This window comes from Gadus morhua, chromosome 10 (genome assembly GCF_902167405.1).
Source record: "Gadus morhua chromosome 10, gadMor3.0, whole genome shotgun sequence".
Classification (NCBI taxonomy): Eukaryota; Metazoa; Chordata; class Actinopteri; order Gadiformes; family Gadidae; genus Gadus; species Gadus morhua.
Window position 1 is genome coordinate 13,757,400 of NC_044057.1, and position 102,047 is coordinate 13,859,446.

Here is a 102,047-nt window from a genome sequence, read left to right on the forward strand (position 1 = left end):
CTCTATACTCTATAACTATACTATACTCTATAACTATACTATACTCTTTATCTATACTGTACTCTATAACTATCCTATGCTCTAATCTATAGTATAGAGCATAGTATAGTTATAGAGTATAGTTAAAGGGTATAGAGTCTATGCCCTTTAACTATACCCTAGAACTATACTATACTCTATAACTATACTATAATCTATACTCTATAACTATACTATACTCTGTAACTATACTATAATCTATACTCTATGCTATACTCTATAACTACTATACTCTATAACTATACTATAATCAATTCTCTATGCTATACTCTATAACTACTATGCTCTATTACTATACTATACTCTATAACGATACTGTACTCTATAACTATACTATACTCTATAGCAGGGATGGGCAACTGGCGGCCCGCGGGCCGCATGCGGCCCGCATCCTCACTCAGTGCGGCCCGCATCCTCACTCAGTCAGGCCCGCACATAATAAAAAAAATAAAATGAAAAAATAAAAAAAAGAATAATAATAATTGATCGAGTTACAGAAAACTCGGTCAAGAAAGATGAGAAGAATTCATAGAATTCGAAGGCAAACCCATGCGTCTAGTTTGCTTAGAAGCGATATCAGTCATTAAAGATATCCACTTAAGTCGCCACTACAACTACTACAACTGCTTGTTGGGTTTGAGTTCATTGAGTTGTTGCACTTAATGTTGGGCCACTGTTTTTCAGTTTTTTTACTTCATTGAATGATGATGTATGTGAGCCCTTTGCACTGATAAAAATACTGACCATTCATGTGGCTGTTTGAGCATGGAAAACATGAAATTAATGTATGTTGGTTCAATTAACATACCGTACATAGGTTATGATTCTGGATGATTTTTTAGGTAGTGGCCATCCCCAAAATGCACCAGAATACAGGAAATCATATCTACCAAATTCAACATTTTGTAGCTTCTCTCAGCTCACGTTAAGTTGAAGTGTGCAGTCATGTGGCCCTCCGATGGTTATGATGAAAAATGTGGCCCTCTTTATCATGAAAGTTGCCCATCCCTGCTCTATAGATATACTATAACTCAACTATACTCTATAACTACTATACTCTATAACTATACTATACTCTATAGATATGCTATAACTCAACTATACTCTATAACTATACTATACTCTATAATGTGTTCTCCAAGCAGACATTTAGTTTCATCTCCAGAACTAGAGCCCTACTGGTTCTGTAGTGGGCCTGTAGTGGGCCTGCTCCCTGGTTTGATGATGTCATTACCTGTTTCCTGTCCAGCTGGCATTGGAGGTGGCGACCTGTAAGCCCTTGAGCAACATGGTGGACACTACCCACATCCTCACTTGCAACTTCCTGCTGGACGCCATGGTAACACACCGTGTTTCTGTGTGGATGCGTGTGTGTGGGTGCGTGTGTGTGGGTGTGTTTTTAGTGCCTGGTTGGTGGTGTGGTAGTGTGTAACTGAGCTTAGTGGGGTCTTGTCTCATGGTGGTCTCATGGTGGTCTCATGGTGGTCTGGTCTCATGTGGTCTCATGGTGGTCTTGTCTCATGTGGTCTCATGGTGGTCTGGTCTCATGTGGTCTCATGGTGGTCTGGTCTCACGGTGGTCTCATGGTGTTGGTTCTGTGTGGTTCTAAGCTGTGTTTGGTCTCTTCTGTGTTGGTTCCGTGGTTCTAAGCTGTGTTTGGTCTCTTTTGTGTTGGTTCCGTGGTTCTAAGCTGTGTTCTGTCTCTTCTGTGTTGGTTCCGTGGTTCTAAGCTGTGTTTGGTCTCTTTTGTGTGGTTCCGTGGTTCTAAGCTGTGTTCGGTCTCTTCTGTGTTGGTTCCGTGGTTCTAAGCTGTGTTCAGTCTCTTTTGTGTTGGTTCTTCAACAGAACACGTTCTGGATGGGTCTGGGCTGCAGCACGCTGTTCCTCCTGCCCAGCATCGTCCTCGCCGTGAAGCTCGCCAAGTTCTACCGCCGCATGGAAACAGAGGACGTCTACGACGAGTGAGTCTCTGACCGCCGCGCAGGGCTGAACACATGAAGAACATGGAGAACCTGGGGAACATTAGGAACATGAGGAACATCAGGAACAAAGGGAACATTAGGAACCTGAGGAACATCAGGAACACAGGGAACATTAGGAACCTGAGGAACATCAGGAACATCAGGAACATGAGGAACATCAGGAAAATTAGGAACATCAGGAACACAGGGAACATTAGGAACATTAGGAACATCAGGAACACAGGGAACATTAGGATCATCAGGAACATTAGGAACATCAGGAACATCAGGAACATTAGGAACATGAGGATCATGAGGAAAATGAGGAACTTTGGGAACATTAGGAACATTAGGAACATGAGGAACATGAAGAACCTGGAGAACATGAGGAAAATTAGGAACCTGGGGAACATTCGATACACGGGGAACGCCTGAAGATCTAGGGTTCCTCCTTCAATCTGAAGTTGAGCTGAAGTTGAGATGTTTTGTGGGTTCCTGTTAACGTGTGAATCTGTCCTCCCTCCTTCCCGCAGCTCCTCTGTCTCTGGAACCTGGCACTTTACTCTCTGATATGATAACCATTCCTACAGGTCCCTCCTCCCCCCCCCCCCTTAAGCACTCGGCACTTTAAGAGGAGCTGCTTTAGTCTGGCCTCCAGCAGGCGTCCACAACGCTTTACTGAAGCCCTGCTCTGCTGCGTGGGGGGGGGGGGGGGGGGGGGCAGGAAGGGGCGGGGCAGTGCAGTAGGGGATGGGCGGGGGGGTGGGGGGGGGCAGGGAGGGGCGGTTTAGGAAGGGGAGGGGCAGGGAGGGGGGGTTGGGAGGGGCAGGGAGGGGCGGGCCGGGGAGGGTCATGGAGGGTCAGGGATGGGCAGGGAGGGGCAGGGAGGGGCAGGATGGGGCAGGGAGGGGCAGGGAGGGGCAGGGAGGGGCAGGATGGGGCAGGGAGGGGCAGGATGGGGCAGGGAGGGCGGGGAGGGGGCGGCAAGGCATTTGTTTACATGAGCCTGGGGTTTACTTCTGTTTTGTATTTTGTCTTCGTAGCAATGACACAATCCCCATGAAAACGTAAGAGTTATTTTACCCAGAATTCCTTTCCCCTGTCTTTGTTGTTCTGTGTCCTTTTCCTGCCTTTAATCTCCTGCTTTTCGATAGTTGAACTGGATTCAGTATTTGTACTGGTTTCACTGGTTTCATTGGTTTAACTTGGGTGCTGGTGGAGGTCTGTGAAGCTGTGGGTGCTGGGGTCTCCTGGGGTCTTCAGACGTGTCCCTCCTCATTGGTCAGATCCACCTGACCAGCGTTACCAGTTTAGTGTTCAGATCCCCCTGACCAGCGTTCCCAGTGTAGTGTTCAGATCCCCCTGACCAGCGTTCCCAGTGTAGTGTTCAGATCCCCCTGACCAGCGTTCCCAGTGTAGTGTTCAGATCCCCCTGACCAGCGTTCCCAGTGTAGTTTTCAGGCCACTCTGTCCTTCAGTAGAAGAACCTTTCTGTTCAGTACTGACGGAGGCCTGCAGGGGGCGCTCTACATGTGGTGTGTTTGTCGCGTTAGTAATGGTTATCATAGAGGGGTTGTAATGGTTACCATAGTGGTTTAATGGTTATCATAGAGATATTGTAATGGTTACCATAATGGTGTAATGGTTATCATAGAGGGGTTGTAATGGTTACCATAATGGTGTAATGGTAGTAATGGTTATCACAGAGAGGTTGGCCCGGCAGTGCTGAGACCGCCTCACAGGTAAAACTCAGACTGGATTCTGTCGCATGAAGGCATGAAGGCACGAAGGCATGTTCCCCCTAGTGGACAGACCGTTACAAATGATGGCATGTTCCCCCTAGTGGACAGACCGTTACACATGAAGGCATGTTCCCCCTAGTGGACAGACTGTTACACATGAAGGCATGCTCCCCCTAGTGGACAGACTGTTACACATGAAGGCATGCTCCCCCTAGTGGACAGACTGTTACACATGAAGGCATGCTCCCCCTAGTGGACAGACTGTTACACATGAAGGCATGCTCCCCCTAGTGGACAGACTGTTACACATGAAGGCATGCTCCCCCTAGTGGACAGAATGTTACACATGAAGGCGTGTTCCCCCTAGTGGACAGACCGCTACACACCACATACACACAAGCATGAACACACACGGTTTAGCTCTCTCTCTCTCTCTCTCTCTCTCTCTCTCTCTCTCTCTCTCTCTCTCTCTCTCTCTCTCTCTCTCTCTCTCTCTCTCTCTCTCTCTCTCTCTCTCTCTCTCTCTCTCTCTCTCTCTCTCTCTCTCTCTCTCTCTCTCTCTCTCTCTCTCTCTCTCTCTCTCTCTCTCTCTCTCTCTCTCTCTCTCTCTCTCTCTCTCTCTCTCTCTCTCTCTCTCTCTCTCTCTCTCTCTCTCTGGTAAAGCGAGAATTGTGTTGACTGCTCTTCCTGTCTCTTGTTCAGAGTCGCCCAATCAGATCAACATATCAAACCCCCGCTCAACATACACCTGGTCATTTTAGTGAAGGACAGGCAAGCATGCCCCGCCCCCTGTGTGATATGGCCATGCCCACTGCCTCATGACTCCGCCCACTACCGCATGACTCCCGCCTTCTAACCACGTGTTTACTGCATGCTCCGTCCGTGTATTGGTTGCTTGTTCCTGATTGGCTGTTTCAGTGTACAGACAGAGAGCACCACGTTATGAACGGCTGTGTTTAAAACATTAATATTAACAGAAATAACAAAAAATGTCCTACTGGTACATCGCCGCGTCAATGAGCACCTCCGTTTTGGTTAGTGCTCCTGTACTTCTGCTGGTTTATGAAGTGAGCAGCCATGTTCTTTTGGCCGCTGTTATGTGGAGTTGCGTTAAGTTGCTCATGCATCCTCTCAAAATGGAGGCCAACAGAACCTAATGCGTGCTGATAGGTGGAGGGCCTGTAGACCAGGAGCTCTGATAGGCTGAGGGCCTGTAGACCAGGAGCTCTGATAGGCTGAGGGCTGTAGACCAGGAGCTGAAGCGCTCCATCGTGTTCTGGTCCTCAGCGTGTTGCTCTCTGATGCTGGCCCTGGCTGACCTATGAGGAGCCTCAAGGCACAACCTGTGATGACCTTGTGTGTGTGTGTGTGTGTGTGTGTGTGTGTGTGTGTGTGTGTGTGTGTGTGTGTGTGTGTGTGTGTGTGTGTGTGTGTGTGTGTGTGTGTGTGTGTGTACTCTGTGTATGTGTACTCTATGTGTACTCCATGTTTGCGTTTGTGTGTGTATGTGTGTACTGTGTGTGTGTGTGTGTGTGTGTGTGTGTGTGTGTGTGTGTGTGTGTGTGTGTGTGTGTGTGTGTGTGTGTGCATGTGTGCGTGCGTGCGTGCGTGCGTGCGTGCGTGTGTGTGTGTGGGTCTACTCTGTGTGTGTGTGTGTGTGTACTCTGTGTGTGTGTGTGTGTGTGTGTGTGTGTGTGTGTGTGTGTGTGTGTGTGTGTGTGTGCGTGTGTGTTTGTGTGTACGTGTGTGTGTGTGTTAGTGTTCCCTCCTATGACACTATGACCAGGTTTCCCCGGGCCTCCGCCCCCCCGAGCTACATCGACTGGTGACGGAGTGAAAGGTACTCCATTTCCCACAATCCACCGGGCCTCGTCTCACCTCCTCCACGCCGCCATCACACTTCACTTCCTCCATTCTTTCAGCTTCCCTTCTGGTTCGTCTGATGCCATGACGACCGCCTCTCGTCTGCCAAGCTGTTGTTCGTCTTTCTCTTTGGGGACAAAACCTTCTGACGATTCAGCGTTCACACGCTCGCATGTTGGTCACCACAGCCCGCCTCCTCCTCTGTCCCCCCGCCTGTTATAAATAAAGTTTGTTCAAATCAGATGTCTTCAAGAGTAACTAAAGAGCAAGCTTCAGCCCTGACCCTCTGGAAACCCTGGAAACAAGCTGAGCCATCAGCAGGAGGGATGCTATTGGCTCTTTAAAGCATACTAAAATATAATATATAGAGAGATGTTGCATGTTTAAATACTTAATGTACATTAATCACTTCCTTCTTCCCATTTCACTAATGCATCATTTCCTTCTTCCTGTTTCACCAATGCATCACTTCCTTCTGCCTGTTTCGCTATTGCATCACTTCCTTCTCCCTGTTCGCTAATGCATCGCTTCCTTCTTCCTTATCTCTAATTCATCACTTCCTGTCCGTCCAGTGGCCCGGCAGGGTGGAGCTAAACAATGGTGAGTCTGCTCTCATTTATTCTCCTTTGGCCAACATGAGAGGACCCCAGCTAGGTCCCTCCCTAGAAGCTAGGACCCTCCCTAGCATCCTAAGGGGCACCAGCTAGGACCCTCCCTAGCATCCTAAGGGGCACCAGCTAGGACCCTCCCTAGAAGCTAGGACCCTCCCTAGCATCCTAAGGGGCACCAGCTAGGACCCTGCCTAGGAGCTAGGACTCTCCCTAGCATCCTAAGGGGCACCAGCTAGGACCCTCGCTAGAAGCTAGGACCCTCCCTAGCATCCTAAGGGGCACCAGCTAGGACCCTCCCTAGCATCCTAAGGGGCACCAGCTAGGACCCTCCCTAGAAGCTAGGACCCTCCCTAGCATCCTAAGGGGCACCAGCTAGGACCCTCCCTAGCATCCTAAGGGGCACCAGCTAGGACCCTGCCTAGGAGCTAGGACTCTCCCTAGCATCCTAAGGGGCACCAGCTAGGACCCTCGCTAGAAGCTAGGACCCTCCCTAGCATCCTAAGGGGCACCAGCTAGGACCCTGCCTAGAAGCTAGGACTCTCCCTAGCATCCTGAGGGGCACCAGCTAGGACCCTCCCTAGAAGCTAGGACCCTCCCTAGCATCCTAAGGGGCACCAGCTAGGACCCTCCCTAGCATCCTAAGGGGCACCAGCTAGGACCCTGCCTAGGAGCTAGGACTCTCCCTAGCATCCTAAGGGGCACCAGCTAGGACCCTCGCTAGAAGCTAGGACCCTCCCTAGCATCCTAAGGGGCACCAGCTAGGACCCTGCCTAGAAGCTAGGACTCTCCCTAGCATCCTGAGGGGCACCAGCTAGGACCCTCCCTAGAAGCTAGGACCCTCCCTAGCATCCTAAGGGGCACCAGCTAGGACCCTCCCTTGAAGCTAGCACCCTCCCCAGCACCCTTTGTAAATAACTACTACTGTATCCAAACTCTGAAAGTCCTAACACATGAACGGTTACAAGAGCTTGAAACAATGAAGGAAACAGGAAATTAAAAACCCATGATCACCACATATAGAACAGATCCAAAGTTATATTCACCCTGAACTAAAACCCACCATCCTCGTAAACTAGGTCTACCACAGGAGAAGACCACGGGAAGTCTCTGCTCCCTCCTCCAATCAACAATCACAAAACATAATCAATGAAAGACCAGCAAAGCCCCCCGACCCACTCTCCAGCCAGGGATCTCTCTCACCACGCCTGGAGCCTCCAGGGTCTCTCCTAGAGCCTCCAGGTTCTCTCCAGAACCCTCCAGGATCTTCCTTTTTTCTAGTTTTTCATTCTTTTTTGACCTTTTGAAAAGGTCAAGGGATGGTCACAGTGAACTGTGAGGAGTTGTGACCTTTCACCCCAGCTCCGGACCTAGTTGCTCCTCATGTCTGGTGCTAGACCCTCCCAAAGTTCTTCCTGTTTCCTGTTTCCTGTTTCCAGTTTTGCGGACAAAAGATGGGATCGCTGACACCGACGACCTACCAGTCTGTAATACTCAGAATACTAACTCATGGTTTCATCCCAGTGAAGCTCAAAGAAACCCTTCTTTGTTCAAGTCTCAATGTTTACAACCTTCTGTGGGCACCAGAAGTCTCCTGCTGGTAGTGATTTCAAACAAAGCATGACTTTAAAACTTGTGTTGGAGCATGGCCGACGTCCGCATGCTGCCTTTAGTTTATTATTCGATTCTTTAACCACACTTGAGGATATTGTGTTAAGATGACTAACTCTAAACATATCAGTTTTGCTTTTGTAGTGCTCACTGAAGTGAGTAATTTGCTTTTTTTTTGAGTACACTACTATTTTTATCATAGCCTACAGATCAACTCTTAAATCTATGGTATGCCGGGCTAGATTTAAAAGGTATCAAACCAAAAAAAAGTCTCACCCCTCCCTGCAGCCCTCCCTCCAAAGCCACTCCCCCTAATCACATGACTTGCTCGCTAGTGTAGCCACAGGTCTGCTAGCCCTGTGGAAGACTCCTGTCATGGTTTACTAGCTAGCTAGCTTTAGCCACAGCACTGAGAGCATGGGCAGACAGCTTGCAGGTGTCCGGATAAGAAGGTAGACAGACAGGCGAATCACAGCTCTGTGCAGCCACAGATATCAGATTTGTTTTTGTTTTTGTCAGAGCATTTGATTTACTGATTGCTGAAAATGTCAATAAAAATGACAAAAATATCCTTCTGAAATAAATTGCCTACCCTAGTTTTAGTTGCATTTTCTATTTTATTTTTCCTGCGGTGGACGTTCAGTGTGTCTGAAAATGCAGAAGAAGTGAATGTTTTTAGAACATGCTCCCTGTTCAACGTTGCTTAGGCTACCATGCGACCACCTCCTCCTCACTGGAGAGGAGGAGGTGAAATATTGGTTAGGGTAATGGTTAGCCCGGTAGATGGTAAGGTTTAGGGTAAGGGTAAGCCTGGTAGATTAGTTAGGATTAGGGGAAGGGTTAGCCCAGTAGATTGGTTAGGGGAAGGGTTAGCCCGGTAGATTGGTACGGGTTAGGGTAAGGGTTAGCCCGGTAGATTGGTTAGGGTTAGGGTAAGGGTTAGCTTGGTAGATTTGTTAGGGTTAGGAGAAGGGTTAGCTTGGTAGATTGGTTAGGGTAAGGGTTAGTCCTAGCCAGCAGATGATGGAGCCTAGGTTACAGACACCTCTAGTCCCAGCTCCTGATATTTATCATTTCATTGTGATATGGGACGGCTCGAGGTGCAGGAGGTGATTGCAATTACATTTAGGGCATTTAGCAGACGCTTTTATCCAAAGTGACTTACATCGGTTAATACACACATTGACACACCGACGGCAGAGTCAACCATGCAAGGCAACAGCCAGCTCGTCAGGAGCAGTTAGGGTTAAGTATCTTGCTGAGGGACACATCAACGCTAGCTAGGAGGAGCTGGGGATCGAACTAGACAACTGCTCTACCTCCTGAGCTAAGCCGAGGTGATGAACCGTGTGTTGATGTGTTGTTGAGGAGATTCATTTTTAGAGCAGAGCTAACTTTATTGCATCGAGACTAACCCTAACCCCAGCATGAGACACCATTTAAATGTTTTATTCTTTTTAAAAAAACCTTGTTCTTTTTTTTGTACTTTATTATCAGATGCTGTATTTTCATACTATGCATGTATATAGTATAGGCTCCCGTATATAGTATAGGATCCCGCCCCCGTTGAGGGGGCGGGATCACCCCCTGGGGGGCGTTCGCCCAACCTATAGGGGGGTGCTGGAAACGTGAATATTTTTTTCATTTTTTGGGGGGGGACTATAAACTTTCACGGTTTTCTATTTTTTGGGGGAAAAAATAGACTACCTGAAAATAAATAGCCTATTTTCATTTATTGGTTTCTAACCCCTCTACCGTCTCAGCTACTTTTTACTGTCTATGCGCAGTGTAACAGTGGTCATACAGCGTGGTTCGGTCCTGCACACGCCCAGACTCCTGTTACATCAGCTATCGTCATGATCTCTATAGCAGGGGCGATTCTAGGTTCTGACTTTTGTGGGGGCTCAACCCCAGGAAGCCACAGGTGTATATGAGGTATATAAAGTCCTGTCCAAGATTTTTTTATTCCACAACCTTTATTTTATTAGTTACTATGCTGTTGTATGTCTAAGCCAAAAGCTGGCAATGTCAGCTAAATAATGCAGTTCTGAACCACTAAAGTGATGAAAGGAAAAAATACTAATTGGATGAAGGAATTAAATTTCCTTTGTGTAAGTTTCACTCAGAAATGACCATATTTCCCCCTATTGTTTTTATTTACACAGTTACTGAAACACATTGGTACAACATGTACAAGATTAATAATATGAGAAACATACCACTATTTCGGGAGCAATAAGCTACCTTTTATAAGCTGAGGGCGTTTTCATGAGTCTCATAGTATTAGAACATGTTGTACTTGTTGATCAGCTCACGTTGTTATGGCAATGAATGCGTCCTCAGCTGATAAAATAATGCCAGCGTTTTTTTTTCAACTGAAAATTCGCACCCATATCAACTTTTTCTGCTCCTTGCACCTTATCATGCTTATCATGCTACGCAGCATTACAAGCCCCTGCCGACTAAAACATGAAGCAATTCAAGAGGAGGCATAGATAGAATCGCCTTGTGGTCAACTGTCATTTAATGGTCATCTGACAGATTATGTCAAGGTTTTAAAATGATTATTATTATTATTAGCTTGAAATCGTGGATTTTCTGATAAAGACTAGCAAGCCTTTTTGACATACAAAACAGCAGAAACTAAGTTAAGTGTGCTTAACATAGTACAAGGGCTTGAGCCCTTACATACAAGGGCTTGAGCCCACCCAAAAAAGTTCTAGCTTCGCCACTGCTCTATCGTAACGCTGATAAACATAACCGAAGTTTACTGGTTAACAATTTAATAACCAACACAACACAATCAAACATGGCCGATAGCCAGAAAAAAATAACAAATTTTGTTTCAGCCCTTTTTCCTCCTTCCTCTTGCTGTTGTTCAGTTACAGCTGCTCTGAGCGTAGTCACCTCGAAAAGGCTGTTGCATTTCAAATACAAAATATATAGGCCTAATTAGGCCTCTGGGCGCGATCTGTATTCGCGGTGCCCTCGTTGCCCAGGCCGCGGTGCCCTTGGTTCCCGGGCTGCGGTGCCCGCGTTGCCCTGGACGCAGTGCCCACGGTTCCCGGGCCATTCATTCATTCATTCGTTCGTTCGTTCACGGGGCATGGCGGGAGTCCCCGGGTCACGGTGAATGAATGTTCAATTCTCTCTCTCTCTCTCTCTCTCTCTCTCTCTCTCTCTCTCTCTCTCTCTCTCTCTCTCTCTCTCTCTCTCTCTCTCTCTCTCTCTCTCTCTCTCTCTCTCTCTCTCTCTCTCTCTCTCTCTCTCTCTCTCTCTCTCTCTCTCTCTCTCTCTCTCTCTCTCTCTCTCTCTCTCTCTCTCTCTCTCTCTCTCTCTCTCTCTCTCACTCACTCGAAGTTTAATTAGGTTTAATTCATTGCTATATAGTGACCACCGCAAAAGCAATGAAAAGTTTATTTATTTATTTTTATGTGTGTGTGGGGGGGGGGGGGGGGGCGCCAGAGGATCAGGGTAAGGTCAGGGGGGCGTTTGCTCAAAAAAGGTTGAGAACCACTGGGTGAACGCAGACTACATCCTGACTATATTGGCCAACACTCAACAGGTTCTTCATTGTGCTGACAACAGCACTCACCTATTGTTCTTCTCAGGCTTTCTCCTTTATATATTTATTGCTCTCAAACTTTGGGACCCTACTCCTTCCACAATGTTTTACCTAGAGATTAAATTCCACTTTTAAAATGTTCAGAATAGCTTGGAATCACACACTAACTCCGATTTTCTATTATTATTTTTAACTTTGTAAGATATTCTACTTTTAGAATATTAATTCAAGTCGACGGAAGTCAACATCCGTGTCAGTCTACTTCTAATAGATGAATAATTAAATTATTTTTTTACCGAGATGTGAAGTAATTAGAATAACGGAACATGTTCACGAGGTGGCAGTATTTAGTCCACTAGATGGCAGTATTTAGTTCACTAGGTAGCAGTATTTAGTCGACTAGGTATTTGGTCCACTAGGGGGCAGTATTTAGTCCACCAGGTGGCAGTATTTAGTCGTCTTGGTATTTTGTCCACTAGATGGCAGTATTTAGTCCACTAGGTATTTCGTCCACTAGGTGGCAGTATTTAGTCCACTAGATGGCAGTAGTTGGTCCACATTGGGAAAAAAAACAAGCAGAAAGCCAAGATGGCGGTGCAGGAGACAGCCTCTCAACTCTCCATGGCGTTGAAGGTCCAGGAATATCCGACACTAAAGGTAAAGAATCTCCGCGAAGAGAGGGGATCAACTCTAAAACAGAAGATAAGATCTGGTCTGGTGGTCTGGTCTGGATTAGGACCAGGTCTACGGAGACCAGGTCCACGAAGACCAGGTCTACATGACGGGACGCGGACCTCAGACCACATTTTGTTTTTAGGCAGAACAAAATGTTGGTCATCAGGAGGATATACATATACATAATACATATATAAACATTATGTATCATATAGGTGATGAAGGAGAAGACTAACAGTAATACTAGTAGTTCTCATTAAAGATAAGGTAATCATATAGGTGATATGGGGAAGAATAACAGTAATACTAGTACCTCTCAGTAAAGAGAATGTAATCATATAGGTGAAAGAGAGGATGACGTAGGGTCTGAGCATACTGTTTATCTTCAGAAATATGTCAAGTTTATTATCTTATCTTTAATGTATCTAATAGTAATACTTATAATACTAGTACTGATCTTTAATGTGTCTTAATAGTAATACTATTGTCTTTAATGTGTCTAATAGTAATACTAGTATTTATATTTAATGTATCTAACAGTAATACTAGTACTTGTCTTTAATGTGTCTAATGGTAATACTAGTACTTATCTTTAATGTATCTAATAGTAATACTACTACTTATCTTCTAAGTTTCTAATATTAATACTAGTACTTATCTTTGATGCGTCTAATAGTAATACCAATACTTATCTTTGATGTGTCTAATATAAATACTAGTACTTATCTTTGATGTGTCTAATAGAAATACTAGTACTTATCTTTGTGTTTAATAGTAATACTAGTACTTATCTTTAATCTGTCTAATAGTAATACTAGTATTTAGTTGCTTAGTGTTTCCTGGCTTCCCATTGGCTGTAATGATGTATAGAGCAGTTGTTACTGGTCCGCTGAGTCCTGACCCTCTGTACTGGGGGGCCAGGTTCCGTACGAGACTCTGAACAAGCGGTTCCGAGCCGCTCAGAAGAACATCGACCGGGAGACGAGCCACGTCAGCATGGTGGTGGCGGAGCTGGAGAAGACCCTGAGCAGCTTCCCGGCCGTCCACTCGGTGGTGTCTCTGCTGGACGGCGTGGTGGAGAAGCTGAGTGCCCTCAAGAGGAAGGTTAGTACTCACTCCCACGTGCTACATGTGTACTCACAGTCTGCTACATGTGTTCTCACAGTCTGCTACATGTGTACTCACAGTCTGCTACATGTGTTCTCACAGTCTGCTACATTGTGTACTCACAGTCTGCTATGTGTACTCACAGTCTTCTACATGTGTACTCACAGTCTGCTACATGTGTACTCACAGTCTGCTACATGTGTACTCACAGTCTGATAAATGTGTTCTCACAGTGTGTACTACATTTGTACTCACAGTGTGCTACATTTGAACTCGCAGTGTGCTACATGTGTACTCACAGTGTACTACATGTGTACTCACAGTGTACTCACAGTGTACTACATGTGTACTCACAGTGTACTACAGGTGTACTCATGGTTTACTCCCCCAGGCGGCGGAGTCGATCCAGGCAGAGGATGAGAGCGCTAAGCTGTGTAAGCGTCGTATTGAACACCTGAAGGAGCACAGCAGCGACCAGCTGGCCTCCGTCAGCCTGTGGAAGAAGAAGAGGATGGACCGCATGATGGTGGAGCATCTGCTGCGCTGTGGCTACTACAACACGGCCGTGAAGCTAGCACGCCAGAGCGGCATCGAGGTACTACTATACTACTAAAGTACTATAAACCATAGACTATAGTACTACAAACCACTACTAGACTATAGTACTATAAACCACTACTACTATAGTACTATTTAAGCAATAGATCATGCCAGGCTGTGGTATGTGCTCATTATACCACTGTTAAGGGGCGTTTTCCGGCCCCGACGCACAGCGGAGGGCCGGCAACCCCCTTCACAGTGGTATAATGAGCACATGCCACTGACTGAAGCGATCTATTGCTTTTATACAACGGTTACTATTATGGCGAAACGAAAGTCATAGACACACTACATTTAAAAAGAAACCAAGAAAGTCAAAATAGCCGTTTAAATAAAGAATACAAAAAAGTAGTCCCTCCTGACTGCCGCTATGCATCGACGGTCGCTATGCAACACACTTTAGCGTCCCTCCGAGAGAAGGCTCCGATAGAGCGGTTCGCCGGCAATTTATCCTATGGAGCAGTTCGCTCACCGTGTGCCTAAGCTTTCGTTCACTCCATCGCCTTGCTCACTCCCGGAGTAACAACATTTACACGCTCTCCATCATCCAACATATGTTTTACTTTGTAACTGTTTCTACTTCCAGGCGCGGAGTGATATGCAAACTTTCACAAAATGATCGGGCGTCATAGCAGTTATGTATACGCTCATTATACAACAGTTGGGAACCAATCAGATCGCTGGATTTAGGTCCCCCGTTGTATAAAGTTCTTTAAACCACTGCTATACGACACTACTATAGTTCAATAAACCACTGCTACGACACTACTATAGTTCAATAAACCACTACTACGACACTACTTTAGTACTATAAACCACTATTACTAGACTTCTATAGTTCTATAAACCACTACTACTACACTACAATCGTACTATAAACCACTACACTACTGTAGTACTATTAACCTTATGACCGTTTGAAAAGACAAGAGCCCTATCTACCAACATGTCCTAACTACCAACATGTCCTAACTACCAACATGTCCGAACTACCAACATGTCCGAACTACCAACATGTCCCAACTACCAGCATGTCTCAGCTACCAACGTGTCCCAACTACCAGTATGTCCCAACTGCCAACATGTCCCAGCTACCAACGTGTCCCAACTACCATGAACAACATTGTCTCATCATAGGATCTGGTTAACATTGAGATGTTCCTGACGGCTAAAGAGGTGGAGGAGTCTTTGGAGAGACAGGAAACCGCCACCTGTCTTGCTTGGTGCCATGACAACAAGTCCCGCCTCCGCAAAATGAAGGTTAGTATTGTGTCAGTACTAAGTTCTAACCTGTAGTATGGGCTCCTCTCTACTCACCTGTAGTAGGGCCCGCCTCCTCTCTACTCACCTGTAGTAGGGGCTCGACTCCTCACTACTCACCTGTAGCAGGGCCTGCCTCCTCTAACCTCACCTGTAGTAGAGCACAACTGTGCGTCGTGTCCTGTTCGCCCTGTCGGGACTTATTTTTCCGATAATGACCGGCGTTCTATACATTATCCCTTGCATATCCCGCTGCTTCGGGTTTGCCTTTGTAGGCACGTTGAGTGGAGGAGCGGGCGAACCCGCTGTCATGTGCATGTATGATACGCGGGTTTATCCAATAAGTGCGCGCTTGTCTCTGTGCGTGTGTCAACGAGAATGACAGGGAGAAAGAGTGCTATGCAGAGATGAATGAACGGAACGATATTTATATTTAAAAATCACAAAACATTTAAAAAATAAAGCAGAATCAATTTGTGGCGCTCTGTGTTGATTCTGTGGCGCTGCGCCCTACATTGGTCTATGTATGGGAAACACTGGTTTTAGTATTTTAGTTTCATCAATTAATGCACAAAGTAACACACGACTCATCTATGAAAATATATATATATTTTATAGTTATTTGTCTTCCTAACTAAATATGGAGCGATTGGTTATGAGGTGTACAGAGACCTCAGGGCTTCCCTCCCCAAACCCTAGGGGGGAAATTGGCATCAACATAATTGGATTATAACTAAAGCTGTCAGTTAAACGCGTTATTAACGGCGTTAACGCAAACCAATTTTAACGGCGTTAAAAAATTTATCGCGCGATTAACGCAATTGTTTTATTTAAAAAAAAATATATATATATTTTTTTTTTTTTTTTTCTTTGGCTCAAAACATAGAAGCAGTAGCCTGACTGCTATGTTCAAATGTCACTTGTTCAAAGCAGTCGTTTAATTGCACTATAGGCTCTTTTTTTGTATCGTCCTGTTTTAATCAGTATATGCCAATGTTGTTATCAATAAAAAATCATTTGCACAAGGCAAGCCGATGCACTTCACCATGCTGATAAGATAATTAAAATGAGAAGAATTCTGGGACAAAAAAATCAAGGGATATTTGGCATAGAAAAATAATTTGCGATTAATCGTGAGTTAACTATGACATTAATGCGATTAATCACGATTAAATATTTTAATCGCTTGACGGCTCTAATTATAACGTATCATATCATTAACATAATTAAAATGATTACTTTTCATTAGAAAGCTTCATTAGACATCCCTCAGGAAGCCCTGTGGTGACTAACCCTAACCCCACCCTCTCTCCCGCGCTGACCGGGAAGCAGGGCTGGGATGTTGCCACGATGCTCTCGCACCACATTTGATAACTTTGTTTTCCATGATTGGAAAACCCCTTCTCTAAATCCAGGTTTTCCAGGATTGATGAGCTGCTGACAACCGTTCCAGGCTGAGGATAAGGGAGCCTTTAGAGGTTGATTACAGGGAGTCATGCCCTAACCCTCACCCTGTTCTTTACCGCCTTAGAGCTACCTGGAGTTCAGCCTGAGGATCCAGGAGTTCATCGAGCTCATCAGACAGAACAAACGCATGGATGGAGTCAGGTAGGCCCCACTACCTAACCTAAACCCTAACCCACTAACCAACCCTAACCCTAACCCACTAACCAACCCCAACCCGAACTTTAACCCACTAACTAACCCTAACCCACTAACTAACTCTTATCCCTAACCCTAGGACCCACTCCCTTACCCACTTACTAACCCTAACCCACTACCCTGCCCTAACCTACCCTAACCCACTACCCTAACCCACTAACTAACCCTAACCCCCACCACCTAACCCTAGGACCCACAAACTTACCCTTACCCACTCACTAACCCTTACCAACTAACCCTAACCCCCACCACCTAACCCTAGGACCCACAAACTTACCCTTACCCACTCACTAACCCTTACCAACTAACTAACCCTAGGACCCACTACCCAACCCTAACCCTAGGACCAACTACCTAACCCATGGACCCACTACCTAATCCTAAACCTAACCCACTAACTAACCCTAGGAACCACTTGCTAACCCTAGGACCCACTACCTAAACCACTCAATAACCCTAGCCCCCACTACCTAACCTACTAACTAACCCTAACCTCTCATCGTGTGTGTGTGTGTGTGTGTGTGTGTGTGTGTGTGTGTGTGTGTGTGTGTGTGTGTGTGTGTGTGTGTGTGTGTGTGTGTGTGTGTGTGTGTGTGTGTGTGTCAGACATGCGAGGAAGCACTTCAGTCAGGCGGAGGGCGGCCAGCTGGACGAGGTACGCCAGGTGATGGGGATGCTGGCCTTCCCCTCGGACACCCACATCAGCCCTTATAAGGTAAGGTAACCACATCAGCCCTTATAAGGTAGGATAACGCCCACATCAGCCCTTATAGGGTAAGATTCAATTCAATTCAATTCAATTCAGACTTGAGCCCCGAGAAATTGTTTGCCAATGACGTTGAGGTCGCTTAGCAACAGAATACGCTTGGGTTGATAAGTTACCGGAATACTTGTTGAGTGATATGAAAGACATGAATCCACATTCCTTGATAGATGTCAATTAGTCTTCTAGTCGTACGGTCAACCGGTTACGACCAACTCCCCCCCCACCCTTCTACTGTATTGTGCTACTGTAACTGCTAATAAAGTAACTAAAGCTACTGTAACTGCTAGTAAATTAACTAAAGCTACTGTACTGTAACAGCTAATAAAGTAACTAAAGCTACTGTAACTGCTAGTAAATTAACTAAACCTACTGTAATGTAACTGCTAGTAAAGTAACTGAAGCTACTCTAACTGCTAGTAAACTCACATTTGTGTGTTAGGATCTGCTGGACCCAGCGCGCTGGAAGATGCTGATTCAACAGTTCCGATACGACAACTACCGACTCCACCAGCTGGGCAACAACTCGGTGTTCACCATCACCCTGCAGGCCGGGCTCTCCGCCATCAAGACGCCGTATCCTTCCTAGCCCCTCCACGGCCAGCCAAGTGCAGCCTGCTAGCTAGCCCGGCTAATTCTGAATGCTAGCTGAATACTGGGTCAGGGTCGGGGTTGGGGTTAGGGTCAGGGTCAGGGGTGGCACTCGCATCGTCAACATTCTACCCGGTGACTCGTTCCATCCCTGATAATACTGTGTCTGTATGGTCTCTGCTCCATCTGAACGGTCCCGTGCTGTTGGGGGGGGGGGGGGGTTCTGTATGTCACCCTAGGGTGCCGTGCTGTTGGGGGGGGGGGGGGTTCTGTATGTCACCCTAGGGTGCCGTGCTGTTGGGGGGGGGGGGTTCTGTATGTCACCCTAGGGTGCCGTGCTGTAAAGGGGGTTCTGTATGTCAACCTAGGGGGCCGTGCTGTTAGGGGGGTTCAGTATGGAGCTGTCACACTAGGGTGCTGTTATACGTGTGGTTGTCCTGAACGTTCCCTCAGTCAGTGCTACAAAGAGGAGGGCTCCTCTAAGAACCCAGACTGCCCCGTGTGCAGTAAGTCTCTGAACAAGCTGGCCCAGCCGCTGCCCATGGCCCACTGCGCCAACTCACGGCTGGTCTGCAAGATCTCCGGGGAGGTGATGAACGAGAACAACCCTCCCATGATGCTGCCCAATGGCTACGTCTACGGATACAACGTGAGTTCCCTTTGGAGAGGTGGAGTAAACCACGTCACCGCCAGTCAGCAAATACACCATACCTCAACATCTAATGGCCCCCCTGACACACCATTTACGACTGCCGGTCGTCCAACCGATTTGGTCATGGCCGATTCAACATTTGCAATCGGCGGGAAAAAACCCAGACAGGTTTGAAAAGATCACGACGGCTTTGTTGATGGCCGAACGCACAGCACACACGAACAGACTCGGGTCACCGAGCACGCCGACGACCGATACTCTGGTTGGTGTGTCATGGCCTATGCATCACCTCTGGTACGATAGCTAGTGTAGCTACGTCACCTCCAGCCAATGGTCCACTTGCTAGTGTAGCTACGTCACCTCAACCCTCTGGTCCACTTGCTAGAGTAGCTATGTCACCTCCACCCTCTGGTCCACTAGCAAGTGTAGCTACGTCACCTCCACCCTCTGGTCCACTAGCTAGTATAGCTAAGTCACCTCCACCCTCTGGTCCACTAGCTAGTGTAGCTAAGTCACCTCCACCCTCTGGTCCACTAGCTAGTGTAGCTACGTCACTTCCACCCTCTGGTCCACTAGCTAGTGTAGCTAAGTCACCTCCACCCTCTGGTCCACTAGCTAGTGTAGCTACGTCACTTCCACCCTCTGGTCAACTAGCTAGTGTAGCTACGTCACCTCCACCCTCTGGTCCACTAGCTAGTGTAGCTAAGTCCCCTCCGCCCTCTGGTCCACTAGCTAGTGTAGCTACGTCACCTCCACCCTCTTGTATACTCAGGCAGGTGTAATCTGAGAGCAAAACGGAAAATTCTGTAAAAATCTACAAAATACAATTTATTGCTTGAAGCGTGACATTCCCTTATTTGAGATTGATACCTCAAGGAGCGGTGCTCGTATGTGTATGATTAAATGTTCATTGTTCTGTGATTCTGTTCCCTGTAGTCCCTGCTGTCCATCCGCCAGGATGACAAGGTGATCTGCCCCAGAACCAAAGAAGTCTTCAGCTTTTCTCAGGCTGAGAAGGTCTACATCATGTGATCTACATGGTCTGCTGTGATTGGAAGCTTCCTGTTTGGTTTGCGTGTGGCTGCCATGTTCTCGCCATCCTATCACAAGAAGAGGAGAGCTGTTGGTCACGTGGTGACTCCCATCCTACCCAGTGTTTGTGTTGTTTGGAGGGTCACCATTTTAGGGTTAGTGATGTAGAGAGGAAAAGTGGAGTTCCCTAGAGAGCGGCAGCCATTTTGACTGTGAAGCTGAGTTTTCCCTGGAAGAGAAATGTAAATATTAGATGAGCATCCAACTTATTGTGTACAGATTGAGTGTGATGAGGACCAGTGGCGTGGCTCTCTAAACAGAGTGATGTTGTCCTGCTCCTCCTCTTTAAGGGAACAGGTTTGTAGTCAATATGATTTACTTATATAATAACAATAACCACGCATCCTCAACTCTCCATCTGTTGTTTTTAATGAGCGGTGTTCTTCCTGCGGGCCTGAACGGTCTCCTCGACCGCCCACAGACAGTGGGTTCCTTCGAGGGACCTGGGGTGTCCCTCACTAAATGTCTTCTAGTTCCTTTTTTCAATGACAAACATGACAATAAAGATGACTTGTGTTTATACACTAGTTTTACTTCTTACTTTGAAAGTGTCTAGTGTCCTGTTGGATATTAGATTTATATTAATCGCTGAGTGGATTAATATCTACTTGGTTTACTTATACTATTATTATACAACTTATTATATTATGTAACAACTCGTGATACATAATCTAACTCTCGATATGTATATATTTTTCTATATTTACTCAATCACTCCTATTGTGCTCACAATGATGAACCCAAACACGACCGCTGGCTCTTGTCATGGGTTCTATCCCATGGGTTCGTACCCTTACCCGGGTCTATAACCCCTGCAGCTTGCGGAAGGTTAGTAGTTTGGAGGTCAGTGCAAAGAGTCAGCTTTAGGTTGTTAGTATAGAGCCATTAAACTATAGGATTACCCTAGCTCCCCCTATAGAACCTATAAACTTATTATGTTTAGATTGTGTATTAGGTATTGTAGCTAGCTCACCCTGTATAAAGAACTAACCATATTTAGATATGTGAGGTTAGCAATATCCCCTGTATTGGTACTAGTGTATTAGTACAGGTATGTGTTTATAGACCCGTTTGGTTCTCTATACATCTAGGCCCCACTAAAAGTGAAACTCTGGTTAGCTGTAGGCCTACTCTGTCGTCTGCTCCTCAACACCTCAGCCCATAGTTTCTATGGCTGACACTTTGCAGGCATTCACATGCTAATAACAGCTGTAGATTTTCACTCTGGAATGTTGTTGTTGAGTTGATTCTACCTTTGAATGAGGGCGTCGCTTTGAATGAAAAAAATCCAATCAAACATTAAGGGTAATTCTAGCTATATGTGATACTCTTCAGGTTTATTCTTTCTTTTGAGTTTCAATAAAAAATGTAATTGATTAAGACAAATAAAAAGTTCGATATAGTTAGACACTCGCCAGTCAAAATGTGAAAGCTGGCTTTACATTTATTATAGTGTTTGTTTTAATTGTATTCATGAAAGTGTTTGTATAAATGATGGCTGGGATAACTGTATTAATTAGTTATTAATTACACCACAATAGTATACTCACACACACAGACACAGACACACACACACACACACACACACACACACACACACACACACACACACACACACACACACACACACACACACACACACACACACACTGTACTTTAGTGCTATATACTTTAATATGATACAGCAGGCCTTTGTTGTTCCCACCCTGAACGCAGGGGGCCGAGCGGCCTGGGCTAGGGTTAACAATGGAAAGGAGGGAATGAGCGTTAGGAAGGCATGGTCGGAGGAAACGGAACCTTATACACGGTGGGATATGTGACGAAATGACTCAAATAAAAATACGTTTAAAAAAAAAGATGTTAAACGTAGGTTTTACTTGCATTACTCCGGCTATATTTCGGTTATAAAGACGCAATAACATGAGTTCACTGGGCATGGAACACGTGATTTCACGTCAGCAGGTCCCCACGCCCCTCCGGTATAAATATAGGCGGCTCCGCAGCTCGGTAGAGACGCTTGTCTTCTGTTTCCCCCACGTTACTAATTCCTTCACAGATCTCTAAGATGGCGGCGGACCAGCTGTGTAAACTGTTCGTCGGTGGGTTGAACGTCGACACGGACGACGATGGTCTCCGGAAGCACTTCGAGCAGTTCGGTACTCTAACGGACTGCGTGGTGGTGGTGAACAAGCAGCTGCAGCGTTCCCGCTGCTTCGGCTTCGTCACCTTCTCCACCGCCGAGGAGGCGGACGGCGCCATGGCGGCCCGGCCGCATGTCATCGACGGGACGCAGGCCGAGCTGAAGAGGGCCATGGCCCGGGAGGACTCCAACAACCCCGAGGCCCTCGCCAAGGTCAAGAAAATCTTCGTCGGGGGTTTGAAAGACGACATCGAAGAAGAAACGCTGACCGAATATTTCTCCCGTTATGGTGAAATCGAGAAGGCCGAGGTCATTTCCGAGAAGGCCAGCGGGAAGAAGAGGGGCTTCGGCTTTGTTCACTTCACCGACAACGATTCCGCCGACAAGTCGGTGGTGGTGAAGTACCACACCATCCTTGGCCACAAGGTGGAGGTGAAGAAGGCCCTCACCAAGCAGGAGATCGACGCGGCCAATAAGAGCGGCGGGCGGCTGCGGGGCCGCGGGGGGATGAGGGGGATGAGGGGAAATGGCTTCGGCCGGGGAGGAGGAGGAGGAGGCGGATACAGCGGCTACGGCGGTGGTGACGGCGGCTACGGAGGCGGGTACAGTGGAGGTTACGGTGGAGGCTACAGTGGCGGTTATGGCGCCGGTTATAACGGTGGTTACGGCGGGGGCTACGGAGAGCAGATGTGCGGCTATGGCGGAGGAAACGGCTACAGTGACTTCGGCAGCGGCTACAACCAGCAGCCCTCCAGCTACGGCCCCATGAAGGGCGCTGCTCCTGGCTACGGGGCCCAGCGCAGCGCGGCGCCTTACGCACGAGGCGGTGGGTACCAGAGAGGCGGTTACAACGGAGGTTATTAGACCACGAAAGACGGTCCGCACGCCCTCCACCGTACCGCCACTCCATTCAGTCATGAGCTCTGCATTAAGCCCAGCAGAAACACGGTGAACCCAAATCAAACGAAGACCTCAAAATCCTACAGGTAGGAAGACCACTTCCCTGAAAGCCGGCTATGCCCTACTTCTAGGACTCGATACTTCTAGGACTCGATACTTCTAGGACTCGATACTTCTAGGACTCAATACTTCTCAATACTTCTAGGACGCGGTATACTTATGTCTTGTAGGACTCGGTCTCCTAGGACTCTTAGTCCAGGACCCTAGGACTCTTATCCAGGACTCGGGTTACATAGGGGGCGTGTAGCTGTCGTTATAAAGTTGGATATGATTTTTTATTTGCACTCATTCTTTTATCCTACCTAGGGTTAGGACTGTTTGTTGGAAAACCCCCATTCCTTTCTTTGTATTTTAAGATTAGTTTTGTTCCCAGCATTTTGTAGTGTTAATGTGTGGACTCTTTTCAGTCCATTGATCATATTAAACACTCCCTTTCCATTTATTTTCATGTCATGTATATTGTATACTTTAATGTCTTGAGATCAAAACCAATTATTGTTCGAACATTTTGGTATGCCTATGTATGTTCATTTTAAATAAAAAAGTTGTTCAAACTTAGTTAGTTTATTTTACTTATTTAACCAGGATGCCTTAAGTTGTTTCACAGGTAAATAAGACCTTATGACTGCAGCATTAGTTACCTGTTAGATGGATGCCTCAGGTGGGTGACTTGAACTGCCCGCAGCCCATGCATGGAGGCTCTGAAGGGTTTTTAATTGTTTTATTCCTCTTTTGACTTATTTTCTATGTGGATCTGAGGGATGTGTTATTTATCTTTTGATTATTCCTATATTTAGGTGTTCATACTGTTACCCTGTAGGCTAACCAGCCAAGCTAGCCGTAGCACTTTGTTTATAGGCTGATGAGGAACCTGTTGATTACCAGTAGGACTGAAATATCTCTTTAGGATACCACTTCCAGCAAACTAGGTATGTAAACATGTTCTCACTGTGTTGCTGCACCTTATGGATAATGAGATGGCACACTACTGTTGTGTCTTAGATGTTTATGGCAGTCGCTCTTTCCTAGATCAAATGGTCAATGCTCTTTTCTACTGTGAGAGGGGGGGTGGTCCTCAATGGTTCAATGTCCCTTTCTCATTCTCTTCTCTCCGTCCTCAAGGTTGTTATGGTAACGGTATGGACGGGGCTTCGCCAGGTGGATGCAGGCCCGCCACGTTGTGATTGGTCCTCTTCCAGCGCAGGTGATCATACATGGTAGCTGGGAAAATAATGTTTGTTTAGGTGTTCTGATGTACAGTGTCCTGACACTGTAATACAATACGGCTCCATTTCAAAACAGTTAATGAATTAATAATTGACTTGGGTTAAATGAAAATATGTTAGTTTGGTTAATGTATACAAAACACTTTTTTTCTCCCCCCCCCTGTCAAGGGAAATGGGAACGCGTCAAAGTTAAACGGCTGTAATACCAGCCCCCTGGTGTCTTGAAGTGCTCACAATAGTTTCGTTCCTTTATGAAGTGCTCACAATAGTTTCGTTCCTTTACAGGAAGGAGAGGATGCAGCGTTCTTTTACAGGAACACTAAACCCTGAATGTCAATTATTTTTATACCCAGGAATATGTAAAGTTTTAACGGAATGAAATAAATATATATTTTAATATCTTGTTGGTAGTTCTTGCAATGCAACCTCCTAATATGATCAATCCTGAGGGAGATGCCGCGGTAACATAAACGATAGGGCTATAACATCGATAAAGAAGCATTATGTTAACTGGTTTAAAGGATGGAAGACCAGTTATATTATCCATTTGACTGGTTAAGAGTGAGGTCAACATCTGCCCCGGAGGTCTCATAGCGTCAGCTGCAGCAGACTACTCGCACGTTTGGGTGCTGGCAGTAAAAAGGCCGGCTGTCCCTCCCGATTTGTCACATCAGCTGTAATAGTTCAGCCGCAGTTGAGTACTCCTGTGAGCGACGCTGCATGGAGTAACTGTGCTTTGTAACTGTACACAAACGTGAGCAGTTAACTTTGGACGTGCTGGCATAGATGACGTTCATAGGGTAGGTGGTTGCAAATGGTAAACATGATGCCAAAATGGGCTGAGCTAGTTATGATTTGGGATGAGCATCCATCGTAGCATCCTACGATGGATGTACCAAACTAAAACTGATCAGGTGTGCAGCTAAACGTGTTCTAACCAGGCCAACTGGTGCTGCCAATGTCATGAAGGCACACTTGTGTGAAACTAAAGAAGTTCGCTGGCTAAACAATATTAGAAGTAAAGCGCTCCACCACTATGATGTTAGCGTTAAAGCTTTAAACACCATTAGTTAAGCTAGCGAAGTACACTATGACTAGTTAAGCTATAGAAATACACTGATTAGGTCAGCTGTAGACATACACTTTGGCTAGTGAAGCTATAGAAATACATTGGCTCTATAGAAGAACACTGACTACGTCAGCTGTAGTACAGCCTAAAGATTGAGAAATACATTAGCCTTTAAACTATAGAGCTACACTGATTAGTCCTTAAGCTTTAGAAGTAAACTGATTTTTCCTTAAGATATAGAAGTATGATCTGATTAGTCCGTAAGCTAAAGTAAACTCTGATTAGTCCTTAATATATAGAAGTAGATCAGATCAGTCCTTAAGCTATAGAAGTAGGCTGTGATATGTAGTGTAGCTCAAAAGAGGTTCTCTATTAGAATTAAAGTCATAAAAGTACAATAGGCTCAAAAGAAAAGGTCCAGAAGTTTACTGTTTAGAGTTAATGCTAAATAGAATTGCACTAGGATTAGAACTAAAGCTCTATAGAGGTTCTTTGATTAGAAATAAAGGTAAATAGAAGTATACTAGGATCAGAAGTAAAACTCGTAGAGAAACACTGTTCGGAAATAAAGTTAAATAGAAATACACTGGTTAGAAATAAAGGTTTATAGAGGTACACTATGATTATAAATAAAGTTAAATAGAAGCACATATCCCTACAAGCTGTAGGATATAGCGAATCTTTCTAGAAGTGGGCCACACGCCGGCTGCAGATGTGTTGACAAATGTAAACGGAAAAAACGGATGAATGTCTTATTGTATATTCCCTGATAGGGACCCAGTCAATAATAAGTTAATCAAATACATATTGATCGTATTCGTTGTTTATCAAATATACTATAATGTTGTACATTTATAATACAATGATTTTTTTCTATCTCGGGGCCATTTTGTCTCGAGACGTTCGTGTGGGCGGAGGTGAAATATCCGTGGGCGGAGGCAAATTTGATTGAACCAATCAGCGGCCGCTACGTCGCAACCACCCAGAGCAGCGATTGGCTGGAGTCCGCGGGTCTCGGTTGAAGAAGAAGGAGCTCGGTCTGCAGCGCGTCACTCTGTCTGTTTCAACATGGCGACTCAACAACTGTGTAAGCTGTTCGTCGGCGGGCTGAACGTGGAGACCACCGAGGAGGGCCTCCGCCTGCACTTCGAACAATACGGCGCCATCACCGACTGCGTGGTGGTGATCAACCACCAACTGCAGCGGTCCCGCTGCTTCGGCTTCGTTACCTACTCCACCGGCGAAGAGGCAGACGCAGCAATGGCCGCCCGGCCGCATGTGCTGGACGGGAACAGCGTGGAGGTGAAGAGGGCCGTAGCCCGGGAGGACGCCGGCCGGCCCGAGGCGCTGGCTAAGGTCAAGAAGGTTTTCCTCGGCGGGCTTAAAGACGAGACCGAGGAGAGCCATCTGCTTGAATACTTCGGCCAGTTTGGGGTAGTGGAGAAGGCCGAGATCATCTCCGACAAGCTGACCGGGAAGAAGCGCGGCTTCGGCTTTGTCTACTTCGACGACAACGACTCCGCGGACAAGGCCGTGCTACTGAAGTACCACACCATCAACGGGCATAAAGTTGAGGTGAAGAAGGCGCTCACCAAGCAGGAGGTGCTTGCGGCGGGCGGTCGCGGTGGCCGTGGAGGCCGCGGCGGACGAGGCGTGTACAACGGCTACGGCGGCGGGAGAGGGGGCGGCGGCGGTGGTGGCTACGGCGGTGGCGGCGGCTACGGCGGCGGCTACAACGACGGTGGCTACGGCGGCGGCTACGGAAACGGAGGGTACGGCGGTGGGGGATACGGGGCGGGCGGCTACGGGCAGATGGCGGGGGCCGGTGGCGGCTACGGGAACGGTTACAATGACTTTGGCGGGGACTACGGACAGCAGTCTTCGGCGTACGGCGCCATGAAGGGGGGGAACTATGCCAACCGGAACGCGGCCCCGTACCCCCGCGGTGGTGGCGGCGGGGCGGGCGGCGGCGCGTACGGAAGAGGCAACTTCAGCGGTTATTAGATATGACGGAGATATGACGTCATGTCCGTGGGAAAATGTTGATCACAATAAACTGAATTTACACACAAGGCGCTCTGGGTCTCTGAGGAGCGACAAGCAGAATGACTCCAACCCCCCCCCAACCCTCATCTGTGGAAGACATTGTGGACTTTGCATACCAAGAATTGCTAAAAAATGATGTAATTTATAATGTGGGCTTTAGTTTGACAGTTATCAGATAGGTTTAGATGGAGATGTACCAGATGACTGGTGGCATCGCGAACTCAGGGCCTTTAGTCTGCGTTAGGATCTTAAACTTCTCCACTGGGTCTCCAACATTTGTCCCGTTTTGTTGAATGCGTTTTTGTTTGTAAATTGAGCTGTCGTCATTTTTTCCCGTTCCACCTAAGCTTTTACTTTTGTATACTTTGCATTTAGCAGAGATGTTAATTTTGGTTCAATTGTTTTATTATAATTGCCTTTTATTAAAGTTTTTAATGTTTCGAAAATTACACGTGTTTCTTGTTCATTATATTCCGCCAAATGGCTTTTAAATGGTCTTTGGGGACGCTTTAGTCTGGTTTACCTTCTATTCAGCCCGGAACAAGAACGCTGTATTAGTAGCGTGTTGTGGGAGCCTCTACCCCCCCACATGGTCTGGCCTCAAAGGCCTGGTGCACCACATGGTCTGGTCTGTCTCACTGGCCTTGTGCCCCGCATGGTCTGGTCTGTCCCACAGGCCTGGTGCTCCACATGGTCTGGTCTGTCTCTCAGGCCTGGTGCGCCACATGGTCTGCTCTGTCCCACGGGGCTAGTGCCCCGCAGGACAACAAAGGGCCTCGTTATCCGCCGTTCCGTCCCTTACCACCAGGGGGCATTAGTATGACTGTCTAATTCCGCCATTTTCCCTAAACCAATTGTGCAGCCGATGTGGTGGTCGTTAAGATGAACACTTCAGTATGGTACCATAGTTGGATCTTAAGCATACAAAAGGCCTTAAGTTGAACAACTTCCTAGATTTTTAGTACAATTAAACGAAATTGTACTAAAAAAAAGCGCATTACTATCAAACTCAATGCATAGGCCTAAGTTTAGCATTGGGAAACATTTAAGCTTTCAGCTCAACCTATCAATCTAAGTTATGTTAAGCTTCATTATTTGAAAGCTCTTTTAGACAAGGGGTCAACACACCAACCATTAGCACTGAAATGGCATGTTTGTCATAACCATGTAAATAAAACCTAAACATGTCTTTCTTTCTATATATCACCTGTTTGCATTTTGTTTGCATTGCTTTAATATAAAAATCCTGGTTGCATATAATGTAGGCGTCTATTTCAATAGGACCTTTTATAGATGAAAGGTTTGTGTTGGTCAAAGCAAGAGTAAAGCAGCTTAATAAGTGTAGAGACATGTGGATATAAGGCCCCTATATAACTACATAACCCTAGTGCTGTTAAATGTAAAACAGCAGAAGTATTTTCCTCTAAAGTCGGGAAACGCGTGAGCCTGGTTCCTTTAAAGATTGATTCAATATAGTCAGTGAATATATATATTTATAGATAGATATATCGATATCCAGACATATAGATAATTAGATATATCTATAGGTAATGTGTTACCCGACTTTAGAGCCCAATCCTGCTGTTAGATATTTAACAGGGTTGGGGTTTTATATATATATATATTAGGAGTGTGACAGTACATAAAAGTCACGGTTCGGTACGTACCTCGGTTTTGAAGTAACGGTACGGTATAGGACGGTACGGTTCATAGTTACGGGGGAAATTTAAAAAACCTGCTTGTTTGTCAACAATGGAGAATGACCGTAGATCAACAGCAATAAAAACACCAATAAACTTGGTTATGGAATTTGCATTTCTGAATTCCCAGACAGGGATTGTTGAGATAGTGCCGTAAGCTGGGTTTGCACAGCTCGCTTTTTTTTCACAGCAACGGTGATAGTAACACCTGGATGGGGCCTTTTGAAATGCGTGTGCATGTCAAAGTGCTCTCTGTAGCTTACGTGCGCATCCGATATTTTTAAGTATACGTCAACTCAACGGAAACGGCAAGGGCTGTGATTGTTCCTCTAACAAAATCCTTTCCGGAATCACTTCTCCGGTTTGACTTCACACCTTATTCACTTGTAAATTGTTTACTTTGCTCATTAAGGACCAATAAAACACCAAATAAGATTTGAAGAGCTTTGGAAGTTTGTTTTACAACACTGCTTACATGGTTTGTGGTCAACATATAAGATTGATCGGTCGGCGAATCAAGTTCCGCATCGCAAAACAAGCCTTTGCATTCGCCATATTAACGCTATGTACGCAACATTTACGCACCGCGGTCAACCTCTGTAACCACCCAGAATTGCCCGTACCGTGACGGTTCGGTACAAATACGTGTATCGTTACACCCCTAATATATATATATACATATATATATATAGTTATAGTTATAGTCTATATCTAAATCATATAGTTAAAGATATAGTGTATATAGGTCAACACATGCTCCCCTCAACTCTGCTGCTCTATCCCCACAGCCTCTAGAGCAGACAACATGCTGCTCTGTCCCCACAGCCTCTAGAGCAGACAACAGGCTGCTCTGTCCCCACAGAGGCTGAAGAACTCAACGAAGGCCAAGCCGATTGGTTGCGAGATGGCGATCTGATTGGTTCCCAACTGTTGTATAATGAGCGTATACATAACTGCTATGACGCCCGATCATTTTGTGAAAGTTTGCATATCACTCCGCGCCTGGAAGTGGAAACAGTTACAAAGTAAAACATATGTTGGATGATGGAGAGGGTGTAAATGTTGTTACTCCGGGAGTGAGCAAGGCGATGGAGAGACTAACGAAAGCTTAGGCACACGGCGAGTGAACTGCTCCATAGGATAAATTGCCGGCGAACCGCTCTAACGGAACCTTCTCTCGGAGGGACGCTAAAGTGTTTTGCATAGCGACCGTCGATGCATAGCGGCAGCCAGGAGGGACTACTTTTTTGTGTTCTTTAATAAAACGGCTACTTTGACTTTCTTGGTTTATTTTTAAATGTAGTGTGTCTATGACTTTCGTTTCGCCATAATAGTAACCGTTGTATAAAAGCAATAGATCACTTCAGTCAGTGGCATGTGCTCATTATACCACTGTGAAGGGGGTCGCCGGCCCTCCGCTGCGCGTCGGGGCCGGACAACGCCCCTTAACAGTGGTATAATGAGCACATACCACAGCGTGGCGTGATCTATTGCTTAAATATACATATAGAGAGAGATACGAAATATATCGTATATAGGTTTTAGTTTCCATTTACGTTCTGGAGAAGGGCGTGGTCGAGGAGAGCACTGAGGCGGCACGTTGCTACGTCATCGTTACGTCATCACGTCATCGTCACGTCCTCGCAACGACCTGCAGACGGAATCCTTGTCGGAGCAAAAACAGGAACTGCTATATTAGTATATACAGTAGACGTTTAGATATATCTAAATTAAGTGTGTGGACCATCAGTCTCTTTGCTATGTCCTCTATGTCTCTGTCTACATTAACCCACCCCGCCATGTCCTCATCGTTGTGATCTCCTCCTAAAGATCTCCTTCCTGAAGCTCACCGTCCTGTTGGGTATCTCCTGGTATGCTAACTCCACCTTACCGTCTTCATATTATACTGTTAAAGTACTTATTGGTATAGTATTACTGCATCGAGGTACCGTGCCTCGGTTACCTCCCCAACTCAGAGTTGATCATGTTAATGGTTTAGAAGTCCTCCTTTTTTAACTCAGAGCTAACGGAGGCTAGCAGGCTACATATATATAACCTATCGATAAGAGCTCAATCATATTGATTGACGTATTATTTCATATGCTTTTAGATGGTATCCAGTAGAAGGTTTGATGTGTTCTCTGTCGCCATCGGTTCTTCCTTCTGCTGATTTTTAAAGTTGATAAATTAACATCACATTGATTATAAATATAAGGCAATACGTCATCATTCAAATTCACATTTCACATATTCACTGGGAATGATCTGCAATGATCCAACCGATTGCATAAAGAAATGTTTATTTTATATAGGTCTGTTGATATTGCCTGCATCCTACTGGAATGTTCCCTTTATACCCCTTAATACCCTAAACCCACAACTCTATCTATACCTTACACTTCAATACCTATCTCTATGCCATACACCTCATTACCCATCTCCATACCTTACACCTCGCTACATATCTCTACACCCTACACCTCACTACATATCTCTACACCCTACACCTCATTACATATCTCTACACCTCATTAGCTATCTCTATACCCTATACCTCATTACTTATTTCTATACCATAACAATCTGACCCATTACTTAGTCTTATACCCTAACCCTGTATACCCCATAATTGATCTCTAAACCCTGACCCCTACTACTAAACCTTAAAACTTACTAAAATAAAAAAAGATCAACCCTGACCCCATTTCTTACCCTAACCCTAAAGCTAACCCTATAAGTGGCTGTAACCCTATAAATAACCCTAATCCTAAAGCAAACCCTATAAGTAGCTGTCACCCTATAAATAACCCTAATCCTAAAGCTAACCCTATAAGTAGCTGTAACCCTATAAATAACCCTAATCCTAAAGCTAACCCTATCAGTAGCCCTAATCCTAAAACTACGCAATAGGTAGCCTTAACCCTTAAGATAACCCTATAAGTAACCGTAACCCTATATAAAGCCCTAACCCTAAAGCTAACCCTATAAGTAGTCCTAATCCTAACCCTGTTTGTAACGCTAACCCTTCTTCCTAACCTATTTTGTACCCATTACCCTCCTTTCTATCTATCTACCCTAAAGATATCCATGTTATGCATGGAAAATGCACCAGGATTGTGGCCTAGAGTTTCTGGCTGTTGTTCTGTGTGGCCTGTTGTTATTCTCTTTCTCTTTTATTTCCTGTTGCTTAGTGCTCTCTGGGGACTCTCTTACTGTACTGCTGCTGGTTCAGATCCAACAGGGTTGAGTCCACTGCACACAGTTCCTTGTCCAGAACGTCTGCCTCAGAGTCAGCTAATCAGGACAAGGGGACTCTAACCTGTCTGTTTCTAACCTGTCTAATGTCTCTCTAACCTGTCTGTCTCTCTAACCCTCTAGTAGAGCGTGTCCTTGTGAGGGATCATCAGTCTGTCAATGAGGAACTACCGGCTCATCTTCTGCCACAACCTGAAGCAGCCATAGACCGTCTCTGAGGAGCTCTGGACTACAGTTACAAGGTATGCACGAGTGTACGCATGAGTGTACGCACGCATACACACGGGCATACGCGCGCACACTCACGCACACACATGTGCGAATTGGCGCGCTCACACATGCGCATATACGCACACACTCAAGCGCACCTACACGCATACGCACGCGCATACACATGCATGCACACACACAGTTCCTCAATTATATGTCATTCTGACATGAACAGGAGGAGTTACCCCACGTGACCACCTGATGGCAGCATTGAGTCTCTGAGTCCACGTTAAAGGTCTCATGGTATGAAAATCTCACTTTATGAGGTTTTCTAACATAAATATGAGTTCCCCTAGCCTGCCTATGGTCCCCCAGTGGCTAAAACTTGCGTTCGGTGTAAAACGAGCACTAGGTGTTCTGCTCGCCTTTGAAGAAAACGGAGGCTCAAGCGCGCTGATTTGGAATGTGGTCGCATATGTCGTCATAAAAGATCTAAGCTCCTCCCCTTTCTCTGCCTTGCCCGCCCAGAGAATTTGGCCCGCCAATGAGACACGACGTGCGAGTGTTTGCTGTCGGTTCTTTGACGTCTCTTGACGAGACTGCTTTTGTCCGTGATAATATGTATTATATGTAGGGGTCTAACGGTACTCGTATTTGTTCTGAACCGTCACGGTACAGGCACGGAGCAGTTAAAGAGGTCTACCGCGGTACGTAAATGTGGCGTACATAGCGGGCAACGATCGTCGAATAGCCGAATAGTTGGAGTCACGTAGAATATCGAATAATGAATGTGACACTCGCTATGTATTACCCGGCTCTTCTCATTGCTGTTGAACGCTCCGTTGACTTGCATGGGCCTTCGCAACTTCCGGTGGACATCAACGTCTTTGGCGGACTATTTCTCTGCTGATCAACACTACGAATGCTGGTTACAAATAAATTGTTAAAAGACACACCGTGTGAAGTTATATTTTTGAAGTGTCTAGTTCACCGTCTTGCAGGCTGTGTTCAGTAAAATAAATAAATAATTAAAGAAATAAATATCGACACACCCCCACCCTCCTCCTTGACCCGCATCGCTCCTCCTCATTTGCATTATAGCTACAGACACCAAAACAGCGCGTGTGGGGGAAGCTCAATGTAGGACTGGCTCGGAGTGGCTGTAACTCTGTGCACCACGGCTGAATTTCGGGAACGTGAATACTGTATTAGTGGCCCACTAATACCTATATTAAAGCATCCATAAATTAGCATGTCATGGGACCATTTAAGAAAGCTATTTATTAACAGTGAAAGTAGGTAGATGACTAGTTTGGTCAGTGTTTACTAGGGGTGTAGTGGTACACGGAAGTCACGGTTCGGTTCATACATCACAGTTTGGTACGAGTTCGGTACAATGAAGGGAATAGAAAAAACAAAAATGCAGAAGGCAATTATTTTGTATTGTCTCAGGTTGTACCACCTAGTGTCATACAGTCTCTCCCCTGAGCTAGCTGCAACAGTCTGAACTGTGTGTCATCTAAGATGTAAACAGTAAACAATAAGTACCCCACATCATCTCCAGACTCCAATCCTTGACTTGTAAACAAAATAGGAAAAATCTGTTATAAAACTGAAAATGCAGCATGTCTTATTTATGAAAGTGCAAAGTACACAGAATTACAGCCACTACGAGCCAATCCCACAATGAGCTTTCCACAAACGTGCTGTTTTTTAGAGGCGGTTCAAGCTGGAGGGTGGGGGTGTGGCCCTGAGCAGCTTGCGGCCACGGTACCATGCTAACCCTAACCCCGTGTTCTGTAAATATTCTAGAACACTCCGGGTGTTCCGGCGGGAGTCCTTGGGCTCTATATCTAAATAATATCTTATTATACATAGATATCTGTATCATATAACTATTTTCACGGCCAAAAGCTGTGTGCGCTTCCAGACGATATTATGAATCTCAAACGACTGCGTCGGGTTCTCCGTCGCTCTCGTTCTTCCACTTCCACATCAATCTGAAGTAGACTGAACCGCGACATGGCGGAGATATGGATTGTTGCCCGCGGTTGTCCAATCAGGGCTGCAGTTTAGTTGCCCCTGAAGAACTCTCGTATCTAACATTACTTCCGCATTACATTAATTAATTTGCACGCCAGTTTTATTTAATTTTATACCGTGTATTCTCCGTTTAAATCCATACACCGAACCGTGACGTCCGTCCGTACCCATTCGGTTCAATACGAATACATGTGTTGTTACAGCGCTAGTGTTTACTAAAGTCTATTTACTGGCCGTAAGGGTTTGGGTTAGGCTAGGGTAAGCCAGGGTTAGGCTCCACTGTTCCACTAAACACTGTTCCAATGCACACTGTTTCACTGTACACTTTTCCAATGTAAACTGTTCCACTGCACACTTTTCCAATGTACACTGTTCCACTGCACACTGTTCCAATGTACACTGTTCCAATGCACACTGTTCCACTGCACACTGTTCCACTGCACACTGTTCCACTGCACACTGTTCCACTGTACACTGTTCCACTGTACACTGTTCCACTGTACACTGTTCCACTTTACACTGTTCCACTGTTCCACTGCACACTGTTCCAATGTGCACTGTTCCAATGTACACTGTTCCACTGCACACTGTTCCACTGCACACTGTTCCACTGTACACTGTTCCACTGTACACTGTTCCACTGTACACTGTTCCACTGCACACTGTTCCACTGTACACTGTTCCACTGTACACTGTTCCACTGTTCCACTTTACACTGTTCCACTGCACACTGTTCCACTGTTCCAGTGTTCCACTGTTCCACTGCCGAGGGGCTCAGAGGTCTGAGTGTTCTTTGTCTCCAGACGTCTCCTTAGGGTTGGGGTGGTGAGGAGGAGGAGGAGGACACCATGAGAAAGAGTGTGTCTTGGTTGCCAGGCAGCGAGGGCGTTAGGTCATCCACCCAGGTGTTTGGGGTGGCCCTGGAGGAAGTCACGCACACGCGAACGTCGTGTGGACAAGATGTCCCCCTGCTGGTGCATCACATCGTGCAGTACATCGAGGACCACGGTAGAACCAACCCCAACCCCCTAACCCCCTAACCCCCAAACCCCTCATATAGGACCTGGGGTAAAACCCAACCCTTACCCCCTTTCCCTTAGCTCCCTAACCCCAACCAATTTAGGCAATCCCATTTATACCCCTTACCCCTTCCCCTTACCCCTTCAAAACAAGGGGGAGTGGTAAGGGGAAGGGGTAAGGGGTAGAAATGGGTTTGGGCCTTACCCTAGCCCCCCTAACCTTAACACTTACCCCACAAAGGACCACTGTAAAACCCAACCCCTACCCCCTTATCCCAAACCCCTAACCCTAACCCTAACCCCCCAACCCCCTAACTCTAACCCCCCCAACCCCCTAACCCTAACCGCCCCATTGATGTGTGTGTACAGGTGTGTATTGATATGTGTTTTTATCTGTGTATGTGCAGGTGTGTATTTAATGTGTGTACAGGTGTGCAACATGTATTGATGTTTGTACAGGTGTGTGTGCAGGTGTGTATGTATTGATGTTTGTACAGGTGTGTGTGTGTACTGAGTGTCTGTCTCCCCCTCAGGGCGTCTGGACCTGGAGGGCCTGTTCCTGGTCAATGGTAACGCAGAGCGAGTGGATTGGCTGCGGCAGCGCTATGACAGCGGTGAAGGGGTGGAGCTTGAGGAGGAGGCGGATCTGGCGGCGGCCGTCAGTCTGCTGAGACTCTTCCTGCAGGAGTTACCTGAGCCACTGGTCGCCATAGAGATACAGACGCACCTGCTCAGCCTCCACCAAGGTACCTGTCTGTCTCTATACATGTCTGTCTGTAACCCCATAAAGATGGACTCACTTGCTACTCCTCTACCAAGGTACCTGTCTGTCCACCTGTCTGTCTCTCTACGTGTCCCCCTGACTCTACCTGTCTGTCTGGCTTTAGCTATCTCCAGCTCTAGCTGTCTGTCTGGCTCTAGCTGTCTCTGGCTCTAGCTGTCGGTCTGGCTCTAGCTGTCTCTGTCTCTAGCTGTCTGGCTGACTCTTGTTGTCTGTCTGGCTCTAGCTGTCTGGCTGACCCTTGGCTGTCTGTCTGGCTCTAGCTGTCTCCGGCTGACTCTTGGCTGTCTGTCTGGCTCTAGCTGTCTGTCTGACTCTTCCAATGCCTGAATTGTGGTTTCAGGTCAAGCAGCTGGTTGTTTACATGTGTTCTGTTTGTTAACATATTATTATTATTATATATTATAGATAATTATTATACATGATCAGATAACTTGAGAGCCCGGTCACCGTTATGGCATGTGAACCTGATTTTACTGTTTCAGACTACAGCAGTGAGTCTTGTTTCAGACTACAGCAGTGAGTCTTGTTTCAGACTAGTGAGTCTTGTTTCAGACTACAGCAGTGAGTCTTGTTTCAGACTAGTGAGTCTTGTTTCAGACTACAGCAGTGAGTCTTGTTTCAGACTAGTGAGTCTTGTTTCAGACTACAGCAGTGAGTCTTGTTTCAGACTACAGCAGTGAGTCTTGTTTCAGACTACAGCAGTGAGTCTTGTTTCAGACTACAGCAGTGAGTCTTGTTTCAGACTACAGCAGTGAGTCTTGTTTCAGACTACAGCAGTGAGTCTTGTTTCAGACTACAGCAGTGAGTCTTGTTTCAGACTACAGCAGTGAGTCTTGTTTCAGACTACAGCAGTGGGGCGTGTTTGTTTCAGACTACAGCAGTGAGTCTTGTTTCAGACTACAGCAGTGAGTCTTGTTTCAGACTACAGCAGTGGGGCGTGTTTGTTTCAGACTACAGCAGTGGGGCGTGTTTGTTTCAGACTACAGCAGTGAGTCTTGTTTCAGACTACAGCAGTGAGTCTTGTTTCAGACTACAGCAGTGGGGCGTGTTTGTTTCAGACTACAGCAGTGGGGCGTGTTTGTTTCAGACTACAGCAGTGAGGAGGAGGTCTTCCGCCACATGAAGTTCCTCCTCCAGCAGCTCCCCCAGCTGAGCTACGGACTCCTCCGCTTCCTGCTCCGCTTCCTGGGCCGCGTGGCGTCGGTGCAGCGGGAAGCCTGGCCCCCCGGGGCCCTGGCCACCGTCTTTGGCCCCGACATCTTCCAGTAAGACCACTAGTCCCTGTGTAGGACCAGTAAGACCATTAAGCCCAGTAGGACCACTAGTCCCGATGTAGGACCAGTAAGACCATTAAGACCAGTAGGACCACTTGTCCTAGTGTAAGACCAGTAAGACCATTAGACCCAGAGTAGGACCAGTAAGACCATTAAAGGCAGTGTAGGACCAGTAAGACCATCAGTCCCAGAGTAGGACCAGTAAGACCATCAGTCCAAGAGTAGGACCAGTTAGACTATTTTTCCCAGTGTGATGACCAGTTCAACCATTAGTCCCAGTGTTGGGACCAGTTAAACCATTAGTCCCAGTGTGATGACCAGTTAAACCATTAGTCCAAGTGTGATGACCAGTTAAACCATTAGTCCCAGTGTGATGACCAGTTAAACCATTAGTCCCAGTGTGATGACCAGTTAAACCATTAGTCCCAGTGTGACGACCAGTTAAACCATTAGTCCCAGTGTGATGACCAGTCAAACCATTAGTCCCAGTGTTGGGACCAGTCAAACCATGGGCCCTAGTGTTGGGACCAGTCAAACCATTAGTCCCAGTGGGATGACCAGTTAAACCATTGCTCTCAGTGTTGGGACGAGTCAAACCATTAGTCCCAGTGTGTCCCCTGCTGTGTTCCCAGTCTGTGGACGGGGGGGGAGGACCCCCGGGGCCAGGAGGCACTCAGCCGGGTGGTGACGGACCTGCTGCAGCACCAGGACGGCCTGTTCGACTCGGACGACGACGACGACCTTTCCTCCACCAACGACCACAGCTCCACCAACGAGCAGGTAGGGGCCAGCCCCGAGGACAGGAGCAGGACAGGAGCAGGACAGGAGGAGGAGGACAGGAGGAGGAGGACAGGAGCAGGACAGGAGGAGGAGGAGGAGAGGAGGAGGACAGGAGCAGGGCAGGAGGAGGACAGGAGGAGGACAGGAGCAGGACAGGAGGAGGACAGGAGCAGGACAGGAGGAGGAGGACAGGAAGAGGAGCAGAGGGAGGACAGGAGGAGGTCAGGAGGAGGTCAGGAGGAGGAGGAGCAGAGGGAGGACAGGAGCAGAGGGAGGACAGGAGGAGGTCAGGAGGAGGTCAGGAGGAGGAGGAGCAGAGGGAGGACAGGAGCAGGACAGGAGCAGGACATGAGCAGGACAAGAGGAGGAGCAGAGGGAGGACAGGAGGAGGACAGGAGGAGGAGAGGAGGACAGGAGGAGGAGGAGAGGACAGGAGGAGCTAGTAAACAGGAGGAGCCGTTCCTTTGGGCTGGGAGCCCAGTGCTGAGACCTGAGCCCAGTGCTGAGACCTGGGCAGGCCTCAGCACCAGGCTGACTCCACAGGTGTTCCTCGGACCTGAATGACTGCATGAACTCGCCTTCAGATTCCTTCATTGTGTGTGTGTGTGTGTGTGTGTGTGTCTGTGTCTGTGTAGGAGGATGATAGACTTGATGCTCAGGGGGAGGAGCTTCCTCGGGACCCTGAGGAGATGTTCCACAGTGGAGAGAGGTACACACGCACCAATCTAACCAGGCTGCCTCCCATTGGTCCGTCCACGACCCCGACCCTGACCTCCTCTAACTGACCCTAACCCTGACTAAAACCCTAACCCCAACCTCCTCTCACTGGACCTGACCCCTGACCCTAACCCTGACTGTCGAGGCAGCGGTTGGGTTAAGCTTCTTGGTCACTTGTAGTAGACTGATGGACATAACGAAGGTGCTGAAGTATTATAAAGTTGGTTTTGGTCGTAACCTTGGAGATAACAGGCCCCTCTTCCTGCTTTCCCCTCATCTGGACGTCTTGTTACCCAGGGCCCACGGTTGCTATGGCGATGAAGAGGATGGTCCCTGTGCTGCTGATGGGGAAACCCTGCTGGTCCAGGTATATATTTACATTATAGTACTATATATACTAATACATAATACTATACTACTGACCACATGCTGGTCCAGGTATAGATACATTATATCTATATTATAGTATGCACAAGTATATAGTATATATTCTACTTCAATCTATAGGTGTGCAAAGGATCCTCATGAGCTGCTCCAGTCTGCTTTGCAAGACAGAATGAAAAATTGAGACATTAAAGTGTATTTTTCACATTTATTAAAGGTGCCATGACATGCTATTTTATGGATGCTTTAATATAGGGTTAGGGTTAGGGGGCCACTAACACAGTATTCAAAGACGTTCCCGAAATTCAGCCGTGGTGCAGAGTTACAGCCACTCCGAGCCTGTCGCACATTGAGCTTCTCCCAAATGCGCTGTTTTGGTGTCCGTAGCTATAATGCAAATGAGGAGGAGGAGCGAGGCGGGTCAAGGAGGAGGGTGGGGTTGTGGCCCTGAGCAGCTTGCAGCCACGGTACCATGTGCTCTGTTTACAGTGGATGTATCGCAATGGCGAGGCGCACACAGCCTTTAGCCGTGTTCTGTAAATATTCTAGAACACACGGGAGTCCTGGAGCTCTATATCTAAATATTATCATATAGCCTACATAGATATCTATATCGTATAATATATATTATCACGGCCAAAAGCTTTGTGCGCCTCCAGGCAATATTATGAATCACAAACGACTTCGTCGGGTTCTGCGACGTCTCTGGTTCTTCCACTTTCACATCAATCTGAAGTAGACTGAACCGCGCGCTGCCCCCTGCCGGCTGCCCGCTGCCGGGCGGTGGTGCTTTGAGGCGGTGGTGCCTCGCGGCAACCGGCGGCATGTCGCAGTTCATGTACTTCAGGGAGTCAAAGCCAAAGTTCCTTTCCCCCAATTCCTTCTCAACCATGGCTGAGATAACCCCCACTACAGCCTCGTTGTGGAAATACAAGAGACGTCAAAAAACCGACAAACACTTGCGTTACAGTGTATGTATTCACACACACACACACACATGTGGGGCTCGCACGGCCGTGTCTCATTGGCAGGCCAAGTCTCTGGGCGGGCCAGGCAGAGTAAGAGGAGAAGCTTACTGCAGTGGGACGACATAAGAAACTACATTCCAAATCAGCGCGCTTGAGCCTCCGTTTTTTTCAAAGGCGAGCAGAACACCTAGTGCTCGTTTTACACTGAACACAAGTTTTAGCCACTGGGGGACCATAGGCAGGCTAGGGGAACTCATATTTATGTTAGAAAACCTCATAAAGTGAGATTTTCATGCCATGTCACCTTTTAGTTTTAAACATTTATCCATGCTTAGATGGAATTGTTGCAACTGTTGCAAATGTTGATATTGCAAAAGCAATATCACATATTGCTTAAGTAACAAAAATAAAAGTCTCTAGAAAAAAAATAGTGCAGTTCAACATGCTGCCTTTTAAATTCTAAGGAAAGTGCCTTTTCCACTGTGTGTGGACCACAACTGATACTCTAAGAAGCTAGCTATAAAATAAGTTGGAACAAAAATAAAGTGCTTCTGTATAATAAAAATGGTACAGTTGAACAAGATGCATTTTCATTTCACAGGAATGTTGCAGTACCAAAAATATCATGTGGAACACAACTGTTGCACAAAACATTAATATGTCTCAGTAGCTTTAAAAAAATATATATATTAAAAAAAAAAAAGAAGTTAGGAAATTAAATCGATTTCGGCCATTTTATATCAATTCTGAATCGTAGTAAATGAGAATCGCGATTCTTATATGAATCGATTTTTGGGCACACCCCTAGTATATATAGTACTCATAATACTACTAATACATAATACCATACTAGTGACACCCATATAGTACAATAGTACTCATAATACTACTAATAGGAATACATAATACTATACTACTGACACACGTATATATAATACTACAATACTCATAATACTACTAATACATAATACGATACTACTGACACCCTGCTGGTGTGTGTGTGTGTGTGTGTGTGTGTGTGTGTGTGTGTGTGTGTGTGTGTGTGTGTGTGTGTGTGTGTGTGTGTGTGTGTGTGTGTGTGTGTGTGTGTGTGTGTGTGCATGTGAATAGCTGGTGTGGAGATAATGACGTGGTGTAGGATCAAGATCATACCGGTGATAATGTGACTAGCCTAATTCTAGTCCCTGCCCCCAAACAATAACAGGAATCCCCTGAAATAAAGGTTACCGTTCAATTAATAAATCAATGACTAAGTGGGCCATAAATAAAAATACTAATAATGATGAAATATTAGTTAAAACGTTGATATAGATCGCTGCATTACCTTCCCCAGGAGGACAGGGGTTTTGGCACCGCCCTAGAGGACAACGGCAGTATGGACACGCGCCTTCAAGAGGCCAACATCGGGTAATGATGAGGATTTATGTTATCAACTTCCTTATAAGTCCTCCAGGCTATGATAACGGTGACGATGATGATGGTAGCACATCCTCATTTAGGTCAGGTTGGATCGCTAACAACAGACCAAGTGGGAATTGGTTAAATAACATCTGGCAAAATGTTCGCTCAAATAGTAATTTCTGTTTATTATTATATATTGGTTCGTGTCAATATTATTATTTATTAATTATGTTATTATGCAATTATCATAGTTATGCATTATATTGTATTACCGGTAGTTAATATGATGGTTATAATATATTATTTTTTCATATTTTAGTTCAATATTATTAGTTAGTTATATTCATTATTCATTCATTCATATATTATATTTAGTAAATAGTGGTGTGTGATAGTGATAGTATTGGAAGAAGTATTCCTTAGTTCCGTATTGTACTCATGAGTAGGAGTGATGGTATTCGTAGAAGTATTGAATAGTGCAGTATTGTACCCATGAGTAGGAGTGATGGTTTTCGTAGTATTGCTTAGTGCAGTATTGTACTCATGAGTAGGAGTGATTGTATTCGTAGTATTGCTTATTGCAGTATTGTACTCATGAGTAGGAGTGATGGTATTCGTATTATTGCTTAGTGCCGTATTGTACTAGTTTCTATACTTTAAGTAATGAGTTTGATTCTGTGTGCAGTCGGGGCGGCCCGGGCTTTGAACAGATGGACCATAGCAGCACCATCGACCTGGTAAGATGAGGACCACTAAGCACCTTGTCAGGATTCATTTTGAATTACATTTTAAGGCTGTTTTTTTTAAATATTTTCTTTGTATTTTGTTTATTTTTGATACTATTTTATATTTATTTGATAGGTATTTTATTTATCTATGTAAAAAAAGCTGTTCTCATGGGGAACGGCCTATTTTTTATATAAAACAAGCTGTTCTCATGGGGAACGGTCTATTTTTTTATATAAAACAAGCTGTTCTCATGTGGAACACTATTTTCTATATAGAACAAGCTGTTATCATGAGGAACAGTCTATTATTTATATTGAACAGGCTGTTCACATAGTGTATATGTGGATCCATTTGATTATAAATTACCTGAAACTTGAATTCATTAGAGAGTTTAAAGAGGCGTGTCCCTCCCTGCCGTCCGTCTCCCAGAGCCCCTCCCCCTGCAACCAGAGCTCCTCCCACTGCGACCAGAACGCCAACAGGAGAGACCTTGACCCATGTGGACCAGAAGGAGGCCACTCCAAACTACAGCTTTTCCCCGGCAGCGGGCTGGAAGGTAAATGAGACCTTTATGATATAGAGACATGAGACCTTTACGATATAGAGGGGACATGAGACATTTACGATATAGAGGAGACATGAGACCTTTATGATATAGAGACATGAGACCTTTATTATATAGAGATATGAGACCTTTACGATATAGAGACATGAGACCTTTACGATATAGAGACATGAGACCTTTATGATATAGAGACATGAGCCCTTTATGATATAGAGACATGAGACCTTTATGATATAGAGGAGACATGAGACCTTTATGATCTAGAGGAGACATGAGAACTTTATAATATAGGTAGTGGTACATGAGACCTTTATGATATAGAGGAGACATGAGTCCTTTATGATATAGAGGAGACATGAGACCTTCATGATATAGAGGAGACATGAGAACTTTATGATATAGTCCTTATGATATAGGGGAGACATGAGACCTTTATGATATAGGGGAGACATGAGACCTTTATGATATAGCGGAGACATGACACCTTTATGATATAGAGGAGACATGAACCCTTTATGACAGGGGTACTCAAGTAGAAATGATGAGGGGCCACAACATTTTTTTTCAGTGACTCAAGGGGCCGGTCGGTATACGTGTGACTGAGGCCGATATATGCTCTGTTTTAGACGTAACGCATAAGCACCTAAGATACATAACCCCCCCTTGCGCGGTAAAATATCCCCCCTTACGTGCTTAAGTGCGTCGGCCAAAATTCCTGACTATGCGACTAAAACACTACGGCCCTACGCAGCTCGCAAAGACTGTGATTGGCCAGCTAACCACATCCTTTCAGGAGTCTCACATTTCCGGTTTTACAGCATAATAGCGCCATTTTTAAAAGGCCGTGACAGAAGCGAATGAAGAATTTTGAAGAAGGAGAAGAAGAAAACACAAGAACGAATTATGATAATTATAAATATAAACAAGCCAGCGATTTCCACTTCCACGCCCACAGATTTGTTCGTTGCTCCCCCTACTGTTCTGGCGGAGAATCCCATTGCAACACGCGCAATCCTTAAGGAACCTTAAAGGAACCGTAAATCAAAACTTGTCTAAAACAAGTCCCTTTTGTAAATTACTTGCTTACGTCTCTGCGTCTAAAACAACCCTAAATCGGCCTTGACTGCTGCTGAGATGGACTGTCTGCCTCGAGTTTGGGAGGGCTGGAGTGGTCTGTGGGCTGGAGTGCTATCTGTTTATCGTTGCAACCCCCAGCCTCGTATTGAGATCGCGGCGCGCGGTTTCAAAATAAGAGCGTCCAGCACAATTTTTTTTTTTTTTTTTTTTTTATAATTAAAAAAACTTTTCAAAACAGCTCGAGGGCCATTAATAGACACCCCGCGGGCCACAAAAGGCCCGAGGGCCGCTACTTGAGTATGACTGCTTTATGATATAGAGACATGAGACCTTTATGTTATAGAGGAGACATGAGACCTTTATGATATAGAGGAGACATGAGACCTTTATAATATAGTGACATGAGAACTTTATGATATAGAGGAGACATGAGATCTTTATGATATAGCGGAGACATGAGATCTTTGTGATATAGAAACATGATACCTTTATGATATAGAAACATGATACCTTTATGATATAGATATATGAGACCTTTATGATATAGGGGAGGCATGAGACCTTTGTGATATAGTCCTTTATAAAATAGGGAGTGTGTGTATATCCGACCTAAGTGACATGAATACATGAATGTCCTTCATGCGCACCTCTCTCCAGATCCGGTGCCGGCCTATCAGAGGTGGCAGGAGGATGGTGGGGGAGGGGAGGCCCAGCTCTCCCCCCTGGCCAGTCGTATGCTCCCCATACCGTCGCCCTCCCTGGACGGGGAGGAGTCCTGCTCCTCCTCCTCCTCCTCCTCCCACCACCACCTGCTGGCCAAGCGCTTCCTGGACTTCGGGGCCCACAGCACCCGACGCTTCCTGATGCACGAGCCCGACCTGTTCCACCCCTCCAGGAGCCACAGGTCAGCACCTAGCACACCACCTAGCACCTAGCACAGCACCTAGCACACCACCTAGCACCTAGCACAGCACCTAGCACACCACCTAGCACCTAGCACACCACCTAGCACCTAGCACACCACCTAGCACCTAGCACACCACCTAGCACAGCACCTATCACCTAGCACACCACCTAGCACCTAGCACACCACCTAGCACAGCACATAGCACACCACCTAGCACCTAGCACAGCACCTAGCACACCCAACGCCTAGCACAGCGCCTAGCATACCCGACACATTGCAAAGAGCATCATTAGCAGCACCTAGCGTATAGCAGAATTAGCACAGCATGTGTTCTGCCTGCAGGCCGCGGCGTGCGTCCTTTAGCTCCAAGGAGGCGCTCCGGGCCAGCGACGCCAGCGCCCACCAGCTCTCCAAGAAGCTGCAGCACCTGAAGAAGAAGATGAAGCAGTTTGAAGAGCAGTTTGAAAGGGAGAGGAATTACAAGGTAGTCCCGCCCCCGTCTCCTCGCACACTGATGTCCTGATACTGGGATTAAACCATTACGATATTTAGTACCCACTAACCCTAACCCAACTGTCACTCATATGTTTAGAACCCATTAACCCTAACTCAACTGTCCCCCATATCTTTAGAACCCACTAACCCTCTAACCCTAAGCCAACTGTCCACCATATGTTTGGAACCCAACAACCTTAACTGTAACCCAATAACATTATCGATAAGTAACTGTTACCTCATCCTTGCTGGTAACTGGTATAAGGGGAACAAACCACCTCTTTGGCCAATAGAGGCGACCTGGCCTCAGTCAAACGTCCCTTCCTTTTGTGGTTGATGCTCTATATTGTACACAGTGTTTGATGCTCTGTAATGTACATGGTGGTTGATGCTCTATAATGGACACGGTGGTTGATGCTCTATAATGTACATGGTGGTTGATGCTCTATAATGTACACAGTAGTTGATGCTCTATAATGTACATGGTGGTTTATGCTCTATAATGTACACGGTGGTTGATGCTCTATAATGTACACGGTGGTTGATGCTCTATAATGTACAGAGTGGTTGATGCTCTATGATGGACACGGTGGTTGATGCTCTATAATGGACACGGTGGTTGATGCTCTATTATGGACACGGTGGTTGATGCTCTATAATGGACACGGTGGTTGATGCTCTATAATGGACACGTGTGTGATGCTCTATAATGTACACGGTGGTTGATGCTCTATGATGGACACGGTGGTTGATGCTCTATAATGGACACGGTGGTTGATGCTCTATAATGGACACGGTGTGTGATGCTCTATAATGTACACGGTGGTTGCTAACCTGACCTTTTGTCCTCCTTCCAGCCTTCTCATGGAGATAAGGCAGCAAACCCAAAAGTCCTCAAGTGGATGACAGACCTGACCAAACTCCGCAGGCAGATTAAAGGTAAACACACCAGGTCGACACACCTGGTTACAGGTCGACACACCTGGTTACAGGTCGACACACCTGGTTAAAGGTCGACACACCTGGTTACAGGTCGACACACCTGGTTACAGGTCGACACACCTGGTTACAGGTCCACACACCTTGTTACAGGTCGACCCACCTGGTTACAGGTCGACGCACCTGGTTACAGGTCGACGCACCTGGTTACAGGTCGACGCACCTGGTTACAGGTAGACGCACCTGGTAGACACACCAGGTAGAGACACCTGGCTCCAAGTAGACAAACCTGGTAGAAACAACTGGTTGCAGGTAGACACACCTGGTTACAGGTAAACACACCCGGTAGACACACCTGGTTCCAGGTGATTGATCCCACACCGTGTCCTGCCAGATGCCAGACACCGTGCTGAGAGTGAAGGCCACAACCGTCCCCGGAGCAACACTCTGCCCAAGAGCTTTGGGTCCACGCTCGAGCAGGACACCGCGGCCGAGGGGAAGGGCCACCGGCCCACCAGAGAGGAGACCCTGGAGCTGGTCCAGTGGCGGCTGAGGGGGAGGAAGCAGGACGAAGGCTGGCCCGACGACATCAAGGTGGGGGCAGGGTTCAGGTGGGGTGGACGTATGCTAGGGTGGAGGTCCCGGAGGAAGGTTTAGATTAGGTGGATGTTGGTAGGGGGTGGTGTTGGTAGGGTGGTGTAGGGGGGTGGTGTCATGGTTGGTAGGGTGGAGTAGGTTGGTAGGGTGGTGTCATGGTTGGTAGGGTGGAGGAGGGTGTGGTAGGGTGGAGTAGGGTAGTGTTGGGGTTGGTAGGGTGGAGTAGGGCGGTGTATCATGGTTGGTAGGGTGGAGGAGGGTGGTGGTGTCATGGTGGGTAGGGTGGAGTAGGGTGGTGTTGGGGTTGGTAGGCTGGAGTAGGGGGGTGGTGTCATGGTGGGTAGGGTGGAGTAGGGTGTGGCTGTGACAATGTGATGTTTGTAGAAAATGACGAAGGAGCAGCTGAGCTGTGAGAAGACGGCTCTGCAGAAGAACCTGCTGCACTATGAAGGCCTGCACGGACGGCCTGTGAGTACTGCAATACTACCTAGTACTATGATTAACACTGCACTATGAAGGCCTGCACGGACGGCCTGTGAGTACTGCAATACTACCTAGTACTATGATCGATTAACACTGCACTATGAAGGCCTGCACGGACGGTCTGTGAGTACTGCAATTCTACATAGTACTAGGAGTAACACTGCACTATGAGGGCCTGCATGGACAACCTGTGAGTACTACCTAGTAATACCTAATAGGGCCCGACCGATATTGATTTTTGAGTGCCGATGCCGATAATTTTAGAGAAAAATTGCGATTACGATTTAATCGGCCGATTAAAAGCAAAACAAAAAAAAAGCATATAAAACGTAGTTTTTGATACAGAACCTTTGAGTGTTTTAAAATACATTTACAGTCAAAAATGAGTGTAATGTAAAATGTAAAATAAAGAACTAACTCCCAATGTTCTGCGCTCATGAGCAGTGACTAATACGTGCGTGCTGAGCAGTATGGTCTCACCGCTAGAGTTTACAGTATAACAAATTAACATGGCCTGGGACCTAAAGAAAAACAGGCACAACATGCTCAAACAACGCGTCTTGTGTACATTGGTGAGGTGAGCGCGCAGCTGCCTGAGCGAGCGTGCTTTCATGTTGTACGGTAAAATTCAATCTCCTCTTTTTTACTCCAGCTAAAGTTGTTGGTTAGCAAGGCAAGTAGGAGCGCAATCTGCAGGATACTAAGCGCAATAAAATGTAAAAATAATAATAATAATAATAATCGGTTGTAATCGGCGTCTTTTTGGCAGATGTTGATTATTTTCAAAAAGGCTATAATCGGCCGATTAAATCGGCAGGCCGATGAATCGGTCGGGCCCTAATACCTAATACTACTTAGTACTACAATACTACCTAGTACTAGAATACTACCTAGAACTACGATTAACAAGTACTACAGTGTAGTAATTGTTGTGGTAAGTACTACAAGTAGGGATGGGCCGATAGTCGATTCTATCGACCTTTGACAATAGATGGATTCTATCGGCGATCGTCTCAAGTTGCCGATCAAAAGGCGATAATTTTTTTAATAATTAATAAGTTATATTTTTTTTTTTGGAAAAACTGGGCACAACATTTGCTAGGACTATTGCAGACTGTAGAACCAATCGAAAGAAAACCTAATTTGGATTCAAAGGAACGAAATAATCAAAAACAAAAGCCGACATATCGGCTGGTTGACGTCTTTAGGTTCACCTTTCTCATTGGCTTCAATCCAAAAAACTTCCATATGGGCGAAATTGCTGTCGTCTTACTAACTAAGATAGCCTCCCCTTTGTGCAACATGTGCTGTGCCGTGTGTCATCATGACAGCGCCGCCGGAACCGACGCATCGAAACTTAAATCAGCAGAGGCTCACGCTGGTCCAAGGGGTAGATCATCCGTATCGTTTTTAAGAAAAAAATTGAAAAATATAACCGCAATTTTATAATGTGATAAATAACTATTATTATAAAGTTGCGCCCCCCCCCCAATAGTATCGCGATCGCTAGGGGGCGCTATCGGGCAATGGAAGCTTGTAGATGATTGCCCAACCCTAACTACAATACTACTTTACTACCTGGATTAATACTGTACTGCTACTAGTACTAAATACTAGTATTCTAGTACTAGGATTAAGGATTAGAATTACCCTGCTGCACTATGATGGCCTTTAAATACGACCGCTGTACGACTATCTTGGGATTTTTCTATGTCAATGGAACCAGAAGCACTACTAAACTTCACCTGTTAGGAGGAGGGTCTTCAGGTTAGGAGGAGGGTCTTCAGTTTAGGAGGAGGGTCTTCAGGTTAGGAGGAGGGTCTTCAGGTTAGGAGGAGGGTCTTCAGGTTAGGAGGAGGGTCTTCAGGTTAGGAGGGGGGTCTTCAGGTTAGGAGGAGGGTCTTCAAGTTAGGAGGAGGGTCTTCAGGTTAGGAGGAGGGTCTTCAGGTTAGGAGGAGGGTCTTCAGGTTAGGAGGGGGTCTTCGGGTTAGATGGGGGGTCTTCGGGTTAGATGGGGGATCTTCAGGTTAGGAGGGGGGTCTTCAGGTTAGGAGGAGGGACTTCAGGTTAGGAGGGACTTCAGGTTAGGAGGGACTTCAGGTTAGGAGGAGGGTCTTCAGGTTAGGAGGAGGGTCTTCAGGTTAGGAGGAGGGACTTAAGGTTAGGAGGAGGGTCTTCAGGTTAGGAGGAGGGTCTTCAGGTTAGGAGGAGGGTCTTCAGGTTAGGAGGAGGGACTTAAGGTTAGGAGGAGGTTCTTCAGGTTAGGCGGAGGGTCTTCAGGGCTGTCTGTCTATATACTGCCTCTCTCTCACCGCTACTCTATGTCTCTCTGCCTGTCTCTCTCTCGCCGCCCCTCCCTGTTTTTCTCCCAGGTTTCCAAGTCTGAGCGTTCGGTGGTGAAGCCGTTGTACGATCGCTACATTCTGGTGAAACAGATGCTAACCAGAGCTAGCCTCGTACCGCTTACAGTAAGTAGAACAATGCCTGCTATAATACTTCTTTAATCATAATACTATCGCCTCTTATAGTATTATGCTACTGTTTTAAAAGGATTAAGGTTGTTTTCAAAAGATAAATCCACCACCACACACTTAAATTGAATTCTAATTTGGATTCAAATGTAATTTATCAATTCAGGTATCGCCCTCCAGTAAGAGGCGGGGCCAAACTCTACAGCCAATCATTGAAGGAGAAACGGCTCATTTCTGTGATGAGCTCAAGGACGGTGTGGAGGAGGAAGGAGAGAGGAGAGAAGGCGAGACGCCCAGCTCACAGATCATCATGACCCTTGACCCCACCCCCTTAACTGACAGGCCAATCCAAGGAGACAACTCGTGTGATGACCAGAGTGATCGGCCAATTATTGACAGGAACAAAATGGAGGAGGAGTCTGGAAAGACGGACCACCGGCTGTCTGCCCACTCCTCCAGCATGTGAGTAAATATACTAATGCTACTAATATACTACATATATACTACTGATACATAACACTAATATATACTACTAATATACCGGCTGTCAGCCCACTCCTCCACCATGTCAGTACATATACTAATACTACTAATGCACTACTAATCTATACTACTAATATACTACTATATAAACTACTAATTGCTACTATCTATAATACTATCTATTATAATATACTTCTGTATATACTACAAATGTACTAAACACAATTCACTACTATACATAACACTATACTATATATTTAATGTGATATGTATTCTGTCCTATATGTACTATATATTATATAATGTACTTTATATGATATTTAATATTTTAAATATCCAGAGTTGGTGACCTAGCTACGGAAGGTTATATTGTTTAATATATATATAATATTTAATGTGAAATGAATGTATTATGTCCAGAGTTGGTGGAGCAGCTATGGAAGGTTATATTGTTTAATATATATATAATATTGAATGGGATATTAATGTATTAAGTCCAGAGTTGGTGACCTAGCTACGAAAGGTTATATTGTTGAATATATATATATAATATTTAATGTGATATGAATGTATTAAGTCCAGAGTTGGTGGAGCAGCTATGGAAGGCTCGATCAGAGAAGAAGAGGCTTCGGTCGACCATTAAAGAGTTTGAGGAGGATTTCTACCAACACCACGGCAGGTAATTAAACACTGGATCTATACTTCCTACTAAATGTATACAACAAAACACTTGATATGGCGAGAAGGTTATAATTCTATCATATCAATTGAACCGTGTGTGGGCGGCCACTAACGATTATCTTTCTGTCAATTAATCGATTATTACCTTGGTAACTGAAACCGATTTTAAAAAACCATGAGCAAAGCATTTTCTATCAAATCGATCAATATATATATAGATATATATCTAAATCTCTCAATAAATCCCCCTAAAGGGCGGACAGGGATGCCTGTTCAGGTACGGAGTTGTGGAGGCAACAGGAAGTAGAATGAGGTGACAGGAAGTGACTTTGTTGCAGGCGGGTGCAGAAGGAGGAGCGGGCCGCCTTATTGGACGAGTACCGAGAATACAAGAGGATCAAGGCAAAGCTCCGCCTCCTGGAGGTCCTCATCAGTAAACAAGACTCCTCCAAATCCATATAGCCCCGCCCCCTGGACTAGCCCTGCCCCTGGACCCCTGCCAATAATCCAGCCGGAGCCTCCACTAGCCCCTCCCCTGGGACTTGCCCCGCCCCCGGGAAGAGAGCCGCCATTTGTCATTCGTTTTTTTTAAACGGTGTGATGTAGATAAGATGATGTTGAACGAAATTGCTCAACCACTGATCCTAACATGTTAATATAACATGTTAATATAACTGTTGATATTCCTACGAGCACTACTAGCTATCCATGTATATACAAGTATTTTATATTAGTAGATGTACGTGTATATGTATACGTATGTATATGTACATACATGTATACATGTATGTTTGTATGTACATATACAAATGTATGTATTTATATATATATGTGTATGAATATATATGTGCGTAGTTATATATGTGTGTAAATATTTATGTATAAACACAGGAAGGAAGTAATCCCTGAAATGTTTAAATTATTCCACATTCAAACGTTTGTTCCATTGTATCTGTCGCTTCATTTGTACTTTTCTACCTTTAATTTGACTAAGCAGAATCGACCAATACAATGCGTAACATAACTAGCATTCACACATACAAGCCTACCAGTTAATTTAGCTGCAGTAGGCTGCAGCCAGTTAGCTGTGATGGCTATGTTTGTCCACTTTATCAGTTTTCTGTGCGGTAGTAATTAATGAGTTCAGATGTGTAATTAGCCTGCATTACGCAACATAGCACCTACTCAATAGTATGAGGAACATTTATATTATTGGTGAATAATAAGCAATAATATGAAAAATCACTTTAATATGCCTCTAAATAAACCTGTATGTGAAGGCTTTTGAGAATCTGATTGATTTGGTTCACACACGCACACCTAACCCTATCCAACACACCCCTACCCCTTCACCCTTACCTCCATCCCCTAACCAACACACCCATAAATGTGTGGGTATAGTAGTATTATCTAGCAGTACAGTATAGTAATATTATCTAGTAGTACAGTATAGTATTAATTATATAGTAGTATTATCTAGGGCTAGGGTTAGTATTTGTGTTATCTAGGGTTAGGGATACTAGTATTTTAGGGTTAGTATTATCTAGGGTTAGGGTAGTATTATTAGCGAGCCCAAGACAAATTTTTCTCGCGGGACAATAAAGTTGAACCTTGACCTTGACTTGAGTACAGTATAGTATTATCTAGCAATACAGTATATTATTAACTCGGGTTAGGGTCAGTATTAGTATTATCTCGGGTTAGGGAAGTAGTAATAGTATTACAACTATTCCCAATGACGGAAAAACCAACACAGCCGAAGCATCCACACTTTATTGTTTTACACTTAAAGAAAGTTAAACAGAAACACTAAAACTCAGAATACATTTATCATCCTATACTAGACGAGCTAATAACAAAAATAAACAGTATTTCCAAAGGCTTTATATGTTGAAGTCTTATTTAAAATGAGAGCAATGCACATTAAGTAAAGAAAATATGTTTAAATATACTGAATATATATTCTGAAATCTATATCTATAGAAATATAAACATTAGAGACATTTCACAATATATTGAGGAAACAGCTACCATGAAACATAAGCATGAGTTTATTGAAATAGTGAAGAGAATAGGATATGCTAAGCATGCGTTTCAACAAGTTGTTATTCTAAAGGCCTTGTTCTCAAGGCTCTATATAGTTCTATAATTCTATATTTATTAATATAAGTAGATTGTTACATCACATAGATCATTTTAAGAGTGCAAAAAAATGGCTTTTCAAGAAGATTGATGGATGTTGACACAAATGTCACTATTTGCATTTTTAAGAACAATTCCCGAGTAAAGATTCAAGCGTTTTTATTGTCTGCATTTAGAAATGGCTCTGCCCATCCTAGATAATAGAGTTTTTAGCTCCGCCCCTGCTCATATTCCTAACCTTTCCCTTGGCCAGTCCAGGCTCTACACATACACAGTGAAATCCCAACATATACATGTATGTTGCTTTATTATATCTCCAAATTATATTTCAATTTATCAGATTCTTTCTCGTTATTCAGTTTTAGGATTAGCTTGGCGGGTCGATTTGGGGTTGGAAACGCTTAACTGCTTGTGGTTGAGGTTAGGGTTACAATCATCACAGGAAAGGGCTGTGTTAGTATAAACTCTATACTGCCCCTTGTGGTTAAGGTTAGGGTTACATTCATCACAGGAAAGGGATGTGATAGTATAAACTCTATATTGCCCCTTGTGTTAAAGGTTAGGGTTACATTCATCACAGGAAAGGGCTGTGATAGTATAAACTCTATACTGCCCCTTGTGGTTAAGGTTAGGGTCACATTGATCACAGGGATGGGATGTGATAGTATAACTGCTGGCAGCTCTGATCATCAACCAGCAGCTAGGGGTCGGTGTACAGGGTCCGGGGTTAAGTTTTACATGTAGCGTTAGGGTCTTGGGTTAGGGTCCCGATGTAGAGTTAGTGTCTTGGGATAGGGTCTTGATAGTTAAGGGTAGAGTTTAGGGTAGAATTATGTGTTGTATACTTCACAGTACACAAGCCTACAGTTGTTTCATCCAAGTATCGTGATCGTAGAGCTGAGATGCTCTAAGCTTCATAGACCCTGCAAATACAACACAACAGTCATTGTACCCGCCTCACTCATTACATATTATATGGTGCATTGTTGGTTTCCAGATGTTTTACCATTGGTACCGTACCTGTGTTTGTCTTTCCAGATGCGGAACCACTTCACCAGGTTCTTGGTGCTCTGGAGTTTGGGGTGCAGGCAGTACTCCTGACCTTTGAACCGAGACACGTTCTCCATGGTGACGCTATAGGCACAGAGATACAGATGAACAGATGTGTATTAACAGACAGAGATACATATTAACAGACAGAGATACAGATGAACAGACACAGAGATACATATGAACAGACACAGAGATACAGATTAACAGACAGAGATAAAGATTAACAGACACTGAGAGACGCATTAACAGACAGATTAACAGACAGAGACACAAGGCATTTTTATGCTGCCAAGCAGGTACGGACGCTGCTGGGCAGATGTTACAGTTTCACTGTCTTGCCTGTGTTAAACCAAGGGGTATATTCCCCTTCATTAAGGAGCCGGCTTTCTTGATTCATTGTAGCAGGCTGGAGTACGCACGGAGAGTAGACCTATTTAGAATAATTAGCATACTCTCAATGTTCTTTAATTTTTTATATTAGAGCCACTTGCATGCAAGAATGAGTAGACTTCATCTGAGTAGGCTACAAACGTGATTTAATATTTACAATTGTGAAAAACGTCAACATTGCAAGTTCATGATTAAGTGCAGAACTATTTACAAAACCTCTAAAAAAACACAACAAAAAAGAATCACCATTTGTTTTTTATCCAGACGAAAGCCTTGTAAGGAAAGTTCCTCTGCTAATTCCTGGTAGATCGCACCATCTTTCACCGTCTTCTTTAAATGCGACTGCATCACCTTATGATGGTCAGCAGCTCGCGGTTTTCACAGTCCCTTCAGTTAGAACTACTCATGTTTATGTCGCTGAGTTGTCTCTGTTGTCTGGACGACCATTGACCTGCTTTCTCTCAGCTTTTTCCTGCTTTTAAAACTCCAGGCTGTGGGTCGCACCTTTTACGTCATTGACACCTCTAAACCCTGCCCCTAGTGCTGCAATGCTGTCTAATCGCATTATCATGAAAATGGAACCCCCAATATGTGTTAGGTCCGAGAGGGTAATTTGGGGTGCGAAATGAAGACGGTATAGGACCTCGGTCAGGGTAAACGCGCGGACCATGCCGGGAAACTTGTTCAAATAAGACAGGTATATTTTGCAGTGTAAAAACTCCTACAGATGAGGAGACAAAGTGATACAGATGAACAGAAACAGGTTTACAGACAGAGACACAGGTTAACAGACAAAAACATAGTTTAACAGACAGATTAACAGACACAGAGACACAGATCCCAGACAGGGATACAGATTAACAGACAGAGATACAGGTTAACCGACAGAGACATAGATTTACCGACAGATTAACAGACACAGAGACACAGATTAGCAGACAAAAACATAGATTAACAGACATAAACAGACACAGAGAAACAGATTCAGGACAGGGATACAGATAAACAGACAGGGATACAGATTAACAGACAGGGACACAGATTAATAGACACAGAGATTAAAAAAAAAAAATGGTGCTTCATGAAGGCACTTGAATAGTGCTTGTACATTTCAGTCATTTTTCTTTTCATTGAACTGAAGGTTTATTGACCTCATTGTGTGACAGAATGGTTTTCAACTGTACACGTTTAACATTATATTGAATACACATTGCACTCACATTTCCATGGACATTGTAAGTGTATATTTACTTATGGCTCACACCACAGTAAACAGAAAAGGCAGCACAATAGAATACATGAATTATAGGTCAGCTGATGATCAGCTGAATACAGAATCAACTGAATAGAAAATCCTCTAAATACAAACCAAAACCTCACTACCCACAAGATCTCCTGAATTCATATCACGTGAATACTCATCACCTTGGTACTCACAATATCATCTTCTCGTGGCAGAAGGGGTGTTTGGGTTTGATTTCCAGTTTCTGGACGTCCTTGTAACGAATCTTAGGACCTTTTCTGGTGCATCGGCACTTATAACCTGTAATAAAACCTGATTATGAATATGAATGCATTAATAACATATTATAGTTCATATTATTTTGAGTTATAACCTGTAACAAAACCTTATTATAAATATTAATGGTGTAATAATAACCTATTAAAGTTCATATTACTTAATGTTATAAAATTGGGAACCCAACTGTAATTCCTATTCAGAACTACTGAGATACCAGCCGTAGTTTAACACTGGTTTAACAGTAGTTTAACGCTGGTTTAACAGTAGTTTAACACTGGTTTAACAGCAGTTCAAAACTGGTTTAACAGTAGTTTGACACTGGTTTAACACTGGTTTAACAGTGGTTTAACAGTAGTTTAACACTGGTTTAACTAGCCGCGTTTACATGGCACATCTGATCCGCATAGATTTCTATGCGGAATAGATCTGTTCCATGTGATCCGAATGTACTGTATGGCAGTAACAAAAGTGTCCGTTATGTCTCTCGCGCACACCTGACACATCACGTCTTATCACTATTTGGCATTGTGAATTTGATTTTAATGAAAGCACAGCAGGAGAGAGCTTTTCTTTGCCTGCTCCTTCAATTAAGAAGGAGGACGACAGCACAACGTCAATTTCTCGTCCGAACTTTATATTTACCCCCACCTCCAAGAGGACATTTGTCTCCTCCAAGGTCCAATTGCGAACTACTGCAGCTGCCATCTCTCTAAGTTAAGAAGTATTTTAACGTTCAGCCTGCAAAAGTACTAGTAGTAGCTTACTGATTTATAGTTATCTTGGACGCGCGCGGACACTACGATACGCGAACACGTCATTAATAAACACACATGTCCCGTCGCTTAGCAACCGGACACGCTTACCGGACTACTTACGGAGTGATAACAAAGACGCGAATCAGGCAATAAATCCACTTTCCTTGACAGCGGTCAAGTTCGGTGTGCATAAAAGTACCTACGGGGCTCAGTGGACCAATTGCGAACTACTGCAGCTGCTCTAAGTTAAACCCCAATCTATTCGGAATAAGTGTATACATGTCGATTAAAACGGACTACACCACCTCTTCTATTCGGCATAGAATTATATGCCGAACAGATAATTGTATTCCGAATGAGGCGTATATGATCATTTTCTATTCCGCATAGAAATCTATGCGGATCGGATGTATGTCGCGGCTACTGTAGTTTAACACTGGTTAAACAGTTGTTTAAGGTAGTTTAAACCCGGACTGTCCGCAGGATAGGAGTTTGTGTTCTGTTTAAAGTAACAGTCCGTGTGCGTCTGACTACATTAGACATGATGTCTCTGAGTGGAGAAACGGATGAGATGTGTACAACCTTTGGTTATAGAAGTAAGAGTAAAGTATTGTACCTTCTGTCCTCAAGAAGAATAAATTAAGTATTTTACCTTCAGTCCTCAAGAAGAATAAGTTAAGTATTTTACCTTCAGTCGTTAAGAACAATAAGGCCACGACACAGAGCAGCAACACCACAGCTCCCCGGTGCATGGCTGAAGGAAGTTCGGAAGAAAGAAGAAGAAAGATCTCCGCGACGTGTTGGGAAAGAGACGAACCGATCAGCAGCGAAGGGAACGGAGAGAACGGAAACCCAAGAGAATGGAACCCTAAGAGAAGAACCTTAACCCTGAGAGAACGACTCAAACATCCACGAAGAGAGGCGATCTGGTCCTTTAATAACTCAGCCCTCCGGGTCGGGAGAAACAACGATCCTCCTCTTTCTCCCTCTCTCTCCCTCTCTCTCCCTCTCCCTCTCTCTCCCTCTCTCTCTCTCTCTCTCTCTCTCTCTCTCTCTCTCTCTCTCTCTCTCTCTCTCTCTCTCTCTCTCTCTCTCTCTCTCTCTCTCTCTCTCTCTCTCTCTCTCTCCTCCCCTCTGTCTCTCTCTCTCTCTCTCTCTCTGGAACACTTTTAAGAGCAGTTCGCTGTCCTCCGCTCATTAATATGCACAACTAGACAGCGCACGTGTGTGTGTGTGTGTGTGTGTGTGTGTGTGTGTGTGTGTGTGTGTGTGTGTGTGTGTGTGTGTGTGTGTGTGTGTGTGTGGATGGGTGAGCGTGTGCGTGTGCGTGTGCGTGTGTGTGTGTTGCCTGCAGAGAGAAGTAGAGACTATGAAAGGATGGTGAGAAACGGGTTATGAAAGATCAGGAACACCTAATATAATAAAATATACATATGCATTATATATAATTTGTGTGTACATATATATATACATATTTGCATTAATATGTATATAAATGTATATAAATATTTTGTGTATCAAATATGTAAAGTAAGTATATAAAAAGTAGGCCTAAGTGATTTATGTGCATGTGTGTATATATATTATATCTCTCATATATGACGCGTGTGTGTATGTGTGTGTGTGTGTGTGTGTGTGTGTGTATCCTTGTGTGTGCGTGTGTATATGTGTGTTTGTATGTGTGTGTGTGTGTGTGTGCGTGTGTTTGTGTGTGTGTGTGAGTGTGTGTTTTTGTGTATATATATGTGTGTGTGTGTGTGTGTGTGTGTGTGCGTGTGCGTGTGCGTGTGCGTGTGCGTGTGCGTGTGTGTGTGTGTGTGTGTGGGGGGGGGATATGAGGTCAACAGGAAGCAGCTGTAGAAAGTCTAAACATTCCCGCTCGTTCCCATGACGATGATGAGGACCGTAGATTTTATAACAGACTGGCTTCGCTCCTATCGCTCGACTCCTAAAGCTCTATCGCTCTACTTCTATAGCTCTATAGCTCTACTCCTATAGCTCTATAGCTCTACTCCTTTAGCTCTACAGCTCTACTCCTATAGCTCTACTCCTATAGCTCTACTCCTATAGTTCTATAACTCTACTCCTATAGCTCTATCGCTCCACTCCTATAACTCTATAGCTCTACTCCTATAGCTCTATTATAGCGCTACTCAGCTCTACTTCCTATAGCTCTACTCCTATAGCTCTATAGCTCTACTCCTATAGCTCTACTTCCTATAGCTCTACTCCTATAGCTCTATAGCTCTACTCCTATAGCTCTATCTCTATAGCTGTACTCCTATAGCTATATAGCTCTACTCCTTTAGCTCTATAGCTCTACTCAGCTCTACTCTAGCTCTATAGCTCTACTCCTATAGCTCTATAGCTCCACCTCTATAGCTCTACTCCTATAGCTCTATAGCTCTACTCCTATAGCTCTATAGCTCTACCTCTATAGCTCTACTCCTTTAGCTCTATAGCTCTATTCCTATAGCTTTAAAGCTCTACTTCTGTAGCTCTGTAGCTCTACTCTTCTAACTGTAGATATAAAGTGTGTTTTTTTTAGTATATAAATGTAAGTAGTTAGTAGTATAGCACCATACTATACTACTATATTAGTATTGTGAATAAAGGGGTGTGGCCTAGGGCCTCCTGCAGTAGTAATGTGTATAAAGGGGCGTGGCCCAGAGCTTTCTGTAGTAGTAATGTGTATAGAGGGGCGTGGCCTGCAAAAGTATTGCACATTAAGGGGCGTGGCCCGGGGCCTCCTGCGGTAGTAATGTGTAGAAAGGGGAGTGGCATGCAGTAGCAATGTGTATAACGGGGCGTGGCCTGCAGTAGTGATGTGTATAAAGGGGCGTGGCCTGCACTCTGCTCAGCATGTGTATTTATCTATATCTTACCGCTTCCTTTTGACAAGGTCCAAAAAGTGTATTGATGACAATTTAGTGGTAAATCAATAGCCCGAGGTTGTGAACCCCTACTGTTTAAAGTATGTTTAGTGTTTTCAACAACATGGACATGTTTTTGTGAGCCGGTGTATTATATAGGTCAGGGTTCTAGAGGCACGCCATCAGAGAGCCCAGCATCGTGAAAAAACTCCTCAATAGTTAATGTGGAAAGAGATTCCACAAATAGGAATAGGGCTCTCCGTCACTGACCTGGGATTTATATATGCTGATCAACTTCAATCAGGAGAGACCCGTTAACGAACAAACACAACTTATTGATATGATACGCTATAGGGCCTTAGATAAGTGTTCCCTGGTTTACATCCATGTATCCATACATAATATGTATATATACATATATATTAAATACATATATCTATACATTTATACGTATATATTATATGCTATAGAGCCGTAGATAAGTGTCCATGATGGATCAATGGTGAAGTCTGGTCTACTATGTAAGGTAAGGGTCAGAAGTAGATGAGGGTTAGAAGATGGAGAAGAGTGAAGTTATGGGTTAGAAGATGGAGTAGAGTTAAGGTAAGGATTAGAAGATGGAAAAGGGTTATGGTAAGGGTCAGAAGATGGAGAAGAGTTAAGGTAAGGGTTAGAAGATGGAGAAGAGTTAAGGTAAGGGTTAGAAGATGGAGAAGAGTTAAGGCAAGGGTTAGACGATGGAGGAGAGATAAGGTAAGAGTTAGAAGATGGAGGAGAGTTAAGGTAAGGGTTAGAAGATGGAGGAGAGTTAAGGTAAGGGTTAGAAGATGGAAAAGGGTTATGGTAAGGGTCAGAAGATGGAGAAGAGTTAAGGTAAGGGTTAGAAGATGGAGGAGAGATAAGGTAAGGGTTAGAAGATGGAGGAGAGTTAAGGTAAGGGTTAGAAGATGGAGGAGAGTTAAGGTAAGGGTTAGAAGATGGAGGAGATAAGGTAAGGGTAAGAAGATGGAGAAGGGTTAAAGTAAGGGTCAGAAGATAGAGAAGAAGATGGAATAAAAACTAGGAGCAACAATATTTACAGTAAAAATAAGCAGAGGGGGCAGGTACAAATAATGAGTTATTATTTTGTGTTTTAGGCTTGGAGCCCAACAGTCAGTAACCAGGGTTAGGGTAACAGTGGGTAACCAGGGTTAGGGTAACAGTGGGTAAACAGGGTTAGGGTAACAGTGGGTAAATAGGGTAAGGTTAACAGTGGGTAAACAGGGTTTGGTTAACAGTGGCTTAACAGGGATCTAATAGTGAATGATAACTGTTGGTAAAGAGTTGGGGCTACCGCTAACCATAGGCTAACCATATATTCAACCTTTAAAGTCCATTGGAGGTGGCTAGGTCAGGGGACATTTGTAGTTTCATGGACCAATGAACAACGCAATGTGTGAAAATGCCTAAACAGCGCGGCCACAGGCTGCTCCTCCTCTGTGCAGTCATCAAGTCGTCATACTGGATCAAAACCTGCTCAAAATGAGATAAACTATTGTGATTTTTCTGACCCGGGCTGAAGGGGTGGGCCATCTGTCACACAAAATAAAACATGAGCTAGCAGGCTGGTCCAGGGCTAACAGAAACTGGTCCTGTCCCCATGGAAACGGGAAGGTCTGGTCACCACAGGGCAGGAAGTGTAGGAACATTACAGATTACAAACATACTAATTACTGCCTGCATTATACATACCCTAGCTTACTGCCTGGTTTTTAATATGCATACAACAGCTTACTGCCTGTATTATAAATACACTAGCTTACTAACTGCTTATTTTACATAAAACAGCTTACTGCCTGATTTTGTATACGCACACAACAGCTTACTGCCTGCATTATAAATACAATAGCTTACTGCCTGCTTATTATGCATACATCAGTTTACTGCCTGCTTATTATTCTACATTCAGTAGCTTACTGCCTGTGTTATGAACACAGTAGCGTACTGCCTGCTTATTACTGGAGATAAATGTTCAGCAACAATGCCAGAGCTGGAGGTGTGGTGGCGCAGCCATATGCTGGGTGAGAGAGGAAGAGGTTAGGGGAGAATGATGGGAGTAGAAAGGAGATTATCTCATTCACTGGCTCCTCTCGACACATAATGACCGTCCATTCACTCTGACTCATTCAGCCGCCGGTCAGGGTTGGGTTGGAGACTATTGATGTAGAACAAAGATGGCTCGCGGCGGGCTGATGGTAGCGCCGCTCCTTATCGCTCCCGCACGCATGTAGGACACAATTATAAATACATGCATGCAATATGTTCATACCTAAAAATAACAAAACCATCTTACCGTTTGTGGAATGTTAGGTATAATGTAATTAAATACGAAACTAACTAACCCTAACCAAATCCCAAGATCCTACTTGCGATTTATAATATCAAACGTGAGGTTTCAATTTTCATTTTGATATTATCATTATTAAAACTGAGATTCTAATTATTTCGATGCAAACAAATATGTGGAATCTAAAATACATAATTTACACGTATGCTCGTTTTGTTAGGTATTACGCTACATATATATTTTTGTTATGGTTAAAGTTAGCACCATGCTAGGCTTTGGTTTGATTTAGCACCATGCTGGGCTAGGGTTGGCCAAATGCTAGGCTGGGGTTTTCTGTGTCACCCACACACACACCCACACACACACACACAGACACACACACACACACACACACACACACACACACACACACACACACACACACACACACACACACACACACACACACACACACACACACACACACCTATAGACATCGTGCGAAAATGATAATCCCCAGTAACACGATATCCAGAGAGTGAAGAGAGGGAGTGGAAAAACTAAGAAATCCACCCTAAAGTACACCACCAAACACTTGGCGACTGGTTTACCCTAACTCGAAGGAACAGATTAGAAAGCAAAAGTACAAACTACAACTTGTATCATGTATTAATATTAATTATACTATTATCAACTGGTAAACTGTAGTTTATCAACTTTTATAGTACTAAGCATCAACTTGTAAAGTGTAGTTTATCAACGTGTATACTACTTGTAAAGTATGGTGTATTAACTTCACAAGTTGTAGGTCAGTGAGACTTCCGGCAGCACAACTGGTCCCGCACTGAAATGAATCAGAGCATACAATTGGCTGCAGTGTCCCACTGAGATTAATCGGAGCATATGATTGGCAGCAGAGTCAACATTGCCCTGAGTGACCAAATGACAGCTGACAGATGATGAGGCTAATTGGAAAACTAATGAGGTCGAGAAATCCAACCTGGAGAGAGACAGAGCATGAAAGAGAGAGAGAGACACAGAGAGAGAGACAGAGACAAAAAGAGAGACAGAGAGTTAAAGAGAGAGAGAGAGACAGAAAGAAAGAAAAGAGAGACAGACAGAAAGAGAGACAGAGAGAGGTAAAGAGAGAGAGAGGTAGAGAGAGAGAGAGAGAGAGAGAGAGAGAGAGAGAGAGAGAGAGAGAGAGAGAGAGAGAGAGAGAGAGAGAGAGAGAGAGATAGTTCTCGGACGACACAACTGTGGTTGGACTTATCTCAGAAGGAGATGAGACCGCCTACAGAGAGGAAGTCCAAAGACTTGCAGCATGGTGTTCAGTCAACAACCTCATCCTGATCAACACAAAAACAAAGGAATCATTATAGACTTCTCTAAGAACAGTGCAGCGCCCCAACCCCTACTCATACAGGGGGACCGTGTGGAAAGGGTTTCAGACTTTAGATTCCTGGGCACACACAACACAGAGGATCTCTCCTGGATTACAAACCCCACCACAGTAGTCAAGAAGGCCCAGCAGCGACTCTACTTTCTGAGGATCCTCAGGAAAAGCAACCTGGAGGGGAAGCTGCTGGTATCCTTCGACCGCTGCTCCATCGAGAGTGTGCTGGCGTACTGTATAACCACATGGTTATACAGTGGAAAGGAAGGCCTCTCAGAGGGTCATCATCAACGCCGCCCAGAAAATCACTGGTTGCACACTGCCCTCCCTGAAGGACATCTTCAGCTCTCGCGGCCTGGGCAGAGCAGCCAACGTCCTGAAAGACCCATCCCACACAGGACACAACCTGTACAGGTCTCTCAAAGCTCGAAAGAACAGGCTCAGAGACAGCCTCTATCCCATAGCCATACGTGAACTATACATTCACATTCAACTATTCATTTCACAAGCACCTTAAAACATCCTGAGTGTACCAATTTGTACTCTTTAAAAACTGGGCAACACTACTGTGAAATACCGTTTACATCAGCTGCTATTCTTGTTTGTCTGTATTTATTTTCCTCATTTGTTATTTGTGTATTCGATATTTTTTGTTCATATAGATCTTTACCTTTCTTGTATATTTAAAATGTTGTTGTGATTCACATCCTCTTGATTGCATTTACATTTTGGCCATCACCAGTTTGTCTCTGGGTCAGAGACCCTAACTATGGAGCCAGTATCCTGCCATAATTCAAACCTGGAAAAACAAGTTTCAAAGGCTTGTAAGTCTGGGTATGAAAACTCAACACCTTGTAAAAAAGGTTTTGCAACAAAAAATTCGAACATCTGCAAAGATGATTTTGTGTTCTATTTTATCTTCTTCATCATTTTCACCAACACATTTTCAAAGTATTAATTTTTTCACAAACATATTTTCAAAGTTCAAAAAACTTCACCAGCGCATTTGCAGTTTCAAATCTGGCACTGTTCTAACAGTGGATTTCATTGTTTCCCAGTTTTGAAACAGGTGTTCATACATTGAGAATTAAGTTTTGAAAGGTTGAATATTTATTTTTAAAAACTTGTAAAGGTGTAAATTTACACCATTGAAATGTATTTTTTTCAGAACTGACTTTTCAGCACTGACTTTTCAGAGATTTGACCACACAGGCTCAAGCTTTGAGTCACGTGGAGCAAGGTACGTTTTATAACTCTGTTTTCTGGGAATAATTGACGCAAGCAGAAACCAGAAAACAAGCCGTTTTTTCGTTTTGACAAGAAAACAAAAATCTAAATTTCAGTTTGTTTATTCGTTTTTTGGTTCTTACTGAGCGAAACGAATTTACCACTCAATATCTGGTTTCCGCCGGTGGGCGGGTCCTCTTATTGGCTAGCGTGCTTCATTGCCCTGTGCTCTTCATAATAAAAGTTCTTCCGTTTGATAATGTCGACAAAAATATTACTGTATTATAGACACTAGCAGACACAGAGGACCACACCACCCACAGTCAAGACTGACACGGCTTCAAATAACAATAATAGTATTCATAATCATTTGAAAATGAGAATTTATTAAGTTATGATGACTTCAGTGCAGTTGATGTTTAGCCACAGTTAATACATGCAGAGCAGACCTGCGATCGCTGGCTGCTGATTTCCTCACAGCCTGAGAGCTATGAGGAATACAAGTGATCATAACACATTTCTGACAGCTGAAAATTGCGCATTTGTTGACCTTTATCCATTTAAAGTAAACAAATTATTTTTTCTTGTTGAAAGATATTTTACATTGTTTTCATATTATTATTTACTGATGGTGTTTACAGAATGCGAGTGCGTGTTATATTGAAAGCGAGGCTGGGTGTGCCTATGAATATAGGCTACAGTGAGTTTTTTAAGGTGCTGTACAAGCAAATCATATTGTCTACTCTGTACAGTGACAGGGAGTGTAAAGTAACCTACTTCATTCAATATCGAATAGGCTACTGTAGCCTACACTATGTACAAATGGTTTTGCTCATGGCAGTTGTGACAGTCATTTTAACGTGTCAGCAGGCAAGCTTCACTAATTCCAGGATGCATTATGCGTTGTCCTATAGCCTACTTGGAACCTGTTTTGGAATGGATCTATAGTAGCGTATAGAAATTTGCTCATAACAGGCCAGCTGGAATACAAAGCAAACTCTTTTTTGTGATGTTTTATGATGTTTCAATGTTGCGTTGGTAATGTGTTAGACAGCTTAGATGTTCTTAGATGATTTGTTGACCTGATTCCTATCCCACTCTGTTTAAGTAAAAGTGTGCTACTGCTGCAAAATCTCTTTGCTTTTGTTTTTTTCTTTTCTTTAATGTGTTTGGAAATGACTTTTAATGATGTTAACTAGATCTCATAACTGGCCTAAACACATAAAAATGTGTATATACCCTATACCGTTTGACTATAAGAACTCTATAAGAATCTCTATTCATGTAGTCAGTCAATGATCAAACTAGTAGCATGAATATGAATTACAGTCCAAGCGGGTTAGGCAAGGCAAGGCAATTTTATTTTTATAGCCCGTTTTTACAAACAGTTTGTCTCAAAGGGCTTTACATAGCATGAGCATCATAACAACATCCTCTTCTCTCTTAAACCCTCACATCGACTGAGTAAAAACTCCCAGGAAAACCAAGGGGAAAAATTGCAGTTGGTTCAGACTGGGGGTGGAGCTGTGGAGAATATATGGAAACACAGAGAGACTGCGAGACGCCAAGGCCAAACTTGGGCGGGAGGGGGGGGGGGGGGGGGGGGGGGGGCGATTTTGAATCCCGGACGATTTTGAAATTTCACCCGGACGCATTTGATTCCTACCCTTCCGCTGTTAAATAGCGGCGCAAGTTGTGTGGCGTGTGAGCGTGTGCATGGGTTGAATTGCGTGCGTCTCACGGAGAGCCCTGCGCAATGTTCAGCTGTCAGAAATGTGTTGTAATCACTTGTATTCCTCATAGCTCTCAGGCTGTGAGGAAATCAGCAGCCCGCGATCGCAGCTCCTTTGATGTGAACGCACACAGAGCGCATAGTTCAGAGCCGGACAATGATGTCGTAGTAAAGCCCTCAGGTCTACTCTGCATGTATTAACTGTGGCTAAACTGCACTGAAGTCATCATAACTTCAGAAGTTCTCATTTTCAAATGATTACGAATACTATTATTGTTATTTGAAGCCGTGTCAGTCTTGACTGTGGGTGGTGTGGTCCTCTGTGTCTGCTAGTGTCTATAATACAGTAATATTTTTGTCGACATTATCAAACTATCAAAAGAACTTTTATTATGAAGAGCACAGGTCAACGAAGCACGCTAGCCAATAAGAGGACCCGCCCACCGGCGGAAAACATTTTGAGTGGTAAATTCGTTTCGCTCAGTAAGAACCAAAAAACGAATAAACGAACTGAAATTTTGATTTTTGTTTTTTTGACAAAACGAAGAAACGAATGAACAAACTGAAATTTTGATTTTCGTTTTCTTGTCAAAACGAAAAAACTGCTTGTTTTCTGGTTTCTGCTTGCGTCAATTATTCCCAGAAAATAGAGTAATAAAACGTACCTTGCTCGGAATCGTTCCCTTTACACTGAATGAATGAATGAATGAATGAATGAATGAATGATTTATTTCAAATATGCAACAACAAAACAACAATAATGCATCAACAACACTCGTTCCCTATTCCCTATATAGTGCACATGATTTAGTGCACTATATAGGGAATAGGGAACGAGAATTCGGACACTACGCTGAACATTTCTAAACGTCATTTGCGTCAGTAAATGCGCCGGGTATTTGTGAGACGCAGACAGATGCGCCCACATCATGTAAACAAATCAGGCACTCACGAGGAAAGCTGGAGGTTGTATTGATGTTGAATGTTACATTTCCTTGTTCAAGTATTTTTTTTATTAATTTGGAATGTTAAATATTCTATGTTAAATCCCAAATAAATTGTTGACATTTCTAAACGAAAGCCGGAGACTCCATCATTAAATGTAGTTTTCGCGGTTATTCAGCTTCTTCTTCTCCTTCGGAAAAACACGACCGCGTTGCATTGTGGTATACGGGAGTAACATGTAGGGAACATCGTATGTACCCTATTTTAAGTCCACTATATAGTGCCCTATTTAGTGGACCACTGAGAATTCGAACACCCTACAAAATGGCGTGCACCCTATTTAGTGCACTACATCCATGATAGGGAACGATTTCGAACACAGCTAAGGTCTGAAGAAAAATCACATGTGCCGTTCACCGGGCTGTGCTTGATTGACAGTGCTCTGCCGATGACAAGAATAACAAGCGACCCGCGCGGTTATGGAGCGCGAGCGATAGCGTGTATGTATGTATGTATGTATGTATGTATGTATGTATGTATGTATGTATGTATGTATGTATGTATGTATGTATGTATGTATGTATGTATGTATGTATGTATGTATGTATGTATGTATGTATGTATGTATGTATGTATGTATGTATGTATGTATGTATGTATGTATGTATGTATGTATGTATGTATGTATGTATGTATGTATGTATGTATGTATGTATGTATGTATGTATGTATGTATGTATGTATGTATGTATGTATGTATGTATGTATGTATGTATGTATGTATGTATGTATGTATGTATGTATGTATGTATGTATGTATGTATGTATGTATGTATGTATGTATGTATGTATGTATGTATGTATGTATGTATGTATGTATGTATGTATGTATGTATGTATGTATGTATGTATGTATGTATGTATGTATGTATGTATGTATGTATGTATGTATGTATGTATGTATGTATGTATGTATGTATGTATGTATGTATGTATGTATGTATGTATGTATGTATGTATGTATGTATGTATGTATGTATGTATGTATGTATGTATGTATGTATGTATGTATGTCAGTTTAGTGAAGTAATGAACTGTGATGTTGTAGGTTATCATATTGAAATGAGACGAGCGGACAACTGTTTGTATGAACTCAAGTTTATCTCCGGGATATCCGATGCACGTCTGACTCGTTCCAGTACTACGTCATGACCAACCAATATACGGCAGTGTCGCAAACACTACATCACTCTCTTCTTTTTTTTAGACGCTTAGCATCACAACATTTCTGAATAGGCATACATGAACTTATGCATTGTAAACAGATGAGGCCAGATATCATTTACTTGTGGCTTCTAGTAAACAAAATAACATTTCACACAGTACCAAACAGTAAACATTCTTCTGGTTTCAAATGTCTCATATACCCTGGTATTCAACATGTTTCAAATATCAAATAAATATATCAACCCTGTGCTATAACATTCACAGTAATTTGCATAACATTCTCTGTATTACAAGTGCAAGTGTACTCGGTACGAACAGTCATTAGAACGAGCTGTCATGTTCACTGACAGTAATATGAGCTATGTTGGCATATTGCCTTTGACCAACATCTCACACATAGTCCCTTAGGTACGGAGGGCGCTGTCGTCTGGTTCTGGAGGGGTACCTTTGTGGCCTTGGTGAGGCACCAGTGACAGCGTCACCGTCATCATCTTCGTCGGGATCTGATGGAATGTCCTGTATCTCTGGATTTACTCTCTTGAAAAAAGATGAATTACGAGTAATGGAAGGTCCATCTCTGGTCGCAGTGACCATTGAGCCTTTCACTTTTGAAACAGTATGTGGCTTACTGTTGTATGGTGTTGTAAGCTTGTTGTGTCTTGGTTGTTTGTGAAGCACTGCGTCACCAGGAATGAGGGGGCGTTGTTTGGTGTGACGGCGTGCGTCTGAGTTGTGCTTCATCTTGGCCGTGTTGTCTTTGTCTCTGATTGTGTGGTCAATGTTCTTTTCGATGGTTGAGGTGAGTGTGGGGACTTTTGTGTGCATCTTGTACCGCAGCATTAGGTCGGCTGGGGATGCTCCAGTGGTGCTGTGAGGTGTAGAGCGATACTCACGGAGGAATGTGTTGAGTGTCTGCTTCCACGGAATGTTCACAGTCTCTGACACTCGGATGGCTTTCCCGAGTGTGCGCATGAAACTCTGCTGTCGCGTTGGCCTGAGGCCAGAGGGGTGTTATCTTCCGATGATGGAAACCTAGGCAGTCAGCAAACTTGGAAAACTGTTCACTGTTAAATGGTGGACCATTATCTGTTTTGACCACTCGGGGTATACCAAACATGGAAAACACTTTGTCAAACACTGGGATAACTGTGTTAGCTGAAGTAGACCTTATTATCTCAACTACAGGGTAGCGTGAGTAGTCGTCTATAATAACTAAGAGATACTCTCCCGTAGGGAGGGGGCCATAGAAATCCGCACTGATATTAAGCCAAGGGGCTTCTGGTAGATCTGACATTCTCAGGGGCTCTGACTGGGCTATGGGTGTGTTTGCTTGACATGCTAAACAGTTTGAAACAGAACAGTTTGTTCTGCTTTCTGATCGATGTCGGGGAACCATACCTTTGACCTGAGAAGTGTCTTTGTTTTAACAATGCCCTGATGTTCTTCATGGGCTAACTGTAACACTCTGTGTTCAAGGGATGCTGGGATGATGATCCTCGTGCCTCTGAGGACGATGTCGTTGCTGGGCAGCATGCTCAGCTCTTCGCTGACTCGGATGAATTTCTTCAGAGTAGCAGCATGCTGTGTGTTGTCGGTGATCCTGTGCCACGTGTTGTGTCTGATGTAGGAAGTGACCTCCTGTAATATCGGGTCCTTGAGTGTTTCTTCTCTGATCTCGGTGAGGGTCATGACACCGCTGATCCCTTGCAATGTCTGGCATATTGCATTCTGGAACACCTCCGCGGCAGACGATATTCCAAAGTTTAGGCGTTTGTATCGCCTCAGACCTTGGTGTGTGGTGAAGGTCGTGATGTATCTGCTGGCCGGATGGAGCTCTAACTGATGATATCCGGCAGTCAGGTCCAGCTTGGAGAAGACCGTTTCTCCGTTGAGCTCATGGATGACGTCGTCCATGGTGGGTGTGATGTGGCGTTCGCGCTGTATGGCGGTGTTGGCTTGTCTCATGTCGACGCAGATCCTGACTTTATCCGGGTTTTTGGTTTGGGAGGCGTCACAATTGGGGAGACCCATTGCGTAGGGCCTGTGACTGTCTCTATGATGTCATCATTCTCGAGTTTCAGCAGTTCGTCTTCAACTTTTTTTCGGATGTGAAACGGCACCCGCCTGTGTGGCTGACAGGTAGGCTGCACGTCTTTGTTGCTGTGTAGCTTGACTTGAAAATCTTTTAGTTTGCCTATTCCCTGGAAGAGCTCTGGATAACTGTCCACCAGCTGGATGAGACGCTGTTGACTATTTTGATCAGGCCAAGCTCATCGGCTGTTTGGTAGCTTAACAGGGAGCAGCCATCACCCTCCAGCACGTAGAACACACCCTTAGTCTTTTTGTTCCCTGCCTCAATATCACAGTTGAATGCTCCAGCTATGGGCAGTGGGTTGGTGCAGCCATAAGGATATATCTTTACACTGACTGTGGTGAGCTGCGGGCGTGGAGTCATTGTGTTGAAAACGGACTCACTGATAATATTCACTGCAGCTCCAGAGTCTATGAGTGCTGATATCTTGGTACCGTTGAGCTTGATGCATGTCTGTGGCTGCATATTGCCACTGTTGCTGTTTATTATAAACACATATTTCTCATCGCTGCTAGACGAGTTGTAGCCACCATTTTGCTCGGTGCTGGTCACATTGTACACTTTGCGTCTGTGTTGTTTACCTTTCTCTCTCTCTTCGTCTTTTGGCTCACGCCCTCTGGTTGGTTCTTGTTGCCTAGATCTGCATTGTCGAGCAAAGTGATTCATCCTACCGCATGCTTTGCAGTCCTTGCCCCGTGCTGGGCAGTCTCCTTCATGTGGATATTGTCCTCCACAGTTCCTGCAGTTATTGCTGGGCTTGCCTCTCCCAGTGTATTGGCTGGGCCGCCAATTCTGCTGGATCACATTCACTGATGCAGTATCTGTCTGTTCCATGCCCGCTGCTTGCTGCTCGGACAGTTCTAGTGACCTACCATGGTCGAGAAGGTCATCTAAGCCGTTGTCAGGCTCTCTCAGCGCGCGTCGACGCAGCCTGGTTGAAGTGCAGCTTTGAATCAGCTGTGCTTTGATCTCTTTGTCAGTGTCTGCAAACTCACAGTTCTTTGCAAGCATGCGTAGTCTAGTGCAGTATGTGTCTAGATTTTCGCCTGGCAGTTGCACTGCCTTTCTGAACATATAAACTTGATACTGAGTGTTCTTCTTGGGGGTGAAGTACGTTTCGAGCCTTGCCTTTACGCCTGCATATTTGTCTCCCTCATCTGCGAGCGTGTCGTAGATATCATGCACGCGCTCTCCTGCTAGGTGCAGCAGCAGTGCCTTTAGCCTAGCATCGCCGGTGATGTTGACCGCAGTAGTGTAGTTATCAAACCTCTGCACCCATTTGGTCCAACGCGGCCCCACCGAGCTTGGATCCGTTTCTGAGTCAAATGCATGGAGGGCAGGAGTGTGCGCGAGCGACATGACGAGTGCAGCGTGTAGCGTTGGCCACTCAGTCCTCGGAATGCTGGCTATGCTAACTGTGAAGCTAGCTAAACTCCCGCGGTTTAGGAAATGCTTTATATTCCTCTTCTTTTCCGGACTTTATTGTTCCATATTTATCCTCGTCGCCAGTGTGATTATGGAAGTAGATTTGTGTCTTTATTATGCAATCAAAAATAATAGGTTTGAGAGCAAAACTTTCCATACTGCAATCAAAAAATAGGTTTGAGAGCAAAACTTTCCACACTGCAATCAAAAAAAAAATTATTGCAAGATAAATTAATGTGATAAAAAAAATATTAATGGGAATCCAAAAGTTTTGTTTTCAAATCCAAAAGTTTTGTTTGCGAATCCAAAAGTTTTTTGTAAGACATGTCTCTATTGGCCAGTCTCGATCGGAGTGACAGCTTGGCAACATCCACAGTTAGTAACGAGAGAGGGAGTTTTGAAGTCCATGATGAGACAGAGCGGGAATCGGGAGCTCCCTCTCTCGTTACTAACTGTGGATGTTGCCAAGCTGTCACTCCGATCGAGACTGGCCAATAGAGACGTGTCTTACATCTTTCGGCGTAGGTCCTGCCCACGAGATTCAGCTCAACAGCAAGCAAAGCTTTTGGATTCGCAAGCAAAACTTTAGGATTCGCAAACAAAACTTTTTGATTCGGAAACAAAACTTTTTGATTCGCAAACAAAACTTTTGGATTTGCAAACAAAACTTTTGGATTTGCAAACAAAACTTTTGGATTCCCATTAATAATTTTTTTATCACATTGATTTATCTTGCAATAAAACATTTTTTGATTGCAGTGTCGATAGTTTTGCTCTCAAATAAACTTTTTGATTGCAGTGTGGAAAGTTTTGCGCTCAAACCTATTTTTTGATTGCAGTGTGGAAAGTTTTGCTCTCAAACCTATTATTTTTGATTGCATAATAAAGACACAAATCTACCTCCATATGTGATGTTGTAGGTTATCATATTGAAATGAGACGAGCGGACAACTGTTTGTATGAACTCAGGTTTATCTCCGGGATATCCGATGCACGTCTGACTCGTTCCAGTACTACGTCATGACCAACCAATATACGGCAGTGTCGCAAACACTACATGAACGAGTCCGGTTGTGTGTAAGAATAAAGTGCCATGCCTGTCAAGAATCCGTGGCCGCTTCATTCCAACCATATTCCGACCTATAAGCAGACCCACTGACGGTAGAAGTGAAGGGTGTTGCCCCTGAGAGCGCATCGGCCCGGGCCCTGTAGGAAATGTCTCCCCTCTGTTCCTCGGTCTGGGAGCCGACCAGTAGCGTGCGGTGCCCCTTCATTTCGGTGGGGCAGAAACTACTGGCGTATGACCACACCCACAATTTAGATATATTTTTAACATGTATATTTTGAGCTACATTAAAAAATGTTAACTAAACTAATTGTGAGTAAGAATAAAATAAAAATAAACTAATAGCCTAATGTTACTGCACGCTTTTGAAGCGCCATCCGCAATATGTTGGGCTAATTAGAATAGCCTATGTGCAATGGAAACACCAACTCTGCAAAGTCAAAAATTTCAAAGGACAAATTCGACATTATAGGGAAGTTATTTCTTCAATATTTTATTTTAACAATCTAACAACAATTTAACAATAGGCCTAGCGAGTGCATTGCAAATACATGAAGAGTAGAAATACAAGACATCAATCAAGCAGACCTTCGATTTGGAACGTGGCCCGACGATGTGTGCAAATCTCTCAATAACAACACTTTTGAATTCAGGTATTTCTCAATAACAGCTGTTTAAATCTGTTATGAAATCAGGTATACAATTTTAATACCTGCTGAAATAAATAAATAAATAGGCTTCAATGCCGAAAGATACAGGCGGAGCAATTCGATTTTAAACAACAACAGTCCTAGAATATGACCATGGGGCAGACTACTTTACGACTTTATGGGCGTCTTATAGCGCGGATTGCAATTCTTATTGCAGCCTGCAGGGTTATGCGAGAAACATACGGAGGGACGTGGTCGTTGACCCCTGCCCTACATTGCATGACATAAGGTGTTCGGGTCTGTGGGACCCGTTTTCAGTTTTTAGCTTTATAAAAGTGATACAAATAATTATTTTTTTGAACTAAGATTCATTGGCTTTGGCTCATTTTCTGTGAGGAACATGAATCAGAAAACATTTTCAATGACCCCCCCCTGTATACCCCCCCATCACATTTATATTACACACAGGGTGTTCGGGTCCAGTGGACCCGGAGCTAGTTTAAGTGTGGAAATCATAGGTTCTGTGCACCCTCATTTTCCCTTCTTCCTCTCTCTCTCTCTGTGTGTGTGTGTGTGTGTGTGTGTGTGTGTGTGTGTGTGTGTGTGTGTGTGTGTGTGTGTGTGTGTGTGTGTGTGTGTGTGTGTGTGTGTGTGTGTGTGTGTGTGTGTGTGTGTGTGTGTGTGTGAGAGAGAGGGGGAAAGAGTAAAGCAGGTGAATGGGCCCTTGGTGTTAGCACCCACAGTGTGCACCCACAGTGTGCACCCACTGTTCCCGCACAAGGTTGCAAAATTGGAGCACCCAGAACTATCAAGCTTGGGGTCCTGACACTATAAAAAAGCTCTGTCAGCGTGGTTCCATACCACAACTGATCAAGATGGCAAAGCGATTCTCTGTTCAGACTGCCTTACAGTTGATATTTGAAGAGACAGAGGGTTTTGATGGCGATGCAGAGGAAATAGTTTCGGAAAGTGAGGATAACATTTCAGAGTCTGACACCGAGTTTGAAGAGGAGGATGAGCATCAGCCAGCTCCGAAACGTAAAAGAGCCTCAGGACTAGCCCTTCAGCAGCCAGGACAAGCCTGCGAGCAGCAAGCCCCAGGACCATCCCGTGAGCAGGCAGGACCAGCCCGCAAGCAGCCAGCCCCAGGACCATCCCGTGAGCAGCCAGGACCAGCCCGCGAGCAGCCAACCCCAGGACCAACCCGCCAGCAGCCAGCCCCAGGACCAACCCGCAAGCAGCCAGCCCCAGGACCAATCCGCGAGCAGCCAGCCCCAGGACCAACCCGCGAGCAGCCAGCCCCAGGAACAACCCGCAAGCAGCCAGCCCCAGGAACAACCCGCAAGCAGCCAGCCCCAGGAACAACCCGCAAGCAGCCAGCCCCAGGAACAACCCGCAAGCAGCCAGCCCCAGGAACAACCCGCAAGCAGCCAGATGTAGGACCAGCCCGTCAGCCAAAAAGAAACGCTGTGAAGTGTGTGGACCCATGATGGACAGAAAAACACAATATACATGCAACCAGTGCAAAAAATACATATGCAATACACACACAGTGAGACTCTGCCCCTCATGTGTGGTATAGTCTGATATACGTATAATGGCCGTATTCAAAGAATTTAATGTGTTGTCAGACAGATGTTATTGAGTATGTTTCAATTTCTAATGATGTTGATTATTTCCCAGTTATGCCTGTTTTATGAGGCATTTCCTTATTTTGTTGCATTTTAATACAAAAAGAAACAAAAACGAGTGGCACCTCTATTCATAAATGTGATTTAGCAAAGGTAAAGTGAACAAATTTAACATATGTGTTGTTTATATTACTTGCAATTGGGATGAGGTAACCATCTGGTGAGTATTTTAAAAAAAAAGCTTGATTATGTTGAATTAAAAGGCAATGGGTCCACCAGACCCAGCAGCACCTCCTGTGTAACAAAAACACGAACACCCTATGAGGGTTGAACTCAACTAGAATCACCACCATCAATTTGATATCAACAGACCAAATATAGTCGGAAAGCCTACAGAAACTATAGATAGTTAATGTGACAATCAGATTATTAAAAATAAACTTGGAGCAATGATTTACTGAGGAACTATTTTTTCAGTCAAGTTTCCGGTAGCACTCACTCCACTGAGTCTGACTGACTCAGCTGAGAACCGTGCAATGGCGTGCATTCCATGATGCGATTTACCGTTACCGGAAACCAGGCTGAACGAACAAACGATTCGCGAACGAATCCTCTCAGCTCATTCAAGTTTCCGGTGAATCGATTCAACGGGAACTCGAATGAACTGAGAGGAGTCGTTCGCGAATCAGCCTAGTTTCCGGTAGCGGTGAATCGCATCATGGAATGCCCGCTATTGGACGGTTCTCAGCTGAGTCGGTCAGACTCAGTGGAGTTACTGCTACCGGAAACTCGTTCAGTCAAGTTTCCGGTGAATCGAATGGTGAACGAGACGAACGAGAGACACGAACCGGTTTGTTTTGTTCGTCCTAAAGACGTGTTCATTCCTTCATTCGAACCGGTTCGCGAACGGCCGAGCCAACACTAGTCAGTAGAAAGTTACAAGCTGCTGAGTAGTTCTTCAAGGAAAGGGTTCAATTCCGGGATTGCTTTTAACTGACTTTATTGTTAAAGTAGGCATGTTTCGGTATGGTAACTGGCTATGGAACGAAAGTCTAGGAATCGTGTCGAACACGTGTGAGAGATAATAACTCTGGCTACTACGGGCCATGGGCTAAAGGCCGATTTAGGGTCGTTTTAGACGCAGAGACGTAAGCACGTAATTTACACAAGGGACTTGTTTTAGACAAGTTTTGATTTACGGTTCCTTTAAGGTTCCTTAAGGATTGCGCGTGTTGCAAGGGGATTCTCCGCCAGAACAGTAGGGGGAGCAACGAACGAATCTGTGGGTGTGGAAGTGGAAATCGCCGGCTTGTTTATATTTATAATTATCATAATTCGTTCTTGTGTTTTCTTCTCCTCCTTCTTCAAAATACTTCATTCGCTTCTGTCACGGCCTTTTAAAAATGGCGCTATTATGCTGTAAAACCGGAAATGTGAGACTCCTGAAAGGATGTGGTTAGCTGGCCAATCACAGTCTTTGCGAGCTGCGTAGGGCCGTAGTGTTTTAGTCGCATAGTCAGGAATTTTGGGCGACGCACTTAAGCACGTAAGGGGGGATATTTTACCGCGCAAGGGGGGGTTATGTATCTTACGTGCTTACGCGTTACGTCTAAAACAGAGCATATATCGGCCTTAAGGCCCATGGCCCCTCGCGGGTGTCGCTGAAAATCTCTCACGCTCTCCACCTAGTGTGCACAGGTAGAGACCGTCAAGTGGGCGTGGCCTAGTGGGCGTGGTGGCTTCGGCTTCTTCAGGTGATGCCTTCTGTGGTAGAGCAGCCTTCAATAAGGTCTTGCTCCCCTTGTGGCTATGTATAGTATTTACGGCTTATATGTTTGGTCCTGCTTCATTGGGTCTATGTGTGGGTAGCTTAGATTCTTAAAATACGTAACAAAGCCTATGAACGTTGTTAGAGCACTGCACGCGCGTTCATGTTAAGGAGTTTTGGGAAAAACTGGATTTTTTTACGAAGGTTTGAAAGAATGATGGGCTGATGGGCCTCTTAAGCCTATCAGTTAGGCTACTTGGCCCCATAGTTCATCAGTGTCTCTCTCTATGGCTCCCTCTCACTCCTTTCCACTGTGTACTTATATCGATTGAACAAGAGAGGATGTAACGATAACTCCCCAAAAAAAAAGTATCCATGGCTATAATAATTGAAATATAATTAACTTATAAAGCGTGTAACAAGACACTGAGAGGATCTGGCTGGCTGACTGAAAAGGCACTGAATTTGGAACTTATAACACAGGAGGTCTGGCTTGCTGACTAAAAGGCATTGCGATCATAAAAGCGTGACCATCTGACAAAAGCACAAATCTGACAATAGATGATTTCGATCAGACAATATCTGGCCTACAGAGCAAGCGTCTCTATCGATTGGTCCACGGTGCTGCACTAATTAATTCGGTTTTACTAATTGTGGTAACCCGGTCCTCGATGTCGCCGGGTTCCTATGGAGTTAGAATCATGCCAAAACCCCGCACACACGCTTAACGTGTTTTGCTCACGCACAACGATTCACACACACACAAAACGTGTTTTACTCACGCACAATGATTCACACACGTGTGTGGTTTGCAAATACAAAACATCTTTCACAAACGAATGCATTTTGCTTCAAAAACAAACACAGTATGTTTTACACATAGTACAAACTAAAATCTTTCGAGTACAAAAAAAAATCCTTCAAGTACACAAAACAATTCTACAAGTACGGAACACTGAAAACTGCGCGTGGACCGGAAGGCATTTGCGCGTGGATCAGCAAGGCGGACAATTTGTCGTGCAGCTTTCAGTGTTCCGTACTTGTAGAATTGTTTTGTGTACTTGAAGGATTTTTTTTTGTACTTGAAAGATTTTAGTTTGTACTTGAAAGATTTTAGTTTGTACTAGGCTATGTGTAAAACATACTGTAGGCCTATTTGTTTCTGAAGCAAAATGCATTAGTTTGATGATGTTTTGTATTTGCAAACCACACTGAGCGTGTGTGTGAATCATTGTGCGTGAGTAAAACACGTTTTGTGTGTGTGTGTGTGTGTGTGTGTGTGTGTGTGTGTGTGTGTGTGTGTGTGTGTGTGTGTGTGTGTGTGTGTGTGTGTGTGTGTGTGTGTGTGTGTGTGTGTGTGAATCGTTGTGCGTGAGCAAAACACGTTTTGCGTTTGTGCGGGGTTTTGGCATGATTCTAACTCCATAGGTTCCACATACAAATCACACCTTGAGCGAGGGTTAAGCCGCATTCGGCATTTATTGCATACAACTTAAATCATAAAATGTAATTGCGGTCTCTAGGGCCTCCGTGGGCCTCTAGTCGCTCGCGGACCAGAGAGCTTCCTTCTTCCTCGCTTCCGCCCTCCAAGGCCGTTTCTCAATTCCTAGCACGCGTACTACGGACTCGATGACTTGCAATCACGTACTTGGCAAGTCCGTACTTCAAGCACAGACTTGCGAGCACGCGAGTACGTACCTGCAATTGGAACAGCAGCGGACTCGATGACGTCACCACCTCTGCTCGTCCGTTAACTGTGCTACGGCCTCATTTAGGCATATACTACTGAACAATAGAAAAAACAAATGATATAAAACAAAATCCCAGCCTCTTTCATTTTCAAATAGTATGTAAATATTCTGAATGAATAAAAATTGAAAAGATATGCGTGTCCTGTCATGTGTATGAGCTATACACACACGGCTTTATATATATATATTTATATATTATTATTATTATATTATATAAATATATATATAAGTTAAGAGTAACTTAAGCTACAGTTGTGCGTCTTCTCCATATTGTCTGCCATCGTACTGCTGCGAGTGCGAAATGCATCCTGGGATTTATAGCGATTGCCAGCACACACGAGCCACCTCCGATGCATGCTCGGTGAAACGGCGAGATCGAGCACGCATCAAGAACACTTCCGGGTTTTACGACAGTACTCGCTTGATGCGTGCTTCGAATTGGAACAGTGCTCGGGCAACGACTGATGACGTTTCACGAGTCCACGAGCACAGGAGCACGCACAAGTACGCGAATTGAGAAACGGCCCAAGGGTCAGTCCTCATGCTCCTTTTAAAATGGCTCCTCTGCCTCCGGCCAGGTGTCCCCCAATCTCGCTGATTGGGGAGAGATTGATGCTCTTCATTATGGCAAGCCATCCCCGCCAGAAAACTGCATAATTTAGATGGGTATCACCATCATTACGCCGTAAAAAACGCCGTAAAATGTAGAAAAACGCGCCGTATTTTACGCCGTCATGCGCAAAAAAACGCCGCTTTTTACGCCGCAATTGCCTTTCAAGAGCGTGCGTAAAAAGCGCCGTTTTGGACATCAAACCGCGCGTAAAATACGCTGCGTTTGTGCACATCTCAACGGCGTAAAATACGGCGTCTCTCTAGTATGCTAATAATCTCTGCCCTTCTTTTCTCTCAGCCAATGCATTTGAAGTGTTTGCGCCCAATCGCTGAACAAGACAAGCAGACCAAATCAGTTTAGCACAGATCTGCTTTGAGGAGTTCTCCTCTGATTTGTTGTTAGTTGAAGCGTCATATAGATATATATCAGTAAATCCAGTTCCAACAGTGTGGTCACCGTGGCCCAATCGATAGAGACGCTTGCTCTGTAGGCAAGAAGTTGTTTAAAAAATAAATAATAATAATACATATAAAGACGTTTCAAACGTTCCATCGAGTCTCTCGCATTCTACAATGGCCAGCTTTATTGTTTCCCATGGGAGCCGGCTACTTAGTCTGCGAGTGGACGATCTGAAACTAAATCGGAAACTAGATTTCTTCTTCGAAGGTTGTGCTCCACACAGAACCTCCTCACCTTCATAACGGAGCACTTCGGGGCACCAGATTGCTTTAGAGCGGTACTGATCGCGTCGTGTGTCTTTCCAGTGTCAAATAGTTCACGAATAAAATCACCATAAGGTTCAAGTGCGGCCATAACTAAGGCTAAATATAATTAGACAGTCTATTGCTGGTTTAGGTGGTCGGCTCCTTTTTCTTCGCTGCGTTCTGCCTTCTGGTGTAGCCTATAACTATAAATGTATCTATTTTTGTAGGCCCTATTTGTTTTTCTGTTTCGGGTTTTAAAAACCAACACACAAAACACCCAAACACAAAATCAAATGCCGTTTATTTGTTTATTCCTTTTGCCCTTTTTCAGTTTCAAAACCAAATCAGAAAAAACAAAAAACAATCCTGTTAATTGTTTGTTCTGATTTTGCTTTAAATCGGAATATTCAAAGAACGAACCATACACGGATTCTCCTACCTCATCACTTTACTGCCACACTGTACGTCCACACCAGGAGCGACCAAAGCGTCACTCACAAAGTTTCGCTGCGAATTTTTCTGTTCGCTTTGGTCGCTCAAGTCGCTTATGACGTACAATTCAATTATGCAGACGCATTTAAAGGAGCCGTATGCGTTTAGTAGGCCCTACAGACAGCCATATCACATAGTGAACTCTCCCATACACCTTGGCCATATTGCCGAGACGGTTTTGCTTGTTCGATAAAGTGCTTGGACAACAAGTAGGACAGTGATTCCCCCCAATACAAAAAAAATCCTAAAATGTAGGCTAATTACAACCGAGAACAAAAAACCCTGCGTGCTGTAGTAGTTAAAATATGTTTCACTGATCTGGATCTGCAAATCATGATCTGCACTCATTCGTCGCATTCAAAACAAATAGACATTCGCGCACATGGCTAATTTGCATACGCGCACAGGACTGGTTGGCTCCGCAAGGCAAATAATGGAACATATCGATCTATCTAGGCTTTTCTGTCTATCTATCTATCAACGCGTGTCTAGTTTTAATGTGATGTATTGTGTGTATGTCCAGTCAGACTTGTTCTGTGTGGTCTTGTAGGCTACTGTCCTGTGTGGTCCGAACCACCTAAATGGATTCCCGACGATTTGTGTCGTTTGGTATTAATAAAGACTTGACTAGGCTTTCTATCTATCTAGACTAGATAAATCCCTTGTCATTTATCCCTCGTCTTGTCGATTAGTTTGTTTATGTGACGATTTCAAAAACTTTTTTGGTTTTGTTTAAAGCATGCTACACGCGATTGGTTGGTTAGATTGGTGGCATGGAGAGCAAATTAAAATGATTCCCGCTTAAATACGAACGTTCTAGATGTAGCCTATAAATACTCCCGCTTACCATCACTTGATATCCAAACCACTACGGCGTTTCGATCTTTGAACTGAAAAGGGGTGGGTTCGTACAACACCGGGTGCCCAGTTACAGCCGCGATTAATACTTCAGCCGACATTTTGTTCAGTGAGTGAATAAAGGTAGGTAGGAACCAAAGTTTCTGCCGATGTTCCCTGGGATCCACGCAAGCGAAGCGCGTCTACATTCCTATTGGCTGTCAGTGTTTGGCCGCTGAAGCGAATAATAGTAATTTGCATAAAGTTAAAAAGTTTTCAACTTCTTTTTGACGCTCTGGTCGCTCAACTTTGGCCGCTGGTAGCGTTGGTCGCTTTGGTCGCTTTGGTCGCTCTTGCCCATAGAAAGTGAATGACTTCCGGCGATTTGGTCGCTCAATTCGCTTCTGGTGTGGACGGACAGACACGCTTGTGTGTGGCAGTAAAGTGACAGGATCATTCCATAGACAAAAATCGTTCCATCTAACTAATTTAATTTAGGAGGATAGTCATTGCACAGCTGTAACCAAGTATTCTCATTATAGCCTAGTTATATCCTAGTTTTGCATATTTATACATTGTATCCTATTTTCATATTTTATGTGGCATCTGTATTTTTATGGCTACAGCATCTGTATTTTAAATGTAGCTTATATCTTCTTTTTACATTTTACCTTTTGCTGAGGTGAGCGCTGTATTAGCCTACTGTAGGCCTATAGGCTGTCTGTATTTGTGAAAGAGTTATTTGTATTGTGTAACCTGCTGGATTATGAAAGTTAGTTTGGGGTAAATAAAGTGTCTGTCTGTCTGGGGGAAAATGCCGTGAAAAATGTACGCACGGTGCGTTCAGGATTAGGACTGATATAGCATATGTCGGCCTATAGGCCTAATCAATCGGGTTTTAATATTTTAACATTTGAAGCATTCATATTAGTCTATTATTTTCGTAGGCTACTCTGCTGTTGCCCTAGCCTGGTTCTACCAGACTCTCGTACTTCACTTCATTTCATTTCATTTGTACTGAGAGTCTGGACCTAATCAATTGACAAACGTTAACTCACTTGAAGGCGGGTGTCTGTTGAAGTTTAAAATGATTGGATCTGCCCAGTGCCACTCTGGATCTGCCATAACCAATCGCTAACGTTTGGTTGTGACGTATGTCATGCGCCGGGAATCACGCGCAGGTTGTACACAAACCAAACACCTTGCGCGTCTGCACGAAAATGTCCGTCAACGACAGCTGCAGGTTTTGTTCGTCGAATTTAATTTATCAGGGAAAAATTGCACATTGTAAATCAACTACCGACCTACAACAACAACTCAAACTGGCGTACGACTTTATCGTCATTGTTCTCAGACACGCCCTCTGTTCGCTGATTGGGGGCCGCTGTGGCGGCACCAGAAAACCAAATTACATACAGCAGGTCCAGACCTAGTACTGAAGGGAAATTCAAATTGAGCGGAAGTACTTAGGCGGGCGGAGCCAGGCTACTGTTGGCCTTGATGGGGAGATATTTTTTTGCTTCCATGCACAAATAGTTGAATCCAACAACATTCCTGCGTCTCCCCCTCATACAGAGCCCATTGAGCACCGTGTCAGACTCAGTAGACTGTTACAAGCCTCTGAACGTTGTTAGAGCAGTGCACGCGCGTTCATGTAAAGAGGAGTTTTGGGAAAACTTTTACGAAGTTTTGAAACAATGATGGGCTGATGGGCCTCTTAAGCCTATCAGTTAGGCTACTTGGCTCCCAAATTCATCATATCTCTATGGCTCCCTCTCACTCCTTTCCACTGTGTATTTATATCGATTGAACAAGAGAGGATGTAACGATAACGATAAGTTAATGTAATTAACTTATAAAGCATGTAACAAGACACCTAGATGATCTGGCTGGCTGACTAAAAAGGCACTGAATTTGGAACTTATAACACAGGAGGTCAGGCTTGCGGACTAAAAAGCATTGCGATCGTAAAAGCGTGACCATCTGACAAAAGCACAAATTGGACAATAAATGGATTCGATCCGACAACCTTTTGCCTACAGAGCAAGCATCTCTCGATTGGACCACGGTTATCACAATGTTTGAACTGCATTTACTAATATATATATCTATATGACGCTACAACTAACGCCAAATGAGAGGAGATCTGTGCTGAACTGATTTGGTCTGCTTGTCTTGGTCAGCGATTGGGCGTAAACACTTCAAATGCATTGGCTGAGAGAAAAGAAGGGCGGAGATTATTAGCATACTAGAGAAACGCCGTATTTTACGCCGTTGTGATGTGCACAAAAGCGCCGTATTTTACGGGCGGTTTGATGTTCAAAACTGCGCTTTTTACGCGCGCTCTTGAAAGGCTTAATTGCGGCGTAAAAAGCGGTGTTTTTTTGCGCATGACGGCGTAAAATACGGCGTTTTTCTACATTTGACGGCGTTTTTTACGGCGTAATGAAGGTGATACGCGTCTAAATGATGCCGTTTTCTGGCGGGGATGGCTTGCCATACAAGACGACGTAAAAAACGCCACTTAAGGCCGATTTATGCTCAGTTACGTAAGCGTAAGCGCAAGCGCAAGAGGCCCTTGCGCGCCCTTGCGCACCCCTTGCGCGACTTCTCACGTCTTGCGTGCGTCGGGCGATTTTTCTAGACTTGCGTCATTTTTTACGTAAGCTTTTACGCGAGCCGTGCAGCCTGCAAGGCTGTGATTGGTCTGCTGGTCTGGTTACTACTTCCTGTCTGGAGTATCACATTTCCTGTTTTCATACCGCCATTTTTAAAAGCCATAAGGCAAGGACGACCCGGCAGGCTCATATACAAAAGCGTTAACGTGAAGTGAAGTTAACTTTGCTGCCAAGACATTATGTCGTTTTAAAATGTAGATATGCACATTTATACAACCCCAATGATCAACAACTTCATCACCCCTGTTCCTCTGTCTGTTGCCATCATTCACTGTGTATGGGGAGAACACGATCTGGCACATAAACAAACCAACGACTCCCACAGACAAAGACGTCATTCTCGAGGTCGTCTTCAACGAAAAACTTTACTCCACATATTACTCCACCTACTGTTCTGGCGGAAAATTGCTTGGCAACACACGCAACCTAAAAGGGAGCATGAATTGCTTTGAGTAAATTTTGCGCAACAACGTAACACCAACGCTGAAGCATGCAGCCGCCTTTAGCCTATATACATTTTTTTCGGCGTTTTTAACCGCGTAATGAAGGTGGTACGTGCAGGGCCGGTTTTTGCTATGGGCAATGTGGGCGACCGCCCAGGGCGCAATCTATGTGAGGGCGCACGAGCGAGCGCCCTCCAAAAAAAAAATAAAAAAAAATAAAAAAAAATAAATAAAAAAACTGTCGCCATATCTCTATACTACCGCCGCTCATTTCCATGTCAAAGTTGGTGGAGTGGGCGCTTGGGCGCCCTCACGTCAACTTGCTGCTGAGAGTCAGAGTCATACAGGTTATGTGTGTGTGTCAGAAGAGGCAAGAGGGTATGGGGTCAGAACAGTCTCATTAATAATGAATGCACAGAGAAGGATTCACAAATGTATTTTGTGATTTATATATAAATTACTCTCTTCCCACAAATACATTTCAATGCACACATAAATGGATATCGGTATGTATAAATGTAAAATAAATCCATAAACAAAAATAAGTTTCACAAACACATTTCTAATCCACACACAAATGTACCTTGTTTTAAATAAATGTAATATAAATCCATAAATATATGAATTAAAAAAATATTTGCAATTTTCATCACAATGTATTTGAATGTTGTAACATTTATATACAAACTGTTAAACTTGTATTTACAAGACGTTTTTCATTTGTGAACTTACTTGCATTTGTGTGGGAACTGGTCTGTATTTATGTGTGGATTTTTGAGACTCTCCTGACGTCGCTAGATTCACAAATGCATTTTTTTCAACAAGGAAGTCTCTGTAGCCAATCAGATGCCTCCCTCGTTTTCAGTCAACCACATGACTGCTGTGACTGGGTTTTTACGTCGGTGCCGTTTACTACTTTAACGGCACCGATAATCCCAAAACCCAGTCGAAATTAGATGGAAAAAGTGTCGTGACGCAGCATTCACTTCTTCACCACCTAGAGATTGTTATGTACGATCATTCAAAAAACCATGTTCTTTCCGATAGAGTAGACATTTGACAGAGAACCGGGAGGCTTGGAGGCTGGACTCAGAGGTCGGAACTGCAGCCATGTGATTGGTTGAAAACGAGGGAGGCATCTGATTGGCTACAGAGAGTTCCTTGTTGAAAAAAATGCATTTGTGAATCTAGCGACGTCAGGAGAGTCTCAAAAATCCACACATAAATGCAGACAGTTTCACACACAAATGCAAACAAGCTCACAAATGAAAAGCGTCTTGTAAATTCAAGTTTAACAGTTTGTACATAAATGTAACAACATCCAAATACATTTTTGATGAAAATTGCAAATCTTTTTTAAATTAATATATTTATGGATTTATATTACCTTTATTTAAAACAAGACATATTTATGTGTGGATCAGAAATATGTTTGTGAAACTTATTTTTGTTTATGGATTTATTTTACATTTATACATGCCGATATCCATTTGTGTGTGCATTGAAATGTATTTGTGAGAAGAGAGTAATTTATGTATAAATCACAAAATACATTTGTGAATCCTTCTCTGTGCATTCATTAATAATGAGACTGTTCTGACTCCATAAGAGGGAGGGGGGCGGCGGGGGATCAACTTGCGACTGCAGAGGTCGGCAAGAGGGAGGGGGGCGGGGGATAGACTGATCCTAGGCCACCACACAACACAAACTGCTGCCAAATAAATTGTATTTCATTCCTAAAATTAACATAGACCCATATACCTACATGTAATTAATTGGGTTATGTGAAAAATGTAAAAAAAAAAATATATATATATATGTCAATCTCCGTGAATTTATTTACGTGATGTCACGTGACTCCGGTTGATTGACGGGCGAACGGACGGTGTTGGCAAAAGGTCATGCATAAGTTAATGATGTCGAGTCTTCATCTTCATCATGGATAAAGGTAAAAGACCAAAGAAGCCATCAGGTGCCCAGTTCAGAAAAAGAAGAAAAGAAGAAGAGGAGAAACGGGCAAAAGATAAAGGTTTGCAGATTTCTAGTGTGACGTGAGGGACAGGCTATAGGCTATTTATTAGCCTCTTGCTAATATGTTGCTATTAGCCACAGAAGACAACTGTGTCGCTGAATTTGGTTTTTAGTTTTGCTAACTATTAGAATTGAGGCATCATGTCATGCAACTTATTTTACCCATAGGCAACCTAGTCTAGTTTGTGTTTGCAACACAAAGAAACTTAAGTGAGAGCCGGGTTCCTACCATGCTCCTCAAAGTTGCTTAGTGCCAGAGAAAGAGATACAGACCCCCTCAGACCACGACAGAGGTGTCATTCAACTTGTTGTAAATCGATGTATCATCCCAGTCAAGTAGCCTATTAGATTGCACTTCACACCTGTTGGTAATGTCAATGCCAGTCGTAAACAGGGTGAAAAACCCAGGGTGAAAAATTTGCTACAGTCTGAGCACTGAATTCAGATTATGTTAATTATCTGCTGTTTCTCTATGAACAAAACTGGTGTGTTATCATAACTGGAACTATTCAGAGATGGTATTAGGATGATGCAAAACAAAACTCGTATGTAAAATACAATATAGTTTACTGCACGAATCTTTTTTTAATGCTCCACAGAGTAGTTTTATTTGTTGTTGTTTTTTTTAGCTTTCTTCAGGGATTTTTCAAGCATGGTTATTAGATCCTGTGGAATCCTTGTGCAATTTACATTGGTGTTTATATACTGTATTTATTGCAAGGGATGGTTCGCCCAGGGCGTAAATCCAGCCAGGACCGCCTCTGGGTACGTGACTGAATGAGGTCGTTTTCTGTCGGGGTTGGCTTGCCATACCTGAACGCTATGCCGTTCCACCTGAACGGCAAGTGCCGTTCCAGAATGTCATGTGCCATGGTATATCAGTGGTCGCGTTGGCACATGCCACAGTCCAATAAACGATCTCTGCGCTACTGCACAGTGCTGCGGCACGCCCGGAGACCAACTCCAGGTCTATTGCCCAGATGCCAAATGTAATGGGCACCGGCAGGAGTAACCGAGCAGCGAGAAAATATGTATTTTAGTGCGGGTGGAAACCCACGTGTACACGGGTATAACATACTCCACTATGAGAGGTAGTTATTATCAGAGTTTGTCTATGTTCCACCTGACTGCTTGGATATGCTAAGCGTTCACTTGGGCGGGACTTTGATTGATATGGGATCGCGTCTAGAGAGGGAGGGACTTTCAATAGAGGGATATCGTTTCCGTTAAATGCTTCGTGTATTGTTAAAGCAAAGTTTCGTAAAAACTCAATATCTAATCTATTTTACTTTTTAACCTTATGTATTTGCTATCCTTAAAGATTTATTCTGCTACTCGTTCGGGTGACTGTAAACCGGTGTACACAGCTCAGCGCAAGAAATAGACCGGAAATTGTGTTGCGGTATACCGGGATAACGTTACAATACAGAGTCCTCTCTAACCGTGGATTGTTGCTCTCTTGTGGCTCGCTCGCCTCAACGTGACTTCTTCCATGTTATATTGGAGCAGGTATTGAACCAGCCGCATTCACAGATCGGCACCCTAACCGTCACCATGGTGAGCCCAATTTAACCATGTAACTTGATATTTCTTATAATTAATATTTCGGGAGCTGTATTTTTTGTTGTAAGCGAATCGTTTGGCGTTATTCTTTTTGTATATCATTGCCTACCATTTACAATTTCGTTTGCAAAATAATTTCTAATAATTATTAAGTGATGATTAATGTATCATTGAAAAATAAATAAGCATTGACTCGTTTTGCACTATGATATTTGCTGCATATTTGTCTTATTTGTGCATGCAAGTCTAGTGGTTTATATAAAACATGATTTATAGTCTGGTTTAAAGTTAAAGGTCAAACTTGGCCAGGTCTAAATCCGATTATGTCATCCATACTTAAAGGGAAGGGGTCAAAGTATGGTCCAATTACTATTTATAGAAAGCATATCCTGCACACAACAAATGTGGTTTATTCTTTTGGACCCCCAAGAAATACATTTCTATTGGCCTCCCACAATGTTGTTTTTTTTTCCTTAAAGCGTTTTATATAATAGGGAGCGTTTCAAATATTATTCATTATTTGAATAAACAACTGTCGATATGTAATCAAATGGGATTATTAGACATTATTCCAGTGTATCAATTAAAGTAATTCTGTAGTGCTGAATATAGTTAGAACGGAATCGTGAAATGTGAACATCCCTATAAAATAAGTAGTCTGCAAATGTAAGAGCTATTCATAACCTCATGACATTTTAACATGTTTCTCTTTTGTTTAAATCTGCTATGTTCTAATAGGCTAGCAATGCTATGCCTTGAGTGTGCCATTTTATAATATCCTTTTAATTTTAACTTCCTTTCAAACCTTGTGAATGGATAACTTATGCTTTGAAGTTTAAATGACAAATACACTTGTTTGCATTCAGAGACAGCTGGCACATTTTCCTAGAATAATCTCTCTGTCTGTCTGTCTGTCTCTCTCTCTGTCTGTGTGTCTCTCTCTCTCTCTCTCTCTCTCTCTCTCTCTCTCTCTCTCTCTCTCTCTCTCTCTCTCTCTCTCTCTCTCTCTCTCTCTCTCTCTCTCTCTCTCTCTCTCTCTCTCTCTCTCTCTCTCTCTCTCTCTCTCTCTCTCTCTCTCTAACTTTCCCCCTCAATAGCTCTCTCACTCTCACCCCTCACACCCACTTCAGCTCTCTCTCAGCTCCCTCTCCAGGATGGCTGTTCCACCACCTGACGCCCCCCCCTCTCTCCAAAGCAGGCATTTCAACCCACCAACATATGGCCTGGAGCAGAAGCTGAACCAGCTCTTGCAGCAGGCCCTCAGGGAACTCAATCTACCTGAAACACAGGACCTACTACCGGGTAGGGTAGAACCACATTTCTGACCGCATTGCTGCATAGTAGATATGTAATCAATGCTACACTGAGGTGCTATCAAGCATCAAGTCAATGGGTTGTTAGTGTAAACCACACCCTTACTGACACCGGTGCGAGACAGCTGCTCATGTCACATATGAATGAATCGACCCTGCATCCTCTGCTACCCTTACAACCATATATTGAGATGATGAACTCATTGAACCGTTAACAGACATGTTTTTCATGGTGTCTACTGTCCAGGTGTGGAGCACTCGGATCAGTGCCTGTGTGTTCTGGGATCCCCTCTGCCATACCTCTCCATGCTGCTGGAGGCAGGCCAGCGCACCCAAGGTAAAAAAAACCTGCTGAATACCTACATCTGCAGCCTTTTGTTTGTATATCATACAAATTGCATTGTTGAGGTTTGATTTGGACTGTTTATGTGTAAATAATGTGCTGCCGATGTTAACAGTCAACAGTGGGAGATTGTGGGGGGTAATGCCAATCAAGGCAAATGTGTTAAGTGTATTTTCCATCCATTAAATGTTTTTATGTGAAGGTGTGTACTGTAGCTCCAGTGACGCATAGTGCTAAAGTCAACACCGAAACACCTTTCAGGAAGTTGTCTCTTTCGTTCTCACCCTTTCCTTATCTGCTTCCTAATCCATCTTTATTTTATTTTGTTTTCCAGGAGATGCTCTGCTCTGTCTCTCGCCATCATGGCTGTCACGCTCCTCCTCTTCCTCCCTCCTGGTGCACAAGGCTGTCACCTTTGACCTCGGGGGCCGCACCTTCATCTCAAACTTCAGCCCTCCTCGAAAGGTCACCTACTTCCTGTCATGTGACCCTTATTCGAATGAGGAAGTCACCTTTGAGACAGACTGCCCGATAGGGAGTTCTGGACCGCTGGGGAGGTTTTGGGGTGATGTCCTGACATCCAGGGTTCTGCTGCAGAAAGCTAGCCTCAACACACCCCCCACCCTGGCACTTCTGAACCCCTCAGCAGACACGCCCTTGGAGGAAGGCGTCGTGGGAGCCGTAGAACTGGTCCTCCTCGGAAAAACGCTGAAAAGCAACCTCGACTTGATCAGAAATAAGGTTTTCTCCTTCCTGGAATCCAAAGCTGTGAGGCATGCCGACAAGGTGGGTTCAATGTCAGCCCTGCGCTCTGATGATTCAATATTTTTGTTGTACAACATACATTCGATAACACAGAACTCGGTTCTTTGCCTTCCTATCATGAAGGTTGTGTTGAGGCGCAGTGGAGGCCGGTTTGTGGACTGGGCGGCCTCCTCAAAGCCGGTGTATCTCTCACTGGACATCACGGAGGAGGTGTGGGCCTACGTGGTCAAGCTCCTGCCGGGGCTGCTCCCTGGAGAGGCAGCCCTTCTGGAGGGCTTCTGCCCTCCCCTGAAGCCCCAGGCCACCCTGGAGGTTCGCACCTGGGAGGAGTATGCGGGTAAGGGGCTGGGTGAAGGGAAGGGTCATGGGCTTTAAAGGTCAGGCAGTAATCAGTCAGAGGAAACATGGGATCATCACAGTGGGGGTAAGCTCATGTTGTGCCAGAACAAAACGGGGGTGCGGCAATTGAATGTCAATCAGAACTTTCCATGGTTAAGGTAGTGCAGATATGAATGGAAAGTCTTGAGTCTCCATTAAACCAAAATCGATGGAATGGTCTACTCAATGTACTATTGCCATGAAATGGCATCGTGGTCTTCCTTCCTGTCTCAGGTGGCCCGCCTCCCATCCCTGACCTGTCCTTCAGATTGTGTGCTGTGGTTACCCGCTCCCCACAAGACATCCCTCTCATCTACAAGGTGCACAAAGATCCGATCTCTAAAGTCATATGCAGCGGTTATTATTAGTTTGTAGCATTTAACTTTTTTTTGCCTTCCTAATCTCTCCGCCAGTTGGTGTGTAGAGTGGGCGCCTCGGACTCTCCTCTCTCCCACCATCAGTCTTTGTGTCAGTCCCTGGAGACCACCTTGAGTGAATGCGGCTTTACTGACCCTATGTTCGCTGTCTCGCTCCGTCACTTAGCAACCAAGACTGCCCTGGACTGTCTCCGCCTCGTCATGGAGACAGAGTCCGACATGTCCTCTGAAAAACGAGGAGGCGTCAATGCGCAGACTGACATGATTGGTACGCAATTCATATCATGAATGTGTTCATCTTAATTATCATTTGAATGCATATAGAGAAATTATACCACCAAGTCAATGCATGTTGTCATCATGATGTATTTAACTTTGGTGTCACTTGGTCTATGAGATTTAAGTTTAAGTTTGTAAAATCAACCCTTCTCTGGCCTTCTTCCATTTAGGTGTAGACTTGCTCTTCACATCTGACGGAGCCACTATCAAACCTGTGGTCCTGGGCTTCCATCCAAGCCTCTGCCTTCACTCCTCTTACACAGAGCAAGAGTGGGAAATCCAGCCAAGCGGCAGTGAGATGGAGGCGTGTCGCGGGACGCTCCTCCTCACCCCCTTCATTCGCTCCCAGCGCTATCTGATGAGCGGGAAGACGGTTCTCGTCATAGGAGCCGGTGGTTACAGTAAGAGCTTCATATGGGAGGCGGCCCGCCATTACCAGCTGAAAGTGAGTGGATTTCACACAAAGATATATCTATATATTATTTCATTATTATAATATAATTATGGTAATGAAACACTATTATACATTGCATGATGTGGTTATGAATTCGAAATACCTATTTCTTAAGGGTTTAACTAGGGTTCCTCACAAATGTTTAAGTTTGGTATCTGACTTGTTTTCCTAGGTAACCTAAAAATAGTTTGAACATTTGATGGGTATAACTTCTGATTGAAAAACACATAACTGTGTATCACGATATGTTGATATGATGGTACATGATATATGATATATGACAGATGACGATATATGTACCATTTAGAGAATTTAAACTATGGAATTGAATTATTGCCATGCCCTATTAATAAGGTTATTTTAGATCTTCCATTACCCAATGTTATGGTATTTTTTCATTTTATTTTAATAAAGCTATATTTGATCAGGTCCTGTTAAAGTAGGGAGTCCAGGCCAAGATGGTAGCTAATCAGTTTTACAACAAGATACAATAATAAAAAATAAAAAGTGCAAAGACCAAACATTTGGCAGTAGGTCTCAGAATCCACATGTAACATTCTTGAACCGAACATACTGCTGGTGACAGGTCTGGCTCGTGAGGTAAATTACAATTTGATTTGCGTCTCACCATTTACGTATTCAATGACGTAAAGTAGGTATCAGGTCCTCTAGCTGAAGATGTGTCTGCAAGATGTTACAGGCTGCAGGGACTGAAACCGATGGACTTGTAAATCAATATCTGCCATTGATTTACAATGGCAGATATTGCCAAGGTTGTTAACATGGATAGTAAACTAAAGTGGACCCAAAACAGAAACTTGGGGTACCCCTTAATACCGCAAACATTTACTATACTCACACACATCCATGCCAAACCCATGACCCCTTGCACTCCTTTCCTTACATCCACCAGATAGTCCTTGTCGACGGCGACCCCAACCACTTTGCATCCAAGATGGTGGATCACTTCTTCGCCGTCCCGGAGATCGCCGACCACCAACAAGATGAGCAACACTGCGTGCTCATCTGTGATTGGCTGATTGCCTCCGACCTTCACCCGGACGGCTGCGTTTGCTTCTGGGATGACTGCGTGATCCTGACGTCGCAGATCTGCGACAAGCTCCGCCTGAGGGGTCCTCTCCCAGGGGCCGTGGCCATCGCCAAGGAGAAGAGCAGAACCCACCTGCACCTTCTGTCGCTGACAAAGGCTGCGGGGGTCCTAACCGCGTCCGTAGAGCTGCCCTCTGGTCAGGTGGATAGCCAGGCTGACGGGAAGGACAGATACAAACCAGGAATGAACGGCTCAGAAGGGGAAACCTTAAGAGCCCTTGCCGAATTTGGTGCGAGGGATTACCTCACTGGCTCCGCAGACACGATCGAGAGCACTTGCACACATTCCTTATTGGTTGCTTCCCCACGCTTCCCGGCACACGCTTCCTCCCCTGCCCCTGATGATCCATTCCATCCATGCGTTCCCCTGCTCTCTCCATCTCCCAGCTCCTACGCGGTGCCCTGCCTCCACGTGGAGAGCGTCTCGGACCTGAATAAGGCAGCAGCGCGAGGCCTGGGCCGACCAGGAGCCGCTCAGAAAGGGGCCGTGAGGTTTCCAGCTGTGATGAAGCTGGAGTACGGTGCGGGTGCCGTCGGCGTCAGGAAAGTAAAATCCCTGGCCGAGAGCGTCGCCCATTTTGAACGAATCGGAGGTGACCTGAAGGAGGAGACGGACCACCCGGGCATCGGGCTGGGCTGGGGGAACGCCATGACCCTGATGGAGTACGTAGGCGGCACCGAACACGACATCGACGTCGTCATATTCAACGGCCAACTCGAGGGGGCCTTCGTGTCCGACAACGGCCCCACCCGACCCCCGACCTTCACCGAGACCACGGCCCAGATGCCCTCGGGACTGGCCCCGGACAAGCGTGGCCAGCTGATCAGGGCGGCCTACCACGCCTGCCTGGGCTGCGGCCTGCGCGACGGCGTGTACAATGTGGAGCTGAAGATGACGGAGCTGGGCCCGCGCCTGATCGAGATCAACGCCCGCATGGGGGGCTTCTACCTGCGCAACTGGATCCTTCAGCTGTACGGCGTGGACCTCGTGCTGGCGGCCTTCATGGTGGCGTGCGGCGTGCGGCCCCGCCTGCCCTCTGCCTTAGACCTGCCGGCGGGGGGGCACTTTGCCGGGGTGATGTGCGTGGTGTCCCAGCACCTCCAGGCCCTGAGGACTACGTCCAGCCTCACCTACCTACGGAGCCTGCACCAGGAAGGAGCCATCTGCCTCAACGAGCTGGCGGCGGCCGACGAACTCATCGCAGGGGAGTACGAGGAGCCCTTCTGTAACGTGGCGATGAGGGACACCTGCGCCGAGAGAGCCCGCCAGCGTCTGCTCGCCCTCTGCCAGGCCCTGGGGCTACACCGCCCCCCACACTATGACCTCACCTTCTTCCTGTCTGAGTTTAGTTAATCTGACGATTTGGATCTGAGCAAACTGAAAGCGCTCATTTTGAATTAATCGAGATGGCTGGCTCAATGCGTTATTTGCATCTTGGTAGTGCCTTATTGGGTTTTAGGGTACAGCATGTATGCCGACCACTAAATGATTTACTCTCATGATAATGTGTATTGATCTATAGTGAATATAAACACGTCTTACTCATCTGAATCTTAATGTATTGAGGAGGATTCTTAAGTAATAGATTACAGAATTTTGTGTTCAACAAATCACAGTGCTGGGATTCCTGGTCCTTTCATCAATTTATTAAGGGCAACGGCCCTTGTTTTTTATTCATTGTTATACCCAAATATAGGCCAAATAAAAGTTCTAGTAACTATGTTCCCACTATCTGTACAACCCATAAGTGCCTTAAAATATGAGTGTAGACAAGATGTCATGGTGTCAATAAATATATTTTTCCAAATCACCTTAAAGGACTTCATTACAATTCTTCCTGTGAAACAGAAAATGTGGACTACAGTGATGCTGAGAACAAGTGTGTCAAAAACGATTGCTAGTTTGAAAATCCCGGTCATGCCAGTACTTTCCCGTAGTCAAAATTGCTGGCCAAAATATTATTGAGAATGGCAGGGTAGAGAAGATGAGGGCAAAAGGCAATTCAACGTCAAGCTGCTGAAATGTATTCAGCTTAAAGGTCATTTTGCATCATATTACATGTGTGCCCCAAACATTATTTAAGAGCATTGCATTCTTGGGCCATTAGACCCAAAAGGCAAACGGTCAGCCAAGAAAATATACCCAGGCAGAAGTGGTAAACACAACCATCAGGTCTTTGTTGGTAAGGATGTTGGAGAAGTGTTAGGACACTAGATGGCGAACTAGGACTTAAACATTACCTCTAACCCCCGCTTTGCAGTCACTCATGTCTTCTCCCAAAATCAAACAGTGTGCAACTATGGGTATTACACTGTGAAGAACATATCGTACGGTGTAGTCCAGACATCTCCTCAAGTGTCTAGCCAATTGGTTCACTTGAAGTTTGGGATAATATGAGTAACTTATTTGTTATTGTCTATGCAGATACAAGAGGAATCCACTGCCAGTCCGTTAACTGCTTTCATCCTGGACAGAGTAACATTTTGCACTACTTACAAACTACTGTCTGATTCGGTTACCTCGATCCGGAGTCCACCAAATTCGAAAAAATCATTTTATTATTATTATTTGGAGTGATAAATACATTTGACAATGACTGAATACCCAAAGGTGTGGCAGCTCAGTTTACTTAAATTATTCCCTTTTTTAACATCTCTAGCTCCTCCTTAAAAATATTTTTTTTTTTTTCTTTAATCTAAGTTTCCCCAACTCTTTCACCACCGTCACATGCTCATCGGCTCGGTTTGTACTGCTTGCAAAACCAAGGAAAGGTCGGTAGTGTCCTGTTTTTGATGTTATTCCTCCCTTAGATGTTTTCACTCCCAAAATGTCTGTTTTTGTCTCCAGCGATGTCTGGGTCAGGGGAGGGAGAGGGTTAAATTGGATGCATTCCGTCTGTCCTGACTCCTGAACAGGGGTACGCATCGGGTTTGATTCCGTCCTCTTCCTCCTCTCCCGAACCTAAGAGGCCATGGAAACATCCGAGATCCCGACAACCGTGACGGGGCAGACGCAGGAAAGCTTCAATGTGGTCATGAACAGCAAGCCTCTGCATCTGTTCATCAAGAGGGAGACGCAGACTCTTGGGGTAGGACTTCGTGTTTGTGTTTTGAATGTGATGTAAATAAATCTCCTCTGTAACTTCATTGGACCCCAAAGTATTAAAGCTAACCTCATTCGACCTGACACAGTATTAGAGATAACACCCGTAGGCCGACTGACTGCTGACTGCTCACTCATAGAGTGGTCATAACAACACCATATAAGGTCGAACTCAACGGTCCGTTCAACTGTCTCTTTATACTCTCTGAGATAAACCAGACCCAATAGGGGTAACCTCTTCAGCATCCTGCCAATCCATCGATTTTCTTGGGTCCCACTGATGCTCCGTGAACTGCCCGCAGAGGGCATGTCCGTTTACCTTGTAGCTCTGAATAAACCAATTCATGTTGAACCGTCACCACTCCTCCAGTCATCATACCACACCCCGATATCAGAGGCATCCCAGAAGTTAGCATCTAATCCCCGCTGGATTAAACGCGGGGGCTCAGTTGTGTGCGGCTGGCTGGATAAAGGGGTCCTTTGTTTTATCACAACTTGAGTAACATCGCCCCCTCGTTTGCGCTTGTGTCCTCCTTCCCAGATTGTGGTTTTGATGTTTGGCTGTGCGGAGCTCCTGATGGCGTCTGAATTCTTTTTTATTTACAATTCGTCTTACGTCTACATGACCTTCGGGCAGGGAGCCGTGGTAGGCCTACATCACACTATTAACTATCGCTCAAAACATTGGAACGACGGCATGTTTCGATGCATGCTACATGTTAATGTTATCGTTCACAGTTGTCTCCTTTCTTTTCTTTCTAGTTTTTCATCTGCGGGATTCTTTCCATTTCAAGTGTCCGTCATCCATCCAAGAAATGTGTATGTTTACTTTAATTCTTGTTTGAGAGAGAGAGAGAGAGAGAGAGAGAGAGAGAGAGAGAGAGAGAGAGAGAGAGAGAGAGAGAGAGAGAGAGAGAGAGAGAGAGAGAGAGAGAGAGAGAGAGAGAGAGAGAGAGAGAGAGAGAGAGAGAGAGAGAGAGAGAGAGAGAGAGAGAGAGAGAGAGAGAGAGAGAGAGAGAGAGAGAGAGAGACCTATTTTTAAACTAACTTTCTCTTGTAGGTGACGATATGTTTGGCCATGTATGTGGTGACACTCATTGGAATAGCCATTTCAACGCTCATCAATATTAAGTTTTTTGCTGATTTGTTTCACTATTTCGAACATGAATTACCCTCCCACTTAATGGTAAGTGATGGCCCAAAACAAGCAATAAACCTAACACAAACCATATTGAGTGGATGATAGTGAAAACCGGATGTATTTCTCTAATTTACTTTGTTTCTTTCTTTTTGTCATGCAGAAAAATGTTATTGAAGCCATATTGTTCCTTTGTAGCTTGTGTGTTTCTGGACTGCTTATCTTTTTGTCTACGGCTGCACGTAGAGCTCTGAAGTCAACACAATCCCAGGTAATAATTTCCCTAGAAATTGACAACTGAAGTAAGTGCTATTAAGCACGTGGTAGTTAGTAGCATCTTTATTTGTGCTTGGATATGGTAGACCTACTAGCACCTTCCAGGCTTGAGCATATTCTTCCATTAAAATAAAGATTTTTTTCGTCCTGATCTATTTACAGGTGATTGTCCAGCACGTCAATCCAGCCATGACACTTGAAACAATACCGACTGAATAGCATGTTTCTGCTTATTCAGTCATGTAAATCAGCACTGTCTTGAAATGGTATCAATCTCACTTTTGGCGCCATCTCCGGCTTTATATGGATGGGCCAGCACACCAGGTGGCACAACAACACATTTTTTATCTTTATTTTCCAACACATGCTACGTTTAATGCCTACTTTTGTACAAACAGTGTGTTTTTAAATTCATAATGCGTAACGATCTCTAATTCTTGTTTGATATTTTTTTATGTTTTATTATTACCACTATAGTTGGCTTTACTGTTAGTCTACTGTTTTATATATCACATACATTTCCACTGGAAGACACTGGTTTTAAGTATTTAAATTGTTTAAGATAAAATTATTGGGGCCGACATTCCTATTACAGATTATAAAACGCTATTTAAATCGCAATATTCAACCTTTCTTGCTTGATTGTAAAGGGCCTACTTACATAATATGACCTAAATCAGTAATAAACGCAAAACCCAAAATAAAATGTTCTAAACAATGTTATCAAAACCGTTTGTGTGTCCTTCTGTCTGTCTGCGTGTGGATATATTTGCACGCGTGTGCACGTGCTTTGATATAGTTTCTCCGGGACACAGACAGAGTGGTAATGCTCATTCAATAACATGCCGTGTTAAAAACAATAAATCCTTTATTACTAATCGATCATTTTTGCAATTAAAGGCCCACTATGCAACTTCGGGCATGTCTTCGCTGTTTTCTTGGTTTTGGCACGCACATTTCTCTACACAGCGCCCCCTAAAGCTTCGTAGTAGATATTTCACAACACTGTCGTAACAACTCGTTGACGTCCCTTCCCCATGCTCTTCTACGCGAGCCATGTGCATTTGTTTTCAAAGAAGCCGGCGAATGCGCGGAGCCATGTCCGAAATAGATGTTCATAAAGTGTAGGCAAGGTTATACATTTTTAAAATGGTGTATTTGCATTGCAATAAACATAAATCCATCATTTTTTATAGTTGACGGGGAGAATTTATACCCTAGGTTATAATTTTTTTATCTTAGGTTGAACAGAACAATCAGTGTAAGAGGTTTGGCCAACATAATAATCGAAATAAACAAGAACCTGGATTCGGGGATTCAGTCTGTATCTGGGGGACGAGACAGACGAACAGCAAAACACCCATGGAAACAAAGGTGTTTATATGGTTGCAACCAAGCAAGCTAGAAACAAACAGGGCTCACAACAAAACGGTCGAGAAAACAATTTTTACAGGGCTCAAAAAAATGGTTGAGCAAACACATGTGTACAAAGACTATCAGAATCAAGAATATTACGCAGACAAAGTTCACCCAAGGGTACTTTCAATTTCAAAAGCAACACGGCCGAGTCGGCGTCTGATTTGCAGTCTTCTTTTTCTTTCAGTTCACGCTATTCCTGAAAAGCTTGCCCAACGTTTACTCGTGTCTGGCCTCTCTGTCGGTCTGTCTCCCTTTTCTCTTCTTCTGTTCCTCCGACATTGGGTTTCTCTGTCTCTTTTTAGTCGGCTGATCTATGATGAATATAACAATCAATTAGTTACTTGTGTTTATATCGAGCCGGTTCCGTGTTTGTGGGTCTGTGCCGTAAAGCAATTCGTTACTGTAGTGACCATAGTAGTGACCCTTGCACAGAAGCATACGGCCGACATCTTTCTTTTTTCTGGGTGGAAATAGTAACATAGTTACGCCATTAAATGCGTTTATGGAAACATTTTTAGCGAGAAATGTGCATTTTACTTTCAGAATGTTCGCTCGGTGAATGTGAAGGATGTTTGGTTTGATAGTTATGACGAAGGGTGAACGCTCCGTTCACTTGCATGGACAGAGTCTCTGGCTGCTAAGCAACCTCAACGTCTTGGCGGACTATTTCTCTGCTGATCAACACTACGAATGCTGGAAACACACCAGACACACCATGTGAAGTTATTTAACCCGATTATCGTTATTTATGAGTCCTTAGCCCAAGTGAAGGAGTTCAAGTACCTCGGGGTCTTGTTCGCGAGTGAGGGTACTATGGAGCGTGAGATTGGCCGGAGAATCAGAGCAGCGGGGGCGGTATTGCGTTCGCTTTACCGCACCGTTGTTACGAAAAGAGAGCTGAGCCGCAAGGCAAAGCTCTCGATCTACCGGTCGATCTTCGTTCCTATCCTCACCTATGGTCATGAGGGTTGGGTGATGACCGAAAGGACGAGATCGCGGGTAAAAGCGGCCGAGATGAGTTTTCTCAGAAGTGTGGCTGGCGTCTCGGGATAGGGTGAGAAACTCAGTAATCCGTGAGGAACTCGGATTAGAGCCGCTGCTCCTTTACTTAGAAAGGAGTCAGCTGAGGTGGTTCGGGCATCTGGCAAGGATGCCTACTGGGCGCCTCCCTTTGGAGGTGTTTCAGGCACGTCCATTGGGGAGGAGACCTCGGGGAAGACCCAGGACTAGGTGGAGAGATTATATCTCAACACTGGCCTGGGAACGCCTCGGGATCCCCCCGTCAGAGCTGGTCAATGTGGCCCGGGAAAGGGAAGTCTGGAGCCCCCTGCTTGAGCTGCTCCCCCCGCGACCCGACCCCGGATAAACGGATGACGATGAGATGAGATCGTTATTTATATCCGAGATTATTTAATCTAACCCGATCTAAACTCTATCATGCACCCAAACACGGCGGCGTTTGGGTTTCCTACCTCGGACAACAATTTCCTCGCAACTGGCTGTTTATATCTAGCCGGTGCCATGTTTGGGTGTGTGTCTGTGCCGCAAAGCATTTTCGAAACTACAATCTGACTACATTTTCGAGGATACTTCCGCTGCGTCACATCCGGATTGTGTCGGTCCGAACAGATCAAGTTGCATATGCGCTTTTTCACTGGAGAGGCGACATGGGGAAATGACACACCCACCAATCAACCCAGAAATGGATGCAGAACCATCAGCATAACTCTCAACCTGCATACTTAATGTAATTTTGGCTAAAAAAGTTGCATAGTGGGCCTTTAAATACTACTTTTGTCGATTCAGTCGATTTTTGTTGATGTAACCAATCATTAAGCTTAACCGCGTTAACTAAAATAAAAAAAAAGGTTAATCCGTCGATGTATTAGTGTCTCTTCTTTTTTTAATATTTAATAATGTAAAAAATGCAAGGCCGAAAGGCGTTTTAATTGCTTTCGAAATCAGCTTTAATGTAACAATTTTCCAAATGTGTAAGTTGAAAAGTACTTGTAGGCTATATTAAGTGTGTATAAAGTGAGGAATGATGTCAGCGAGCAGCGCACAGAAATTATTCTCATTTCATTTCACAGTCAGAGAAGCCCTCACAATAAAGCCTGACGGAAGTCACCAAACGAGGGGAACACGACTAGATTTGAGGCCAAGACCAGAAGCAGGGAGTTTCTGAGGTCGGTAGGCAAAATGTGAGGAGGTAGACATCGCGGGAAAAATGCTTTTTGTTGTGCTTTTTGCTATCTCATCATGACATAAAAAGTGCAGCCACATCTTGCTCATGTTATCACTTTTTTTTTATGGCTGACCGAATGTAGAGAATGTTCTTGAAGACCTGCGTCCTCCCATTGCCTGTGGATGTCTGGAGAATAATGACTTTTTCTCCCTACAAGTGATCCTTGAGAAGGTGACAATACTTTTCTAATTCAAATGGTGCTGTCTTGCTCAACTTGTAAGAGCATTCAGGGCCGATCCTGAACAATTTGGTGCCCCAGGCGAAAAGGGTAGGCCTATTATAGACTTAAAGAGACCGTTTTCTAAAAGCAATAAGCAACTTGAGTCTAATTCACCGTTCGTC

At 44.5% G+C, this 102,047-nt stretch overlaps 7 protein-coding genes and 1 long non-coding RNA gene across 29 annotated transcripts in view; 7 read left to right on the forward strand and 1 right to left on the reverse strand.

Annotated features, from left to right (window-relative positions):
• Positions 1-8,425, forward strand: part of prom1a (prominin 1a) — a 36,369-nt gene extending 27,944 nt beyond the window's left edge. For 4 of the 14 annotated variants that reach the window (XM_030368326.1, XM_030368330.1, XM_030368333.1 and 1 more), the window contains 6 exons: positions 1,289-1,378; positions 1,885-2,000; positions 3,044-3,067; positions 5,502-5,582; positions 6,178-6,205; positions 7,293-8,425. In XM_030368326.1, coding sequence (XP_030224186.1) covers positions 1,289-1,378; positions 1,885-2,000; positions 3,044-3,067; positions 5,502-5,571 — 300 coding nt within the window. In that variant the 3' untranslated portion in view covers positions 5,572-5,582; positions 6,178-6,205; positions 7,293-8,425. The other 10 variants (XR_003978302.1, XR_003978303.1, XM_030368327.1 and 7 more) reach the window with 10 other exon arrangements.
• A 3,493-nt stretch (positions 8,426-11,918) lies between these two features.
• On the forward strand, positions 11,919-20,315 carry maea (macrophage erythroblast attacher, E3 ubiquitin ligase). The gene is made up of 9 exons (XM_030367401.1): positions 11,919-12,046; positions 12,986-13,168; positions 13,563-13,766; positions 14,909-15,031; positions 16,563-16,639; positions 17,300-17,408; positions 17,899-18,032; positions 18,501-18,696; positions 19,636-20,315. The coding sequence occupies exons 1-9, from the start codon at positions 11,978-11,980 to the stop codon at positions 19,729-19,731; spliced, it is 1,191 nt and encodes a 396-aa protein (XP_030223261.1). The 5' UTR covers positions 11,919-11,977; the 3' UTR covers positions 19,732-20,315.
• A 1,475-nt stretch (positions 20,316-21,790) lies between these two features.
• On the forward strand, positions 21,791-24,516 carry LOC115551836 (heterogeneous nuclear ribonucleoprotein A0). 4 transcript variants are annotated; one of them, XM_030367406.1, is made up of 3 exons: positions 21,791-22,917; positions 24,014-24,108; positions 24,403-24,516. In XM_030367406.1, exon 1 carries the CDS (start codon positions 21,857-21,859, stop codon positions 22,793-22,795), a length of 939 nt encoding a protein of 312 aa, XP_030223266.1. In that variant the 5' UTR covers positions 21,791-21,856; the 3' UTR covers positions 22,796-22,917; positions 24,014-24,108; positions 24,403-24,516. The 4 variants fall into 4 exon arrangements, with proteins under 4 accessions (XP_030223266.1, XP_030223264.1, XP_030223263.1 ...); XM_030367404.1 differs by having other exon boundaries at positions 24,014-24,095; XM_030367403.1 differs by having other exon boundaries at positions 21,791-24,108.
• Positions 24,517-24,814: 298 nt separating this feature from the next.
• LOC115551838 (heterogeneous nuclear ribonucleoprotein A0) lies at positions 24,815-27,681 on the forward strand. Its single transcript, XM_030367407.1, has one exon. The coding sequence runs from the start codon at positions 26,255-26,257 to the stop codon at positions 27,188-27,190; it is 936 nt and encodes a 311-aa protein (XP_030223267.1). The 5' UTR covers positions 24,815-26,254; the 3' UTR covers positions 27,191-27,681.
• Positions 27,682-30,548: 2,867 nt separating this feature from the next.
• fam13b (family with sequence similarity 13 member B) lies at positions 30,549-52,477 on the forward strand. 2 transcript variants are annotated; one of them, XM_030368511.1, is made up of 20 exons: positions 30,549-30,803; positions 32,311-32,429; positions 35,244-35,448; positions 35,993-36,205; positions 37,331-37,508; positions 38,150-38,297; positions 38,933-39,006; positions 39,312-39,381; positions 41,700-41,773; positions 42,453-42,504; positions 42,926-43,052; positions 44,796-45,042; positions 45,388-45,529; positions 46,398-46,479; positions 46,874-47,073; positions 47,461-47,544; positions 49,932-50,027; positions 50,197-50,492; positions 51,091-51,192; positions 51,533-52,477. In XM_030368511.1, exons 3-20 carry the CDS (start codon positions 35,289-35,291, stop codon positions 51,654-51,656), a joined length of 2,469 nt encoding a protein of 822 aa, XP_030224371.1. In that variant the 5' UTR covers positions 30,549-30,803; positions 32,311-32,429; positions 35,244-35,288; the 3' UTR covers positions 51,657-52,477. The 2 variants fall into 2 exon arrangements, with proteins under 2 accessions (XP_030224371.1, XP_030224372.1); XM_030368512.1 differs by having other exon boundaries at positions 32,314-32,429.
• A 476-nt stretch (positions 52,478-52,953) lies between these two features.
• cxcl14 (chemokine (C-X-C motif) ligand 14) lies at positions 52,954-58,077 on the reverse strand. Of its 2 annotated transcripts, none has more exons than XM_030368737.1 (4): positions 57,745-58,077; positions 56,217-56,334; positions 54,357-54,470; positions 52,954-54,259 (listed from the first exon to the last, which is right to left on the reverse strand). In XM_030368737.1, the coding sequence occupies exons 1-4, from the start codon at positions 57,806-57,808 to the stop codon at positions 54,244-54,246; spliced, it is 312 nt and encodes a 103-aa protein (XP_030224597.1). In that variant the 5' UTR covers positions 57,809-58,077; the 3' UTR covers positions 52,954-54,243. The 2 variants fall into 2 exon arrangements, with proteins under 2 accessions (XP_030224597.1, XP_030224599.1); XM_030368739.1 differs by having other exon boundaries at positions 56,217-56,322; positions 57,745-58,070.
• A 28,724-nt stretch (positions 58,078-86,801) lies between these two features.
• Positions 86,802-95,335, forward strand: LOC115552012 (carnosine synthase 1). Of its 2 annotated transcripts, none has more exons than XM_030367685.1 (9): positions 86,802-88,499; positions 89,603-89,807; positions 90,066-90,155; positions 90,496-90,947; positions 91,050-91,263; positions 91,539-91,624; positions 91,718-91,949; positions 92,131-92,405; positions 93,328-95,335. In XM_030367685.1, exons 1-9 carry the CDS (start codon positions 88,497-88,499, stop codon positions 94,876-94,878), a joined length of 3,108 nt encoding a protein of 1,035 aa, XP_030223545.1. In that variant the 5' UTR covers positions 86,802-88,496; the 3' UTR covers positions 94,879-95,335. The 2 variants fall into 2 exon arrangements, with proteins under 2 accessions (XP_030223545.1, XP_030223547.1); XM_030367687.1 differs by having other exon boundaries at positions 86,802-86,940; positions 93,328-94,878.
• An 826-nt stretch (positions 95,336-96,161) lies between these two features.
• Positions 96,162-98,770, forward strand: LOC115552014 (uncharacterized). 3 transcript variants are annotated; one of them, XR_003978269.1, is made up of 7 exons: positions 96,162-96,296; positions 96,373-96,613; positions 97,169-97,273; positions 97,390-97,446; positions 97,688-97,813; positions 97,929-98,036; positions 98,204-98,770. It is a non-coding gene; the product is annotated as an uncharacterized LOC115552014 (long non-coding RNA). The 3 variants fall into 3 exon arrangements; XR_003978270.1 differs by having other exon boundaries at positions 96,164-96,296; positions 96,441-96,613; XR_003978271.1 differs by having other exon boundaries at positions 96,166-96,296; positions 96,492-96,613.
• The last annotated feature ends 3,277 nt before the right edge of the window (positions 98,771-102,047 follow it).

What these genes read in the sequence shown, in the direction of transcription:
- LOC115551836 (XM_030367403.1), top strand. Translation starts at nt 21,857, where the DNA reads ATGGCGGCGGACCAGCTGTGTAAACTGTTCGTCGGTGGGTTGAACGTC.
- LOC115552012 (XM_030367685.1), top strand. An exon ending in AACACAGGACCTACTACCGG is followed by an intron (nt 89,808 to 90,065) that starts GTAGGGTAGAAC and finishes TCTACTGTCCAG; the next exon opens with GTGTGGAGCACTCGGATCAG. An exon ending in GGCAGGCCAGCGCACCCAAG is followed by an intron (nt 90,156 to 90,495) that starts GTAAAAAAAACC and finishes TTTGTTTTCCAG; the next exon opens with GAGATGCTCTGCTCTGTCTC.
- cxcl14 (XM_030368737.1), bottom strand. Translation starts at nt 57,808, where the DNA reads ATGCACCGGGGAGCTGTGGTGTTGCTGCTCTGTGTCGTGGCCTTATTG. An exon ending in ATTGTTCTTAACGACTGAAG is followed by an intron (nt 56,335 to 57,744) that starts GTAAAATACTTA and finishes ATTCATAATCAG; the next exon opens with GTTTTATTACAGGTTATAAG. An exon ending in TGCCACGAGAAGATGATATT is followed by an intron (nt 54,471 to 56,216) that starts GTGAGTACCAAG and finishes CTGTGCCTATAG; the next exon opens with CGTCACCATGGAGAACGTGT.
- LOC115551838 (XM_030367407.1), top strand. Translation starts at nt 26,255, where the DNA reads ATGGCGACTCAACAACTGTGTAAGCTGTTCGTCGGCGGGCTGAACGTG.
- fam13b (XM_030368511.1), top strand. Translation starts at nt 35,289, where the DNA reads ATGAGAAAGAGTGTGTCTTGGTTGCCAGGCAGCGAGGGCGTTAGGTCA. An exon ending in GCAGTACATCGAGGACCACG is followed by an intron (nt 35,449 to 35,992) that starts GTAGAACCAACC and finishes TCTCCCCCTCAG; the next exon opens with GGCGTCTGGACCTGGAGGGC. An exon ending in TCTGCCCACTCCTCCAGCAT is followed by an intron (nt 50,493 to 51,090) that starts GTGAGTAAATAT and finishes GAATGTATTAAG; the next exon opens with TCCAGAGTTGGTGGAGCAGC.
- maea (XM_030367401.1), top strand. Translation starts at nt 11,978, where the DNA reads ATGGCGGTGCAGGAGACAGCCTCTCAACTCTCCATGGCGTTGAAGGTC. An exon ending in CCCGCCTCCGCAAAATGAAG is followed by an intron (nt 15,032 to 16,562) that starts GTTAGTATTGTG and finishes TTACCGCCTTAG; the next exon opens with AGCTACCTGGAGTTCAGCCT. An exon ending in CCCACATCAGCCCTTATAAG is followed by an intron (nt 17,409 to 17,898) that starts GTAAGGTAACCA and finishes TTTGTGTGTTAG; the next exon opens with GATCTGCTGGACCCAGCGCG.